Source organism: Gossypium hirsutum, chromosome A12, assembly GCF_007990345.1.
Source record: "Gossypium hirsutum isolate 1008001.06 chromosome A12, Gossypium_hirsutum_v2.1, whole genome shotgun sequence".
NCBI lineage: Eukaryota > Viridiplantae > Streptophyta > Magnoliopsida > Malvales > Malvaceae > Gossypium > Gossypium hirsutum.
In genome coordinates this window covers 104,233,495-104,373,918 of record NC_053435.1, presented here as the reverse complement: position 1 = coordinate 104,373,918, position 140,424 = coordinate 104,233,495, and the positions used below count along the sequence as shown (strand labels likewise).

The 140,424-nt window shown below is 33.2% G+C and overlaps 16 protein-coding genes, 1 long non-coding RNA gene and 2 other non-coding genes across 31 annotated transcripts in view; 9 read left to right on the top strand and 10 right to left on the bottom strand.

The window, feature by feature from the left end:
- The window catches only part of LOC107936430 (glyoxylate/hydroxypyruvate reductase HPR3), a 7,583-nt gene extending 358 nt beyond the window's left edge, over positions 1 to 7,225 (bottom strand). Inside the window, exons 1-2 of one of the 2 annotated variants that reach the window (XM_041083523.1) lie at positions 6,767 to 7,225; positions 1 to 699 (exon numbers count right to left, since the gene is read on the bottom strand). The exon at positions 1 to 699 is cut by the window's left edge and continues 358 nt beyond it. In XM_041083523.1, the coding sequence (XP_040939457.1) occupies positions 346 to 699; positions 6,767 to 7,225 (813 nt within the window). In that variant the 3' untranslated portion in view covers positions 1 to 345. The remainder of the gene's footprint in view (positions 700 to 6,766) is intronic. The other variant, XM_041083524.1, reaches the window with a different exon arrangement.
- An 885-nt stretch (positions 7,226 to 8,110) lies between these two features.
- LOC107936428 (uncharacterized) lies at positions 8,111 to 10,403 on the top strand. The gene is made up of 3 exons (XM_016869158.2): positions 8,111 to 8,346; positions 8,920 to 9,035; positions 9,452 to 10,403. The coding sequence occupies exons 1-3, from the start codon at positions 8,236 to 8,238 to the stop codon at positions 9,954 to 9,956; spliced, it is 732 nt and encodes a 243-aa protein (XP_016724647.1). The 5' UTR covers positions 8,111 to 8,235; the 3' UTR covers positions 9,957 to 10,403.
- A 1,210-nt stretch (positions 10,404 to 11,613) lies between these two features.
- TRNAV-AAC (transfer RNA valine (anticodon AAC)) lies at positions 11,614 to 11,687 on the top strand. The gene has a single exon. It is a non-coding gene; the product is annotated as a tRNA-Val (tRNA).
- A 431-nt stretch (positions 11,688 to 12,118) lies between these two features.
- On the top strand, positions 12,119 to 13,813 carry LOC107936377 (growth-regulating factor 10). Of its 2 annotated transcripts, XR_001694388.2 has the most exons (4): positions 12,119 to 12,636; positions 12,723 to 13,013; positions 13,097 to 13,541; positions 13,636 to 13,813. XR_001694388.2 is itself a non-coding variant. In XM_016869096.2 (3 exons), the coding sequence occupies exons 1-3, from the start codon at positions 12,588 to 12,590 to the stop codon at positions 13,483 to 13,485; spliced, it is 729 nt and encodes a 242-aa protein (XP_016724585.1). In that variant the 5' UTR covers positions 12,119 to 12,587; the 3' UTR covers positions 13,486 to 13,813. The 2 variants fall into 2 exon arrangements, 1 of the variants encoding a protein (XP_016724585.1); XM_016869096.2 differs by having other exon boundaries at positions 13,097 to 13,813.
- Positions 13,814 to 15,086: 1,273 nt separating this feature from the next.
- Positions 15,087 to 15,160, bottom strand: TRNAI-AAU (transfer RNA isoleucine (anticodon AAU)). The gene has a single exon. It is a non-coding gene; the product is annotated as a tRNA-Ile (tRNA).
- A 17,861-nt stretch (positions 15,161 to 33,021) lies between these two features.
- Positions 33,022 to 34,786, top strand: LOC107936420 (probable sugar phosphate/phosphate translocator At1g12500). Its single transcript, XM_016869147.2, has one exon. It carries the CDS (start codon positions 33,372 to 33,374, stop codon positions 34,446 to 34,448), a length of 1,077 nt encoding a protein of 358 aa, XP_016724636.1. The 5' UTR covers positions 33,022 to 33,371; the 3' UTR covers positions 34,449 to 34,786.
- Positions 34,787 to 37,294: 2,508 nt separating this feature from the next.
- LOC107936407 (blue copper protein 1a) lies at positions 37,295 to 38,198 on the bottom strand. The gene is made up of 2 exons (XM_016869130.2): positions 37,847 to 38,198; positions 37,295 to 37,747 (listed from the first exon to the last, which is right to left on the bottom strand). The coding sequence occupies exons 1-2, from the start codon at positions 38,010 to 38,012 to the stop codon at positions 37,413 to 37,415; spliced, it is 501 nt and encodes a 166-aa protein (XP_016724619.1). The 5' UTR covers positions 38,013 to 38,198; the 3' UTR covers positions 37,295 to 37,412.
- A 684-nt stretch (positions 38,199 to 38,882) lies between these two features.
- LOC107936403 (uncharacterized) lies at positions 38,883 to 39,928 on the bottom strand. Its single transcript, XR_001694399.2, has 2 exons — positions 39,512 to 39,928; positions 38,883 to 39,147 (listed from the first exon to the last, which is right to left on the bottom strand). It is a non-coding gene; the product is annotated as an uncharacterized lncRNA (long non-coding RNA).
- Positions 39,929 to 43,543: 3,615 nt separating this feature from the next.
- Positions 43,544 to 48,670, bottom strand: LOC107936383 (protein TPX2). 7 transcript variants are annotated; one of them, XR_005906503.1, is made up of 18 exons: positions 47,828 to 48,670; positions 47,485 to 47,637; positions 47,069 to 47,155; positions 46,787 to 46,934; positions 46,477 to 46,585; positions 46,002 to 46,052; positions 45,810 to 45,907; positions 45,644 to 45,719; positions 45,493 to 45,555; positions 45,267 to 45,353; positions 45,135 to 45,193; positions 44,853 to 44,931; positions 44,703 to 44,768; positions 44,551 to 44,613; positions 44,307 to 44,393; positions 44,179 to 44,213; positions 43,995 to 44,105; positions 43,544 to 43,880 (listed from the first exon to the last, which is right to left on the bottom strand). XR_005906503.1 is itself a non-coding variant. In XM_016869105.2 (18 exons), exons 1-17 carry the CDS (start codon positions 48,003 to 48,005, stop codon positions 44,019 to 44,021), a joined length of 1,536 nt encoding a protein of 511 aa, XP_016724594.1. In that variant the 5' UTR covers positions 48,006 to 48,670; the 3' UTR covers positions 43,544 to 43,880; positions 43,995 to 44,018. The 7 variants fall into 7 exon arrangements, 6 of the variants coding, with proteins under 6 accessions (XP_016724594.1, XP_016724595.1, XP_040939453.1 ...); XM_016869105.2 differs by having other exon boundaries at positions 44,179 to 44,223; XM_016869106.2 differs by having other exon boundaries at positions 43,544 to 43,869; positions 44,179 to 44,223.
- Positions 48,671 to 74,165: 25,495 nt separating this feature from the next.
- On the top strand, positions 74,166 to 77,107 carry LOC107936411 (probable aminotransferase ACS10). The gene is made up of 4 exons (XM_016869134.2): positions 74,166 to 74,897; positions 74,991 to 75,122; positions 75,982 to 76,142; positions 76,231 to 77,107. The coding sequence occupies exons 1-4, from the start codon at positions 74,412 to 74,414 to the stop codon at positions 77,081 to 77,083; spliced, it is 1,632 nt and encodes a 543-aa protein (XP_016724623.1). The 5' UTR covers positions 74,166 to 74,411; the 3' UTR covers positions 77,084 to 77,107.
- Positions 77,108 to 77,230: 123 nt separating this feature from the next.
- LOC107936410 (probable LRR receptor-like serine/threonine-protein kinase At1g12460) lies at positions 77,231 to 81,025 on the bottom strand. The gene is made up of 2 exons (XM_016869133.2): positions 78,982 to 81,025; positions 77,231 to 78,893 (listed from the first exon to the last, which is right to left on the bottom strand). Exons 1-2 carry the CDS (start codon positions 80,160 to 80,162, stop codon positions 77,414 to 77,416), a joined length of 2,661 nt encoding a protein of 886 aa, XP_016724622.1. The 5' UTR covers positions 80,163 to 81,025; the 3' UTR covers positions 77,231 to 77,413.
- Positions 81,026 to 91,061: 10,036 nt separating this feature from the next.
- Positions 91,062 to 94,215, top strand: LOC107936416 (probable sodium/metabolite cotransporter BASS6, chloroplastic). 2 transcript variants are annotated; one of them, XM_041083521.1, is made up of 8 exons: positions 91,062 to 91,387; positions 91,517 to 91,617; positions 91,920 to 92,050; positions 92,421 to 92,614; positions 92,717 to 92,969; positions 93,047 to 93,300; positions 93,372 to 93,454; positions 93,820 to 94,215. In XM_041083521.1, the coding sequence occupies exons 1-8, from the start codon at positions 91,234 to 91,236 to the stop codon at positions 93,880 to 93,882; spliced, it is 1,233 nt and encodes a 410-aa protein (XP_040939455.1). In that variant the 5' UTR covers positions 91,062 to 91,233; the 3' UTR covers positions 93,883 to 94,215. The 2 variants fall into 2 exon arrangements, with proteins under 2 accessions (XP_040939455.1, XP_040939456.1); XM_041083522.1 differs by lacking the exon at positions 91,920 to 92,050 and having other exon boundaries at positions 91,082 to 91,387.
- Positions 94,216 to 94,537: 322 nt separating this feature from the next.
- Positions 94,538 to 97,243, top strand: LOC107936417 (uncharacterized). The gene is made up of 4 exons (XM_016869144.2): positions 94,538 to 95,365; positions 95,544 to 95,622; positions 95,988 to 96,056; positions 96,739 to 97,243. Exons 1-4 carry the CDS (start codon positions 95,055 to 95,057, stop codon positions 96,844 to 96,846), a joined length of 567 nt encoding a protein of 188 aa, XP_016724633.1. The 5' UTR covers positions 94,538 to 95,054; the 3' UTR covers positions 96,847 to 97,243.
- A 414-nt stretch (positions 97,244 to 97,657) lies between these two features.
- Positions 97,658 to 99,115, bottom strand: LOC107936405 (protein LITTLE ZIPPER 2). Its single transcript, XM_016869128.2, has 2 exons — positions 98,293 to 99,115; positions 97,658 to 98,181 (listed from the first exon to the last, which is right to left on the bottom strand). Exons 1-2 carry the CDS (start codon positions 98,526 to 98,528, stop codon positions 97,962 to 97,964), a joined length of 456 nt encoding a protein of 151 aa, XP_016724617.1. The 5' UTR covers positions 98,529 to 99,115; the 3' UTR covers positions 97,658 to 97,961.
- Positions 99,116 to 105,632: 6,517 nt separating this feature from the next.
- Positions 105,633 to 107,483, top strand: LOC107936418 (zinc finger A20 and AN1 domain-containing stress-associated protein 1). Its single transcript, XM_016869145.2, has 2 exons — positions 105,633 to 106,041; positions 106,733 to 107,483. The coding sequence occupies exon 2, from the start codon at positions 106,761 to 106,763 to the stop codon at positions 107,274 to 107,276; it is 516 nt and encodes a 171-aa protein (XP_016724634.1). The 5' UTR covers positions 105,633 to 106,041; positions 106,733 to 106,760; the 3' UTR covers positions 107,277 to 107,483.
- A 6,040-nt stretch (positions 107,484 to 113,523) lies between these two features.
- On the top strand, positions 113,524 to 121,680 carry LOC107936412 (kinesin-like protein KIN-UA). Of its 3 annotated transcripts, none has more exons than XM_041083517.1 (19): positions 113,524 to 113,977; positions 115,017 to 115,117; positions 115,565 to 115,687; positions 115,956 to 116,141; positions 116,342 to 116,563; positions 116,669 to 116,825; positions 116,979 to 117,128; positions 117,347 to 117,435; positions 117,547 to 117,750; positions 118,314 to 118,412; positions 118,615 to 118,749; positions 118,848 to 118,979; positions 119,336 to 119,471; positions 119,572 to 119,664; positions 119,976 to 120,101; positions 120,229 to 120,354; positions 120,571 to 120,714; positions 120,900 to 121,028; positions 121,116 to 121,680. In XM_041083517.1, the coding sequence occupies exons 1-19, from the start codon at positions 113,752 to 113,754 to the stop codon at positions 121,274 to 121,276; spliced, it is 2,739 nt and encodes a 912-aa protein (XP_040939451.1). In that variant the 5' UTR covers positions 113,524 to 113,751; the 3' UTR covers positions 121,277 to 121,680. The 3 variants fall into 3 exon arrangements, 2 of the variants coding, with proteins under 2 accessions (XP_040939451.1, XP_040939452.1); XM_041083518.1 differs by having other exon boundaries at positions 113,556 to 113,977; positions 118,621 to 118,749; XR_005906502.1 differs by lacking the exons at positions 120,900 to 121,028; positions 121,116 to 121,680 and having other exon boundaries at positions 113,556 to 113,977; positions 120,230 to 120,354; positions 120,571 to 120,628.
- Positions 121,681 to 122,581: 901 nt separating this feature from the next.
- Positions 122,582 to 124,277, bottom strand: LOC107936413 (AT-hook motif nuclear-localized protein 26). The gene has a single exon (XM_016869137.2). The coding sequence runs from the start codon at positions 123,795 to 123,797 to the stop codon at positions 122,874 to 122,876; it is 924 nt and encodes a 307-aa protein (XP_016724626.2). The 5' UTR covers positions 123,798 to 124,277; the 3' UTR covers positions 122,582 to 122,873.
- A 6,026-nt stretch (positions 124,278 to 130,303) lies between these two features.
- LOC107936380 (ATP-dependent Clp protease proteolytic subunit-related protein 2, chloroplastic) lies at positions 130,304 to 133,184 on the bottom strand. The gene is made up of 9 exons (XM_016869100.2): positions 132,989 to 133,184; positions 132,847 to 132,890; positions 132,676 to 132,748; positions 132,085 to 132,205; positions 131,657 to 131,794; positions 131,434 to 131,550; positions 131,000 to 131,068; positions 130,817 to 130,912; positions 130,304 to 130,565 (listed from the first exon to the last, which is right to left on the bottom strand). Exons 1-9 carry the CDS (start codon positions 133,030 to 133,032, stop codon positions 130,428 to 130,430), a joined length of 840 nt encoding a protein of 279 aa, XP_016724589.1. The 5' UTR covers positions 133,033 to 133,184; the 3' UTR covers positions 130,304 to 130,427.
- A 2,406-nt stretch (positions 133,185 to 135,590) lies between these two features.
- LOC107936378 (general transcription and DNA repair factor IIH subunit TFB5) lies at positions 135,591 to 137,560 on the bottom strand. Of its 2 annotated transcripts, none has more exons than XM_016869097.2 (3): positions 137,407 to 137,560; positions 136,544 to 136,605; positions 135,591 to 135,985 (listed from the first exon to the last, which is right to left on the bottom strand). In XM_016869097.2, the coding sequence occupies exons 2-3, from the start codon at positions 136,576 to 136,578 to the stop codon at positions 135,808 to 135,810; spliced, it is 213 nt and encodes a 70-aa protein (XP_016724586.1). In that variant the 5' UTR covers positions 136,579 to 136,605; positions 137,407 to 137,560; the 3' UTR covers positions 135,591 to 135,807. The 2 variants fall into 2 exon arrangements, with proteins under 2 accessions (XP_016724586.1, XP_016724587.1); XM_016869098.2 differs by having other exon boundaries at positions 136,544 to 136,608; positions 137,407 to 137,548.
- Positions 137,561 to 140,424: the final 2,864 nt, after the last annotated feature.

Below are 140,424 nucleotides of genomic sequence, written 5' to 3'. Positions count from 1 at the left end.
AACAAGAAACCTCATCCTCCTCATATCTTCTCTTATTCAATGTACAATAGTGGTTAGGTTAGCTTTCCAGCTTTGACATTACAATCCCACATCATCAATAAGTTCAAGCGCTGCCAATCGGAGAAGCTGGCTAAGATTAAGCTACCTATAGACTTCTTATCTTTAGAAAACCATTCATTCAAGTTCAACTACTGACTGCAAAGGTTTACTCGAAAAGAATGCATGCAGGTTGGCTGTGACCAACTCCTTCAGTGCATCGAAACATTCAGGAGTTGCAACAGCACAATGAGGAGACAGTACAACGTTTTTCAAGGAAAACAGCTCTTGGGGAACATCAGGCTCGTTCTAAAACACATCGAGACCGGCACCACAAAGCTCACCTCTGACCAGAAGTTGCACCAATTCCTTCTCGTCAATAAGAGCCCCACGTCCAACATTTATTATTACCCCTTCCTTTCCCAGGGCAGTCATGACATCCTTGCTAATTATGTGTCGAGATTCTTCTGTCAACGTGCAACAAACAATTAGAACATCATTATTGACTGCAAGGTCATAGACATTTTTAAACCATGGAAATGGAACAGATGGCTTTTTCCTTCTTGAGTTGTAGGAAATAGAACAGCCAAATGGCTCGAGCCTTTTCGCAATTTCAGCACCAATGCTTCCCAAGCCCACTATTCCAACTCGTTTTCCTCCTAACTGTACCGATGTTTATGAGGCAACCTTATAATTTAGTTTCCAGAAAACATGAATATGTTGTTGTTCCAATAGGGTCGGAAGCGTGTAAATTATTGTACTAAAAAATCACACAAAGTTCAATTCCCAGGGAAGAGAGGTGGATCACATGAATCTCTTAAATACCAAGTCTTTCCTTAGTCAGAATATCCCTTCTATAGTAATTTAATAGCACAATTAAATACTACTATTATACCCTCAAATATTGAAAGAAAAATAGGATAAGAAAGAACACAAGAGTTTTAACGAGGTTCGGTAAATTATACCTACGTCCTCGGGCACTAACACCAGATGATAACTTTACTATCTTCACAATATTACAAACAAATAGAATTCCTTGAGAATTCTCAAATGAGAGAAGAGAGAAAACTAAGAGAGAAAGATTGGTTGGGATGATTGAAATGAGAAATGAGAAGGCCTATTTATAGTTGAGGTTCAAGGACCAAACAATAAATAGCCCATTATCTCAAGGACCAAAAAAAATTATCCCATGCCACTTTTTCAAAGTCAACTTTAGGGTGCTAAACTTGCACCACTTTGTATTGTTTGCCATTAATGTTGTCTCCCATTAATGTTAACAATCTCCACCTTGAAGATTTGATTAGGATAATCACATCTTCACACACTTCCTTCAACTCCCCAAATTCGATAAAGTTATCTTTTGTAGTGCCTACAAATGCACTCTCGAGCGCCATACACCTGAAGGTGCTCAAATTCTCAGGATGTTAATCAAGTTCAAACAATGATTAAACTTGATTGTTGTTGCCACCTTGGTCATCATATCTGCGGGATTATCTGCTGTCGGAATCTTCTGAAGTAGAATTTTTCCTTTTTTAAAGACTTCCCGCACAAAGTGATATCTTACGTCGATATGCTTGGTTCTTGAATGATAGACTTGATTTTTCGCTAAATGAATAGCGCTCTGACTGTCATAATATAAACTTATGTGACTTTGAACAACTCCTAAGTCTTTCAACAATCCATTAAGCCAAATAGCCTCCTTAACAGCTTCTGTAACTGCTATATATTCTGCCTATGTAGTAGACACAGCTACTGTAGACTGTAAGGTAGACTTCCAACTTACTGGGGCTTTCGCAAGAGTAAACAGATACCCCGTAGTTGAACGACGTTTATCTAAATCACCAGCAAAGTCGGAATCAACATATCCAACTACAAACTGACCAAGTGCTTCATCCTGTTCAAAAATTAAACCAACATCTACGGTTTTTCGAAGATACCGTAGAATCCATTTCACAGCTTGCCAATGTCCTTTTCCAGGATCATGCATATACCTGCTCACAACTCCAACAGCTTGTGAAATGTCAGGCCTCGTACACACCATCGCATACATCAAACTCCCAACTGCATTAGCATATGGGACTTTCGCCATATATTCTCTTTCATCTTCAGTCTTCGGAGATAATTGAGCACTAAGTTTCAAATGAGAAGCAAGTGGGGTACTTACATGTTTTGTGTTTTCATTTACACCAAAACATTGTAATACCTTTTTCAGATATTGCTTCTGATTTAAACAGAGCTTGCCTCTCGGTCTATCTCTACTTATCTCCATGCCGAGAATCTTCTTGGCCTCACCTAGATCTTTCATCTCGAACTCTTGATTCAACTGAGCCTTCAGCTTATCTATCTCATTTTGGCTCTTCGAAGCGATTAACATATCATCAACATACAAGAGTAGATAAATGAAAGATCCGTCATGTAGCTTCTGCAAATATACACAATTGTCATATTTGCTTCTTGTGTACTTCTGCCTTCTCATAAAGCTATCAAATCGCTTGTACCACTGCCTCGGGGATTGCTTCAATCCATATAGCAATTTGTTAAGCTTACAAACCCAATTTCTACCACCAGCATCTGTGTATCCTTCTGGCTGAGTCATATAGATCTCCTCTTCTAACTCACCATGCAAGAAAGCCGTCTTAACATCAAGTTGAACTAGCTCCAAATTCAACTGTGCTACCAAGGCCAACAAAATTCTAATGGAGGAATGCTTCACAACAGGGGAAAATACATCATTGTAGTCAATTCCCTCCTTCTGAGCGTAGCCTTTAGCTACCAATCTTGCCTTGTAGCGAATATCCTTCTTGCTAGGAGATCCATCTTTCTTTGCGAATACCCACTTGCATCCGATTGCCCTTTTACCTTTCGGTAATTGCGCCAACTCCCAAGTATTGTTCTTCCGGAGAGACTGCATTTCTTCATCCATGACGCTTTTCCATTTATCACTTTCTAAGCTTTGCATTGCTTCTTGATAAGTGATAGGAATATCATCAACAACGGGAAGGGCGTAGGCCACCATATCAGTAAATCGAGCAGGTTTACGAATTTCTCTCCGTGGCCTTGCAACTGCAACTGGTTCTGGTGTACTTAGTGGTTCTTGGGTCAGAACCTCTTCAACCTCTAATTCCTCCATTGTGGCTGGAGAATTAGACTTATTAACTGGGCAAATCCCCATCTGCTCAAACTCCACCTGTTTTGGAGTACACTCCACCTGCTGTGGAGTATTGCTCGTCTGAATATCTTTATCTGCTACATTTTTCAATGTGGCAGATTCATCAAAGGTAACATCTCTGCTACAGATCATTTTCTTTGTGCTTAAGCACCAAAGACGAAATCCCTTCACTCCAGAAGTGATTCCCATAAAGAGAGCTTTCTTTACCCTCGGATCTAACTTTGACTCCTTCACATGGTAATATGCAGTGGTTCCAAACACATGTAAGGAATCATAATCTGTAGCCGGTTTTCCAGACCATACCTCCATAGGAGTTTTTCTTTCTAATGCAGATGATGGCAAACGATTAACAAGATGGCCAGCGTATGTCACAGCCTCAGCCCAAAATTGTTTGCCCAACCTAGCATTGGACAACATACATCGAACTTTCTCCAGCAATGTTCGATTCATACGCTCTGCCACTCCATTCTGTTGTGGTGTATCCCTAACTGTGAAGTGTCGAACAATACCATACTTTTGGCACACATCGAAGAACGGATCACTTTTATATTCCCCTCCATTGTCCGTCCTAAGCCGCTTGATTTTCTTGCCAGTCTGGTTTTCGATCATAGTTTTCCATTTAAGAAAAACTCCAAGCACTTCATCTTTAGTTTTCATGGTATACACCCAAACTCTTCTGGAAAAGTCATCAACAAAAGTAACAAAGTAGTGTTTTCCTCCCAACGAAGGTGTTTTGGAAGGCCCCCACACATCTGAGTGAATATATTCCAAAATACCTTTTCTATTATGGATAGCAGTGCCGAATTTCACTCTCTTTTGCTTTCCCAGAACACAGTGCTCACAAAATTTTAATTTGCAAGCCTTTGCACCTTTCAACAATCCTTGCTTTGCCAGAATTTGCAAGGATTTTTCGCTGGCATGTCCCAACTTCATATGCCACAACTGCATTGAGTCCAAGTCTTTGTTACCGGAAGCTGCAGCGACTGCTCCAATAACTGTACTACCTTGGTAGTAATACAAGTTATTTTTCCTGATGCCCTTCAATATCACAAGTGCGCCAGATGTCACTTTCAAAACCCCATCTCTCATAGTAACAACTGAACCATTGGATTCCAAGGCTCCCAATGAGATGAGATTTTTCTTCAAACTGGGCACGTACCGAACATCAGTCAGAACTCTGGTTGATCCATCTTTATTCTTTAATTGGATTGAACCTATCCCAACAGTTTTACAGGCATTGTCATTGCCCATATAAACAACTCCTCCATTTAGTTCTACTAAATCAGAGAACCACTCCCAGTTAGGGGACATATGATAGGTACAACCCGAATCCAATATCCACTCATCTGAATGGAACGACGATGATGATGCAATCAGTGATAGTTCAGAGTCACTAGTATCATGCTTAGCAACACAAGCATCTACAGCAGCTTTTCCCTTATTCTTCAGCTTTGGACAATTTTTCTTCCAGTGGCCTTTCTCATGACAAAAAGCACATTCATCTTTCCCGAGTCTGGACTTTGACTTTGATCTCCCCTTTTGAGTTTTCTTCCGAGTATATGAACGACCTCGGACTACTAAAGCTTCTGTATCTCTGATTGAGTTTTTCTGTTTGTCCTTCTTTCTCTGTTCATAACTGTATAAGGCCGCACAGACTTCGCTCAGAGATATATCACTCCTGCCATGAAGTAGAGTAGTTTCTAGGAACTCAAACTCCTCAGGAAGTGACCCCAACAGCATCAAAGCCAAATCTTCATCTTTGAATGTCTCATCCATATTCAGCAAATCAGTGACTAACTGATTAAATTTGGTGATGTGATCATTCATTGTGGTACTTGGGACGTATGTGAAGCGAAACAGTCTTTTTTTCAAGTGGAGCTTATTTTGACTGTTTTTCTTCAAAAAATTTTCTTCAAGTGCCACCCACAACTTATTTGCAAAAGTCTCCTTTGAAAAAGCATACCTCTGCTCTCGAGAAAGGCATGATCGAATTGTGCCACATGCCAACCGATTGATCGCCTTCCAATCTTTCTCCTGTACATCATCTGGTTTCTCTTCATCAATGGCAATGTCTAGACCCTGCTGAAAAAGGGCATCTAGAACCTCACTTTGCCACATACCAAAATGGCCCGTGCCATCAAAGATCTCCACGGCCAATCTTGCATTTGCAATTGTCGGTCTTGTCCACATGGACGATGTTGAAGCTCCTACACCGACCGTTTTCTCCATAATCTTTCAATATACCTAAGGAAATCTTTTCTGATGTGGAAGATCAGTTCAAACTACAACCACAGAGCATACTACGATTAACCTTCGGCTCTTGATACCACTTGTTGTTCCAATAGGGTCGGAAGCGTGTAAATTATTGTACTAAAAAATCACACAAAGTTCAATTCCCAGGGAAGAGAGGTGGATCACATGGATCTCTTAAATACCAAGTCTTTCCTTAGTCGGAATATCCCTTCTATAGTAATTTAATAGCACAATTAAATACTACTATTATACCCTCAAATATTGAAAGAAAAATAGGACAAGAAAGAACACAAGAGTTTTAACGAGGTTCGATAAATTATACCTACGTCCTCGGGCACTAACACCAGATGATAACTTTACTATCTTCACAATATTACAAACAAATAGAATTCCTTGAGAATTCTCAAATGAGAGAAGAGAGAAAACTAAGAGAGAAAGATTGGTTGGGATGATTGAAATGAGAAATGAGAAGGCCTATTTATAGTTGAGGTTCAAGGACCAAACAATAAATAGCCCATTATCTCAAGGACCAAAAAAAAATTATCCCATGCCACTTTTTCAAAGTCAACTTTAGGGTGCTAAACTTGCACCACTTTGTATTGTTTGCCATTAATGTTGTCTCCCATTAATGTTAACATATGTAGCATAAAACCATGACCAAAATGGTGCACCAACAATGACTCTCCCATGATTCACTTAAAATTAAAACTTAACCTGGATTTCGGTTATACTTTTCGGGCCAAACCTGCTTATTGCTTAGACTACACCACACAACCACATAATTCGAGATGGAAAACGGAAAGCATCTGATATAAATCGGATGGCAGAGTAGCTGGACCATCATGATTTTCCCATTAAGTTAACTAGTGGGCAACACACTCTACTAGTCCAGTCCACCTAACTAGAATTTGTAGCACAGCTTTGAAATTCTCTAGACGCCAATTCTGGCATTTTTGGTGTCTTAAGAGAATTATCTAGAGCACTAATTTGTCAATTTTATGTCTGGTAAGTAAACGGCATCCATTTTCATGTTTTAAACGTAGTTGCATTCTTTCGTACTATGCCCTATAACAGCTTGCAAGTCCATCAGCCATGGATACTACAACGAACACAAAGTTCACTCCTGTTTAGAGAGATTATCCAGAGTTCTGCTTTGCTGTAGTAATCACATCGCACCGGAGTTTAACCAAGAAATGCACAAAGAACGACATAGTCTTGCCAAAGAAACTCTTTTTTCAGTATGGTAGGCAAGCACCTTTTGAAATAAAAGAAATACCATCTTTAACAAGCAAAGAACCAATACCAAACCTTGAAACCAAGCGGGAATTCCCCATTCTGAGCCCACAACCCAGCCCGAACGTACTGGCAACCGGCGGAAACTCTTCGGAGAACATCGATAAGGAGGCCTACGGCCAAGTCAGCTACGTCAGGGGAAAAGGCCTTCCCGGCGTTGGTGACAGCGATGCTCCGGCGGCGGCACTCTTGTAGGTCAATATGATCAACTCCAGTGCTTGAGCCTACGATAAGCTGGAGGAAAGGGAGGAGTGAGAGGAGGCCGCGGGTGACGGGTGTAGGGTTCACGCAGAGGAGGACATGTACAGAAGCAGCGTGGCGGGAAAAGAAGGAATGAGTCGACTCGGGAGGGTCCGAATCCAGCGGGTCGAGTAGACGGAAGTGGGTTTGGAGACGGTCTTTGAATGGAAAATGGAAGTTGGGTGGACGGCGCACAAGGACAAGCGGCAGCTCTTCTTGTTTAACGGTGGCCATTTCGAGCCCCAAAGCTCTGAAGCTGAACCCCTCAAGTTCTCTAAAAAAACAAATTTTTACGGTTCATGTTCTTCGCAAGTTTATTTGGATAGGTCTAATGGTACACAAGCAAAGATGGCTAAATTAAAGGAAGAAGATACTGCTGCGAGGACCACAAAAATTAGGAGAGTGATGGTATTGAGGAGGCATGTAAATTGATTGTAAATTGATTTTCATAATTATTACTAGGATATTAAATCACGTCGTTTTCATTGATATAAAAAAAGTGGAATAGTAAAGGTCTGGGACGGTTGCCTTCTCCCTTCTCGAGCAGTAAGCAATGCTGCAACCAAATGGTACCAGCCTTTATGCAACTTCGGAACCAATTCTCCCAAGCCCCACGATCCCAATCCTCTTTCCATTCAACTGCAACCATGAATCACTGGCTAAAAGTTATCACCTTGATACCAGGAGGGTATGCTCCTTTTCCGACCCACGATCCGGACCGGACATACCTATCACTGGCTAACATTCATTGGAGAACATCGAGGAGAAGCCCAACAGAAAGTCAGCAACATCCTCGGTGAAGACTTGACCAGCGATGGTGACGGCAATGCCTCGGCGGTTGCATTCTTGTAAATATTGAAGCTGAAAAATCTGGATTGCCATTTTGCTCTAAAGCCCAAACATTCAAAAGATATTTCCATGGCTCAGGCCTAATATGACCCATACATTTCATCTGGGTCTAAACTGAAATGGCCCAGTTTAATCCAGAAAAGAAATCCCATTTCGCAATTCCCAAAAAGTGTCTAAATTTTTTATTTTACTGCTAATAATTGCTGATTATGAAACCACATGTCTGCCTTAAACCAAAATCCCAATTGTAATTCGAAACAAATTGAACTTCCTTGATCCGTGTAAAACCCTAAAAACGCACAAAATTTTAGTACAACGTTCTTCCCCTTTCCCTGTTAACAGAAACATAAAAGAGAAAGGTATTTTTTTCCAACAGATTGAATGCAAAGCAACCGATGGGAGAAGAAAACAAGAAGATTAGGAAAGAAGAGGTAATTGCAAAGCTCAAGGACGATGGTGACTTCGACAAGCTCCGTCTCAAAATCATCCGCAAGCTCAAGCACAACGTACGTTCTTTCTTCTTCTTCTTTTTAATCACCAATATTATCTACTTTTTTTAGCTTCTATATTTTTTTTTCTAAGATTAAGGTAAAAGTTTTAGAATGCTGAACTTTTGGGTAACCTGGAAATCATGGATGCTTGTTGTCTGTGATTGTTTGCCTGAATGGGTTTTGTCTTGATTTTGAGTTTTGGGTATTTTCATGGAATTTAATTTGATTATTATATCTGGGTATAATTTATTAATTTCAAATTCAAGGCCACGTTTGATTAAGCTGCTTTGCTGCTATAGATTGTTGACAAATGTGATTATTGTATATCGATTTAATTAGCCTATGCTTTTCGAAAACAAGCCAAACAGCTTGATTAAACTTGTTTAGATAAAAGCAGTTGTTCAGCTCGAGCTATGTATTTTATACTTTGCTTTCTTTCCTAATGGATTCAAAGAATGACTCTGTCAACTCAAGAACACGCCGAATGCAACCTTCGTATATTTATTACTTTAAATGAATATGAAGTAAATAGCGGCATTCTTACAGTGTCCCTTTATAATATGTTCTGAATAAGGCAATAAATTGCAGGAAGAATTACGCAACAACATCATTTCAGCTGTGAAGCAGTCGGCAGCACTTAACCGTCCTGGCGCTGAAAACATGAAAGTAAGGCAACTATCAGATGCAATACATGATGAGGTTGGGTAAGTGGACCTTGTTGTCAAAGTTATTTATGACTTTAAACTTAAGAACTTCATTTATATGTGTATATATGCATATAAGAGTGAAAATTAAGAATCCATATTGGATTTCTTAGTTGAAATAATGCGTGTTCCCGAATAAAATGCTTGCATCTATCTTTATGGTGTGTTTTATTTATGTGAAATCTGGTTATTAAAAATTTCAGCATTGGGAATAATAAGATATCGATATAAGTATAAATTGGGAGCAGTTTGTGAGAAGAATATCAACTCAGAGTTCCGTTAGCTATTCAAGAGTATGTTAGATTTTTCACTTAATCTTCACATATGCTTCACCAGCTATAAGTTCTTGTTGGTTGTTTCCATGTAGTCAATAATGTTGATGTTAATTTGACACTTTAATTTTCTATAATGATTAGGAACAAAGTGATGGGCCAGATTTCAGATAGTCTCTGGGAAATAATAAGATCGGAAGGTGGCATGAGAACTGAAATTACAGAAACGGTACAATCTGTTTACGATAAATTAGCTAATCCTCAAGGGAAAGAAAAAGGTGAATCATCTGTCCGTGAAATGGTATGTGTTGAAAAGGAATCTGAGAGTAATGGTACCATTAAGGCCACAGCTAGAAGAGTCGATGAGACATTATCTGATGGTGATCCACAAGAACCACCAGGTTTCTCTATGTCAAATAATCGTCACAGCAACCACTGTCAGCAATCTCACAAGGCTAAACAGCAGCTTCCTAGGCCTTATGATGGAGCTTTGAAGAACTGTAAGGAAGAGCCCAGTCACTCACAGGAGGGGCAGGAACAAGATGATGTTGATGTTTGTGTGCCACCTGGCTTTTCTGTAGATATTGATCAGAAGCATCCGTGTGATGTCAGTGATGATGACCCTGATGTGCCTCCTGGATTTGGTTGATGAGAGTAAACTTGCAAGTTGTTTCCCACAGCCATCGTGATGTAAATGTTGCACTATAAATGGATCAGTCGTGAACTACTGAGACGGTATACCTCTTTCTCTGCTCTAATGGCCTTTCCTTTCTGTTTTCAGTCGGGGAGGGAGCCTTTTATCTGCTAATTGTGATAACCCGGTTCCATATTCCCTTTTATAATTTTTTCTATGCTGGCATTCTTGAGAATCAGCAAGGGGTTACTAATATTGTAAGAGGCTGTTTTACTAATATTTCTTTGTTACTAATAACTGGTTTATTGGAGCTTTTGAAAATGCACAAGGTAGGGATGTGAAAATTGAAACTGTATGTACCTCTTATTTGAACGACTTTCTAAACTTTGTATCGACTCTGTATCTCCCCTTTTTTTGGAGAAATTTACCTTAATTCCAGCAGCAAACAGGCAGATTTTCCAATGTTTCTATTTCATATAAATGCACTTTGTAGGACTTCTTTGGCACATGAAATGACCGTATTAATTCTTTTCATGGATTTTTCTCTCAAACCTTTCTACTTATTGTTGTTGTTGATCTTCTGATAGACATTATTACTATTTACATTTTTTAAGCAACTTCATTATCAAGTATTGATTTTGAGTTTAGAAAAGCAAAGATACTCCACATCTATAACTGGATATAATTGATGAGTGTTAGATATAGGTATGTATTTGACATACCCTTGAGTGAATTTACCAATTTTATATTCTGATTCTGCTCGAGTAAATGTCATTAAGTTACCTTTCTTAATAGATGAATTTGCCTCACCAACATTTGTCAAAGTCCTTGTGCATATTTGAGATGGTCTTAATTTGACAGAAAATGAAGTATAGTTTAACTCTTCTTGCCGTTTACTCGGCTTTTCTTAGCACTTGGCCGATCTATGTGCGGGCATCCCAATATATAATATAGAATTCACCGTGAGGCTTTATTCTAATAGCCATCCTGTCTGTGGGAAATCTCTCTCAAGTTATAATGAACAAAAAAATAGAAGAAGAAATTTGTTCATATGATCATTTCTGCAAAAGAAATTATAATCCAAATGTTGCACATCAAAGTTACCAAAAAACAACCTTCCAATTCTCCATTTGATAAGTTGCACAGTAATGGGTCTCTGCTCCTCCATGTTAAAAGCAATCCAATTCCTTCCGAATGCTTGAAAAACAAACAAAACGGTAAAAAGTACTATAAAAGCCTTTATATTAGGAGTTGCATTGTATTTTGTCCTCTCCATTCAAAAAATGGGTAAATTACTCCTTATACATTAGATCAAAAAGTAAATTAGTCCTTTTATTAAAAAAATTTATCCATTTTTGCAGTTAAAAACTTATCTCTGGACGTTATCATGAGGTATACGTGGTATGTCACGTGTCACTATCTGATTATTTTCCCAGTTACGTCAGTTTTTAACAATACAAATGAATGAAAATTTTAACATGAATGATCAATTTACTTTTTAATCTAATATATAAAGACTAATTTGACCATATTTTAAATAGAGATGGCAAAATATAATTTGACTCCTAGTACAGGATTTCCATTATACTTTTACTCATGGAAAGTAGGTATAATACAACCCAACACAGTATGAAAATGGTGATTTAAAGAAGAAATAGAGTCAGTTTCAAATGGTGTCGTGGTGTAGTTGGTTATCACGTCAGTCTAACACACTGAAGGTCTCCGGTTCGAGTCCGGGCGACGCTACTTACTGTTTTAGTACCCTTGTTTTTGACTTTGTTTTGACCGTTGGTATATTATCTAAACAAATAAGCAAAGCCATAGGCAGCTGACACAAGTATAACAATGCTAAAAAAGAACACCTAGAAGTTTGAGCATTGAAAGCTCCAATTCAATGGTATCTTTTAGTTGGGCTTCTTAATTTGCGTACGCCAGAAATGAAGTAATCAAATCCAAGTCGAAACCGTAACTGTTGACCAAATCCTACTCATTCATCACTCTCTTCCCTCCCAGCAGCTCATATCATCAAAATTTAACTCACTCACGTCTTCTACTTAAGCATATCTGCCTGTTTTAATGAAAATGAAACTGTTGCTTGTTCCTAAGTGGCAAATTAGCAAAACAGGCCAAAAAGAAAACTCTGTCCTCCTTTGTCATATAATGGGGGTCCCAGATTCTAGTTGTCACGATTCATGACCTGACAGACGCGTTTGTGTCTGCAAACACCCTGCAGAGTTTCCTGACAATGTCAGAACACTTCACTCTCACTTTAATCTCTCTCTCTCTCTCTCTTTGTTGTTGCATAGAGACAAAGGATTCATAGAAAGACAACTGGGGCGTGCCTTGCTTGCTTGCTGTCATTGCTGCATTTGTCAGGTTTTAAAACAACCCGGTAAGGAATTTTTTTTTCTTTTTTTTGTTAATATTTGAAACCCATTTAAGAAGATACCTCCCCCACCCATCCTCATTTAAACTGCCAGGGAACTAAAAAATTTTCTGACCTGAAAAAAAATCTATTCTTACTGCTGCAACTTTCAGAGTGTGTGTAAATCTTTTAGGCCTTTTACTACTGTTAATTCAGTGTATGTTGCCAGTCCATACTGCATCTTCTTCTCTGCTTTTGACCCTCATACTGATTATCAAGAAATGGAACCTCAATACACACCTCTCAAGATTGCCCGTTTTGCAGACTTCGGTACACTCTTCTTTTTATACTCTCTCTCAAAAAAAAAAATCTTGACTATCATGCATTTGTAAACCTTTTCTTTTCTCTTTTTCCAGGGATTGGACTTACAAACATGGAGAGTAATATGTTGAGTGGTGGAGAAGGGTCGCCTCCAATTGGGCTAGGTCTTGAGCTTGGACGTGGATCTGATCATAGACCAACTGGGTTCACAAAATCGTGTGGGTTCACTGTTTTTCAACTGCAAGAACTGCAGCTTCAATCTCTTATCTACAAGTACATGGAAGCTGGTCTCCCTGTCCCTAATCATCTCCTTCTCCCTCTATGGAAAAGTGTTGCTGGTTCTCTTGGTGGTCTCCATGCCAATCCTTATCAACTCTACTCTAGCTGTAAACACTAAACACCCTTCTTTTTATTGGTTCATAGATTAGATGAAATGATTTTTGTTTTTGCTTTGATGTTGTTGATTCAGATTTGGGTTGTGGACCATTGCACTTGGAGTATAAGAATGGGGTTGATCCAGAGCCAGGAAGATGTAGACGTACGGATGGGAAGAAATGGAGGTGCAGCAAAGAAGCAGTCCCAGACCATAAATACTGTGAGAGACACATGCATAGAGGCCGACAGCGTTCAGGAAAGCTTGTGGAAGCTTCTCAAGCTACCAGTAGTGGTAGTCGTATTATCAGGCATGGAAATGCTGACACCAACCTCTCCATTTCTCTGCAACTTGATAACAGTAATACTAGCAGTAGTGGCAGCAGCAGCAATCTTTCTTCCGGCTTTATTGGTTTCTCCCCAAAGAGTGTTCTTCGTGGAAGTAACCCAAAATCTGAATCTTCAATACAATTTCAAGAAATTTAGAAGAAAAGAAAAAAAGAAAGGTTAAACAATGACAGATCTCTATCTAACGTTTGTAGGTAAAGCTAAAAGCCTTTGGGAGAGAGTTTTTTTTTTTTTTTTTTTTTGAGTGTGTAATATTTGATATGTGAGAGACATTAATGGTGTTTGTAGGTTTCTTGGGTTGCTTGGTGGTGAGTAGTGATGATGATGGGCTCCATTTCTGATGGAATTTGTAAGCTTGGAAACGTGACTTTAGTTATGTTTCAAAATGCCCTTTTTTTTTTTTTGGTCATCTGTCGCTCTTTTTCAATGCTATGGTTAAATGACAATGAAATGCTAAACTTTTATATGATTTATGTACTATTAACAACAATTACCATATGAGATATGAGCCAAGTTGTTATCATGATAAGATAAATATAAAGGATTGTCACTTACAAAATAACGTGTGAGTAAACACAATAATTGGAGACAATAGGATAATTCGATTGACATAAATATTATTATCATTATAGGAAGTTAGTTTAAGTACGTTGAAACGTATTATTTTTATTATAAATAATTTTAAAATAGTTTGTCAAAAAATATAAAATATAAAAATTATTAAAAAAATTTGAAACATGTGTATACAAAATGAACGACGGTGGAGTCCGTCCAAAGCTACAAGTTGGGCTCCAAATGACTACTGGAACATAACAAAAGCCCAACAGAGGCAGCACATGTGATATGGAGAGTTTTCTCGTGGCCATACTTCTAACTCTAACTTGGCTTCAACCACCAAATTGACGGTTTGATACTTTAATATATCAACAAATAGAATTATATAGATTTAAGATATCCATGCATTCTTTCTCCCAAGAAAAAAAAATATTCATGCATTTTAGTTACATTAATATTATTTTTATAATTTACTTAAAATAACTAAATTAAAATATATTCAAATCAGAATCACATGTGATGTGATGATACTTAAATTCAAAATAATTTGCTGAAGAATTTATACATAGCATATGTGCATGGTAAAATTTAAAATTTGAGCACTCAAAATCTAACAACCACTTCCTTTAGTTTTTTACGTTCTATTCGTGTCGAGTAATTTTGAATTAAATATTTAATTAGGGTTTAATGTGATGACATCAACTACTTGAATTAAATATTAGATGCTCGAAATTGACCCAATTAATAAAAGTGCACAATTTTTATTAAAAAAGAAGAAGAGAAATTAGCATATTTAAAAAGAAAAACATTAGTTAATTTATTCTCTGTCTCTATTTTTAAATTTTACATTGTGACTTTTAAGTAAGAAGAAATAGAATAAATGTTAAATAGATATTTATTAAATTTGAAATTTTTGCTAAAATTTCGTTTTTGTTGTGACTATAAATATTTTTCATGTTTTATTTTCTATTTTTCCATAAAAAGATAAATAATAAAATAAGATGAAAAATGTTTAAAAAAAATTAAATATGAATAGTATTTGTGTGCGAACAACATTGTGTGAACCTTAGAAAGGAATGGACCACTAACTAAGGTAAACGACACTTTACCCCTTAAAAGATTGAAGGAGGTCAAATGGATGGAAAACGACGCCGTTTTCAGAAACGAAATAAAATAAGATCAAGTGGCCCATGCAGGTTTCGAACCTGCGACCTTCGCGTTATTAGCACGACGCTCTAACCAACTGAGCTAATAGGCCATTGACGTGAAGTGTTTCTTTTATTACATTTTGATATTATAAATGTCTGTTTTACTATATATGTTTAGGATTCGTGGCTGCCCTCCTAACAATGTTGTCTCCAGAATTCGAACCTACATTCCTCCCTTGCGAGTGTGTCATTGCACAACAACTTTTCTTTTATGAATTAACATAGGTTTAATTTAGGGTAAACTACACCTAAAGGTACTAAACTATTAGTAAATTTACGTTTTGATCACTCAACTTCAAAAAATTACAAAACGACTATTAACCAATTCAAAAAGTCATCAATAAGAAAAATTATCATTGTACTAATTTAATTAATTTTAATATTATTGTAGGACCAAATTTATGCCCGGGACCAATAAGCAGAGCCCAGAACACCAACCATCCAATTAGCACCCACAAAACTGACCACTAACTCCTAAACTACCCCACTAACTTCATCACCCCACTAAGCCACCCCACTAACTTCATCACCCTACTAAGCTACCCCACTAACTCCATTACCCTACTTGCCACCATGGAAGGAGGCAATCAGTTGTAAAATTTGGCTATAAAAGCCATTCAAAACTATTGTAAAGGGGGGTTGGTTTTTGGAGATTAATCAAAGATCAAAGCAAAAGAGGTTTTTTTTTGTCTATTCTCATTTTAAGTTCTTTGTTTGTCTATTTTTTCATTTCAATTTTATTTTTTTATACGAAAGTAAAAATAAAGGGAAGAAGCTTACCCATTTTAAAATTACCGAAAAAGGTTTTTTTTGAGGTTCGGCTGCCGTGTACGGTGGCGCCGACAGTGGCTCATAGGGGTCTGGTGACCGGAGCAAGGTCGGACTGATGGCCGGATTTAGATGGGAGGGGGAGAGTATTATTATTATTATTATTTTATTTTATTTTATTACTTTTACTATTATTTTATATATATTACCATTATTTATTTATTATTAGTAACATATTGTTATTTTTATTATTATAATGGCACTATATTAACTAGTTTTGTACTGTTATTACATTCATCACTTCTGTTATTACTATTGTTCTTAATTTTCTTTATGCTTGTTATATTTTAGGTATTAATATATGTTATTAGGGTTATTATATTGCTATTTTCATATTGCATGTTATCATTTTTTTAAGTTTCAGCCGCCCAAATTCATTTTATTCAAAGATTTATCCTCGATTGTTTTCAAAATAAAGGCAATGTTCGATATTTAGGATCCACGGGAGGATTATGCCCTAACTTACTGGGTTCCAATTTTCCTCGTTGAATCTAAATAACCGAGTACCCTTCTCAAATTTAATTGTATGAGGTTCGAATAAAAAACCTATTCTTAAAAATTCGGGATGTTACACCCTAACTCACTGGGTGTGGCGTTGCATTATATTGAGGATAATGATTTCCAAAATCAAGGCAATATTCGGTATTTTGGAGTTCTGAGAGATTGCGTTCTAACTTACTGAGCATCAATTTTTCACAAGGCTCGGATGACCGAATACCCTTCTCTTGAACCTCCTTACATGAATTGTAAAATCGAAGACCAACTTAATTCCGAAGGCCTAAAATGTTGGACCCTAACTTACTGGGTATGGCATTCTTTCCTTCGATATGAGTAGGTCTTTACATTTTATTTGAATAATCCCGATTTTCTTTCAAATAAAAGGATCGTACTCTAAAAATCTTTTCAAATTTCGATATCAAGATATCAACTAATCAAATAGGTACCAATTTCTGGGCGTTACGAGGGTGCTAATCCTTCCTCGTACGTAACCGACTCCCGAGCCCTTTTTATCAAACTTAGCAGACTAAAAAGAATTATTGTTTTAATAGGCCCAGATGTTTTATTAAAACGGTTGATTTTAAGGTGGCCCAATCTCACCTTGGAAAAGATTGGTGGCGACTCCATTTTTGTTTTTAAGTCGACTCCCGTTTTTCAAATTTAAAATGGTTTCGACAGTTTGGCGACTCCACTGGGGAACATAAGAGAGTCAAGCCGCAAAATTGATTATTTTTTGTCCTTTTATCGAAAATTTAAAATTTAGTTTTTAACATACGATCATTTTACTGCATTCGTTTTGGTTGAAGTCTCATAGAATACTTTTGCATTGCATTGCATTGCATGACCGTTGTGGTCACACCTTTTAAGTGGGAGTGAGAAACTATTTCCTTCGTGAGGTTTTCACCTCCGTGCAGGATAGTAGATCACTTTTGGGATACATCCGTACCTATGTCTTCGTGAGGTTTTCACCTCCGTGCAGCCATAGGGAAATGTATTCCCCTGAACTGAACTCGGTCCATGTGAGCCTATAATGGGTAAAGATTGAGGAATCTGCTAGTTCAGGTACCATTTTCTCTAGAACCGAACCACATATAGAGAGACTTAGGAGCCCACCTTAGGTAGAGCCATGTCCAAATTTAGTGGTCACCTGAATAGGTGCTTCATTTGTTATTTTTTTTGCTTCTGTACTAACATGTTTTGTTTTTGCTTTGTTTATGACTACATTGCATTACATCATTATAGAAATGAGGTGTTGATTCATATTCGATTGCTAAATAGAACAGTTTGTCATGAGAAAACTGATTTCTTGATAAAGTGGATTATAATACGGTTGTCTGAATATGGTCCAAGTAAGCACAAAGAAAGCTGATAGTTCATGGAAAAAAATAAGACTTTGCCGAGGATTTAAGCTGATGAAGATTGTTTGAGAGCCATCGCATCCCGACTTTCTTAAAGAAGCTAATGAACATTACAAGAATAAGTGAGTATTAGGTCGTGGCCCGAATCAAGTAAAAAGGAGCTAGTGAAGGCATCTATTGGAAGTTTGCGAGATTTGACTTCTACGAAGAAAGGAAATTGGTGTTTTCGCCTGGAACATGAGGGCAGGGCCGCATATGTAATCCGTTTTATGTAAAGGAATTTGTTTTCTAGAAAAGTTATTCCAATAGAATTGAATTCAGAATCAACGCCTTTCTTTCTTTTGCATTCATTCCATGCATTTGCATTATATTGCATCATTGCATCATTTGCATTTTATTTTCATAAAATGGCCTTAATTAATTGAAATCATTTCAGTTAATCTGGAAACCGATAAAACTTACTAACCAAGCGTCGTTACGGTACCCATGCTAAGACAAAAGATATGGAACAAAGATTGGAAAGACTTAAACAAATTCAAAGAGAGATGTACGACCAGTTACAAATGCAAATGCAAGAACAACTGATGAGGATACGGCAAGATATGAGAAACCAAGTGCTAGAGTCTCAAAGGAATATGATGAACCAGTTGTCTCAATTACTGACTAAAGGGCTAGAAAAGAGGGAAAGCTCCATGATTAGTGCTGGGGTGGACAATGAGGAGCCTCTCTGTCCTCCGGGTTTCACTCCGACAAATGCACAGGCATGTTCGCAAGGTCTACCAATTATCAAAGCTCAGCAAAATCAGGCCAATACCTCAGCACCAGTGAATTATTTGATAGGCTCAGACTCCAATCTGGGGGGCAATCCAACTACCTTTGTAGTCCTTGATTTGAACAAAATAGGAAAAGCAAAGATGGAATTGCCAAAATAACTCGAGGATCGGTATCGGTGGTTGGAGGAAAAATTCAAGGCGATGAAAAATATTGATGATTATCGTAGAATTGAGGCCAGGGACCTGAGCTTGGTTCCAGACTTAATACTTCCCTACAAGTTCAAAATGCCTGAATTTGAAAAGTATAACGGGACTAGCTGTCCAAAAGCTCACATCACCATGTTTTGTAGACAAATGACTGGGTATGTCAATAATAACCAATTACTGGTTCACTGTTTCCAAGAGAGTCTGGTTGGGGCAGCATCCAAATGGTACAACCAATTGAGCCGTACCCAGATCAATTCATGGAAAGATCTAGCACAAGCTTTCATGAAAGAATATAGTTATGTGACGGATATGACTCCTGATAGGATTACTTTACAAAGCCTGGAAAAGAAACCAAATGAGAGTTTCTGGCAATACGTCCAAAGGTGGAGGGAGTTGCCGTACAAGTTCAGCCACCTCTCCTAGAAAAAGAGATTACCATACTTTTCATCAATACTCTTAAAGCCCCGTTTATTAACCATAGTTGGGATGCACTACTCTGAGCTTTTCAAATACGGTAATGTCTGGTGAATTGATTGAAAATGCAATAAGGAGCGGGAAGATAGATGCGGGAGAAAGCGTCAAGAGGTCAACCCAAAAGATAAATGAAAATGAAGTGAACATCGTGAGCATGCCTTCCAAATTGGTCAATGTAGGCCAGCCAAGGGTTGTAACCACTAGCTATCTATCTCAATGACATATCGCTGAATCTGAATGATATTTCTCAAGAAGGAACCGGGAAATGAAAATTTCCAAACCCGTATGTACTTGGGAGTGTTTTGAATAATGGGTTTGTGAAAGAGATCTCTGTATTTTTAGAGCTAATCTAAAGTAATGTCCAAAATACGCTTATTGCTTTAAGCCTAGGGGCAATAAGAACCCTTTTGTGAAATAGGTTTGTGTTCAAAGCCTTTATTTCAATTTGCATCTTTTTGAGTAAATGTTCTTTCATTCGTGACATATTATTTTATTCTTTGGACTCTCATTTGAATATGTTTTATTTTTCATTCATGATCATGCCATATCCATAACATCCTTAGAATCATTTGTTCTTTGGAAATATGCCTTTGTACCTACAATAGGTCCCTAGATATCAACGACAGGAGCAACACTGTAACTGACTCCCTTTTGGGGTGAGATATGTGTTTAAGCGGATCTTAGGACTTTGAAGATGATAGAGATTGTAGCTTATCTCTTGATTTTGTTAAGAATATGAAAAATAGACCTTACTTTACGAAGAGTCAATGGACATTGAGAGCAGGAGGCAAAGATTGGAGTCTGGAGTCATCGTAAAGACAAAGCGAATCGTCATTGAGTTATTCCAAGAATTCAAAGATGTTTTCTCATAACCATATCAAGATATGCCTAGAGATGCAGAAAATATCTATATGGGTGTCAGAAGGACATATGTTAATGGCTTCACGGTAGCCACACTAATCATGAGGTTTAGGTACTATTGAGACAAGATCCATGTGCCTCATTTATTTCTTCACAGACTTTCTCTATATGGGGTATGAATGTTATCAGGTCATTCTTGACTAATATACATTGATTCATCTTGGCAATCGTCGATTACTTCAAGATGAGGGTAGAGGTTACTTCATATGCCAATGTTACAAAGTCATCAAACCCCCTAAAAAAACAAAGTGAAAGGCGACCGAGACTTATAAAGATTGGCGTAAATAAGTTATAATTTACCCTCTTTGTTTATCGAACGTCTACCAGGACTCATTGGGGCAACATATTGCTCATTGATTTATGGGATAAAAACGGTATTGAAATCAAGATTCCTTCTCTCCCAGCTTTGATTGAGTCGAGAACTGGATGAAGCAGAAGGATTCAATGAACTTAATTGAAGAGAAGAGGGTGAAAGTTACCCGTCATGGTCAAAATATACCAAAAATGAACGATGCGAGCTTACGACAGAAAGGTTCGTCCTAAAGAACTTCGCGAGGGGGACCTGACATTGAAGATTTCTATACAAAAAGACTTCATAGGAAAGTAGATCCCAAATTGGGAAGGACTTTATGTAGTAAAAAAAGCCTTTTCTAGAGGAGCATTGATATTGACCGAGACTGATGGCAATAACTTGCCCAATTCGGTGAACTCAAATTTAGTCACAGCTAACAGTTTCAAAAAAAGGGGAAAATACAAAAAAAGGGAAAAATAAAAAAAATAAAAAAATAGGAGAGGCCAAGGCGAAAACCCGCAAAGGGCGCCTTGAGACCTTAAAAAATCAAAAAGAATAAAAAAAAGAACACAAAAAAAGAAAAGAAATGAAACAGGAGAGGCCATGGTGAAAACTCGCAAAGGGCGCCTTGAGACCAAAAGAGATTTGAGTTGAAAACCCGAAAAGGGCGGCTCGAATTTGGATCAAAGTGGGACATACAGTAGTCTTGCTATGCTTAAATTAACAATTAAGAAGTATGATACGTCTGGGGGCATCGACAAAGTGCTCCGGATCCCTTTAATACAGATTGAGCTCAAAGTGGTCCTCAAGAAGTTGGTACAGAGAAGCTCAAGCTGCGATATCTGGGGCACCTATTTTTTAGTTTACCCATTTTTGGATTTGATATCTTTGAATATCTTATTCTTTTCAAGATACATCCCAATAAATTTCCTTCTTAATTGCATTTTGCCATCATTGGTTAACTTACTTGCTTCGAGCTATGTTTCTGGTCCGTTGTTATGATATTTTTCAAGCATTTTGCATTTAAATAATGATTAATGGACTAATAACACTTTCATAAAAGGAGTTTCGCATATTACTCTATAAGTTTCTAAATAACACAGGAGTCTGAAACGGGACTATTGTTTAAAACTCACCAAGCTTAAGGGTTGGAAATATTTAAGTCCAAATTGAAATTATCTCATTAGGTTTTCTGTCAAAGGTATTGGTTGAGCAAAAAGAAAATTACATTGGTGTTATAATCCCGACAAAGATTGTAAATAGGATTATTCTCGAGAAAAAGAAAATGGTATTCTGTATTAATGCAGATATCAGGCATATACATCTATTCATTACACCCAGGGAATGGTGTAACAAATTAAATTGTGAAGATGATGAAAATCCTATACCTCTGAGTTGCAGCAGGATGGATAGGAAAAATAAAATGATTACTCCCCTGAAGTTACAGTGGGAAGTATAAACTTTATGTTTCAGAAGGTACAGTGGAAGAGACTTTGAAACTGCAGTGGGGCAAGCCGGTTGAGCAAAATGAGTTGTTTATCTGGGTTTTCGTTGGAAATGCTAGTTGAGCAAAAAAGGCAACGTAATACGACAATGATAAAACTCTGATGAATAACGAATGATGATACTTTAAGCTTTTAAAAAAAGGAATCATTCTCATGACATTTTTACATTCATATAATTCATAGCGCATTTGATTAAGGGCATCTAATTCATTTTGATCATAGCATCTTAATCATTTGGCATAAACATAGGTATATGAGACCAAGTCCACAAGGCATGTTCTCCAGAAGACAGTGTAGCGACATCAGTGAAGATACAGGTCTTGTCTTTCTGAAGTTGTAGGAAGTAGGCCGAAGATTTCAAATCTTATCTCCATGTATCGGCTATGGAGCAGATCAAAAATGGCGAGTCTTAACTCTATGTATCGGCTATGGAGCAGATTTTAGCCATCAACCTTATCTCTCTGAAGTTACAGAGAGCAGGTTGAAGATACAGGTATTATCTTTCTGAAGTTGCAGGAAGTAGACCGAAATTTATAGATCTTATCTCCATATATCGGCTATGGAGCAGATCAGAAATGGCGAGTCTTATCTCTATGTATCGGCTATGGAGCAGATTTTAGCCATCAGCTTTATCTCTCTGAAGTTATAGAGAGCAGGTTGAAGATACAGGTCTTATCTGTCTGAAGTTGCTAGAAGCAGACCAAAATTTACAGATTTTATCTTTATATATCGGCTATTGAGCAGATAAAAAATGGCGAGTTTTACCTCCATGAATTGGCTATGGAGCAGATTTTAACCATCAGTCTTATCTCTCTGAAGTTGCAGAGAGCAGGTTGAAGATACAAGTCTTATCTTTCTGAAGTTGCAGGAAGCTGACCGAAGATTTCGAATCTTATCTCTATGTATTGGCTATGGAGCAGATCAAAGATAGCGAGTCTCATCTCCATGTATCGACAATGGAGCAGATTTCAACCACCAGCCTTATCTTCACTGAGCAGGAGTGGAGCAGGCTATATACTAGATCTTATCTTCACTGAGCAGGAGTGAAGCAGATCAAATTTTGGCAAGTCTTATCTCCATGTATCGGCAAAGAAGCAGATTTCAGCCACCAGCCTTATCTTCACTGAGCAGGAGTGGAGCAGGCTAAATACTAGATCTTATCTTCGCTGAGCAGGAGCGGAGCAGATCAAATTTTGGTGAATCTTATCTCCATGTATCGGCAATGGAGCAGATTTCAGCCATCAGCCTTATCTTCACTGAGCAGAAGTGGAGCAGGCTATATACTAGATCTTATTTTCGCTGAGTAGGAGCGGAGCAGATCAAATTTTGATGAATCTTATCTCCATGTATCGGCAATGGAGCAGGTTCCAATCATCAGCCTTATCTTCACTGAGCAGGAGTGGAGCAGGCTAAACATACCAGATCTTATCTTTACTGAGCAGGAGTAAAGCAGATCAAATTACAGCAGATCACATCTCCGTGAAGCAGCAACGGAGCATTTTGAAGCAATAAGGTGCGGTGGGTTGCGGCAAAGAAGACAAGACTCAACCAGCCCAGGCAAATTTGGCCCTTCTAAAATCTTTGCTCTATTCTCGTTACACGACAATGAGCAAAGAGGGGCAGCTGTAGACCAAATTTATGCCCGGGACCAATAAGCAGAGCCCAGAACACCAACCATCCAATTAGCACCCACTAAACTGACCACTAACTCTTAAACTACCCCACTAACTCCATCACCCCACTAAGCTACCCCACTAACTCCATTACCCTACTTGCCACCATGGAAGGAGGCAATCAGTTGTAAAATTTGGCTATAAAAGCCATTCAAAACTATTGTAAAGGGGGGTTGGTTTTTGGAGATTAATCAAAGATCGAAGCAAAAGAGGTTTTTTTTTTGTCTATTCTCGTTTTAAGTTCTTTGTTTGTCTTTTTTTTTATTTTAATTTTATTTTATTTTTTATACGAAAGTAAAAATAAAGGGAAGAAGCTTACCCATTTTAAAATTATCAAAAAAGGTTTTTTTTGAGGTTCGGCTGCCGTGTACGGTGGCGCCGATAGTGGCTCATAGGGGTCTGGTGACCGGAGTAAGGTCGGACTGATGGCCGGATTAGAATGGGAGGGGGAGAGTATTATTATTATTATTATTTTATTTATTTTATTACTTTTACTATTATTTTATATATATTTATTACCATTATTTATTTATTATTAGTAACATATTGTTATTTTTGTTATTATTATTTTTATTATAATGGCACTATATTAACTAGTTTTGTACTGTTATTACATTCATCACTTCTGTTATTACTACTGTTCTTAATTTTCTTTATGCTTGCTATATTTTAGGTATTAATATATGTTATTAGGGTTATTATATTGCTATTTCCATATTACATGTTATCATTTTTTTAAGTTTCAGCCGCCCAAATTTATTTTATTCAAAGACTTATCCTCGATTGTTTTCAAAATAAAGGCAATGTTCGATATTTAGGATCCACGGGAGGATTGTGCCCTAACTTACTGGGTTCCAATTTTCCTCGTTGAATCTAAATAACCGAGTACCCTTCTCAAATTTAATTGTATGAGTTTCGAATAAAAAACCTTTTCTTAAAAATTCAGGATGTTACACCCTAACCACTGGGTGTGGCGTTGCGTTATATTGAGGATAATGATATCCAAAATCAATGCAATATTCGGTATTTGGGAGTTCTGAGAGATTGCGTTCTAACTTACTGAGCATCAATTTTTCACAAGGCTCGGATGACCGAATACCCTTCTCTTGAACCTCATTACATGAATTGTAAAATCGAAGACCAACTTAATTCCGAAGGTCTGAAATGTTGGACCCTAACTTACTGGGTATGGCATTCTTTCCTTCGATGTAACACCCCCTACCCGTATCTATCGCCGGAATAGAGTACAAGGCATTACCGAGGAGTATAAAAACACTTACAGATTGTAATGACCCAAAATTCACAGGCACCGAAAAAAGTACATTATCGGGCCTCCGTCTTAGTAAATCGAGTTCGGAATAATTACTAGAAATATTCATGAGTCTAGCAATGTGTTTAATTAGGTTTAAATTAGGTGAATTTAGCTTAATTTAGAGTAATTAGTAAAAGTGACTAAATTGAATAAATGATGAAAGTTAAATTGTAGATTAAAAGAAAATGAAGAGGACCAAAATGGCAATTATGCCATTTGTCCTAAGTGAGGCGGCATAAGCATAAAAATCTGAGATTTTTATGTGTTAAAATATATATTAAATTATTATTATTAAAAGTAAAGTAAATAGAAAGAAAATAAAGTAAAGAACAAAGAAAAGAAACAGAATAGGCAAACGAAAAGCAGGGGATGGAAAGAAAGAAAGAAAGAAGAAAGAAAAGAAAAAGGGAGAATTAGGGTTTGAAGGTTTGAAAGTTTGAAAGTTTAATAGTTAACAAAGAACCCAAGACATCGGCGCACAAAGGAAAGGAGAAAGCTATCGAGGATTAAAACGAGAAATTCACGGTTTGTATTACTATAATTCAAATTACTTTTTATTAAATGCTATATATCAATTCTATATTTAATAAGTGAATTATAAGGTAAGTATTGATATTTGAGTTGAATGAGAATTGAATTGAATGGTGAATGTGTATGTATAATTGAATTGTAATTTGATTTGAATGTGAAAATTTTAATTGAAAAGTAATCTTGGAATGGAAATGAAAGTGAATTGAGAATTGAAATACCCTATTAACTAGTTGGGCTAAGTCGGATATAATTGGCATGCCATAGGATATGGAAGTGTACGGGATTTACCGGCTTTATCGATCAGGCACTTTATGTGTCGTATTTCAGGCACCTCGTGTGTCGTATCAGGCACCTCGTGTGTCGTTTTAGGCACTTTATGTGTCGTATACTGATCAGGTACTATGTACCGTTTTAGGCATAATGTGCCGTACTGGTGTGTTTGGGTTGGAATCCGTGTATCTGTTAAAGTCCGAAATGTTAATAGGGTGAATAATTGAAATGAGAAGTTCAAATGAATTTGATTGACTGTACTAGTGAATATGAAAGAAATTAAAATTGTGGACTGAAAATTTAGATTGGAAATGAAATGCATGGATTTAAAATGATTGTGGTGATTAAAACCTGGTAAATGTGATTTGTAACTAAAATTGAATAATAGCTAAAGATTGTTTATTTATTGTTATTTAATGATAACTTAAAATAAAAGAATTGTTATTTGATGCTGAGTTCTTATTTTATTTTTTTTAATTGCTATTGCAATTTGAATTATGGTAATACCACTGAGTATGAAATACTCAGCGTACGGTTGTTTCCGTGCGCAGGTTAATAGAAGTCTAGTGTCCTGGTCCAGCATCCGAGTGATCCCGACTTCAGCGAAAGGATTTTGGGTGATGTTTTCTTTCTTAATTGAAAGTGGCATGTACTAGGTGTTGTATAAGTTATATAGATATACTTATAAAGTTAGTTATAAGAATGGTATACCATATTTTATTATTAGTTTGATAAAATGGTAAATATTATATTATATAATTTGGTATAAGTTGGAATGAAAAAAATGAATGAAGTTATTAGTTAATTTGGATTAATATTATGAATGTTTAGTTATTAAATGACTATGTTAAAGAATTGGTTATGATTTAGATATATTTAGGTTTAAATTGTTTTTGATTGTGCCATTGGTTTTGGATTAGGTGGTTTTTGGTTTGAATTTGTAGGGGGTTTTATGTAAAAATTAAGAAGAAATGCTGCCGAAATTTTTGTAAAAATATATATATATTTCCCTGAATGCTCGAACAAGTCCCGTTTCATTCCACTTTAATACTTGTGTTGGGCTTCGAAAGTCCATTATAGGGACATAATTCTTCAATTATACTATGAATGTTATAATAATTGTAAAATATCCATAAGTTGTCTGATATATCCGGTAATTCCTCGTAGCCCTGTTCCGGCGACGGTTTGGGGTTAGGGGGTGTTACACAGATAATTTAAATATATTTTTATAACAACTTGTCTCGATTTCATACTATTTCATATTTAAGCTTTACTCACCAAAGTATTTGAAATATCATCTTTATGCAAATAGCACACATGAGGTACATAATTCCATAATTAAGAATGAACACATTTATCAAACATATTCCACATTCATATATCAATGTCTCACATATCCATATATCAATAACCGTCATGTTTCTTGTTTTTCAGATAATTATGTGTAACCATTGATAAGCATGCAATTCACTGTTTCTTCCTGCCAATCACAATTTCAAATGACAAATTCGTGTGAATGAGCTCAACCTCATTAGGTGTTTAAACTCTGTCACTTTGATTCACATACTCATAATTTACTAACATATCATGTCAAACACAATCTCTGAATGAAAAAATCACATAATTGAGCTCAATAATAATAATAATAATAATAATAATGATAACATTACTTACATTTCTTTTTCCACATGTTACATTTACGACTTACCAACTTGTCCATTCAAGGAACAGCTTACGGATTTGAGTACATCGTGATCTGAAGCCCGAAGTCTAATTGAAGCACATAAGTGCTAAACGGAAGCCCGAAGGCTAACTGAAGCACACAAGTGCTAAACGGAAGCCCGAAGGCTAACTGAAGCTCACCAGAGCTGAACTGAAACCCCAAAAGGGTTAACTGAAACTCATATGAGTTAACGGAAGCTCGTAAGAGCTAAACAGAAAGTAAACACGAGAATTCGCAACAAATGCTGAATCTCGGTTTACTTGGGTAATTTACCGTCAATTCATCTTTTTCACTGAAAGATTGTACTTATTTCCTGCGTTCCGTTCCTCCGAAATTCTCAGTTCAATTTCATAACTTTTGTACATAATTTACTTATTTTCAACAATTAACATACATAAATATTAATCACCATTCATAAAATAATATTGAAATTTAACAATATTAACAAATAGTCACTAAATTTAGTTATATAAACTCACAAGTTCGATTTTTGTATTATAGCGATAATCATAATTTCATAATAAATATTCCAAATAAAACATTATATCGTTTCTAATTCAACACTTATCGATTATAATCGGGCATGTGATCAATTTATACACGAGTCATTCATATATTTTTGTATATTTTCCTCCTCCTCCTCTCCATCCACATCCTTAGTATAAACAACACACTTGTAGGTAACATTATCCATAATTTTCACTATCTACTTATGTGAATATTCAAGCTGTCCATCTGTGTCATAGTCACTAAATTATTTTTAGCTTGAGCTAAAGAACTCAAAATTAAGATCCATAAATTTTCCCAGAAGCTAGACTCATATTTCTTCTTACCATAAAAATTTCATAATTTTTAGTTGGGCCAATTAATACAGTTTATTCATTGAAGTCTCCCCTGTTCTGTTGTCTGCCAGTTCCGACCCTTCTTCACTAAAAATTAATTATCTCATCGTACAGGATTCTAATGATGTTTCCATTTATTTCTCTTAAAAATAGACTCATTCAGGATTCTAAACATATAAATTTAAGCCCCTAATTATGTTTATCCAATTTTTATGATTTTACAAAGTCAGAACAGGGGAACCCAAAATCATTCTGACCGTGTCTCACAAAATTTATCATATCTCATAATTTACAATTCCATTGCTTACATTATTTCTTCTATAAGAAACTAGACTCAATAAGCTTTAATTTCATATTTTATTCATCCTCTAATTCCATTTATAAAATTTTTGGTGATTTTTCAAAGTTAGACTACTGCTGCTGTCCAAAACAGTTTTAGTGCAAAATGTTGATTTCCATTTTGCCCCAAATTTCACAATTCATACAATTCAGTCCTTGCTCAATTAACCCATCAACTAAGATGATTTTCTCAATTAATACTTTTCATAAACATTATAAGTTGTTTCATAACTATTGAAATTTATAATTTCCGCATAAAAATCTAACTTCAAACTCTTTTACAATTAGGTCCCAAACATTCACTTTCTATTCAATTCTTACAATAAAATCAACATATAAATAATTTAAAACTCTAATTCCATGCCAAATCATCATATACTTCCAGAAAATATGTATATAAACTTTCAATTTCTTTCATAGAATCAACAACTAATGAATTCAACAAGTGGACCTAGTTGTAAAAGTCACAAAAACACAAAATTTCAAGAAATAATCAATAATTGAACTTACTTGGAGTAAAAATATGAAAAAATAGCTTAATAGAACTCCTCCATGGCGTTTTTCTGATGAGAATGCAGAAAAATAAAGAGAAATCTAGATAAATCCACTTTAGTCCTAGCTTTATTAAGTAAAATTTGCAATTTTCCAATTTTGCCCTTAATTCTCCTTATTTTCTTGCTGATTTAATGCCCTTGCAGTCCAGCCCAAATAGAACTTGGGTCTATTTTCCTTTTAAACCCTCTTTCTTTTATCAATTAAGCTATTTAATCATTTCCCACAATTTTGCGTTTGATACAATTTAGTCCTTTTTGTTCAATTAACTATCAGAACTTTAAAATTTCTTGACGAAACTTTAATACTAACATATTAACACTCCATAAATATTTATAAAAATATTTATGGCTCGATTTAAAATTCTCGAGGTCTCGATACCTCGTTTTCGATTCTAATTATTTTAATATTTATTTTTAGTACACTATTCACTATATCAAAATTTTTCCTAACTTCACATTTAATTTATACTCACTAAATTAATAATATTTCCTACTCATTTGTCGGATTTAGTGATCTCGAATCACTGTTCCGACACCACTGAAAATTAGGCTGTTACATTCGAAATGAGTAGGTCTTTACATTTTATTCGAATAATCCCGATTTTCTTTCAAATAAAAGGATCGTACTCTAAAAATCTTTTTAAATTTCGACATCAAGACATCAACTAATCAAATAGGTACCAATTTCTGGGCGTTACGAGAGTGCTAATCTTTCCTTGTACGTAACCGACTTCCGAGCCCATTTTCTTAAACTTAGCAGACCAAAAAGAATTATTGTTTTAATAGGCCCAGATGTTTTATTAAAACGATTGATTTTAAGGTGACCCAATCTCACCTTGGAAAAGATTGGTGGCGACTCCATTTTTGTTTTTAAGTCGACTCCCGTTTTTCAAATTTAAAATGGTTTCGACAATTATAGTATCAATTTGGCTAACACTATTAGGGGATAAAATTTTTTCAACGACTTATTTAATTGATTTTGATGTTTTGAAATTAAAATTTTAAATATTGAAAAAAAAAGAAATTTAGAACTTTTGGCAATGGGTAAACAGGTACAATATAAAAAAAATTAATATATTATTTTAGTTTTTTTTTTCACTTTAATCGTTAATATATTTTTTAAAATTTTTAATCAATACTTGTTAAAAAATATTTTGAGGTGACTAAAATAAAAACAATTTAAAAGTTTAGGTTATCAAAAATAAAAATGTAAATAAGATATAGTGTGCACATCCAATTGCTATAAAAAATTTAACCATTGAATAACTAAATAAAAACACCCTAAAAATTAATTGATGAAATTGGAAGAATTTCCTTTTAACCTACGTAATCTACCCAAAAATAAATACGTTTGTTTGATGAATTTTATAAAATAAAATCGAAAGATTCTTTCGGCTAAAGCATGAGTCTAACCATCCATTAACCCCTTTATTTATTTTATTAAATTTAGTAATAAAATTATCAATTTCATCAATGTTGCTTTACACTTGGATTATTTTAATGAAGTTTTAAGGATTTGTATATAATTATCACATTTTTAAGATAAGATTTGATCGTGTACTTATCATAATTATCTGTGCCCTTCGTTTCCTAAGTAGACGGTTAAATAATATATATATATTATAATGTATAATGTAATTTAATTCTTAAATTTTACAATTGTTTATTTAAATATTTTATTTTATTTTATTTTTTCAATGAATTATCAATGATTAATTTAAATAAAAAATTCTAATTTTAATATGAACTATTAATTTGGAAAAAAACTTATAGTTTTAATGTGAAAAAAAATTCTAAATTCAAGGACTTTAATATAAATCAATTATCAATTTGAGAACTAAAAAATTATTTTAAACCCGTGATTAATATTACAAGTTAAAAAAGTATCGATTGTACAAATTCTTGAAATTTACATTATTTGAATGAATTTAAAAGTTATTTAAGTAGCTGATTGGGTATTAATTCAATTGACATAGATATTGTTGTTAATAGAAGAGGGCATATATTCGAATAAGTTAAAACGTTTGTATAAAAAAATAGATATCATTAAAATCTATAATGAAATTAAAGAGAAAAGAAAAGTTATTTAAGTATAAATTTAAAAAATATATAAAAGAATCCCTTAAGTAACTGGTGAAGTAAAAAATCACACGTGTAGCATCTGATTCATGTGATAGACATTTTGGTCATGTAAAAGTATAAGAAAGAAAGGTAAAAATAATATTAAATACGAAAACGATTATAAGACGCCGATGTTTAAAAAAATAAAATCGTTTGTTTCACAAATTTTATGTATAAAATCGAAAGATTCTTTCGCCTAAACATGAGTCTATCCATTCGTCAACCCTTTTTATTTATTTTAAAGGATAAATATTAAAATTATATATAAATTTTAATTTAATGCATAATATTTATATATAAATTTTAGTTTGTATATTTTTATATATAAATTTGTAATTTAATTTAATTTTCATAAATTATTAATAATATTATTAGATTAATGTTATTTTATGTAGATATATTATATATAAAAACAATTATATTAAATATAATATGAAAATAAATGTATATATTTTTAATATGGACAATTGAATCAAAATTAAAGTTTTATGTGTATAATTGCACAAAAGCAAAGTCCATGTATCAAATTACACATTAAACTAAAGTTCATATATAAATTTGATATTTATCCCTTTATTTTATTAAAAACAATAATAAAATTATAAAATTTGTTGCTACCTTAAGTTGCTAGATTGCTTAAAATAAAAATTGCAATGGAAGTGTTAGATTGTAATGGTCACTACGCTTGGCACTATCAACATTGTGTAAACAAAAATTTAAAGAACACCAAGGTTTGTTTATGTAATTCGGTTTTCTTACGTCTACGGAGCCTAACTTGGTGAGTAATTCACACATTACCACTATTCAAGTATAGAGATATCATATTTGTACTTAAAAGACTAAAATACTCACTTCCAAATCCTCTCATTAAGAACTTAGGCGATAAATATTCAACAATGTTTACAATTCAATTTACACTCTCTCACACACAAAAAAAAATCCTTAATGAACAGATTCGAATGCACTCAATAAACTCTCATACATAACCTAGATTGGTCTCTAATGACGAACCATAATATCTTCAATAAAACATCACATCCAAAGATTTTTTTCTTTAAATTACCAAATTAAATAAGACAAATATTTAAACGACTCTCAACTCATTTTACCTCAACAAAATTTACTTAATTATTCATCGTTAAATGTATAATAAAAACCTCTTGAATTACTGTTGAAGAAAAAAATACACGTGTAAGTATGATTATATTTTGCATTCTCTACTTAAAAAATAAATGAATTAATTCATGTGAGTTATTAAAAGGTAAATATATCATTTCTATTATTTTTTTATTAATTTGTATTATTAAAAATTGGTATAACTGAAAAAATGATCAGATAATTACACATTATATGTCTTATACTTCATATTAATATACATGGAATAAATTTTAATAATAAAAAATGGATGAAAAATTCGATAAAATCATTAGTTTGTTCTTTGATATAATATATATACCTATTTTTTTAATAAAATAAGTAAAATATAATCTGACTACTAATATAAAAACATCCATGATACTTTTATCTATTTTGGTCATTTTATCATAAAAGACACACGGTGATAAAGTAGCAAATTCGAAGTAAAAGAAAGGAAGGTAAAAAGAATAACAGTAGTAGTTAAAATGTTAAATAGTACTAGTAATAACTGGAGTAAAAAAAAGAAAGAAGAAAATTTGGTCAGAGTCGAGATTCAGACCAGCGTGTTGCTTGCTGGCGAATCCACTACCGACAGTCCCACCAACACTAAAACTCCCTTTCACTAGGAAATTGAATCGGACAATACCACTGTTTTATTTTATTCACCCTTTTTCTTCTAATCCAACGCTTCCCATTACTCCATTTTCTCAAATCTAAATCTCCACCTTCAGATTAGATCACTCTTACTGCACGTATCCTCTTCTCTTTCCTCTTTCAGATCTAGCCAACCACACAAAAACAAGCCCAAAAGTTCCTCTCTCTGCTTCTCGTTCTCTGCAATTTCAAAAGAATCAAAATTTTTGGGCTTGAAAGTTAATCTTTACTGTCATCCAAAACAGCCAAATGGTGGAAGCGCAGACATGGACCACAAGAAGAATGAGCAATCCAAGGTTGGACTCAACGGCTAGCGCCGACCACGAAGTTTTGGATATTCCAGTCACTCCAACGGCTGATGTCAGGAACAGCATCTACAACGTTGGATCCCATCTCTCTCCTAACCTTTTAACGGCGCTGATCATTGCTTCATGGTTCATGTCCAATATCGGAGTCCTCATACTTAACAAGTATCTCTTAAGCTTCTATGGCTACCGTTATCCGATCTTCCTCACCATGCTTCACATGATCTCCTGTGCTTGTTACAGTTACGCTGCCATAAACTTTCTGGAAATAGTTCCAAGGCAACACATTTTATCGAGGAAGCAGTTCCTCAAGATCTTTGCTTTGAGTGTCATTTTTTGTTTCTCCGTCGTGTGTGGGAACACTTCTTTGAGGTACATTCCGGTATCGTTTAACCAAGCTATTGGTGCTACGACACCTTTCTTTACTGCCATTTTCGCTTTCTTAATCACTTGCAAGAAGGAATCCGGTGAGGTCTATTTCGCGCTTTTGCCTGTGGTGTTTGGAATTGTTTTGGCTAGTAACAGTGAGCCCTTGTTTAACCTCTTTGGCTTCTTGGTTTGCATCGGTTCCACTGCTGGCCGTGCTTTGAAATCTGTCGTTCAAGGAATCTTATTAACCAGTGAAGCTGAAAAGTTACATTCCATGAACTTATTGTTGTACATGGCACCTATGGCAGCCATGATTTTGTTACCATTCACTCTATACATCGAAGGGAACGTTGCGAGAATCACATTAGAGAAAGCTAGGAGTGATTCTTTCATTGTTTTCTTGTTGCTCGGGAATGCTACGGTGGCCTATTTGGTGAACTTGGCAAATTTCTTGGTCACCAAACATACAAGTGCACTTACATTGCAGGTGCTGGGCAATGCCAAAGCTGCTTTAGCAGCATTCGTGTCGGTTATGATCTTCAGGAATCCGGTGACCGTGATGGGGATGACTGGATTCGCTGTTACAGTAATGGGAGTGGTGCTTTACAGTGAGGCAAAGAAGAGATCAAAGTTACAACTCACAACGCATTGATAAGATTAAAAGGAAAAAAGAAAGATAAGATGGGATGGGATTCATTTTGATTGTCACAATTTTTTTTCCTCTTTTTTATTATTCACTACAATTCCTTGCTTTTAATTTTTGTTAAACTTTTGATTAGATTTAATGGAGGGAAATAACCAAAGAAGAGAATTTGGATAAGAAAGAAAACTGTGATTGAATTGTATAGGAACGATTGAGGGGAAAAGGGTTAGATGCTCTTTGTTTTCATTTTATTTTCCCTTTTTTGTTTTTGGGGTGGTTTAAGAGAATAAAATTCTCTCCTTCACTTTTCCCCTGTTTGTAATTTTATATAATATGCTTCTGCTGCATTAATATGGAGTGCTGCCGATAAAGACTCAAATTCAGATATTCGTTTATTATGTTTTATGGCTGAGAAACAAAGTTTTCCCACTACAATATGTTGGGTATATCTTGCTGTTGCATTATTCACTTCATTTTTCTTTTCATTAAATTTGTTGATGCTGCCTATGAGAACTTGGTTCAGTTAGCAAATGTTGAGGACTTGGGTTTCGAGTACCTAGATTCGAAATTTGTCTCTAAGTCTTGTTTTGTATGAAAGTTTTATTTCAGTTAGTCCCAATTAGTTAGCTTTAGTTTGGGTTATATCAATTCTTAGCTCTGTATATTGTAATAGTTTGACAGGACTCGATGGTTACTCGGATGGTCTATTTGTATGCATGATTAACGTTCTTTTCTTTTTCAGGGTGCATTTTCATGTGTCAAATAGAATTGTGGTCTAAAATTTAAGGATTTTAGGTTTTAAAATTGATGGACAATGAATCAACCTTTAGGACTATTTCTTGATAACCTTTGAGGTCATTGACACCATTCATTTACTTTAAATGCTAGGTACTTGGAATAGTCCTAGATAGGCGTTTTCATTGTCTAACATGCTGTATGTTAACTTTGATTGTAAAGCCTTTTTCTTTTCCCTGAGTGATCGAGCTTTCACTTTAGCCAACGTTTTAAAATGTCAAATCAATGTGATTTCATTTAGTCTTATCGTGAAATTCCATGAAACAGGTGTCTGTTATCAACTTCAGCTTCAAAATGATCAAATATTTCAGCACCCTGACCTGTTTAACTTGGTATGCATGTGTCTAGCAGTTTAAGCTTGGTGTGGCTTGATTGTGACGGTTTCCAATCAGCAACTTGCACCGAGGGACATAGGGTTGTTCAAAGTTGTGGTGGTGGTTAGAATTTTACCCTCGGAGTGACTTTAGCTTTAATTTTTGTTTGTGTTGGTTAAAAGCAAGACTTGGAATTTGGAGTCGTATTAACACATGGCTTGTCTCAGTCGATTTTGGATGTCAGTTAAGGCAATTCAAGCAAATGTGGCCTGCTCCTGTTTGTTTTAATTACTTAGCCTTCCTTGCAATCAATATAAGAAGTTTAATATAGGAAATTTAACCAACATTTTCAGATTTGATCCCTAGATTAAGTAGCAAAATTATTAATTTATTCGATCTAATTATTTTAGAGAAAATATGTTCAATTACGAATTTAATCGATTTTTTAACTCAGTTTCATCTATTCATACTAGTTGCAATTCAATCAATCTAAATCTTTCAAACCAATCCATGTAGCCGATGCTTGTTTGGAAAAACATTGGATCTAACCTATGGTTCCACTTTCATCTTTCATTAAATGTTTTAGATCAATTTCCATTTGCAGAAGAAGTCTGACAGCACCGCAAATTGTACCATATTATTATTTGTTTGTCTGGTGTTGTAAGGGTGATCACGTTTACGTCTTTACTTACTGGTTGTAGGATCCCTGTTTACAACAACACGTTCTAAAAAAAGGAGGTTTGAACTACAAAAATAAACCCAATCTTGGATGAAACAGTGACAGTGTGGGGGCTCCCTTTACCATACAGCAACGAAGCATGTGAGTGTGATCTGAAGGATGACAGTCACGTCCCAATTACTGAATGATGTTATAATGACGTTAGAGAATGAACTTTAAACCAGAATAAAAAAATGTCCAACTTTTTTTATTGTTGGAGGAGAGTGTGGGAAATGGAGATGGTTCAGGAAATTGGATGAATAAAGCCCTCTCCTCATGCGGTTGGTTCTAAACTCTTTCTCAAATTTAGCTGTTATTCAATACCTTTCTCCTTCGTCTATCACCTTAGTATTTGAGCCCATTGTGTTTTGGGTAAGTTGTTAAGTTGTTATACTGTTGTTTTTTTAAGTGTAAACTAATTATCCTAACTATTATTAAAATTCTTTTTTATTATCAAAAAGATATAAAGTGATCATTTAACTATTTAATTTTATTTTTAGTTACCCGTTGACTAACCGTGGTAGCTTTTAAAATAGGGATAATAACAATTTTATCCTTTTAACATTTGTCTATTGAGTTAATTTAGTCTTGATACGTTGTGTAATTTAGTCATTTTTACAGTTTTGTTTTTTTTTTGTTAATGTTGAGAGTTAAAATATTTTAGAATCAAAACTAAATTGATTGGTGATCAATTAATAATTGAAACATAATTACCGAATCACGTTAAATCATATTAAATCATTACGTTAGACAAAAAAAGTGATTCCATTATAATCACGTTAGACAAAAAAAATAATTACCTAATCATATCACATTAAAGTTAATCTTGATCATGAAATTTAACGTGATTCGGTAAATTATCCTTTAGTGTTAGTGCTCAATTAATCACGTGTTTTAATTTCTTGATCATGAAATTTAACATGATTGGTGCAATTCCATCAACGGATAAATTGGAATTCCACCATTATTAATTTTTCCCTCGAAGATGGAAATTAGGAGTTGGGATTTGGTAAGTACTGTCATAAGCCTTAAAGAAACGATCACAAATCAATTCTCTTAAAGAAAAAACAAAGTAGGGAATTTAAAAACACGAATACTCAGCAACAGTTTAACCTAGGAATATGAAGGTAGAAGACCATTGAACCCTCAAACAAAGACCAACCCAATGAAGCTAACCATGACAGCAATCCATCCATAAAAGCTAAACGCCACATTTGGTGTTGCAGCAGATGGTGACGTTGGTGAACCGGGAGCGGTAGCCGGAGATCCCACTTGAGCAAGCACAGTTATGTTAAGCTTCATGTTCCGGGCTGCACAGTGGCCGGGTACACCACAGATGTACCATTTTCTTCCTGGAGTAGAAAGTGTGATCACATCGTTGCCAGTGGAGCGAACAGTGTTGTTACTTGATGCTTGACATTGTTGGAACTCAATTCCACTAACACCAATCACATTGTGAACTCCTGCTCTGTAATTGAACACTGCATGAAGAATTGTAATTGTTTAGATGTTTTCATCACTTTAAATGTATATATATGTATGATTTTTAGATTATAGATAGAGAGAGAAGGTTGGTTTACCAAGCTTATCTCCCACATGAAATTCCTTTCCAGCTGCCCAACTTTGGTAATCAAAGTCAAGACTCCATCCTTTCTCATCACCAACAATAAACTCGGTGGCCAAACATGAAGGAACTGCAAAGAAAGCAACAATAGCTATGATGAAGAAGATGTTGGAAGAGGCCATTGTGGAGTAAGCACCTGTTCTTTAGTTTTCTTGATGGTGTGTTCTTTATATGGTCGCATTGAAGGGTTTCATAGGCAGACTATTTATAAGGTTTCTGATGCACATATGGTTAATTTCGGTATATGTGAATTCGGCTAAGATCGGCACAGCCAAATGGCATGGAAGAGGGTACAAAAAGCTTCAAGAATCAAGCAGGTTTAGAATATTTAATTTTTTTAGAACTGTTCCTGCAGTGGACTATTTCAAAATGGTTAACTGTAATTTCATGGTTTTCATTTGACACATTGCGAAAATGGCCTGCCATGTGTGTGAATATTAAACAAAGAGAAATTTGACTGGGTTGCAAATAAGAAAACTGAAGTTTACAATATGGTTTCTCATTCCTTATGCATATTTCAATTCTGAAAATTGTGAAACCCCTTTTTACATGCTGTAATTTGATATTGATAGTCTTATTTCCATTGCTCTGCCTTCCACCCTAGAAAAAGTTCAGATGAAGGGAGGAATGCATGTAGTGCTTATGGAACACCCATCAAATGAAATTGTTGGTAAGATTCAAACTGTGATGGTTGAAATGTGCTAATGAATATATAAACTGCTGAACCCAAACCATGTTAATGCCTTCCAATTTTCAGTCCACAGTGTTAATATATTACATGTGTCATTAAGTTAAAAATATTATGTCTACGTTTAAAACTCAATATATTAATATTCATATCATATCAAAATTATCAGATCATAGGTTCGATACGGTGGGTAGTAGTCACTTTTTTAGAAATTTAGTAAGTTAGAAAATAGTTCTAATATTTGGCAAGTCAAATTTTATTTACTTTCCTTTGTAGAGGCCCAATTTGACCTGGGTCCAGAAAATAATCAAACAAAAACCAAAAATAAATTAAAAGTTCAGTTTTTTTTACAATCTAAAATTGCAACCCAAAAAGCCCAAATCAGACCCAGACCCAAATAGCTAAACCCAGCTAAATTTAAACCCCAAGCCCAAATTAACCCTAATAGCCCGAATCAAAGGTGAAACAAAAAAACCCTAAATCAGCTGCTGCCGCCTCTGACCTCTGTCCCATCCCCCATGCCAGTCGGCCACCTACTCCACAGTCCTAGTCAGTGCCTCCACTTGCGCCTGCAGAATAAATGCAGAAGAGACAGATAATATAAAAAAAGAGAGAAGAGGAAAGGCATGTAAGTGGCTTTAAAAAGCCAAGCAAAAATCGATTTAGGGATTCAGCAATTTTTTTCTTTGCAAACATAAAACATTCGGCAACTTTTCAATACAAAAATAGATTTAAACATAAACAAAAGCAGTAATCTCAGTAACATCTAAAGCACGAGAATATCACAAAATCAGGCAACCAAAATACCAAAATCACAATCGAAGGACTAAGGTGATTTTAGTTTTTATTTTTATCCTATTTTCGAATTTATTTCCTCGCATATATACATATATTATAAACCTAAAAAAATACAAAAAATAAGAGAAAAAGTACCTTTTCGATTTTCTGGACAGCGACCTCGCGGCGGATGACGTCAGTCCGATGACCGGACCCATGATCGGCGCAGGAGCCCCAGCAGAGAAAAAGAATAAGGCCCTCTTGAGTTTTTTTATTTTCAGCAGAAATGAACCTTCTTTTGTTAAATTTGATTTATATAGAAGGATAAAACGACGTAGTTTCGATGGGGTTTTGGAGACCACAAAATGGCGCTGTTTGGCCCTCAACCCTCGCAGGCGACCCGACCCACTAGGAGGGTCCGCGATTTTTAGGGTTAATTCGCTGTAGGTCCTTCCGCTTTTTTATAGTTTTGTAATTGAGTCTTTCGTTATTTCTAAATTTACCCTAGAATTTTATTTCAATTTCAATTTCGTCCTACGTGAAGTGATGCGTTTTGGTGGGCGGGGATATTTTCTCCTTTAGCCCCTCCTTGTTATTCACTCTTTCAATATGGTCCATTTTCGTCATTATTTGTTTCAAATTCGCCCCAAACTTTTTGTTTCAAATTCAATTTAATCCTTTTTTAAATTGTTTAGCTATTTTACTGTTAAATTAGTTAATTTTATTATTTTTGCTATTATTTATATTATTATTATTTTTTCATGTATATATTATTATTTATATTATTGTTATTATTACTATTATTAAATATTCTTATTATTACTATTATTTTTATTCCTTTTATTATTACTTATTATTAATATTATTATTATTATTATTGTTATCATTATTATTATTATTATTATTATGATTCTTTTTTTTGGTTAATATTACTATTATAATTATATTTTATTTTTGTGTTTATTTATTTATTCATTTTATTATTAATTCATTAATTTATTATTACTAACATATTGTTATTATTTTTATTACTGTATTATTATTATTATTATTTGTTGCTCTATTTTTTTATTACTATTATTATTACTATATTTATCATTATTATTATTATTATTATTACTATATTTACTATTCGTGTATTGTTATTTCTTATTTTTCATATTATTGCTGTTGTTAGTATATATTGTTATTATTATTTCCTATTATCATTATTATTACTAATATCACTATTATCATTTTTTTATTACTGTTATTATTATTTTTATTATTACTTACTATCTAACATATTGTTATTCCTTTTTTATTACCATCTTATTACATTACTATTTTTCAAATTGTTGTTACTATTATTATTTTTTATTATTTGACACTAAATTTTCTTTCTTACTATCATTGCATTATTAATATTTTTTTTTCATCTTATTTATTTTCTCATTACTTAATTATTTATATTTCTTATTCATTCATATTTTCGCTATTATTATGCTTTAGGCATTATGTCTATATTAATATTTAGGTATTAATATCGTATTTTACTATCGTTATATTTTTCTTATCATTATCATCACTATTACTCTCTTATTAAATAGATTCTCATAATCTTCATTATTTTACGACTAGTTTTTTTTTTCAAACATTTAGCTTATTTATTATTTCCTTTTCTTATTATTCGTTTGATGCATTTATTTTGTCTTTGTTTTTATCGTTATCATTCACATTCGTGTTTATGTTTATTTTATTATGGTTATCAATTTTTATTTGTTATGCATTCTTTATTATCTCGTTTCATCACGAATTTAGGTTTTATCCAACCCAATATTAATTCTTCCATAAAGGCAATATTTAGTATTTGGAAATTCGAGAAAATCGTGCCCTAATTTACTGGGTTTCGATTTTTCTCATTTAATCTAAATAACGGAATATTCTTTTAAAAATCGTAATACGAGTTTTAAAAAATGCTTATTCTCGGAGATACGAGATGTGGTGCCCTAACTTACCGGGTATGACATTTTGTTACCTCGAAATAAGATTTTGTGCAAGTAAAGGCAATATTCGCTGTTTGGAAATTCGAGGAAACGTGCCCTAACTTACTGGATTTCGATTTTCCTCGTTCATCCTAACTAACCGAATATCCTTTTAAAAATAAGTTAAAATACACGGATTTTTAAGTAAAAGGCAGGCTCATTCTCAAAAGTTTGAGATGTCGTGTCCTAACTCACTGGATATGACATTTTGTTGCTTCGAGATGAGAAGGTCTTTAACGTTCGAATGTTTTTTTTTAAAAAGAGGGATCGTATTCCAAAGTTTTTCAAGTTTTCAATTTTCGACACTAAGACACTATTTAATCAACTAGGTACCAATTTTTGGGCGTTACGAGGGTGCTAATCCTTCCTCGTACGTAATCGACTCCCGAACCCGTTTTTCTAAATTTTGCAGACCAAAATCGTTGTTTAAATAAATCAAATTATTTATTAAAAACAACTGTTTTTACGAGGTGACCCGATCACACCTCATCAAAAAAAGATTGGTGGTGACTCCCGTTCTTTCATTTTCGTTTCCAAAGTCGATTCCCGTTTTTCAAAAAGATGGTTTAGACATCCTTAAAATCTAATTTTCCCTTAAGAATTACTTTTCTCATGACCATTGCAATGTGATTCATATGATAAAAGATGAGAAAGTTAATATTTTTCTATTATTAAACGGGTTCTTCGCAAGTAAATTCTTTTTTCTAATTTTATTTACTTTCCTAGCTAGAAACTTGATTTAGCACTGATATTTATATAAATACTTAGTTTTTTTTTTGTAGAATATGGGTAGACTTGTTCCGTATCGCTTATGGTTTTATATTATTATGATTTAATTAATTTTAGTTTTTCTCAAAATAATATTTGAAATCAACTATTTTTTTTATATTTCTATAGGTTAGCCTTAACTAAGGGTCTGTTTGATTGAGAGTAAAATATTTTCCGTAAAATGATTTCTGGAAAATGTTTTACTTTTCTGTAAAATAATTTACTAGAAAATATTTTCTGGTGTTTGATTAAATCTGTGTAAAATATTTTCTGCTGCTTGGCAGATTTTTTGAAAATATTTTTCGGAAAAGTTGTTTTTACATATATTAATTTATATTAATAAATTTTTATATTTTAAATTATTTTTACATATATTGCAATGATTTATTTATAATAATAATCAATTATTAAGCTACAATATTAATCGTTATAAATTGAAAAAACTAATATCAAATAAATTATTTGTAATTGTGTTAAAAAAACAAGTATTGAATAATTAAAAAAACAAGTTACTGAAAAATCGATAAACAGAAGCAGTTTTCTACCGGAAATGAAGGAAGGAATGAAGGAGGCGATAAAGAGGAGAGCACGAAAAATGTCTTACGGAAATTGAAAGGGTAAGACATTTTCCCTAAAATGTAACCCATTTTCCCTTGTTTTGGAGTTCATTTTTCAAATGGAAAATATTTTCCGCCAATCAAACGCTGAAAAAGTTGGAAATGATTTTCCGAAAAATCAATTCCGTCAATCAAACAGACCCTAAAATAAAACATGATTTCGAGTTTTTTTTTTTAATTTTAAGTTTTATATATCCATGAATTTATATATGCCTTATTATATTTAAAAAAACATAAGCAAGACAAACTTAAAAACAATTTTACTTCTAATTAAAATTAAAAATTTAAAAATAATTTAAAAATTATCAATTAAATTTTATTATTAAATATTTAATCCAAATACTTGTTAAAAATAAAATTTATTTTAAAAATTAAATATATGACAATTATCTTTTATGTAATAAATGTATATCAAACATTATAAAATAACTTTTTCAACAATCACCTTTCATTTAAACCATGACATCAGAAAACACCAAACACTTTAAAGGTTTTATTTTTGGCCTTCTATCCAAATCTGTCCTTACGAGTACGCAAGCAAGCGTGTTCCAGCAAGAACAAAATAAGAAATAAAGTTTGCAAAACAGGTTCCTTGAGTTTTAAGCAAGGGGCTCTCATGTCTGTGTTATTCATGTCGAACCCTTTTTTCGTGCATTCCTTTTGCAGACAATGTCTCCTAATGGTCTCGCCACTGCTATAACAAATACAAGGCGAAGTGGCCCTTCAAAAATGCTTATGGTATAAAGCATGTGGACAAAGAATACAATGGAGAAAGTGACTTAAACAATGGCCATATCTGGGGCTGTACAGATATGTATAACATTTTCCTTGTATTATTATGCACTTGGTCAGTTGTGACCCAGAAGTATATGGAGCATGAAAGTACATCTAACAACCAGTTCCTTTAAATATAAACTTTCTAAAGTGGATATTCCACAGATTCCATATACCGCAACAAGAGAAAGAAAAACTATGTTGATGAGATCTATGCATTTGTCGAACTGTTGATCCGTCAAATTCTGAATCAACAGCAGCATATTAAGATGTCGTCATGATGAAAAACCATTATGGAGCCTGCCTTCACTTTCAGCAGATGCCCAAGCTCCTGCGTAATCTCTATGTAGAGTAATTTGTTCTCGAAAATCAACAATTAAGAAGGGAAGACGAAAGAGAGATTATTGTGTTAATGGTCCCAACGTAGAGATTATTGTGTTAATGGTCCCAACGTACCTTGTGCTCAATTGGTTACCAACTTCAGTGATTATTTCCCCCATAGGAGTGTTTTCTCTTTTGCCAAATATTCCCCCATAGAAGTGTTTTCTCTTTTGCCAAATATCTCATCTGTAAGAAAATGTCATTAGATGTACTACAAGATGGTGGGGAAGGAGGGAGAGACAGAAATTACAACACTTACCTCGTTTTCTGGTTGGAAAGAAGTCAATCTATTTTCTTTTGAGCCCTTATACCAAAGAACTATATGAATACCACACTAAGAAAGATTGAAAATTTATAAGTGCTAAACAGAAAATACAGTTAACATACCAGGATAACCTTTGTAGATGTGAAGGTAGGGCGAGAGGACGTCATCTGAGATCCATTGCTTGGCTGTAGCTGAGCTGTAAGAGATAGCTGCAGGCAAAATAGGCAGAAATAGAGTATTTAGAAAAGAAAAAAAATATCATGCAATCAATAAAACCCTGAAAAGATCAAACATTTTAAATGTTAACTAGAAATATAGAAGGATGTATACCAATTAAGCATAACTAAAAATCATATTCAGGTGTACCTTACTAAAAAGTTCGATGGGTGGATTTTGTGGAACCCTCTTCTCTGTATGGAAATTAAATTCCTGTTTGGTAGACAAAGCACAATACCATCTCAAACAATTCAGCAAACAATCAGTGTGTATATGAAGAGGAAAGATATTCTATGCCATACCATTGGCACCGTGGTTTCCCTCTTGATATTTCGAAAAACACCAATATCACCTTTACTGGAAAATATCTGCAGAGGGAATTATATATTCATTGATACCTAGCTCAAGCATTTAAACAAACAATACATTGATGTAATTTGTTCTTTCTTTACCTTCCTATTTAAAGGACGAGCTTTGAAGTTGTACTTTTTTTCACAGACATCCTGGCTAGTGGCATCCATGAAACTAGGTCTAAGGATGCAAAAAAAAAAAAAAAAAAGAAACCAGTGTCACTCCTTTAACAGATTCAATACGAACTTAAAACTAAGAAACACAAAGGGACCCACATACAAAAGAATTAGCACAAGAACAAATGTATGCTTGAATAGATACCTACATCGTATATTCTCCATAAAACTACAGTCTCTAGATAGTTAGATTTTAAAGCACTTTACCTTCTGGCTTCTCTAGTTTCATTGCCATTAGCAGAAACTGTACAAGGTTTCTCAAACCCCTGCAAGAGCAGAAATTTTCCAGATATGAAAAAGCCTAAGTTAAGATGACAAATAAAAATATCAACAACTAACCTTATCAACAGCATTTGTATGGGTTGAAGAGGAGGATACAGCTGATGAGAGATGCACTGCCCTTTTCTGTGTCTTCAGGTGAAATTCCTGAGGAGAAATAAGACAGCAACCTAAGCTACATATGGAGGACAAGCAACCTCGTTTTGGTAAAAAATTATTGCTTTTGATGCTTCTGCAAAATCCTATTAGTTCAGGAACAAGCAAGAAATTACTGTTCATCACTTACTTGAAACTCTGGCAACTTTGGAACACTCTTTTTTGGAAGAGGCAATGAAGGAGCCTCGAGAATCTGCAAGTTTTAAATATATATTTGAGATCATAAGCACAACAAAATCAGATTTGAAGGATGTCCCTTTTGTAAAATCATAAGTACCAACTTTTCTATTCAATGGGCGTGCTTTGAATCTATGCGTGACAGATGTAACATGCTCTTCTTCTGAATCATTCTTAGGCCTGAAATGAAGACAATATCGCACCAGTAGCTTGTTAATAATACCTATACTTTACACCTCAACATGTAAAGAAACAGTGACCTGAACTAACTGTATTCTTTGAGCCCTGTGTGCTGTTTCAAGCTCAGGTTCCCTTGGAATGGTAAGCCTCAGCTTGGTATTGATGGCATTTCTATCTTTAGTTCCATCCTGCATAACCACAATAAAAATCTCAGAATATTTTAGACGCAACACAGGTTAGGATCCAACTGCACTTCCAAAAACTAAACATAATTCAGTGTACCTTTTTAGGTGCCTTGTGGACCAAAGTGGTTTGCTGCTTCACCTCCGCAACCTGCCATGCAGAACAAAAGTTAGCCCAAACCAGAAGCTTATTCAATAAACATGTAAACTGAACCATACTAGTAATAGAAATTAATGATAAATTTCAAATACCAACATCAGAGATCTAGTGTGGGAAAAGTGAAGTTAGATGCCCACTAGAAGAACTGATCTATGCAACATCTAGTTTGCCACTATTCTCAGTTTTAATTGGTTTGTTACTTCATATTATGGAAAACAAAACCCGTAGGAGGACCTTATGATTACATGCACTCATTTGAGTTGCCAACTTGCAAACATTAAAAGGCAAGGTTCTCATATAAAAACCACTTCATTATGATTTAAAACCAACACATTATACAAATAGCTGCCATGAGAAATCCTGCAAAGTATGAGCAACCATAGTGGGAGGAGGGGAATTTCACGAACTCATATACCTTATGCAAGAGACCTCCCTCTAGCTTTTGCCTCTTGGCAGCTTGACTTTCAACCACAGAAGAATTACCTAGGCTTCTATTACTGTTTAGAACCTGTAGCTTCGGAAATCTACAAAACAAAACCAAAATAGAATGACCTTAATTTAAGGATCTAATATTGCTAAATAGGATATAAACTCAACAATATTCATACTGAAAGCAGCCATTTCCAAGAGGTAAGATACTCTCTCTTTGTGAAATACCGGATTGTGAGAATGAGACTATGATCAAATTAGAAAAGAAAAGTCTGTTTGGCATTTCCATGACTTGCCTGGACGTAGCAACTTGAGTGGGTCGATTTTGTTTGGCTAACTGGCTAGCAGTAGGTCTCATAAGAGTTGAGCTCCTAGGCACAGGTTTTACACTCTTGGATCTAGTTTTTAACTTATCACTGGGTAAGTGATTGTAAGTTGTCAACCCTGGGAAGTGAACGAAAAAACTGAAGTGAGCAAAAGTATAGGAAGTAATGTTAAAAACAATCTTAATACTTGAAAGAAGGCAAAAATGACAATAATAAAGCTTGAAAACTACTTCGAATAAGCGTCTTGGTCACCTGAAGTTAATTGGAATGGTTTATTCAGAGCATTTTGTAAAATTTTCTGTATATGGGCGGAGATCCCCCCCTTAGTTCCTTCATTTCCTGAAAAACAACAATATCAGTCCAGCACAGTTTTCAGATTTTCCAAAGAAAATCATCCTTTTTTTTCTTTTTAACATTTTTCTTGGTGATCTATCCTCCCTTTTAATCAAGGGTCTAACCAAGAACTCTAAAAACACTCAAACATAAATGTTTCATATAACTGCCTGCAGAAGCACAAGCTTGCCTCAGACTGCCTCTTCTTAACCGACTTCCACGGCTCTTTATTAATATAAGCTAAACTATATCATTCGGCCTTAAAATTTAAACAGAAAGCAAGTTCATAGAAATAAAAGCACCTCATATAAGATGCTAAATATGGTTAATTGTACCTTTGTTAATGGTACACACAGCTGAAAATCCCAACGCCATCATATTTTCCGGATCACTTCCATGTAATGTACTACTATCTTCATCACATTTAGGAGATGTAGTAACATTTTCCAGGAGACTTTCCTCTCTTTTAACTAACTTTGTCACAAAAGCTACAACCCAAAAGAAAGTAAAGAAATGATTATCATTGATATAATAACTCTATTTTTAAGAAAGAAATTTAAATATTTCTACGGCATATTTTCTTTAATCAAACAAGAAGGAAAGATAGTAATAATAACTGAAATAACAGTGAAAAATTCTTGCTTCAAGCAAACATTATTAAGCAAAAGAGAAACTGACGAGAAGGAGGATAACTTGGGGCCGACTCGAACCAAAGTTCAGCTTCTCTGGCCTCCACCGGGGACTCCTCGCGCGTGAAATCAAAGAATCTAGCCGCATCGAACTCGTAATTAAGATCGATCTCTCTCACGTCCAACACTGCCTCTATCTCCATCTCCATCTCCATCTCTTCTTCCATCTCTCTTTACTTGTTTTTCTCTCTCCAAAACTCAGTCCCTCTTCCTCACTCTACAATGCTGCTCTAACTTCACCTGAAACAACCAGAACTAAAGTCCGCCGCCATTTCCATGGAAAATTTGAAATTGATTTTCGCTTAGAAACCCTAGGAATCTTGGAAACGGCGAGTTTGAGTTGATAACAGCGATGACTACGGTTGAGCCAACTTAACTGTAGCATTCAAAGCGAAAAAGAAAATGTTTATTTCATCAAAAGGGGGAAAAATAAGAAAACGAAGAACAAAGGACAACATCCATAGCGTAAGGTACAAGCTAGCGGAGCCAGACTCTGGCCCTGCGTTTTTTTCTTTTTTTTTTTTTTCTATAGCGCCGAGGTATTGTAACGATCCAAATTTTGAAATTATGGGCTTCTGAAGATTAATATAACAACAACAACTGCTTATTAGATTTTGACTAAAGTATCCCTAATGTTTTATGAAAATTTTGAGGGGGGAACGTTATGTTGAGCGATTGTGCGGAGAGGGTAAAAGAGTGAATTTGATTTGAATTTCTTTTTGTCTTTGAAGTGAGAAGCAGTACTATCGGGGTTCGAGCACAGCGGTTTCGAGTGGCGAGATCATGTCGAAGGGACTGAAATTTCGGCGCGGGTAGAATTTGCCACTGAGGTTTCAACATAATTGCGAGATTACCCCTAACGGTTTTATTCGTTTGTCAGGTGGGGAAGGGATGGGAACTGGACAGAGTGAGGGCCCCCTTTAGATACGAATTCAAATCTGGAGGACTAAAGTTTAGAAGGGTAGAAAGGGTATTTAAAGATTCATGAGATAAGAGTCTAATACATTTATTAAATAATTATTTTCTAATTGTCAAGTCTAATATTATTGTCATAGAAGCTCGAGTTGTTAAGATGAAAATATTGGAAGATGTAGTCTATACTATTTTAATATTTTAGGTCTCGACTTTAAGATTTCGAATGTTAATTCATTAAATTGCTATTGGAATATTTTAAAATTTTTAATGTTCTAATAATAGTATTTCAAAAGATAAATAATATTTTTTTCTAAAAAGTAAGAATTTACCAATCGAATAATAATAGTAAAGTCAAATTTTAATATTGAAAATGAAAATGAAAGTCAAATTTATCAATGCCTCTAATTGATACATCAAATGTGAAAATAAAATAAAATAAAGAATATACAGATTTTACGTGGAAACCCTTTCGGGGAAAAAATCACGAGCAAAGGAGAAGAAAATTCACTATATCGAATTTCGAATGATTACAAGAGGAATAGACTATGTCTATTTATAGGCTTGTAAAGCCACATTCTAGTAAGATTGAAACACATTATTCTAATCAATATAAAATAGATGGAGTTTAATAAGGTTTAAAAAACCTTATTCTAAAATAAAATAAAAGAAGTGTAGTTCTATATGAATTTTACTTCTATTTTATTTTACCATTGTATTTTATTTAAATAATGATTTGGGTCATTTAATTCTAACAATCTCCACCTTAACACGAGTTCTCAATGAACAAGTTCTTCATCGCGAACTCTCAACGAACAAGTTCTCCACCTCTTCCATAAAACCCCTTAAGGCTTTACCTTCAACAATAAACACTAATCAAGTCTAAGTAATGCTCAAACTTGGTTATAGGAAGTGACTTAGTCATCATATCTGCAGGATTTTTATGAGTACTAATTTTGCTCACAACAATATCACCACGAGCAATAATATCACGAACAAAATGATACCGAACATCAATGTGTTTTATTCTCTCATGAAACATTTGATCTTTTGTAAGGAAGATTGCACTCTGACTGTTACAAAATACTGTACTGATTTGAAGGTCTTCATTGAGTTCACTAAAGAGTCCATTCAACCAAATAGCTTCTTTACAAGCCTTAGTAATCGCCATAAACTCAGCTTCAATGGTAGACAAAGCAACTGTAGTTTGCAAAGTGGTTTTTCAACTGATTGCACAACCTATGATTATGAAAACATAACCTATGAGAGATCTTTTTCTATCAAGGTCTCCAGTAAAATCAGCATCAACATACCCAATGAATCCATCTCTAGTTCTTCCAAACTGGAAGCAGACATCAGTAGTACCTCGTAAGTAGCTTAAAATCCATTGAACTACTTTCTAGTGTTCTTTACCGAGATTCGCTATGTATCTGCTAACTGCACTAACTACATATGATAAATCTGGACGTGAATAAATCATAGCATACATGAGAGATCCCACTACACTAGAGTATGGAACATGTGACATGTACTCAATCTCATCATCTAATTGTGGAGATAAAGCCGATAAAAGTCTGAAATGAGCTGCTAAAGGAGTACTAACAGGCTTAGCACTCTGCATATTGAACCTGCAAAGAACTTTCTCAATGTACCCCTTCTGACTTACGTACAATTTACTTGCTTTTCTATCTCTGAGAATCTCCATACCAAGTATCTTCTTTATTAGTCTCAAATCTTTCATCTCAAATTCTTCACTTAGTCGGGCTTTGGCCTTTCTTATATCTCCTTTATCTTTTGCTGCTATCAACATGTCATCAACATAAAAAAGTAGATACACGAATGAACCATCACTGATTTTCTTAAAGTAAACACAAGTGTCAAAACTATTTATTTTGAAATCATTAGAAGTCATAAAGGAATCAAACCTCTTTTACCACTGTCTTGGTGATTGTTTCAGATCGTAAAAGGGACTTTTTCAGCAAGCAAACATAGTCCTCTTTTTCTAAAACTGTAAAACCCTCTGGTTGTTACATGTAAATATCCTCCTCAAGTTCTCCATGTAAAAAATATAGTTTTTATATTTAACTGCTCAAGCTCCAAATCATGCATGGCCACAAATACCAAGCAAAGCTCGAATCGAACTATGCTTCACAACTGAGGAGAACATATCTGTGAAATCCACTCTTGGAATTTGACTGTAACCCTTTGCGCAACAAACCTTGCTTTATATCTAGGTTCTTCTACTCCGAGAGTCTCTTCTTTCTTTTTAAACACCCATTTACAATGAACATCCTCTTTATCTTTATGAAGTTTCATAATATCTCATGTTCTATTTTTGTGGAGTGATTACATCTCCTCTGACATAGCAAACATCCACTTTTCTGAATCTTCATATCTAACTGCCTCAGAATAATTAGATAGCTCTTGATTTGCATCTATATCTTCAACCACATTTAAAGCATAAGTAACTAGATCAGCCTCGGCATACTTCTTTGTAGGTTTAATTTCTCTTCTAGTTTTATTTTTGGCGATAGAGTATTGTGGTGAAGAAGCAACTCTATTCTTAATTTTTGTATTGGCTTGAGGATTCGACTCTGTATTAATCTGATGCTTCATCTGCTTTTGATTTTCTTTATTGCAAGAGTCTTTAAGAAATAAGTTAGGTAACATAGTAGTTTCATAAAAACAACATCTCTACTAATAACAACTTTTCTATTTCCAGGACACTATAACTTATACCCTTTTACACCAGCTTTATAACTAAGAAAAACACATTTAATGGATCTCGGTTCCAATTTTCCATTATCAATATGAGCATATGCAAGACACCCAAATATCTTTAAACCAAAATAATTAGCAGGATTACTAGACCATACCTCTTGTGGAGTTTTTTTCTCAATGGCAATGGATGGAGATCGGTTGATAAAAAAACATGCAGTAGAGGCTGCTTCTACCCAAAACGACTTTGATAAGTTAGCATTTAACAACATACATCAAACTTTCTCCATGATCGTTCTGTTCATTCGTTCTGCAACATCGTTTCGCTGTGGAGTATGACGAACTGTCAAATGTCTCACGAACCCTTCTGACTTGTATAGTCTATTAAACTTATTAGAACAGAACTTTAAGCCATTGTCTGTGCGGAGGTATTTTATTTGTTTTCCCGTCTGTTTTTAAATCATAATTTTCTAAGACTTAAACGCGAAAAACATATTGCTTTTCTGCTTCAGGAAGAACACCCAAACTTTTCTCGAAAAATCATAAATAAAAGTTAGCATATAATTAGCTCTACCTCTCGAAGGCACTCTGGATGGCCCCCACAGATCAGAATGGATATGTAACAGCCTAATTTTCAGTGGTGTCGGAACAGTGATTCAAGATCACTAAATCCGAAAAATGAGTAGGAAATATTATTAATTTAGTGAGTATAAGTTAAATGTGAAGTTAGGAAAAATTTTAAAATAGTGAAATGTACAAAATATATATATTAAAATAATTAGAATTGAAAATGAGGTATCGAAATCTCGAGAATTTTAAATCGAGCCATAAATATTTTTATAAATATTTATGGAGTGTTAATAAGTTAGTATTAAAGTTTCGTCAAGAAATTTTAAAGTACTGATAGTTAATTGAACAAAAAGGACTAAATTGTATCAAATGCAAAATTGTGGGAAATGATTAAATAGCTTAAATGATAAAAGAAAGAGGGTTTAAAAGGCAAATAGACCCAAGGTCTATTTGGGCTGGACGGCAAGAGCATGAAATCACCAAGAAAATAAGGGCAAAATTGGAAAATTACAAAATTTACTTAATAAAGCTAGGACTAAAGTGGAATTATCTAGATTTCTCTTTATTTTTCTGCATTCTCATCAGCAAAAACACCATGGAAGAGTTCTCTTAAGCTGATTTTTCATATTTTTACTGCAAGTAAGTTCAATTCTTGATTATTTCTTGAAATTTTTGTGTTTTTGTGACTTTTACAACTAGGTCCATTTGTTGAATTCATTAGTTCTTGATTCTATGAAAGAAATTGAAAGTTTCTATGAATATCTGCTGGAAGTATATGATGATTTGACATAGAATTAGAGCTTTAAATGGTTTATATGCTGATTTTATTGAAAGAATTGAATAGAAAGTGAATGTTTGGGACCTAAATTGTAAAAGAGTTTTCTGTGGAAATTATGAATTTCAATAGTTATGAAATAACTTATAATGTCTAGGAAAAGTATTAATTGAGAAAATTAGTTTAATTGAGGGGTTAATGAAGTAAGGACTGAATTGTATGAACTGTGAAATTTGGGGCAAAATGAAAATCAACATTTTGGACTAAAATAGTTTTAGACAGCAGCAATAGTCTAATTTTGAAAAATCTCCAAAAATTTTAGAAATCTAATTAGAGGATGAATAAAATATGAAATTGAAGCTTATTGAGTCTAGTTTCTTATAGAAGAAACGGTGTAAGCAATGAAATTGTAAATCATGAGATATAATAAGTTTTGTGAGACAATGTCAGAATGATTTCGGGTTCCCCTGTTCTGACTTTGGAAAATCATCAAAAATTGGATAAAAATAATTAAGGGATTAAATTTTTATGTTTAAAATCCTTAAAGAGTCTATTTTCAATAAAAATAAGCGGAAACATCATCCAAATCTCGTACGATGAGATAATTAATTCTTAGTGAAGAAGGGTCGGAACTGTCAGACAGCAGAACAGGGGCAACTTTAAAGAATAAACTGTACTTATTGGCTAAACTAAAAATTCTGAAAATTTTATGGTAGTAAGATAAGTAAGTCTAGTTTTAGGGAAAATTAGCGGATCTTAATTTCTAGTTTTGTAGCTTAAGGTATAAATAATTTAGTGACTATGACGCAAATGGACAGTTTTGAATATACATAAGTAAATAGTGAAATTATTGATAATGTTACTTGTTGCATGTTATATAAATTAAGGATGTAGAATGGAGAGAAGGAGGAGGAAAATATGTATGAATATTCAGCTAGCATGGCTAATTTGTATGTTTTAGGCTCATGGACTAAATTGAATAAAAGTAAAATTTTATGGGCAATTTTGTAAAAAATGTTAGAAATGACCAATTTGCATGAAATGAATTATTTTATTATTTAAATTACAAAATTGAATGAAATTATTAATTTAGCTCAAGATCAGGGAAAAACATGTTTTAAGGATTAAATTGAAAAGTGTTGAAATTATGGAAAATTCTGACATTTTATAGAATTCATAGGTTGTTATCAATTTGTGTGAGAATAACGGCTGGAAATAAGGATTAAATTGCAATAATTTTATTTTATTTTAACCTAAGGATAAAATCGTCATTAATTAAAAGTTTAGGGGTAAAATGATAATTTTGTTTAGAGCATTAGTTGAATGTATTATAACATGAAATAAATGAAAACGACGATCAAATTTCTTTATAAAGATCCGGATGACTTGAATACGAGACTTGAATGTGGAAAAGAAAAGATACCAGATTAATGAAATATCTGATAAATGAATCGGTAACTCCGGTAATACTCTGTAACTCTATTCCGGTGACGGATTCGGGTTAGGGGCGTTATAGGATATACTCCAATGCTCCCTTCGTCTTATGGATTCTTCTGGTAAATCGAACTCTCTTTTACTTTCTAAAAACACAATGCTCACAGAACTTCAGTTTGCAATTTCATTGTCCATCAAGAAGTCATCTTTTGCTCAATTCTACCATGTCATTCTCATCATATGCCCTAGGCACATATGCCAAAGTTTAGTAATATCATCATTTGACAAGGAAGAGGAAGCGACAACTGCATCACCAGTAACAGTAGAACCCTGCAAAACATATAACTTAGAAATCTTTCTCTGCCCTTTCATCACAACAAGGGAACTTTTGGAAATCTTTAAAACCCCACTTTCAACTGTGTATCTGTACCCTTTTGAATCAAAAGTACTCAATGAAATTAAATTTCTCTTCAACTTTGGAACATGCCGTACGTTATTAAGTGTTCTGACAATTTCATCAAACATCTTAACTTTAATTGTTCCAACACCTGCGATTTTACACGAAACATTATTTTCCATCAAAACAACACCTTCAGACACTGTTTCGTAAGTTGTAAACTGATCCTGGTTGGGACTCATGTGGAAGGTGCAGCCTGAATCAAGTATCCACTCTTTGCTCACTTTAAAATTGTTGTCAGAAGCAACTATAAGTTCACCATCGTTGTAGCCTTCTACAACATCAACTTCATTGGAATTTTTTGGTTGTTTTCCCTTTTGATTCGCAGCCTCCCTTGTAACAACCTATTTTTAATGAAATCGGAACAGTGGTTTCGTGACCACAAATCCGAGCTAAAAAGAAAAAATTATTTTAAAATTATAGCATGGTCTATATTATGATGGAAAGGTTGCATGAAAATTTTGATAAGAAAATTTTATTGATTTTGTAGTTAATTGAAAAAAAAACATTTTCGGGACTCCGTTCTGGTAAACCGAATTCATAAATATTTTTAATAAATATTTACGAAGTTTGTTGTGTGGTTAATTAGGTTTTGGATAGGTGAATTTGTTAAATTAGGAGCAATTGAGTGGAAAGACTAGATTGAACATTGGGTAAAAGTTGAATTATAGAATAGAGAAAATTCAGGGGACTAAATAAGAAATTACACCATAAATTGACATGTGTGTGGTAAAAATAATTTCCATGTGTATAAATAATATACATATATTAGTAATTATTATATATTTACTTATAATTTAAGTAAATATTATTATATTATTATATTATTATATTATTATATTATATTAATTAAATAAAGTAAATAAAATAAATTAAATTATGACAATTGTGTGGTAATAATAATGTAAATGTGTAATAAATACATATGTACATTTGTAATACATATATGTATTTATTTATTATAGATATTATAATATAGTAATATAACTAAAATCTAATAAATATAAACTAAATAAATAAACAAAAGAAAAAAAAAGGAAAAACAGAATAGAAACAAGGGAGAAAGAAAGAAAGGAAAAAGGGGAAAGAAAGAAAAGGGAGAAATTAGGGTTTAAGGTTTCAAGTTCAATTGACTCGGAAAGATCGAAAAAGGAAAGTGATCGTGGAAAAGAAAATATATCAGATTAAAAGAATTTTGATTACAAGTTGCTATCGAGGTAAATTCGTATAACTTGAATGAGTATGTAAATATGTTAATTTAAATGTTGTATTGTATTGTATATGATGTATGAAATTGAATATATGAATTATATAGATGTGAAATGAAAGAAATGATACATGTTTGGAAATTAATAAATGGGTGAAATTCCGTTTGAATATTGGTGATCGATGGATAATGGAAATTTTCCGAAATATATGAGGTTCTGCATGTGTTGCAGAAATGGATTGAGCTCGGATGGAAAAATCTGACAAAAGCCTTCTCGAGAATAAAAAGTGAATAGGATCTATTCCTGATTCACTAAAAGAAATTAAAGTGAATAGGATTTATTCCTGATTCACTAGAAATATATAAAGTGGATAGGATTTTTTCTTAATTCACTATGGTAACTCAAGGTGAATAGGATTTTCCCTAAAATGGAAATCCTGATTCGCTACGGTTAGTTGATATGTAACTCGAGATAGTGCTTGATGATTTAACATCTTAAGGGCTAAATCCTGGATATGAATTGACGAAATATGAAAATGTACACTTTGTGTGTACTACTAGAAAATCCATTGATAATTCAAATGATTCAACGGATGAGATAGTAAAACAAAACATGAGAAATATGAGATGGAATGAGACAATAGCATGATGAGCTCATCTATGCCTATTGGTACGTTTGTTACTAACGTGTTTGATTGAAATGTTTATGAATAGACAAATAACCAAAATGAATGGAAATTATGCTTTTATATGATTTAAATATTAAATATGATTGGTAAGTTTGATTTATGTTATATGAACTTACTAAGCATAAATATGCTTATTAGGTTTTATTTTCTTTGTCTTATAGTGCTTGAAAGCTCGGAAGAAGTGGAAGACGGGTCGGAGACTTTATCACACTATCATCTTGTCAATTTTGATATAATGGTTTACTTATTTTGAAAACGGCATGTATAGCTAAATTAGTGAAATAATAAATGTTACACAATGTTTGGAAGTTAGCCATTGGTATGGCTAGCAATGATATATATATATAAACATATGAGTTCATAAGGTTATAAATGGTTCTCATACACACATGGATGAAATAGTATAAGTATGGTAAGGAAAAATATGCATATTGATGTGCCATATGGTATATTAATTAAGGACATATGATATTATGTAATAGGTATTTGTGATGTTAAAGTAGAGCTTTCTTACATGATGAACTATGTTCATAATATGATAGTGAAGGAAAATAAATGGGAGTGATAGGAAATATTGTAGTGAAAGGAAATAAAGGTGTTATAAACTTAGTCATTAATATTTTGCACTAAAACAGTCTTACATAATAGTTGTAGTCTGACTTTGAAAATCCACAAAAAATTGTGGAAATTGAATTAGAGGTTTAATTAAATATTACATTAAAGCCTATTGGGTCTAGTTTCATATAAAGAAAACGTTGTGAGCAAAAGAATTTTATATTAGGAGATATTTGAATTTGCGTAAGTCAGAGTCAGGATGATTTTGAAATCCCCTATTCTGATTTGAGAAAATCATTAAAAATTTTAAAAAAATAATTATGAGTTATAGTTTATATGCTTAGAATCCTTGATGAGCCTATTTTCAAAATAAATAAATAATAACATCATTAAAATCTTGTACTAAGAGATAATTATTTTTTTGTGAAGAGGGGTCAGGACTGTTGGATAGTGAAACAAGGGTGAATTTAAAAAATAAACTGTACTTATTTGTTAGACCAAAAATTCTGAAAATTTTATGGTAAGAAGATATGTGAGTCTAGTTTCAGGAAAAATTACCGGTTCTCAATTTGGAGTTCTGTAGCTCAAGATATAAATAATTTAATGACTATGACTTAGGTGGACAGTTATGAACATAGGAAAAATTTTTGAAATTATGTGTAATTATTTTGTAAACTTTGGTAATGTAACGTCCTCCTACCCGAGACCGTTGCCGGAGTCAAGCAGGAGACATTACAAAACTTATCTTAGCACTTAAACAGTTTTCGTAGTAAACTATCTATCTGCGTCACGGTCGCTAAAAAAATCATATCTCGAGTTACGAAACTCGAAATCCAATTCCGTAAATTTTCCCTGAAACTAGACTCATATATCTACTTACTAATTTTTTTCTAGAATTTTTGGTCAGGCCAATTAGTACAGTTTATGAGAGAAAGTCTCCCCTGTTTCAGGGTTCGGCTACTCTGACCCTTGTGCACTACGAATCAAATTTCTTCCTGTACAGAAATCCAATGACTATGTAATTTGTTTCAATTAAAAATAGACTCAATAAGGAATCCATACAAATAAATTTTGAGTCCTAATTCTTAATACAAAATTTATGGCGAATTTCTAAAGTCAGAACAGGGAATCCAGAAATTGTTCTAACCCTGTTTCACCAAAACGTAAATATCTCATAAAATACAACTCTTTTACCTATTTTGTTTCTTCCATATAAAAATAGATTCATTAAGCTTCAATTAAATATTTTATTCATCATCTAATTCACTTTATACTATTTTTGGTATATTTTCAAAGTTGGACTACTGTTACTATCCAAATCTGTTTTAGTATAAAATGTTGATAACTAAGTTTATAACATCTTCATTTCTTCTCTCTACAACATTGACCAACAATTCCTCTTATTACTCTTCACTAACATATCAAAACATACCATACTTAAGGTTTTGGTAACATTTACAAAACATACCAAAATATCACTTAACAACTTAGATACTTTCAAAATGACCAAAAGACATCCTAGGTACAATGCTATTTTCCAAAAGATAGAAACTTCACCAATTTGAGTTCGGGGATCGGCTTGTATGCTGAGTCCTTATACTTTCGTACCTAGCCTGCGCACGGAAACAAACCGTACGCTGAAAATACTCTCAGTGGTATTTCTATAAACAATAGCTTAATCAACTTTAAAACATGGTAATTCAAACACATTATTGCTATTATTCAATATCAATCAGTACTTTAATAACCTTTACTTTATTTACCCTTATTAACATAACTCGGACACTGACGGATACACGGATCCAACCCACACTCCGGGATAAGCACATAGTGCTTCATCGGAATAAATCCGGAACTTTAACAGTAGTCGACACATAGTGTCTCATCGACTCAATGTCGGAATATCCCAATACTTCCAATTCCTATGACATGTCAACTATATCCGACTAGCCCGACACTGTTAATAGGGTATTCAAAATCACATTCATTTCAATATGGTAAAAATACTTACCTCATTCACATTTTCATACAATATAAATATCAAATATAGCAATAACGATTAAGCTCGGTTTATAGAAATACAAACCACTATTTATCGAATTTAATCGATATCTTCGTTCACTTTCTCTTTTCCCTTCTTTGATGACGTATCCGGTGCTACGTTTGCTACTAACAATCATACAATTAAAAATCATCAATATACTAATTCATAAAACACATTTTCACTTTCTATCAAACTTTTACAAAAATTCCAATTTCGTCCTTTTTCCATTACTAATCTTTTTTCTTTAACTTAAGCTTCATATTCTATTTTAATCAACTCATTAACAATTTCTAACTCATAAAATTCATTATAAAACATAAATTTTGAGCTCTATTCAACTTAATCCCTATTTAAACCTAAATTAGAATTCTTTTAATAAATCACTCAATTTTCACTTCTAACTTCAATTCCTATCAATTTAACCCATAAAACCTCAATTTATTCAACTAAATCAATATCTAAAAATTTTCTATTTTTCTTCATTTTAACCTCATACATGTAGAACTTTGAATTAGGCATCCATAAACATAAAAATCATAAAAAAATGAGCTAAAACAACTTACCAATCAAGCTTTAGGGCCTTAATCCTCAAATTTCCCTTTTCTATTTCTTTCTTTCTTTCTTTCTCACGTTTGCTCTCTGTAACTCTTTCTATGTTTCTTTACTCATTATTCTTTATTCATTATACTATATTATATTATTATTAACCTATAATAAATATAAAATTAACATGTGTAATAGCTATAACATAAAATATCTTATAGCTATTACACATATATACCAACTATTACACATGTTATATCATACATTCACACACATGGCACTTAGGGTCTAATTGCTAGATTAGTCCCTTTTACTTCTTTAATCTATAATTAAACTTTTATTCCTTATGCAATTTAATCCTTTAAACTAAATTCAAGCTACTTCACTTAATTAAACACTAAATAACCATTAAACTATAATTCATAAATATTTCTAATAAATATTCATGAATAAATTTCACGGAAACAGTACTCAAGACTCAATTTTCGATACCGTAACTTTCGGTTCATTACAATTCTCTCCCCCTTAATAAATTTCGTCCTCGAAATTTACCTGAAAAGAGATGGGGGTATTGAGATCTCATCGTTTCTTCTGGTTCCCATGTAGCTTCTTCAACACTGTGACTTCGCCATAGCACTTTTACTAAATGAATACGTTTATTACGTAATTCTTTTACCTCTCGTGCTAGAATCTCAACTGGTTCTTCTTCATACGATAAGTCAGGTCGAATCTCTACATTCTCGGTAGTAATAACATGTGAAGGATCCGATCGATATCTTCTTAGCATAGAAACATGGAAGACATCGTGCATTTTCTGTAGTTCAGGAGGTAAGGCCAATCGATACGCTACTGGTCCAATTCTCTCAATAACTTCGTAAGGCCCAATAAAACGAGGACTTAATTTTCCTTTTTGACCAAATCTTAGAATTTTCTTCCAAGGTGAAACCTTTAAAAATACTTTATCCCCGACTGAGTATTCAATATCCCGTTGTTTCAAATCTGCATACGATTTCTGTCTATCAAAAGCAGTTTTCAATCTTTCCCGAATTTTCTTAACTGTACTTTCTGTTTCTTGAACCAATTCAGGTCCAATCATCTTCTTCTCATTCAGTTCTGTCCAACATACGGGTGATCGGCATCTTCGCCCATACAAAGCCTCATACGGTGCCATCTGTATACTTGACTGGAAACTATTATTATACACAAATTCGGCTAATGACAAATAATATTCCCAGTTAGACTCAAAATCAATCATACAAGCTCGAAGCATATCTTCTAAAATTTGTATTACCCGTTCAGATTGACCATCAGTCTGTGGATGAAAAGCTGTACTAAAATGAAGTCGAGTACCGAAAGATTCATGTAATTGCTTCCAAAACCTTGACGTAAACCTTGGATCTCTGTCAGAAATTATTGATTTTGGAATACCATGTAATCTAATGATTTCCCGAACATAAACCTCAGCAAGTTTCTTTAACGACCAATCGGTTCTCACAGCTAAGAAATGAGCTGACTTCGTAAGTCGATCAACTATTACCCAAATAGCATTCTTTTTACTTGTAGACATCGGTAATCCCGTCACAAAGTCCATCGTTATTCGGTCTCATTTCCATTCAGGAATATTGATGGGTTGAAGTAATCCCGATGGAACTTGATGTTCTGCCTTCACTCGTTGACAAGTCAAACACTTTGCCACATATTCAGTTATATCCTTTTTCATTCCCGACCACCAATACAATTCACGCAAATCACGATACATTTTCATACCTCTAGGATGAAATGCAAATGGACTATTATGAGCTTCTCAAAGAATTAACTCTTTCAACTCAGAATTATTCGGAATGCAAAGTCGATTCTGAAATCTTAGACAGCCATTTCCATCAATGCTAAAATTTTCTGTTGTACCATTCCGAATCATCTCTCTTTTCTTTAACAACTTATCATCTTCTAACTGTGCTGATTTGATTCGATCAAACATTACTGGCTTTATTCTTAATTCAGTCAAAAGGCTTCCATCTTCAGTGATACTAAGTTGTGCAAACATTGCTCGTAATTCAATCGCAGCTTTTCTACTCAGTGCGTCGGCTACTACATTAGCCTTCCCTAGATGATAGTCTATGACACAATCATAGTCTTTTAGAAGCTCTATCCAACGCCTTTGTCTCAGATTCAATTCTTTTTGCGAAAGCAGATACTTCAAACTTTTATGATCCGTATAAACATAGCACTTTTCACCATAAAGATAGTGCCTCCAAATCTTTAAGGCAAAAATTACAGCTGCTAATTCTAAATCATGAGTTGGATAGTTGCATTCATGCGGTTTCAGTTGCCGTGAAGCATAAGCAATGACTTTCCCGTTCTGCATCAGTACACATCCCAGTCCACTCAATGAAGCATCACTGTACACTACAAAATCTCTTTCTGATTCTGGTAAAGTCAATACCGGTGCCTCTGTTAACATTCGTTTCAATGCTTCAAAACTTTTCTGACATTGCTCATTCCAAACAAATGGAATATTCTTCTGTAGTAGCTTGGTTATCGGTAAGGCTATCTTTGAAAATCCGTTGACGAATCTTCGATAGTAACCAGCCAATCCAAGAAAACTTCGTACCTCTGATACATTCTTAGGAACTTTCCACTGAATAACTGCTTCAATCTTCTTTGGATCCACTCTAATTCTATCCGCTGATACGACATGACCAAGAAACACAACTTCTGATAACCAGAATTCACACTTGCTTAATTTTCCGTACAATTGCTTTTCTCGTAGTATTTGCAAAACAATCTGGAGATGTTGCTCATAATCTTTTTCTGACTTGGAATACACCAAAATATCATCGATAAAAACTACTACGAACTGATCCAAGTATGGCTGAAAAATTCGATTCATAAGATCCATAAAAGCAGCAAGGGCATTTGTCAGTCCAAATGGCATCACTAAAAATTCATAATGCCCATACCTCGTACGGAATGCCGTCTTCAATATGTCGCACTCTTTTACTTTCAACTGATAGTATCCTGACCTTAGATCAATCTTTGAAAATACGGAAGCTCCTTTCAGTTGATCAAACAAATCATCTATTCGGGGAAGTGGATACTTGTTCTTGACAGTCAATTTGTTGAGTTGTCGATAATCAATGCACAACCGCATCGACCCATCTTTCTTCTTAACAAATAACATTGGAGCTCCCCATGGTGATGTACTAGGTCGTATAAAACCTCTGTCCAATAAGTCTTGCAACTGTACTTTTAATTCCTTTAGCTCAGTAGGTGCCATACGGTACGGAGGTATCGATACCGGACTTGTAGCTGGGTAGACTTCAATCACAAATTCTACCTCTCGATCAGGGGGTAATCCAGGTAATTACTCAGGAAATACATTAGAAAATTCACATACAGTCCGAATTTTACTACACTGACTTTCAACTGAATCCGAATTAATCACATATGCTAAGAAAGCATTACAACCTCGATGAAGAAGCTTGCTAGCTTTAATGGCCGAAACAATACGAATTGATCCACTAGTCTGAATACCATTTACTTCAATTCTATCTTCACTTTCATTCTGAACAATAAACTTCTTCTTATAATAGTCTAAAATCACTCCATGTTCTGATAACCAGTCCATTCCCAAAATAACATCAAAGTCGCCAAATGGCATAATCAACAGATCAACAGGGAATATTCTATCTTGAATCATTAACGAACATCTTCGACATATATGGTTCACTAAAGTAGTTTGTCCCAGTGGACTAGACACTTCTATCATAACTTTAGACAATTCAAACTCTAATTTTTTTGTCTCAACTACTTTCGTATTAACATATGAATGTGATGACCCAGGGTCTATTAAAGCATAAACGGGTGTTGAATTCAATAAGAATATACCTGCCACCACATCGTGAGCATCTTTCTCTTCTCGAGTCCTCACAACATACGCTCGAGCTGGAGCTCCAGCTTCAGATTGTTGTGTAGCACTCTCACTAGTTCTTCTAGTACCACCTCTAGCAAACGAACTACTTCGGCCTGATCCCCGGCCTCTGGAAGCAAATTCAGATCTTTGCACTACTATCGGTGTTGTTCCAGATATCTTTGGGCAATCTTTAATAAAATGATCGGTAGCTCCATAACGGAAACAACCTCCAGTCAACTTTCTACACTCCTCTTTGTGTTGGTTTCCACAATGCTCACATATTGGAATTTCAGTATTCTGAACTGGACTTCGGATACTGCCAGTAGACACAGTAGTCTGTCTTTTCCGACCTTGATCACTCCTTTCCGATCGAGAACTAAATCTCCAATTACCTCGTGATTCCTTTGACCGCTTAAGCTGTTGACTTGAACTAACCATTCCGGGACGTTTTTCAGTCGAACGAGCAACTTCAGACTTTTTATCCCTTCCGAGAATTTGTTCAATCATCTTAGCTCTTTCCATTAAATCCGCAAACTCAGTGATTCTAAGAGGCATCAACTGTAGTCTAAATTCATCACGTAATCTTCTTAAAAATCTTTTACATCGGTCAGCTTCAGTCGGTACAAACTCAGTGGCATATCTGATCAATCTCAGAAATTCTCGTTCATAATCCACTATGAGCATCTCACATTGTTTCAGTGTTAAGAACTCTTGTCTTTTGTCCTCTATGTACATTTCTCCCAAATACTTATTTTGAAACTCTTTTTGAAAGAAGTCCCAACTTATCTGTTCCCCAAGTACATTCTGAATCACTGATTCCCACCATACTAAAGCTTCCTCTTGCAGTAATGAGACAACACACACTAAGCTTTCTTGTGGTGTACATTCAAGTTGCTTCAGAACTCTCTTTGTAGTCTTTAACCAATTTTCAGCAGTAGTCGAATCAATTCCCTTTGCACCCAAAAATTCTGTAGCTCCATATTTTCTCAATTCTTTAATTAGAGCTCTTCGGGTAGTAGGGATAGAGGACGTAGCAAGCATAGTTCCTACCGCTTTTTGAAGGGCATCGGCGATTATTCTAAAGACTTCAGTATTATCACTTCCAACATTCGGTTGATTTCCCACTGGATTCACACTTGGAGTTGCAGACTCCGATTCATTCACATTATACAGTTCATCATCTTCACTATACATCTCTTGATCAGTATCATCAATGCTTTTATCAGACATTCTTAATGCTATAAAACAAAAAGATTCAACAAACATATCAGCATCCAATCCCAACTCAAATTTGACTCAGTAATGGCATGTACCTCTAGATTCACATTGACATTCGATTTAGTACTAGAACCGACTAAACCTAATTAGCTCTGATACCAATCAATATTGTAACGTCCCCCTACCCGAGACCGTTGCCGGAGTCAAGCAGGAGACATTACAAAACTTATCTTAGCACTTAAACAGTTTTCGTAGTAAACTATCCATCTGCGTCACAGTCGCTAAAAAAATCATATCTCGAGTTACGAAACTCAAAATCCAATTCCGTAAATTTTCCCTGAAACTAGACTCATATATCTACTTACTAATTTTTTTCTAGAATTTTTGGTCAGGCCAATTAGTACAGTTTATTAGAAAAAGTCTCCCCTGTTTCAGGGTTCGGCTACTCTGACCCTTGTGCACTACGAATCAAATTTCTTCCTGTACAGAAATCCAATGACTATGAAATTTGTTTCAATTAAAAATAGACTCAATAAGGAATCTATAAAAATAAATTTTTAGTCCTAATTCTTAATACACAAGTTATGGTGAATTTCTAAAGTCAGAACAGGGAATCCAGAAATTGTTCTAACCCTGTTTCACCAAAACGTAAATATCTCATAAAATACAACTCTTTTACCTATTTTGTTTCTTCCATATAAAAATAGATTCATTAAGATTCAATTAAATATTTTATTCATCATCTAATTCACTTTATACTATTTTTGGTATATTTTCAAAGTTGGACTACTGTTACTATCCAAATCTGTTTTAGTATAAAATGTTGATAACTAAGTTTATAACATCTTCATTTCTTCTCTCTACAACATTGACCAACAATTCCTCTTATTACTCTTCACTAACATATCAAAACATACCATACTTAAGGTTTTGGTAACATTTACAAAACATACCAAAATATCACTTAACAACTTAGATACTTTCAAAATGACCAAAAGACATCCTAGGTACAATGCTATTTTCCAAAAAGATAGAAACTTCACCAATTTGAGTTCGGGGATCGGCTTGTATGCTGAGTCCTTATACTTTCGTACCTAGCCTGCGCACGGAAACAAACCGTACGCTGAAAATACTCTCAGTGGTATTTCTATAAACAATAGCTTAATCAACTTTAAAACATGGTAATTCAAACACATTATTGCTATTATTCAATATCAATCAGTACTTTAATAACCTTTACTTTATTTACCCTTATTAACATAACTCGGACACTGACGGATACACGGATCCAACCCACACTCTGGGATAAGCACATAGTGCTTCATCGGAATAAATCCGGAACTTTAACATTATAGTACACAAAGTACTTCATCGGAACAAATCCGGAACTTTAACAGTAGTCGACACATAGTGTCTCATCGACTCAATGTCGGAATATCCCAATACTTCCAATTCCTATGACATGTCAACTATATCCGACTAGCCCGACACTGTTAATAGGGTATTCAAAATCACATTCATTTCAATATGGTAAAAATACTTACCTCATTCACATTTTCATACAATATAAATATCAAATATAGCAATAACGATTAAGCTCGGTTTATAGAAATACAAACCACTATTTATCGAATTTAATCGATATCTTCGTTCACTTTCTCTTTTCCCTTCTTTGATGACGTATCCGGTGCTACGTTTGCTACTAACAATCATACAATTAAAAATCATCAATATACTAATTCATAAAACACATTTTCACTTTCTATCAAACTTTTACAAAAATTCCAATTTCGTCCTTTTTCCATTACTAATCTTTTTTTCTTTAACTTAAGCTTCATATTCTCTTTTAATCAACTCATTAACAATTTCTAACTCATAAAATTCATTATAAAACATAAATTTTGAGCTCTATTCAACTTAATCCCTATTTAAACCTAAATTAGAATTCTTTTAATAAATCACTCAATTTTCACTTCTAACTTCAATTCCTATCAATTTAACCCATAAAACCTCAATTTATTCAACTAAATCAATATCTAAAAATTTTCTATCTTTCTTCATTTTAACCTCATACATGTAGAACTTTGAATTAGGCATCCATAAACATAAAAATCATAGAAAAATGAGCTAAAACAACTTACCAATCAAGCTTTAGGGCCTTAATCCTCAAATTTCCCTTTTCTATTTCTTTCTTTCTTTCTTTCTCACGTTTGCTCTCTGTAACTCTTTCTATGTTTCTTTACTCATTATTCTTTATTCATTATACTATATTATATTATTATTAACCTATAATAAATATAAAATTAACATGTGTAATAGCTATAACATAAAATATCTTATAGCTATTACACATATATACCAACTATTACACATGTTATATCATACATTCACACACATGGCACTTAGGGTCTAATTGCTAGATTAGTCCCTTTTACTTCTTTAATCTATAATTAAACTTTTATTCCTTATGCAATTTAATCCTTTAAACTAAATTCAAGCTACTTCACTTAATTAAACATTAAATAACCATTAAACTATAATTCATAAATATTTCTAATGAATATTCATGAGTAAATTTCACGGAAACAGTACTCAAGACTCAATTTCCGATACCGTAACTTTCGGTTCATTACAGGTAACATCTTGTAACCCTGTTCTAGTGACGAATACAGGTTAGGAGTGTTACATCCCTTTTAATCTTGTTCTGTAGCTTATAGCACTCAGATTTAATATGCCCTTTTTTCTTGCAGAAGTTACAAGTTTTACCTCTGTTTGAAGACTTCGATCTAGCTTTAGATTTACCGCGAAGATTCTGTTCCTGTGTCCTTCCACGATCATCATCAGCATTCTGATCTTATCTCCCATGAACAATGAAACCCTCTCCCTAAGAGTTAGGTTTAACCATAAGATGTTTCATCTTATCATATGAGGTTAAAGAATCATAAACCTCATTAACTGCGAGAGACTCGCGGCTATATAAAATCGTGTCTCTAAAGGTTGAATAAGACGGGGGCAATAAAAAAAGTAGAATCAACCCTAGATCTTCCTTATCATACTGAACCTCTATGGCCTCCAAGTTTAAGAGAATTTCTTTAAACACTATTAAGTGTTCGTGTACAGACGCGCCTTCCTCCAAACAACGAGCATAAAGATGCTGATTCATATGCAACTTGCTTATTAGAGTTTTTGACATACATATTTGTTTCAGCCTCTTCCATAATGCAACAGCGGTCTTCTCATTCATCGCATCCTGCAAAATTTCGTTGGACAAATACAGATGTAATTGTGTTAACGCCTTTCGATCCTTATGCTTCTTCTCTTTATCTATTAATGTCGAAGGCATCTTATCTATCCCTAGCAGGGCATCCTTCAGATTCATCTGCGCAAGAACTGCTTGCATCTTAATCTGCCACAACGTAAATCTGGTGTTGCGATCCAACAGCGAAATTTCATACTTCAAAGACGCCATTACCGTTATCGAGATGAACTACCTGGAAGCTCGGATACCAATTTGTGAAAATAAGATAAAACTAAAATAAAAGAAAGAACACACAGATTTTACGTAGAAACCCTTTCGGGAAAAAAATTATGGGTAGAGGAGAAAAAAATTCACCATGTCGAATTCGAATGATTATAAGAGGAATAGACTATGTCTATTTATAGGCTTGTAAAGCCATATTCTTGTAAGACTAAAACACCTTGTTCTAATCAATATAAAATAGATGGAGTTTAATAAGGGTTAAAAAACGTTATTTTAAAATAAAATAAAAGAAGTGTAGTTCTATATGGATTTTACTTTTATTTTATTTTACCACTGTGTTTTATTTAAATAAGGATTCGGGTCATTTAATTCTAACATCAAATCTTCATTCTTGATTTGGACAATCCCATCATCAACCTCTACATTTAGGAAATCCTATACTTCATTAGCTTCGAGATATACGATAACTAAGGCATCTTTTGCAGGAACACTCTGCCTTGACTTCTACCTCGAGCTCAACATTTGCTTCGACCACAACCATTTTGCCTAGCTCAAATAGCTTAATTGACATGTACACTTATGCCATAGGGATGCCATAGATTTCTATTTCCTTTGCCTTGGCCTCTTAGGGTAGATTGGATCCACACTAAATTCCTCCTCAAAGCTTGCAATTTTGGACATTGGATTTGATTTATAGGAGCATGTCCTACAAGATAAAATATAGTTTACCGATAGTTGTAAACCATTTCATATAAATTTTGGAAGTTGCAAAATTATCATCCTCGACTATTGAAACGTGAGGTATTTGTTAAAGACTGTTGATTTAATGTGTGAAGTGGCTAATAAATACAAGGGTTCAATAACAATCACACTTTAAATGTAAAATATGAGATATAGTTATTAGTGTTCATTTGGTTTTGTCTAATTTCTTTCTATTCATCCTGAACTATTTATCGTAATCAGACTGATGTCACTCAATGAAAGAAAAGCATATAACATGCAAACATTAAAAACATGATTGTGCACGTGTGACTGACAATAACATTGATACAATCTATTTTACTTGTTATGACATTCACACAAACTACAAAAATAAAATAAAATAATATTATATTTAAAATTTATCACGATACCATATTAATTAAAGTAAATTAACTCAACAATATAAAACACAAATTACCCAATCATTACATTTACGTATGAATTGATGCTCATTTCTTTAACAAATCTTCCTTTCATTAATTGTATGGCTGGTGAGCGGTGACCACCATTAATTTTTATGAACATATTTTTTGGATTATTTCTTTTTAGAGGTAGATGAAAGTGGGGTCGGTTTATTTTATTTTATTTGGAGCCTCGATTTCATCTGTTTGAATTTCTCCCATTATTTTTAGTGAATAAAAAAAATTAAGCTTGGACTTTGGAGCCTTGATTTTATTCGATTGAAGTTAGACATTAAAAAGAAAAAAAATGCTTACCGTCCGCCGGCTAGAGATGATTACTGTATATGAATTTGTAGGATTAATATTGATAGATGTAATATAAAAAAAAAGAGTAAAAGTATGAATAATTTATGATGGTTTACAGTTGGTTTAGCCTATAAAATAAATTAATATTATTGTCGAAATTGATTATACTTTAATTATTGAAGTTATTAATAATAGACTTTAAGGACAATTAAATAAGGATTTGATTCTAAAAATTCAAGAACTCTATAAGAGAGATTGAAAAATAAAAATTCAGCAGTCAATGACGAGATTTTCTTGTGACGCCTACATTTTCCAAAATATATCAATAGTGGTTGCTATTGAAATAAGGAATGATGACCAGATTTTATTTTATGATTCTCATGCTATTTTGTAATTGATGTTTCTCCTTTTCTAAAAAAAAAACTATTTACACCTTAAAATGACCAAAAGAAAAAAAGAGAGAGTTATTTATGAGTTTGAAAGGTGGTTAAGCTAAAAAAAGTGAAGCCAACCAACATATCACAGCTCAACTCAAGCCAATCCAATTATACGGGTATTATTAATACTATAAGCTTTAGAGCACAATAGGGTTTTAATGAAAATTGAGATCTAAGTGCTGTAAATAATTGAACATGTAAGGTTGCAGTGTCTTGTCCTGTTAAGTCACAATGTGTTTACATAGGGTTCTTTTCTATATTTCCCCAAATATAGGTGAGATCAAGATGATGTTTAAGATTCCTTATCATTTTCACTTTTATCTAACTTTTACTATTTCACACCTCACTTCACTTCAATTCAAAGATTCGTCCTACCTTTTCTTTTCGTGTTCGACTTTTTTAATGACAAAACACTATTCATCATTCTTTTGAATTAATGTTATTTACGGTTGAGAATTAAGTCATCCACATAAACAGATCACCATAATTATCTGAATTGGATTAAATTAATTGATTAAATTAAAAATAGATTTTAGATCAATTGAACTGTGAATTAATATAAATCTATTGAATTAGATTAAAAAATTAATTGAATCAATTCTTTTATAAGTTTTATAATAATTTTTTAATTGAATTATCTGAATCAACTAATTAATGACATGATCGATTTGACCACTAATATGATTTTAAAAATATTTTGTAACACGTGTTGAGTTAGATTCGGTAAAAATATGATGGTCATTGTAGAGTTTCAATTTTTGATAGCCTTAACGCAATTCCTAACCATAGGAGGAAAACACATGGGTATTCAATTTGTCTAATTTATTATGAAATGATCATTGGCATTATAAATTTATAACATTTTAGTCGTTATACTGTTATCTGATATTAAAAGTGTTACGGAGATCTAACACTTATTCAAATAACCAAATAGTACAATTTTAGACTTGACAATTTTTCTCACATTGAGATCTGAACTTTTTTTATTAAACTTTTATTTTATGAAAAATACAATGATTAACTTGCACTAACAAAATTTAGGCTTCAAAGTGGGAACAATTTCCTAGTTCGAAGATTAATTTAGACCAAAAGAATTCAAACCTCGATCTCGATGTAGGAATAATTGTCAAGTTCAGGTCAAAAATATAAGTTTGGCTTAAATATAGGTTAAATTTTGCTCTTAAACCCTATACTTTGCAAAAGTTATGAATTAAGTCCTTATACTTTAATTTGATCAATTTTAGTCCTTCTTCTTTTAGAATCGATCAACATTTGTACTTTTTGAATTTTGAAATTTTAATCTTGACTAAACAATAGTTGTTAGATTCGTTAGTCTAAATTCAATTACTAGTTATGTATTATATGTACAATTATAGATTTAGTATATATTTTTCAATTGGGTCATTCTACATCATGAATTTTGAAATTTCAATCTTGACGCAAATGATAATCATTAATCCATTAACTGAATTTTTAGTGAATAATATGTGAAAATAACATGTTGACATGATATTACAAATATGATAATATGTTTGACTCGGATTTTAAAAATAACAAAACTTAACGAATTTAATAGTTACCATTTGATGATGACTGGAATTTTAAAATTTGAAAAGTATAGGAACAAAAAATGAGCGAATTAAAATACATGGGCTAAATTCACAATTTTCACAAAGTACAAGGACTAATAGTATAATTTAACCTTAAATTATATGTGTTACTGCTATGAAGGAGACGATAGTCCTAGCAAAAAAAGGCTTGGAAAAGTGACTGCACATATTTTTAATAGGAAAATATGCATGTCTTAGATAATGATTCAATTTCTTGTGTGGTGGTTTCTTGGGGGAAATGTGGTGACTTGCCTTTCTGAAATTGTTTTCTGTAGCTTGTGGTCGCGGTGGACAAAAACGGGGTATCAATTGTCTTCAAGTGCAAAGCGGCGACTTCCTCGGCCCCAATTTTCCATAGAAATTTTATATATTCAGTGTCTCTAATTTAAGCGTTATTTAATATTACTTTTCAAATGTATTTTTTGGTCAAAAGCATTTTTAAAATAAGAAACAATGCTAAACAAATAATTTGCGATGTTAAAAGTACTATTGAAAAATGCTTTTGAACTTAAAAGTAGACAATTTTTTTTAATTTTTGTTATTGGCAAAAGTATTTTTGGACTAAATAGCAGTTTTAACCCTTATAATATATTGTATATAATATTTATATTGTGTATGTAATTATTTTACTATTAAAATTTATTATATAAAATATAATATTTTTAAATTTTTATTATTTATATTTTATATTTAAAATATAGTTTATATATTCTAGTTAAAATTTATGATAATTAATATTAATTTTTTTAAAATATTTACCATTTATATTTCATATATTAAAATATTAACAATAAATTATAATAAATTATTTTTTATATTCTTACTAAAATATGATAATATTATTTAAATGCATATTTATTACTTTATAACATCATGTTTAAAATAGACATTTTATTTCTCAAAAAACACTTTTTGATAGCAAAACACTTAAATCTTAAATTAAACTTTTCAAAAGTATTTCTTAAAATCAATTTTACACCATACTTTTTAAAAGCACTTTTCAAAAGCAGTGCTAAACTAACCCTTAATATATATTTTTGTATATTTTAAATCCTTAACTCAATTAGATCCATTAAATAAAATAATATGACTTATGTTAAGAAAATCAATATGGAGATAAAAACAAGTATTATTGTATATGTAAATATCAAACCAAATTTTTTATTTTATTTTTAGATAATATCATTTTATTTATGAATTTAACAATTATTATACAATATCAAAATAAAAAATTTAAAATTCAAAAGGTACAGCTATTGAATCTATACGAATCACATAGTATCACATAGTATGTGAATTACATATAAAATTTGACCTATTATTGTTTTAGCTGAAATTACTATAAAACCAAAACTATTTTCTTCTTTTTTGGTCTTAAGAAAGAGCATCGTTTATACAATTTGAACCATGATGAACAAATGATTCCATGTCCATAATTGGAAAAAAAGTAAAGGAGATTGATCATACTAATATCTTTTTGGGTTCAACTAGAAGAAAGATTAGTACATGCCTTTTGAATTTGATATTAGATCGACACACAATGATGTATTTGCAAGCAATGCTTGATCCAAGACTAGTTCAAAAGGGATTTCGTAAATCTCAAAAAAACATGTGCAAATGAACTACAGGTAGTACTCGCTGGGATTTCTCATCTTAACACCCAACAAAAAAGTCAATATCAGATGAATAAATTTCTTACTTGTAAATTGTTTATTTTATTTTGGCAGTAAACTGAAAGGATTCAAAACAACTTGCTGAAATTCCCACCTAAAACCACACCTAAATTTTGTCACCCAACACCACAAGTAAGGATGGAAAATAAGCTGTAAGAAAATTTATATCATTTAAATATTTTTTTTAAAAAAATTTTGTGAATATCAGCGGATTGATTCTTAGTATGGGTTCAGATAAGTGATACGTTGTGTTTAACTTATTTTCTATTTTATGCTATAGTATCACTATAATATCTAGTCTCATTATCACACCGTTGTTTTTACACTAACAGCAGATAAACATTCAGTCCATCCAAATCTATCATTAGTTTAATTGGTATAAAATATTATTCTTAATGTAAGAAGACATGAATTCAAATACACTAAAACACGTTATCCTCGTAAATTTTTGAATAATAATTTTTATTTAAAAATTCAATTTCACTCGGACCAGTAATTTAATCTTGAGTTTCATTTGACTACAAAGAAACAGGAAGGACATTTCAGTAAACTCACAGCTTTTCCCTCCTGAAAATCACAACAGCTAAATCGCAAAAATCTAAAAAATCCCTCTCTTTACGCAAGGACTGGCTCAGAAAGAATCTGTATCCCATAATTCTCCCCCTCAAAATATAAAAAAAAAACAACTATTCCAAAAAAAAAAAACAAAAAAAAAAACAGAAAAGGTTTGAAGGAAGAGAAAGCACAAAAGAGAGACCACACAACTATTAATTTTTATTAATCCATTAAACATTAATTGGAAAACCCATATTTTTTATTCCCATTTTTCATTCGGTTTTGTTAGTTATATGGCCATGACTTCACTACAATGACACAAACCCAATATTCCCGGTCTCGGAGCTCCGATACCGAAAAGAAAAACACCGGAGGGGGAGGAGGAGCTGCCATGAGAGTGATAGTTCCTCTACAAGGTGTTGTTCAAGGACGAGGAGGCTTAGTCTTAGGTTCCATAATACCTTGCGCCCTCTTTTACTTTCTCCAATTCTATTTGAAGCGACACCGTAATGACCTGGATGACCAGAACAATTCGAATTCCCCGGGTCAAAACTCAACAACCGGTTCGGGGTCGTCCGGGAAGTTGGCGGAGCTTCCTGCTTTGACACGTAATTTGTCTCGCGGTTTGCCATCGCCTCGAAGTCCGCGTGGACCCGTATACGTTTCGGGTCGGGTTAGTGGGATTGTGAAAGGCGCGGATTCTCCGTACTATGTGGGACTAAGGCGAGTTAAGGAGGATCCGTACGATGAATTGAGTAATCCAAATGGGGTCATCCAGTTGGGTTTAGCAGAAAACAAGGTAGGTTCTTTCTACTTTATTTGTTTTCATAATTGTTAATATCATAATATGCTTTATGGTTCAGCTTTTCATTTTTTTTATTTGTTTTTTCAGTTGTCTTTGGATTTGGTTAATCATTGGCTAGCAGAAAATGCAGAGCAAGTGATATTGAGAAATGGGAAAGAGCTGAGCCTTAGCAGGATTGCAACTTACCAGCCTTTTGATGGATTGATGGAGTTCAAAGTGGTAAATATGACTTAGTTTAATGCTATCAGCATCACTATTCACTATCTATTTAATGCAAAAATACTGTTACTTAGAGCTAATGGGATTAGGGACTGCTTGTGTGTGGCTATGGTTAAGGTTTATGGTCTCTGTTAATAATGGTTGCACCAAAATTTTAGTAAAAAAGCTTATGTTATGAGGAATCAAGTGAGAGTAAGGTTGCAAACACCAAATATATTGAATTTTACTATTGGAGGTCTGAGTAGAAGTTTGTTTCTTCGAGAAGACTTAATGAGGATTTCTGGTTTAGTGTTTCTATGTTCAATAAAAGAGGGATAAGAAAACAATAAATCTAACTTCATTAGCTCTTGATTCTTATTCAGTGATATATATTGTTGGTATATACAATGACATTCATTAAAGCATGTAGGTGCATGGAAGTCGTGTAATTTCCATTTCATTTCACCACTTAAAATAAAGTGGTATTTCTTGTCTCATGAATTATGTATCACATACTTCAATTACTTGCAGTGTAGGGTTTGATGAAAATTGAAAATCTAATTGAATTGATGTATGCCCATGATCATGAACTGACAAATCTTCTTAACTTGTGCACATGGTAGATGCATTTTAAAATTTTAAGGTGATATGATATGTTGGAAGAATACCTTTACCAGTATAAATTGTTTGTAAAATTTTAAATTTAGCATGCATACCTTAAAAGTGTGATATAGACATCTTGGGCCATTAGTTTCAAGGATCAATTATCAACCTTGGAAGGTCCTGCTCATCTAATGATTCCTTCTGGAAATGTTTTAATTTTGTTGGTAAACAATCCCTACTTGAAATGATTGTGTTCTGAACTGTTTTTACTTTGCAGGCTGTAGCAGGATTCATGTCTCAAGTCACAGCGAAAGCTGTTTCCTTCAACCCTTCACAGGTAGTACTGACTGCTGGTGCAACCCCTGCGATCGAGATTCTTAGTTTCTGCTTAGCAGATGTTGGAAATGCATTTCTTGTTCCAACACCTTGTTATCCTGGGTAACATCTGTCGCTGCCATTCCCATAGTTTTCATTCTGGTAACCAAGTATCCAACAAGGAAACTGATGTTTTGAACAAAATATGCAGTTATGACAGGGATGTAAAATGGCGAACCGGGGTGGAAATAATACATGTTCCTTGTCGAAGTGCTGACGACTTCAACTTAAGTATAGCTGCTCTTGATCGAGGATTCAACCAGGCAAAGAAACGTGGACTGAAAGTGCGTGGGATAATAATATCAAACCCATCAAACCCTGTTGGCAATCTTCTAAGTCGAGACACACTTTACAGCCTGCTAGACTTTGCCAGAGAGAAGAACATCCATATTGTCTCTAATGAAATATTGGCTGGTTCTACTCATGGAAATGAGGAATTTGTGAGCATAGCAGAAATTATGGACCTGGATGATATCGATAGGAAAAGATTACATCTAGTGTACGGTTTGTCAAAAGACCTTTCTCTTCCAGGTTTTCGGGTCGGTGTTATCTACTCGCATAATGAGGAGGTTCTGGCTGCTTCTAAAAAGTTGACGAGGTTCTCATCTATTTCTTCCCCAACCCAGTGCCTGCTCATTTCTATGCTATCTGATGCAAAATTTGTTCAAACATTCATTACCATCAATAGAGAAAGGCTTCAAAGAACATACTCTCTGTTTGTTGCTGGGTTGAAAAAACTGGGAATTGAGTGCATAAAGAGTAGTGGGGGTTTCTACTGTTGGGCTGATATGAGCGGGTTAATCCGCTCTTACAGCGAGAAGGGCGAACTTGAGCTGTGGGATAAGTTGTTGAATATAGCTAAGGTTAATGTAACTCCTGGGTCTTGTTGTCATTGTATCGAACCAGGATGGTTCCGCTTCTGTTTTGCTACATTGACAGAGAAAGATATCCCTATAGTTATTGATCGGATTCAGAAAGTTTCTGAAACCTGTAAATTGAATTGATGAAAATGCTATTGTTTTATTCTATGATTGTGAATAACTTGCAGATTTTTTGGATTGAAAACTCATTTGACATTATGCTGGTGGTTTTTTCAAGCTATCCACAGGTTTCATTTAACTTACACAGTTCAAACTGAACAAATAGAAGAATACGCATAAATGAGTACCCTTTTTTATTGCACAAGATTACAAATAGAGGAACAAATCAATGATGGTAATAGCAAAATGAATACAAAAGAATGATCTTGTTTTTAAGCTATTCTTTTTTACCCTAACCAGTAGCAAGTGTGTCCCCTTTGCAGTATTAATCATTTCTAACATTTTGCACTTTCACTACGATTCAATTCCAGATCTGATGGACTCGAGAACTTGTACAACCTCGGCCATACTTGGTCTTCTTGAAGGAACCTCTGATGTACAAATCAACCCCAACTTCATAACCTGTATAAGTTCGTTTTCTGCGAAACCGCGCAACCTACTATCAAAGCAAGCTGACGCAGAGCCCCTCTCCAATAATCCTCTAACATATTCACACAAAATCACAACCTCGTTTACTGTTGGACTCTCTACTGGTTTCCTCCCAGTTACTAGTTCTAAAAGAATTACTCCAAAGCTATACACATCACATTTCTCACTAAGTCTCATACTTTGGGCCAACTCTGGTGCCACATATCCTACTGCATTATGAGATTTAGTTAAACCGTAATTATCCAAAATTGGAAGCAATTTTCCCAAACCATAATCAGATAGTTTGGCCTCATAGTTCTCGTCTAAGAGTATGTTGGTTGATTTGATGTTGAGATGGAGAATTGGAGGTCTACAATCATGGTGAAGGTAAGAAAGCGCTCTTGCAGTTCCAAGGGCAATATTAAACCTTCTAGACCAACCTAGTTCGGTATTACCAACACCTGAACTAGTACCAGGGTAATTCATTCCGTGTAGATTATCATAGAGATTCCCATTCGGGATGAATTCAGATAAAATCAACTGCATTGAAGAGGACCAGTAATAACCTTGAAATGCAACCAAGTTTCGATGTTGGAGGTTACCTAGGCGCCCGATTTCTTGCTCAAATTCATCTTGGTTTCTAAGTCTCCCTAGAGTCTCAAGCTTCTTTACTGCAATTGCGATCCCTCCTTCAAAGCTAGTTCTATAGACCGTTCCAATTGACCCTCCACCTATTAGACACTCCTTGTCAAGCAAAGCTTTGGTGCCAGCTTCCCAATCTTCGTATTTAGAAGGCAAACTTTTGCTAAAGAGGACTAACTTTCCGATTATAACATTCGAATCTGATGAACCTGGTGGTGTACTCTCAACAACCACCGTCACTTCCTGCTTTTTACTCTTGCGTGCCCTGATGTTCATGATGGTTACCACACAAACCCCTGTAAGGATCACAGCAGCAGCAACAATGGCAACAATTGCAGAAACACTAAGGACCTCGGTTTTACCAGATAGGGAAGATGTGGCACTTCCGGAACAGGATGCCAAAGGGGAACCACAGAGTCCAGTATTGTTAAAAAATGCTGATGGACCAAAGGACTGGATGGTCTGATCAGTAGGTATGACACCAGAGAGATTATTGTAGGAAAGGTTAAAATGAGTTAACATATTCAAATTCCCAAGTGACGGGGGGATTGACCCCGAAAGCGAATTCTGTGAGAGATCAAGCAATTGGATTTTTGACAAGTTCCCCAGACTAGATGGGATACTTCCATTCAGCCGGTTGCGATGCAAGTCGAGAACTTCCAGATTTGACATGTTGTAAAAGGTATCAGGAATATGTCCCTCTAGCATATTTCCAGACACATCCCTGCAGCAACATATAGAAGTTTCTTAGAATTACTTCAAAGCAATGCCAAAGAAAATCTACAATACATCAGGATAATGCTTATACTCACAGTTCGAGAAGAAATCTGCAATTGCTTATATCCTCAGGAATTCCACCAGCAAGGTTGAGATTGTGCAAATCTAAGACCAGTAGCAACTCAATGCTTCCAAATCCTGCTGGGATTGTCCCACCTAATGAATTATTAGCCAAGCTAATTGCTCGAAGACTTCCCAAATCCCCTATATTAACTGGTATGGTCCCATTAAGCTTGTTGAACCCCAAGTCCAAAACTTTGAGGCTCTTACAGTTTGAAATGCTTGTTGGGATTTCCCCATCCAAACTATTCCATGAAGCATCAATGAATTCCAATGTCCTACTACAGGTTCCAATCACAGAAATCTCACCAAAGAACCTGTTATGTGAAACATTGAAATAAGTAATGTTCTTAAATTCAAGTACTCCTAGTGGTGCAAAACCTGTGAATGAATTTCTGCTAAGATCCAGGCCTAGCAAGCTTTGGCATTTTGAAATCTCTTCCACCACACTGCCACTCAAATCATTGCTACCAACAGATACATACTTCAATAACGAGATATCACAAATTCGAGAAGGCAATTCACCAGTAAGATTATTGAACGAGAAATCGAATCCTTCAAGGTTACTACAATTCGCAATGGACTCCGGAATGGAACCCGAAAGACCGTTATGTGAGAAAGAAACATACTTTGTTTTGTAACAATGCTTGAACAAAGCAAACGGAATCTCCCCAGTATAACCATTCTTTGAAAAATCAAGAAACCTAATGTTAGGTAAGTCGCCAATGAAATCTGGTATGGAACCAGACAATACATTTGAACTCACATTGATCTTCCATAATGTCTGTAACTGTGAAAATTCTTGTGGAATATTACCTGAAAACCTGTTGCCAAACAATGTCAAGACTCTGAGTGAGCTTAAACCAGACAAGGCAGCTGACAGCCGACCACTGAGGCTAGTGTTCCACAAAACAATCTTGTCCACAAATCCTTCAGGATTGCAGAACACACCACTGAAATCCACACAAGGGTTACCACTTGGGACCCAAGATGTCAAGCTATTGTAAGGATCATCAGTGATGTTTCCTTTAAATTGGAGCAAAATTTCCTCCTCAGTTGCAGCTAAAGAAATGGTGAAGAGGGTTCTGATTCCAAAACAAGACAGAATCAGGAAGAACAAAGCATGGGAAACTATGAATTGATGGATCCTTCTCATGCTCGAAACAACAGCAAGAGCACAAATTCGAGTCTAACCGTTTGGCATTATCGAACCAGATTCAATGAAGATCCCCCTATCCTGCTTTTCCAATTGCAGAGCTTGTTGTTTGCATTTGTAAAAATCTTGAGTACCAAAGGCAAAACATCAAGATCATGTCCAAACACCGACATTTTTACTTACATTTGCTCAACAAAGCAACCCGTTTTAACCCACACTTTCTTCAATGAATCAAAGATCTGACCTTTTTTCTTTCTGGGTTTGAGCTAAAAATCTCAACTTTTTGCTCTAGACAGAAGAAAGAGAGTTCAAACAAAAAAAAAAGGCAAAAAGCATAGAAGAAAAAGAATTCAATAAAAATGGTGAGTTCAAACAAGTGCAAACAAATAACATGAACAAGGCATCTTGGCTGGAAAGGAAAACAGGTGAGCAAATTAAATACCAACCATATAATGTAAAAAATATTTATTATCTAAACGGTTGGCACCAACAGAAGCTTAACCACGTGCATGTGCATTTCTTTCCATCTCAAAGCTCAGCTCTTTTCAATCCCATTACCAAAAAAATTACAACCCTCTCCCAGTATCTCCCTTCCCATTTTTCTATTAAAGAAAAAAGAAAATGAAATGAAAACCCCAAAGTGGTTTTGGTGCACTCACCACCGTGTAAAGGTAGGGCCTTGGTTTTGTCTGTAAAATTAAAAGCATTTATTCTCCCACCAACCCATACCTTTCATCACCACCAAATAATTGGCAGAGAAATAAAAGAAAAATTAAATATGTCTTAGAACCAAACCAAAGCCGTGTAAAAGGAGGAGAAATTATGGGGGTTTTAGGCTTTGGCTTTTTGGGTTTATTTTTGGTCTTTTGTTGACTGAGTTGTGCCTTTCCTTTCTTTTTATTGCATTAAAGACTGAAGTTTCCATGTACCCATTCGGAATGGGACTCTTTTTTTCCTTTTTTTTTCATTAAATTCAATTAGATAAGATGTCAATTTTATTACCATTTCCTTTTATGTTTCCATTATAAGCAGAAATCTTTGAAGGAAACAAATTAAAAGTGTTTATACGGTATTTTCCACTACTGTCGCCATTTTTTTTTCAAAGCTTCCCATGTGACGTCCCGGTTTCAGCCACACACACACAAAAAAGAAAAAAAAAGCTTTAATTTTTAATTCTACACTAATGGGGTTTTTATTTTATACTTTATTTAACTTGAGACTGTTGTCTTGTTGCATTTGACAGAATACAAGGTTTTTGGTTAGAAAACATAGAAGAATGAATCAAATGGTCAAGAGAGAGTACAGAAAAGAAAAGCTAAAAGGTGAAAGTTAATTTAAATATTTAGTGCAGATTAGTTTAACGTATATGAAGAACTTAGTAAGCATGGCCATGGCTGGACCTTGTCTTGATGTCATTGGCTTTTGACAGGGTCCCCAACAACGGTGTCTCCCAACCCTTTTGATATATCTTTTTCTTGCCCATGTGGCCATATCAACGTCATTTTAACACTTTAAAGCATTAGTGCCATACACATTGCTTGGAATGAAATACTTCGTATATATGCTTTAATGGAATGCCAGGCCAACTACTGCAGTCCCAAGCATTATTTCTCCTTCAATCTACTTGTTTTTATTTTATTATATCTTTTAATATATTTTAATTAATTTTCTTGTGGTATGTGATTGTATTATACCTAAGATGATTAAATATGATCGTTGCTATGGTAGTTGTGTAGGTGGAGGGTCAATTTCTCCTTCTCTCTCTTCTTTTGTAGAATTCGTACCAACAAAAAAAAAACCTACAAGAATATCAGCCCATGAATCTTAGCCTTTGAACTCGATTCAATACGGAATAAGATCGATTTGGAATAAAATATATAGAGGAGAGCATTTGATTTTTTTCGGGTAGTTTGATTGGATTGTTTAAATTAGATTAATGTAACAGATTATTATAATTTATAAAAATTGATCCAATTAAATTAGAGTTTAAAAATAACATAAATGAGTAAACTTTAGGTCAATCGGTTCAATCGATTAACCAACTTGACCGTCGTTAGTTATTGGGTTAGATTATCGGACTTAAATAATTTATATTTATTTTATAAATACATTTTAAATAATTAAAAACATTAAATTAAGTCGCTTTTTCGGTCAGATTGGTTTAAAAATTCAAAAACCAATAACCGACCAAAATAACCAATAAAATTAAACCCATAACCGAAAAAATTAACTAAACCGATTGGATCAATTTAATCGATTTTAACCAAAATTTTTGTTCTCCCCTAAATATATGCAACCATTTTGAGGGTATTTACATGTCATGAAGTAATTAAATAAACGTGTAATTACTAATTACACCATCTTATAATTATAAGGAATTATAATTTTTTAAATGTTAAATATGACTCCTATTTTCGGTCAAATTTAAAAAATAATCTTTCAGTTAAACTCTGTTTACTTGCTTCAATCAAATACTAATTAGTTTAGACTATTTTATTATAATTTCACCTATGAATTTAGCCTATAAATAGGCTTTTTCACAACCTTAGAAAAATACATCCATTAGAGAAAAATACACCTATTTTTGGGTTTTCAGGGTTTAGTCTTTATCTCCATCTTTTGTACTCTTCATTCTTTTGCCATTATAGTAAAATTATCTTTGCCCGTGGTTTTTTATCCTCTTTGGAGGGGTTTTTTCACTTTAAATTTGTGTGTTCAATTTCTTAATTTATTCTGCTATTTTTCTTATTCGTTGCTTAATCGGGTCGATCCTAACAAGTGATATCAGAGCTAGTTCAATTTTCATAGATCAACTCATTCAGAGATAGCAACAATAAGATTTGAAATTGAGAAGTTTGATGGTGAGACAAATTTCAATCTGTGGCAAGTTTGGATGATAACAATTCTAGTTCAATCCGGTTTGAAAAAGGTTGTTACCGGGAAAAAGCCTGAGAATCTAAATAAAACAGAATGGGAAGAACTTGATGAAAAAGCTTTGTCTGCAATCCACCTGTGCCTCGTGAATACGGTATTGCAGGAGGTATTGATGGAGAAGACCTTATCTGCATTGTGGAAAAGGTTAGAAACTCTTTATGCCACTAAGTCTCTGGCTAACCGTTTAGTGTTGAAACAACGTCTATTTAGGTTTCGCATGAACAAATGTGAGCTTCTTAGAGATCGCATCAGTCAATTCATTACCCTTTTAAATGATTTAAAGAACGTTGAGGTTCATATTGATGATGAATATCAAGCTATGCTATTATTGTACTCTTTACCTCCTTCATACAAGTCTTTCAGGGAGACCCTATGTGATAGCCCAAAATAGGGCCTAATCGGAATAGTGGTTTCGTAACCACAAATCCGAAGTGAAATAGTTTAATTTTATAAATTTTTATTAGTTACTGATTGATTGAAATATTGTGTGAAAATATGGATAGGAAATTTTAATGCTTTAGTGCTTAATTGAATTTTTAGGACTAAATTGAGAAAAATGCAAAGTGTGTCTAATTAGTGATTAAATGACTTAATTGAATTATTGCATGAAATTGGTAGTGTTTATGTGGCAATTAGACCATAAATTAGTGTTATGGACACAAAAGGGTATTTCTAGAAAAATATCTAAGTAATGGGTCAAGGGCATTTTTGTCCAAATTGGGTAAAAGAGAAAATACAGAGAAAATAAGTGTCCATCTTCTTCAAAAAAATCAAAAGCTTGCTGCCGAAAGTTTCAGGTTACCATAGTTAAGGGTTTTGATTTTCCTAAGCTCAATTGTAAGTGATTTCTTGCCCCGTTTTTAATTATTTTCGTATTTTTATGCTTATTGAAGCTTGAATTTCATGTTTCTACCATTTAATTTAAATGAAATTAAAGTTTAAAAATTGACCCATTCATGATATAATTGTAAATTGATTAGTGATGTTAGATAATGAATGTTTGAAGTGTTAATTACAAGTTTTACTAGATGAATTTCAATGAAAAATGTTGAAAAAGGGCTAAATTGTGAAAGATGGTAAAGTGTGCATAAAGTTGTGATTTTGTGAAATTGAGGCCCGTTATGAGCATGAAATATGATTTAGTGAAGTTTGAAATTTAAGAATTTAGAGAATTTTATTTTTACGAGCTTAGGGACAAAAGTGGAATTTTTGAAAAGTTATGGGGAAAAATGTAAATGTGTCAAAATGTTGTGTATGAATTGTATTTGAATGGAATATTGATAAAATGTATTAAATTGTGTTAATATAGATCAAGAAAGAAGAAATAGTGCAAGTGATCGGGGAAAAGAGAAAGTTATCGACTAAATTACAAAATAGTCGTTTTGCATCCGAGGTAAGTTATATGTAAATAATAGTTATATTTGTATAAATTGTGAATTATATTTGATATGTGAATTAATATTGAATGTGGAAGGAAAGTTGTTCATGAATTATTCAAGTGATAAAGTGTTGAAAATAAAGTGTTAAGTGTAAATTCCCGGTTGAACTTAGGAATAGAATTGGATACAAGTGACATGTCACTAGAGACCAGTGTTACAGTGTTACAGTGAGTCCCGGGTGCTGGGTGATCTAGCATGTGTTGCAGACACCTGACAGCTTGTGTGAGCAGACCCGTGGACATTTCCAGTGTTATTGATCAGTGGTAGCTTCGGCTACATTTCAGTGGTAGCTTTGGCTACATCCAGTGGTAGCTTCGGCTACATATCAGTGGTAGCTTCGGCTACATATCAGTGTGGCACTTATGTGCTAAATCTCTACGTATCCGTGTATATTCCAAGTGTTCAACGGGATTAATAATGAATTAAAGTGAATATGAAATGTTAAGTGTGAAAATGTATATGCAAGTGAATTTGTAAGATTGTGTATGTGTAAGTGATTGAAATTGCTAAGAAATGTTTTGATTAGTTATATGTTAAAAGTGTTAATTATTAATTGAGTAATTATTGTTTACATGTAACTTACTAAGCTATTTATAGCTTACACATCTCTTTCTTTCCTTTGTTTTATAGTGATTTGAACTTGATCGAATAGTGGACCGTCGGAGCTCGTATCACACTATCATAACCATCTCGGTATTATGTGCTTTTCAAAATGTTTAAACTATGGCATGTATAGAGTCTTAATCATTTTGAGCATGTCCAAATGATATGGCTAATGTTAGCTATTGAAGTAGTTATTAAAGAATATGTTTTGGAGTTATGTATGTTTAAATGGTAACTAATTCAAAGAAGCAGTTTCTTTGACAGCAGCAGTGACATGAATGTGAAAAATCACCATAAATAGTAGAAATGGAATTAGAGGGTGAATGATATATAGAATTAAAGCTTATCAAGTCTATTTTTACATGAAAGAAACAGTGTAGGTAAATGAATTTTATATTTTGAGATATTTAAATTTTAGTGAGACAGGGTCAGAATGGTTTTTGAAGTCCCCTGTTCTAATTTTAGAAAATCATTATAAATTGTACAGAAATAATTATAGGTCATAATTTATATGTTTATATTCCTTAGTGAGTATATTTTCAAAATAAATTAATGGTAACCTTATATGAATTCTGTACAATTAGATATTTGATTTTTAGCGCCAAGAGGTCAGATCTATCGAGCTGTGAAACAGGGGATACTTTAATGAATAAACTGTACTAATGTGCTAAGTAAAAAATTCTGAAAATTTTATGGTAAGTAGGAATATGAGTCTAGTTTCACGGAAAATTTACGGATTTAAATTTTTAGTTTCGTAACTCAAGTTATAATTAAATTAGTGACAGTTGCGCAGGTGGACAGTGTTGTTATGAACAGTGAATTTAATTTTAAAAGCAAATTTTTATGCTCCGAATCGGTAAGTTAAATTGGATGACATCTCGTACTCGATTCCGGAGACGGTCTCGGGTAAGGGGTGTTACACCCTAATTTATGGCAGAGACAAACTCTCGTTTGAAGATATGAAAGGTCATTTGTTGAGTAGAGACAAATTCGACAATGAGCTTCATTTGGATAGCAAGATAGATAGGCAAGCTTATGTTTTGGTAGCATCAAAGAAACGAGACAAAAGGTGTCGCTATTGTAAAAAGTTAGGTCACGTCAAAGCAGATTGCTATAAACTGCGAAATAAAAGAGCTGCTGAAAGTAACGAAGAAGATGTAGCTGGTGCTAATTTGACCGATGAAAGCGGTGATGATTTCTTGTTAGTGTCAACGAGCGAGAACTCCAAGCTCACGTCCAAATGGATCCTAGATTCGGGATGTTCTTTCCACATGTGTCTCAATAGAAAATGATTCTCCACATACAATTCGATTGAAGGTGGAGTTGTGCGTATGGGAAACAATTCATCTAGTAAGGTAATTGGTATTGGTACTGTTAAAATTAGGATACACGATGGGACGATTAGGACACTCTCAGATGTCAAGTATGTACCTGATTTACGAAAGAATCTCATCTCCTTAAGTATTTTAGACTTGAAAGGATGCAGAATCAACATCGAGTCAAGCGGCATTAAATTATCTCGTGGAGCTCTCGTTAAAAGGTAAAAGAACGGGCAGTCTTTATATTTTAGAAGGTTCTACAATGGTTGGTGAAATCGGACGTCCCTCGTCCATTACGGAGTTGAAGTCAACTCGTTTGGAGCGGAGGCAACTTGGTCATCGGAGGGAAAAATGTATGACCATTTCGTTGAAGAGAGTTTCTTTTTTGGATGCAGATTTTGAAAAGTTAGGGTACTGTGTTCGTGAAAATCAGACCCGGGTTAGTTTTGATTTGACAGTGTACAAGTCGAAGGCTAGAAGTCTTCCAGTTTCTAAGCACAAATTCGACTCAGTTAATTCCCTGCATAGTTCAAGATAGGCTCGTGGCGGGCTTTGGCAAAGATGGCGTTGTGGAAATACGAGTCAATGTGGAGATTTGTTAAATATGACTCCTATTTTCGGTCAAATTTAAAAAATAATTTTTCAGTTAAACTCTGCTTACTTGCTTCAATCAAACACTGATTAGTTTAGATTATTTTATTATTATTTGACCTATGAATTTAGCCTATAAATAGGCTCTTTTACAACCTTAGAAAAATACACCCATTAGAGATTAGAACTCATAACACATTTAGAGAATTTTGTATTTACGTTTTGAGGGTTCTTTATTTTCAAGTTTTCGAGGTTTAGTTTTTATCTCCATCTTTTGTATTCTTCGTTCTTTTGCCAGTATAGTAAAATTATCTTTGCCCGTGGTTTTTTATCCTCTTTGGAGGGATTTTTCTACGTTAAATTTGTGTGTTCAATTTCTTAATTTATTCCGCTATTTTTCTTCTTCGTTGCTTAATCGGGTTGATCCTAACACTAAACATTTTTGACTGATAGAATATAACTACGTCATAAATTGTTGTATCATGTTTGATAATATGAATTGTAATTATACAATTACACAATTTTAAAATCTAAAAAATATTAATCGTTATACAAAATTATAAATAGTAGAAAAAAAATCTCTAATCAACTAACAAAATTTAAAATCAAATCTAATATGTTAGTTCAAGAAACTATTCAACAATAAAATTAACAAACAAAATAAATATCTTATACAATTTTATCTAATTATTCTAGCATTTCATTTTGGTTAGGTTATTTCCTCACTAATATTAAACACGTACTCATTGTTATCATTAGGGGTGTAAATGAACTGAGCTTAAACGAATAAACCTTTGTTCGTGTTTGTTTGTTTGTTTATTGGTGCATTACAAGAGGGCAAAGCCCTAACGGCAACACAACTTCAAATTTAGGTCACACTCGGGACAGTGAATACCCTGACTATCAGGCCAACACACGGGGTTCTATTTGTTTTTTTTTAAATTGTTCATGTTTTAAAATTTCAACATCATGTCCAAACTTGATTTGTTTATTATTTGGTATGCTTATACTCAGTTCATTTGCCAACATGTTCTTTTATAAGTTTGCAAACGTTAGATGAACATGTTCACAAAAACCAAACAAATAAACAAAAATATTAAATAAACAAACCAACTAAATTTAACTATAAAAACAAAGGGAAAATATTATTTTTAAATAAACAAGCCTATAAATAAATTTGTCCATAAACATAAACGAACCAAACACACTTTTATTCAAGTGCATTCATTTAATAAATCAACATAAATTGTTTATTTATACTTATTTATTTGATTTAATAAACAAACTTATTTATTTACCTTCTTAATTATTATTGATAATTGGTTAAGTATGTAATACCCTGAAAATTTTTATAGTAAGATATTATCCTTGATATAGTAAAATAAGGAAATAAAGTGACAAAAAGGGAAATTTTGAGTTATGTCAATATTGAGAAGTATATTATGATATATTAATTCAAGAAAGGACTAAATTGTAAAAGTGAGAAAAGTTTTGTTGCACAAGAGTAAATACTCAAAATTTGAGGTGTTAAAGTGTAAATATGAAAAATTTGAAAGACCAATAGTGTAAATATTTTAAGAGTGGAATGATCTAGAAACTAAGGAAAATGGATTAATTAGGACCAAATTGAATAGGTGAAGAACTATGAGGGACTAAATTGCAATTTTACCAAATTAAATGATGACTCAAGGATGAAATTTTAAAAGATAATAAAGGGCAAAATAGTCAACTAGAAGAGAGAGAAATCTAGAAAGTAATGATGATGTTGATGATATTTTATGATTATTTAATTAGATATATATTATTTTAATGAGATATTTTATTATTTTATTATTAATTATTTAGTATAAAAGGAAGGAAAGATGAAGAATTTTCATCATCTTTCCATGCATGCATGCAACCAACGTTAGAAGAGAAGGAAAATAAAGAAATTTTTTTTCTTTACAATTTAGTCCTTCCACCAAAAATTCACCATTTTCACCTAGAAATTAAAAGAATTTCCATAGCTACTAAGAGAGAAAAATGTTAAGGAGACCATGAGGAGTTAGAATATCAAGTTGGATTCAAGAAATAGAAGATGGAGGAGAGAGAAAATCAAGTTAAAGATTGGTATCAATAGAACAAGGCAAGTACCCAGCCATTGATTGAATGGTAATATATTTATTGATGCATTGGATCGGTAAGTATTTAAGTGAATTTTTTTTAAGTGATCTACAGATGGTAGTAATGCTTCGAAACCCTGTTCTAGCAACAGATACGGGTTAGGGGTGTTACAAAGTATAATTGTCTTTAAAAAAAAACTTATATGATATAATAGAGGTGTTTAAATGATTAAGCGAATGGTTAATCGAATCGAATTAGTATCAATTAAACATTTTAACTCTTTAACAGTTACCCCAATCAAAAAAATTTCAAAAAAATTTAACCGAACTAAAATTACATGTTTTTATTTTTATTTTGTTAAAACAAGTATAAAACATATCAAAAAATAAATTGATGATATTTATTTAACCAAATTATCCGAATTAAAACTCCATATAATTTGTATTATTTATTATTAAGTTCGGTTAATTACCCGATTTCGAACTTCTTTAACAGGTAATCGAACTTCCATAAAATTATTAACTGACTTCCAACCGAATTAGATTAATTAACTGACTGATTAATCGAAATAAATCGATTCGATCAATTAATTTAATTTTATCTGAAATTTAAATACTCCTAATTTTTTAGTATCAAACCATTCTCAACCATGAGGAAATCCTCTGGCTAATAAAATTTAGATTTAATTGGCTCATTAACGAGTACAAATTCAAGGTCAGAAGACACTAGCAGCAACTAGATGGCAGGCAGAATGGCAGAATATTCAACAGCCAAGCCAAAATATTTTTTTTTTCTAATTAGAAGTTTAATTCATTGTATTCTTATAATTATATTAAAAGGTGATATTTAGTAAATCTAAAATTAATATATGTTAAATTAAGTGATAAAATTTTAAATTCAGATATTATAAATAATAATAATAATTATTTAAAGCGACTCAAATTTTAATTACAATCTAACCTAATCATTGGAATCGAAATGTTTCAAGAGGGAAAAATAATAATTTGGGCTAATTACAATTTGATAATTGTTATTTGTATGTGTTTAGTTGTTAAGATTATTCTTTTTGTTGCAATAATGTTTGAATTTCAAAGTTACATGTGACAAAGCCATCATAATGATTGTATTAGAAAGATAATCCCATCTTTCAAAGTTACATGTGACAAAGCCATCATAATGATTTTTTTTTTGTGTGTGTTTGGTATTGAAAATTTAGGGAGAAAGGTTCATTTTTTTTTTTGTGTTTGAAATAAATATTGTGATAATTTTAAGGTATATTTGAGTTTATAGTGATGCGATAATACTCGAAAATTCATACATTTTATTTGTCGTGTCGGGATGAAATCATCACCTTAAAAAATTATCACATTGAAACTCAGGCTTCGAGTTAAAAACTTTAAAGAATTAAAAAGCAATTTTATAAAAATAAAAAGAATTAAATAATAAGTTTATTATTTTCTGAGTGTCAAGGTACATGTCCCTATTTTGCACCATGTTAAGTTATATTAAACAATCTTACTTTTTGTAATCTTATATGAGAGTTAATCATATATATAGGGAAAAATAATTATATAAAATAAGGACGACACGTAAATTTTTTAATGTCATTGATATATAATTTGATAGTTTTTTTTAATCTCAACCTTAAGATTTAAACTTCGGACCCTGAATTTAACATTTTAGTTTAAATTCAAGATTTGAAACTTTAGAGTTCAAATTAAAAAAAATTACTAAAATTATATACTAATAATTTGAAAAAGAATATATATACCCGAATCGAGTTAGCTTGGATTTTTGTTGGAAGTAGAAGGTAATTGGTATTTAAGATACCTTGAGAAAATAAGATAAAACCAAAAATTGGAACTTTTTCTTTAATAACGAATCTCAGTGAATAAATATTAAAATAAGTTGTGAATTCTTTAATTGTTCTTTCGCTTTTGCCTTCACGCCAGCAGAGACGTTAAATATTTTCGTACGCCACTTACCAAACAGAGTTTAAAGAGAAGACGAAAAGCGCTGAAAACCAAACTATTTCATTGTTAAAAACGAAAAGTAAACCACCAAAAAAAATCCAACAAAAAGATGAGTTCAACCACTGGTCAGTTCTTGATCCAGCGTCCACGATTCAATCATGTTTTCTTGCAAAACAATAGCTTTCATATACCTAAGCGAGTCCAGTTCTCAGTTTTGCCACAAAGTTCCTATATTCCTGTTCCACTCAGTTCATTTTCTCAGTGTAAGTCTTGTTCTTGTTGGCCTTTAATTTTTGGGTTTTTTAGCCATTTGATGCTGGGTTTTCTGGGTTATGTTTTAAAAGTATTTCTTTTTCATCCTTTGTGTGTGTGTTTGTGTTCCTTTTTTACAGTTAGGGGCTCTAAATTTTTGGAGTGTAAATGTGCATCAGAGAAAGTTTCAGAATCTTTTGAAAGGGACCCAGGTCAGGAATTTGAACCGGAACCAAATCAGGTGCTCATGTTTTTCTTAAACATAATCTGTGTTCAAATTTCAGCTTAACTGGACTTTCTTATAGTTTGATAATCATGCTTGTCCTGTTTGCTGTATGGACTTATGGAGTGCTATAATGTGTTACCTAACAGTCAAAGGTCAAAACTTTATGCTTGATAATTGATACCCAAATCCTATATTTGATAACATGATCCTGTTGTATTTTAGTATTTGGTGTTTGGAATATGTACTTGCAGACAGTGGCATTATCAACTATTTTGGGCAAAAATTCATAGTAGTTCTTGTTGTATGTGCTGTTTCAGATTGTTAAACAAAAGAAGGCTTCTATAGTGGATATTTTGAAGCAATCAAATTCCATTCTGCCTCATGTAGTCCTTGCTAGTACAATTATGGCTCTTGTGTATCCGCCTTCTTTCACATGGTTTACCAGCAGGTCATTAGCTGATTTTTTCTATGAATAGGTTGTCTACACTATGTATTATAATCCTTTTCCTTTCTTTTAGGACAAATGGATGTGGAAACTGTAATTTTCATTCTCAAGTGTATCCCTTTAAAATCAGGATTTGTTCATTCATTCCTGTTACCTTATTTATATCTAAGATCCATTACAACTTTTTGGTTTTAATTGATATTTGAAGAAGTAGGGGTAGCTTTTGAGGCCAGAACCTAATGCAAGTGATAAATCAATTAAGGTTATGTACAATGAAACAAAAAAAAAAAAAGTTCCACTATATATAAGAGAGAGTAATGAGCTTTTGGATTGATATCTTAGCTTATGTTTTAATTATTTGGTATCTTTGTAGGTACTATGCCCCTGCATTGGGTTTTTTGATGTTTGCAGTGGGGGTTAATTCCAGTGAGAAGGATTTTATTGAAGCATTTAAAAGGCCAGATGCTATTTTTGCTGGCTATGTTGGTCAATTTGTTGTGAAACCCCTGCTTGGATATATTTTTGGAATAATTGCTGTGACAGTGTTTGGTCTTCCTACTCCTTTAGGTAGGTCTATCTGTCTTTGTGGTCAATGATACCAAAGAAGTTGTCTATCTTGAGTTAAAAACTGGAGAGTCTATACTGATAGAATGTGGATCAATGAATCAGCTGCAGGGATTATGTTGGTATCCTGCGTAAGTGGTGCCCAGCTCTCGAATTATGCTACATTTTTGACAGATCCACCACTAGCTCCATTAAGCATCGTTATGACATCTTTATCTACTGCTACTGCTGTTTTTGTTACACCAATGTTGTCTCTCCTGCTTATTGGAAAAAGACTGCCGGTTGATGTAGTGGGAATGGTTTCTAGCATTCTGCAGATTGTTATTGCTCCTATTACTGCAGGATTGCTTTTGAATCGGTGATACTCTAACCCCAAACAAATGTTGAACTCGATGATATTTATGAGAATCTCTTATCTGTCTAACGTGTGTGCAGGTTGTTCCCTCGTCTTTGTGAAGCCATGAGACCATTTCTGCCGCCGCTTTCTGTACTTGATACAGCTTGTTGTGTTGGAGCGCCCCTTGCTATTAACATTAATTCGGTTCTGTCCCCATTTGGCTTAACTGTTTCGTTGCTCATTGTTGCATTCCATTTATCAGCATTCATTGCTGGTTATTTCCTCAGTGGTTCACTCTTCCATAAAGCACCTGATGTGAAAGCATTGCAAAGAACACTATCTTTTGAGACAGGTGAGAGTGAGACCCCTTTTTTGCTGCTTGTTAGTTTGCAATATTGCTGATATATTACTTTACTTTGGCAGGAATGCAAAGCAGTCTTTTGGCGCTTGCACTTGCTAATAGGTTCTTCCAGGATCCACTTGTCAGTGTGCCTCCAGCTATCTCGGTAAGCCTTTTGTTTACCTTTTCCCACCTTATTGTTTCTAGTTGCCTTTTCGCAAAGGAATAGTAAGCAAATTATGATACCATTTCGCATAAATTGTTAAAAAGATGCTTATGTATAAGAGACTCCCAAGAAAGGGACTCCTTTTGGCATTGGTTTCTTATTTGCTTCTTGTAGCTTGAAGAATCTATAAAGATGGAATATTTGCTTTTGTTCATAACAGTTAACAAGCTCGTTACAATTCTGCGCAACCCTTATTCCATCTTCTCAAAGTTTCTTCTATTATGTTTATTTCAAAGTTCCAAATAGTTAGTTCCGGTGAAGATGAATTGCTCGTAATTTAACTGTATTGTTTTTGGGATATGCAGACTGTGATCATGTCACTGATGGGCTTCGCTCTGGTCATGATTTGGGCAAAGAAAAAAGAATAAGGGAGAACGAGGGGTTTCATATGTGAATCCATCCTCCCATGCTGTGATACAAATTTGAAAAATCGGATCATTGTAGGGCGGATGGAGTGTGTACCCTCCTGGAAATAGAATGAAATCCTTGTAATTGTGTTACACAGGGTTCATAATCATTCCTGAGCAGTGGATATTTAGAATCTCTTTTTCCCCTTTTTGGTTACAGTTATGATGGCCTCAATAGGTGATTTCTGAGAACTGTGGTCCCTGCTTAGGTCACTGATAAGTAATTTACCAAGTACAGGAGCATCGTTCTCTATACTGGGTGTTTTCCTTGCCCAAGATTTGACATTTTTTAAACCGCACTTTCATAAGCTCTGGTACACGGATTCCAAGGTACTAAACTACTAATCTTATTATTTGGCAAAAAAAAATAAAATAAATACTAATCTTATTATATTTAAGTTTACCTCACACTTTGAAAATTGTTTTTTATATAAACATTATAATAAATCAATAAGATTTTGCCGTCAAATTATATCACCTTTTTTTCACTTAAAAATGGTATTTAAATTATCAGTTTTATTTTATTTTACTCCCAAATTATTATATTCAGTAAGAACCCGATGATGTATACTTTTAGAGATAAAATGATATTGTTTTTGCTGGTCAGCAGCAGCGGCTCTTTGGCCTTTAGTTCTTCCCCCATTGATTTCTCCCCGCCCCCTTGCCGGTGGGTGGTGTGCTTGTGGGTCTCTCCCTTTTTTGCCGGCCAGAGCTCTCGAGTGTTGCCACCTACCTACCCTTTCTCTAAAAGTGTCGTTTATGTATATATTATGTCAATAAAGTTAATTTTTATATTTATTTTGAAGTGATTTGATAAAAAATGTAAGTTCAACTGTTAAAAAGAGGCCAAAAAATAAATGAAGGTTAAAAAGATTTTTTTTGTAAAATTGGAGGGCCAAAAAGGTTATTATGCCATTTTAAGTTGGTTTTGTAGTAATGTACAATTTTTGAATCACACCCTTGTCTAAACCTTATCTTCAGAACTGGACCAACTATTTAACTAACATTTCTGAATCCAATTTATGACGGAAAGGAAAAAGGGCTTTTCAAACGGGTCCTTACGAAGTAACTACTAAAACTAACAAGATTAAAAGCAAATCTGACCAACTAAAAGAATCACCGCCAAAATCTCCATGGCGAACGCCACCTTACTCTGCTCTCCACTGCCCATTTTCAAACAAACTCATTCCCTTCCAACTCTTCGTTGCCCCGAATTTCTTAAAAAGCCCCCGCCATTGACTGGAAACCTGTCCATTCCCACCTTAAATTGGAAGCCGAAACCCGTGATTGGTATAGTCGGGTCAGCTCTGACCTTGGCTCTTGCGGGTTCCGCTTCGGCCTCCGAATTGCCGTTGTTGCTAGGCACTTCTTTGCCGCTCAGTGAACCCGCTAATGCCTTGTCTCTTCCCACTTGGGCCATACACGTGTCCAGTGTTGTTGAATGGTGAGGATATTTTCTTCTCTTGTCTTCGGATATTTCCTTCTATTGATGTGCATTGGGCTGCTTCTTGATAAAAGTAAAACAGTATTGACTGTTATGATTCCCTTTGTATCCTCTGAATTGAAATTATTATACTCTTCTTGAGTTGACTACTGTGTTAATGATATTACCTTGTCAAAAGGATTACAGCAATGGCTTTGGTGTGGCAATATGGAGAGAAATCTGGGTTTGAATCATGGAAGGGTCTCTCTTGGGGAATGGTGAGTTTTTCTTCATAGTCTTGCAAGTTCTGGTTTTCTCTTAGTCTCGGGTTGTTTAGAAAAAGCTTTTTAATTGATGCTTGAATTGTTTATGGAACCTTTTCCTTTTCTTTTTTTTTTTTGTAATCTGCTGTGAAGTGTTTTATTTTGAAAGAAAAAAAAACACACCTTTACACTGGAATTGATCACTCAACCTCAATGTAGCAAGCACCAAGTTCTTGCAGATAGATCTATCCTCTGGAATAGACCGGAATTGAGTCCTATCCGTTTTTTACAACTCAATGTGATTAGGCTTGAATGATATGTCATGTCAAGCATCTATAAGTTAAGTTTCTATTTTTTCCTGATTTAATTGTTTGTTTTAGGTACCTTTACTCGGTGGAGCATTTTGTGCGTGTACCTGGCATTTCTTTTACAATTCTGAATCCCTTGAGGTGAGAACTGAGAAGTTACTCTGCTTTCTTCTCCTTCTTTTACAGAAAAATGCAAAGATTAGTTTGAATTAATTGAGGTACAGTGATGTATTGGTAAAGAAACATTAGGACGAGACATTTGGCTTTACATTGAATCATGGATACAAGTGTTGTCTTTTTTTAGTTTTTACTCCTATACAACCTCAATGCTTATCATGACAAAATTGTGAATGTAACAATTAAGAAACCAAAGATTTAATGTAATACTATTGCAACCGAAACGTTGAATATTGTTTTTGATAATGACGTGGAAATAGCCAAGTTTACCTATTTTACACTACTCAAAAGGTGGGGAATCTTTTCCACCTAACCATGTTTGATCCACATTAACACAGGATAAACATAGTGCCTGAACTTGGGGGTTGATGAACTTGGATTTATCTAACAGGAAATAAGACCTAGAGATATGTATAATAGTTTCAGATGAATCACTGTTATGCATATTATTATCAGGACCATAAATTTGTATCAGTATTCATAAAAGCCATATTCTGTTATAAAACAGTACCTTTTGATCATCTAGCCATTTTATTCAGGTTTTTAATTTAGTTTTGCTATGCATTCCTACATGTTCTGCCTAATTACGTACTTGCATAAGATGATCATACTTCAGCTCACTAACAATTAGACTGCTATGCTGTAGGTATTGGTGGCTCTTCAAGCTGCACTGACGGTAATAGGTAATGCCACTATGTGTTATGCTGCATTTCGTATCTGCAAAGTAACGGACAAAAATTCCCAGAAGCTATGAAATTTCCACTCATATAATCCATTGAATGTGCCCCAAGGATCAGTATTGTCCACTGCTATGTGCTATCCTTCTATTGGAGAGCTCAACTAGGCGAGGTGTCTCTTACAAGCTATAAACAATAGGCAATCGTTTACCTTTTGCAGTAAAAAAACTTGGCAAGGTGGAAGCTGCCCAATTAGTGGCAAAAAATTAAACATTATATTATCTAAATGTAAGACATTTTTCTCTCGTGCTTGTCTGGGAATGGCTATAAGCTGCCTGAGAGTCAAATATCATGTTTTGAGCTGTATCTATAATGAAAAGCCTCTCCCTTGTCAATTTGTCAACCAACTGGTTTTGACTTGAGCCTCTCTTGTTGGGAGTTAAATTATAGATTCTTAAAAATAATTTTACTCAATTAACACGTGACAGCTATTTGTCAATATCTCCATTCCTTGTTTTCTGAGCTACTTGGTTCTTTTTTTAACTTGAGATGTCTTTGAAGAATGTTAAATCACAATCATGAGCTTTTGACACACAAAAAAGCATTAAGGACAAGAAAGTCAGACAAAGATGCCTGATTACAGATTAATTAAGAAAACAGTGGGTTTTAGGCAAATAAGGATGCTGTAGGCTTAGGTCTTATGTTTGAAGCAGTCTTCCCAAAGATTTAAGCTAATGAATCTATGGTTAATTTGGTTGGAGAGATGTTTTTTTATCATTTTCAGAATGTTATAATGGGGGTTTATTGACTGATACGAAGTCAGTAACCCCAATGTGTGTGTGTGTGTGTGTATATAAGCAAACTTTACACCAAAGAAAGACCTCTATATCAGAGTAAAGCTTAAATCTTTAAACCAATCATGTATGTTTACAAGCTGGTCAATAATATCATCAAATGAAATGGATAAATGACTCTCCGACCCTAACATTATAAATCATACTTTCTGCCATTAGTTCCTCTTTTCCTTGCTGTATATAGCATATATGTGAAACTAATGGAGAATTCTGGTGATACATGGAAATCATTTTATCTTAATCAGAGTTGAAAACAAAAATATCAAGCTACAGAATCCCATGTTGCTAACATACATCGATTTATGCAGATAATTAATTATTTCTTAAGCTTTATATCATCAGTGTTTTTGTTGCAGAAGAAGCAAAAGGGTGGTTGAAAAACGATCTAAATGAGGAAACTTCTTCTGGTACTCAGACATTAAAGCTAAGTTCTCTTGATGGAGAAGACTGGCTTTCTTCCTTAACTTCTCATTCTCTTCAATGATACTTTGGTTCTCCAAGTACAGCTTCAAGTTCATTAGGTCCATGTCTTTCTTCATATTTTCTTCCCATCTTTTCCTGCATGTATTTTTGCGTTAATTAGTACCATCAAACCTATACGCATGCATATATACGCAAAACACATGAAAAGTAGTATATGAAAGTGAAAACATATATGTATGTATATACCTGGAAAGCCTGTAAACTTGAACCTTAGAATGTTTTAATCTATGCCTTCTCTTTGAAGAAGCAATGGTGGGATGAGATGGGTATGGACTCCAATCCATGTTTTTACACATCTTGTTTAGGTATGTATATAACTGAAAATGAAGAGAGGGGGGGGGGAATTGGGAGGAAGAAGGATATAAGGTGCTATAAATATAGTCTGGTGAATAAATTTCAATGGTGGGCTGGCTGGTGGCCATGTAATAAATTATGAGAGAGGGAAAAAGAAGAGCAAAGAGTGGGATTTCTCTTCAGTTGTAATGATAGCTGGTGGACTCATGATTGCTAAGGTAAGCAAACCCCAAATGTTTGATGACTATATTTATATTCACATATATAAAACCCAAAAGGACATGGAAGGTTCTATATGTGCATCCCCGAGGTCTCTTTCTTGTTCCACCCCTCAAACTCCATTAATCATCTCATTTTAATTATGATGGAAAAACAAAGTTAGACTAACCAATCAAATAGCTCATAGACAAACTAGAAGATATATCTTTCAAATGGGGAAATCCCCCACAGCAAACTGAAGTGTCTCCATGCACCTCGTGCGTATTGGCAATCCCTTCTTTCACACAATCTTTTTTGGCAATGAGATAAGCATATATTTATGGCCTTAACCAAATTCTCTGTAGATCTTTAGGAGAATATATTTAACCCAAATTCTAGTCTTTGGAGTGCTAATTCTTATCTAAACATGCAGATTCTTTGTATAAAAAAAATTATAGGAGTAAAACGTAAACTAATTATCAGTATACCTACCATTTTTGCAAAAACTTAAATCAAAAGCCTTGACCTTCCTTGTAAAATGAGGTATGCGACAAGTAAGAAAGGTTAATATTTTGTGAAAAAAAAAATTCTTTCATCTGATATCCATGTCCACCCTTTGATTAAAAAGGTAGGCCAAGTGATTCATGTAGTTGAGTATTATACGTAATTAATATATTTATAATCAAAGCAGAGTGCTGTCATTATTTTATACAATTTATGCCTTTGGTAGACTTTTCTGCAATTTGGCAATCATCTCATCTACCGACTCTTGGAAATTTATGAAAATAACACCTCCCTGCATTTTCTTTTTTATATATATAAAATAAATTTTATGGTAAAATGATCCATCTCTCAATTTTGAAATTGAGAAAATTAATCCCTCTCAAATAAATTCCTGTCAATTTTGATAGTAAGTAATTAAGTATAGTTAATCACGTGTTAATGTCTTTTGATTGTGCATAATTTTGATTGGTATGATAACAAATTTAGCAATTAAGGGCTAAATTTGTTATTATACCAGTCAATTTTATGTAAAATTGACAATTAATGTAGTAATTAGTTGTCCTTAGTGGCTTACTTTCAAAATTGATAGGGATTAAATTGTTTCAATTTTTTTAAAAGGGACCAATTTACTCAATATTAAAATTGAGAGGTATTGGAGAGATCATTTTTGCCTAAATTTTATTTGTTGCTACAATATAAGCAATATAATTTTTCATTTCTGGTCTTAACTCCTCGTTCTAATAAGGTGTCTTAAACATTCAAATCCTAATTCTCTTTTTAAAAATGCAATTTACCTTGTAAAACTTATTTCTTCTTTTTCTACAACTAAAGTTGGGGATCAATAACAGAAAGCTAGAATTGCAAAATATATCCTCAACGTTTTGGGGTATTTTCACTTAAGCTCTTAACGTATTTTTTGTTGCAATTTCACCCACAACATTTAAAAAAAAGACCAAAATGAATGGAAATTGTTAGTCAATTAACAGTCAATATTTTTATCTGACATGACATGCCACCTCAGTTGATGACATTGCTGAGATGTCGTGACACGTCAATGATGATATGAAAATTTGAATTAAATTTATTAAAAATTCAAAAAATATTAAAAATATATAAATATTAAAAAATATTAAAAATTTAACTTAACAATGAATGCGAAGGAAGAGCAACAAGGAAGCCTCGATCTTGCTTGGAGGCTGATGCAATGATTGACAATGGTAATATTTGAACATCGGTAGCTAGGGTTTTTGTATGGACAGAAAGTGAAAGCTTATGCTTTTGGTCTGAAGTGAAAAAGAGAAGAAACAGAAATAAGCTTGTGATTAAGAAAATTGAAAGTTTTCTAGATTTGAAAATCCGAGAAAAAGATAAATGAGAGGGATTTGAAAAGTGTGAGAAATGAAGGAAGGAGATGAAGTTGGAGAAGACAAAGTTTTTGAGATTTTTTTCTTTTCAATTTAACATTTTTTGACATTTTATAACATTTTCTATTTTTTTATTTTTTAAAAATTAAAATTTTTAAATATTTTTTTGAACATTTTATATTTTTAAAAGTTTTAATTTTTTTTTATATTTTTATATTTTTATAAAATGACACAGTATCAATAATGGGCCATGCCACATCAATTATGCCATGAACTAATATGGCATGCCACATAATACTGACCACCATTTAATTAATAGATTTTGTCGATTCTGACCTTATTTGAAATTTTTTGTGACGATACAAGTAAGATTAAAATAAAAAATAAATAAATCAGAGCTGAAGTAAAAAAAAAAAAAAAAACTAAAGCATTAAGAGTCAACTTTGAAATGCCTACAAGAAATACAGTAGTCAACAATATAATGAAAATACAGATTCTTCCTTGTAATTTTGCTTTTCTTATTCCAAGTGTTTATTTGGCTGAAAGATTGTACACTCCATTGTTGTCTGACACATTATCTGATCTCCCACCACCTACGTCCATGTCTCCACATTTGTTCATCCAATCTCATCACTTGCGTCTCCAAAACCAACCTCAGGCCCCCAAGCAAACATGAAACACCCAATTTTTATCTATATCTCTGCAATCGATTGCTCTGTTTCTTATGGATGTAGTATGTAAATTCAACGCCATCATCATCTCGCCCTCTAGCTATAGCCAAATCATGTAATCATCATCTAACATCATAGTCAAGGCACATCATGCCGATTTTGATACTTAAAAAAATTATGCAATGTTTTCGTCTTCACATGTAAACCCGTCCTGCTTAAGTAGTAACTTTGGAGGTTGCCATTTACAGATCACAAGCACTGCTAAATTTGATCATGCCAAATTACGTGGTTCTAAAAACTTCCTAAAAAAAACCAAAATATCAAGGGAGTTTGTATTAGAGGTGCTTATAGCCTGGGTTGAGTCGGGCTCATACAAGTATCCAGATCAAAATTTCAAGTTCGGACCTGGCTCAAAAAATAGATTTATTTTTTTGTCCAAACTTGACTTAACTTAAGAAAGATAAATCTATGCTTGAACAGCTAATATTTGATTTTTTTAATTTTTTTATTTTAAAAATAATTTTTTTTAAAATATAATACACTAAATGAACTAAAAATACTAAAATAAAAGTTTTTAACACATTAAAAAGTATTTATATTAAAAAACACTATCATAAATATAATAAATGTTTTGTTATATTAAAAAACACAAATAAATATAACAAATGTTTTATTTTATTAAATATAATTTTTAAAATTTTATATTTTGGGTTGAATTATTTAGTTGGATAAGTATTTTTTTAGGTTTTGAGTAATGGTTTAATTGTTATTGGGTTAGTAATATAATATCAATATAAACATATATGGTAATTTATTTAACATATATAATTAATATAATTTTTTTATAACATAATATATTCAGGTCGTTTAACACCCCATAACCCCAAACCATCCTGGACTTATATACTAGAATTTATACAAAATCAAGTCATAAATTTTCATTCCAAATCAAAACCTTTCAAAGTTCATCTTAAAGTCCCTAATATGGGCCTACGGGGCACAATATATATATTTTAGAAGTGATTCAGAACTAAATTGACAACTTTAGAAAATTTTTCCACTTTTAACTTGAATTTCTATCAATTAAACCAATAATTTATCAATTCATACAACTTAATCAACATCTAAAAATTCATTAACTTTCTAAATTTCAACATAACTCAAATAATATTTCTTCCAAGGATTCCATAGACATCAAATTACAAGAAAAGAGACTAAATTGACTTACCACTTGAACTTCAAACATCAAAATCCTATTTTTTCTTTCTTTTTCTTTCTCTTTTTCTTTCTTTATTATTTAATAAGTAAATACATATTTATACATACATTTGTACCAATTAAAATAATACAAATGTATTCATACATACCACACACTTGTCTCCTAAGACTTATTTGCTAATTTAGTCCCTTGACTTTTTATAGTTTATAATTAAACTTTTACTCTTTATTCAATCTAGTCCTTTCACTAACTTAGCCTTAATTCAAGCTAATTCACTTGACCAAAAGTCTAATTAACTACACTATAAGCTTCGCAAATATTTCTAATAAATATTTACAAATTCATTTTACGGAAATTATGACCCTAAAATTCAAAATTTTTTTTGATGACTTTAAAATTTGGGTCGTTACAGGTCGGGTTAGATTCAGGCAAAAAAAATCTTACTCAAAGCCTGACTCATATAGAAAGCGGGTTTTAAATTTTACCTAAGCCTATTTTTTAGGCCTTGTATTTTTGTCCAAAACCTCCTATTTTTTGAGTAGGCCTTTAGGCCTAGATAAGTGACTTGGCCCATGAGTAGGTTGAATTTGTATCGAATTAGATGTACCATTTTTTATTGATATTGGGATGTATAGAACTAGAACTACCAATACCAGTTTATTTTGGTGTATCAATTTTGAATTTGTCATTGTTTTTTTATAAAAAACATTTGATATATGTAAATATTTTTTTTTTCAAATATCGAATGACAAATTTAAATAAATCTCAAAAATAAAATACTAATCAATTATATGAAATATTTTTAATAAGTTTTACAAATACAATCTATCTTTAAACAAACAAAAAAAAAATTGTTCCATTAATTAAATAATAAATCATCTCATACAATGCATATTTATATTTATATTTTAAAATTTATTTTTTAATGAAACGATACACAATATTTTAATTGGTACAAATAAAATCAACTGGTACATATCAATATGGCTCATATAAACCATAATTTACATCGAAACGAAACTTAAAGTTTTTCAATATTAATTTGTTAACGATATTGGCATGATAGTCAATGTGTAATTCATGCTGAATGATATTATTTGCCTTATTTATTACATTAACAAATAATTTACAAATTATAAAAAATATTTAAAAATAAAAAAATTCATAAAAGTTCAAAAAATATTTAAGTACACGTGAATTGGTATGCTAATTACCATGTTTAAGAATTTAACATTTTTGTGAGTGTTTCTGTTAAAAACAACTCAACTCTTTTTGAAAGGTTGATCAAATTTGACCCTTTTTAAAAATTAAAAATTAATTAAAAAATAAAATTAACAAAATAAAAACAAATATTAATAATTAAATCAACTTACTACTTTATTAGTTGGTAGAAAGAAAATATTCACAAAATTCCAAATTCCAAAATCTAAATTCCAAATTCAAAGAAAATTCGACACCTAATAAATAATTAAAATTGAAGAAATACATTTTTTTAAAATTAATAACTTATATTCGGGCTCATTACAATAATAGATGATTAATCTTTTATTTAGTTTTATTTGATAAAAATAAAATTGATTTGTTTATTTTTTTTATGATTATAAAACATTATTATTATATTAAACATAAATTTATTTCTTTTTAACCCTATATGATGACCTGATGGTCAGGGTATTTACCATCTCAAATATGACTTAAGTTTGAGTCACGTTAATTGTGTTTGTTACTTTTTTTTATTTCACCAAAAAAAATCTTAATTTTTTAATCTCCTACAGTTTCTGGGCCGCCCATATAAAAGGATCAATTTCTAGGCCGCCAGTATTTTGAATTTCTTACAGTTTTTGGGCAGCCCGACATTTCTTCTTACCCTTTCGGCTTTTCCCAAATTCAATCTCAAATTACTAATTAATTTTTTTTCTAAGTTATACAAAACAATTACGAGTACAAAGAATACATATACGAATAATTATCCTTAAAATTAGATATTATAAATAATTAATTAGTTTCATATTATAATATATCTAAATTAAAAATAACTTTTGAATTAAAAATCATGATTTACATGGAATAAAACTCAAAATATAATATATGTAGACTTATTTTAATATTATATATGCATACTTAAATTTAAATTTAAATTTTTTATTCTCTTTAAAATAGTGAAATAAATTATTTTTTTGGGACAGGTCTAGTTGAGTTCGAACATGAAAATATTTTTAAATCGAGCTTGAGTTTGACCCATTAAGAAACACATTTGATGATGAGTAAAGTTTTAGTTATTAAAGTATAATTTAGGGCAACGTGTGAGAAAAAATAAAAAGTTGTAGTAAATTTTAATTTTTATATTTTTCTAAAAAAATTAACATTTATATTTTTCTATAATTTTCAAATAAATTTAATAATTCTTATAATAATTTATATATTTCTAAAAATCTGTTATGATTTTTTTTATAATTTATACCTTTAAAATTAGAATATATTTTTTTAAATTTTAATAAATTATTCAACTTAAACAATCAATTAAACTTTAAAAATAATAAAAAAATAATTAAACGCTTATAAAATAATAGAAAAATAAATTAACTTGTAACGATTTGTTAAGGAGTTGGACGGAAAAATGAATCCAAAATTAAATACAGCATGATTCAAAGGATTTAACTAAGAGTACGTTCAATGAACTTATTTTTTGATAGATTAATTGAGATTTTAGCTTTATATAAAATTCAAAATATAAATATAAAAAAAATCTTTTGATATTTTATAGATTTTTTAGTGGGTAAATTTATAATAAAAGACCAAACCATTTAGTGCCGCATGGTTATGACATGAACATGTTGTTATGATTAGGTAATCCAAAATTAAAAAAGAAAAATGAAAAATTTTATTAAAGTTGTAAACAGAACAAAATATATGTCATTATCATAATGTCATTTAATATCAAATGGATCCACTTGGTCCGGTTATACCCCACAATTGGACCGGGTTCAACGTGAACGTTGCATCGAGAGAGAAGCGTGGCAAAGAAGCGAGCGGTGAAGAACAAATGGCTTTTCCGAAAGCAACTTTTTATTATTTTATTAAAATAAAACAATTTTAATTTTTAATTAAACAACCTCGAAAATTCCTTAAACACCCTTCCTCAAAAGAGGTGGTCCCACTCCACTAACCGTCAGATAATGGCACCTTTGACGTCAGCACGAATCAGGATTCAATCGAACAGCTCAGATTTCTCGAGCCCTATCAAAATACCGTGTAACCCTGCCACGCCGACACAAAAACCGTGGGTGCCGTAGAAACAAAAACAAACCCCACCCAAGAAAAAAAAAAAAAAATTAAAGCTTAAAACCAAACCAAAACCCAGAATGAAGACCTTTGGTTTGGTTTTTAGTTTTATTAATTAGTTTTCGAGTTTCGAGTTTCGGTTTCGTTTTTGTTTTCTCATTTGTTGTCTTCTGTTTTCTGTTCCTGTTGTTTTCCACCAAGAAAGGAGTCAGGGTTCCTCTGCTGTTTCTATAAATCATTTCTCAATTCCCTTTCTTTTTTTTAGTCAGATCCTGGATTTTGAAAAAAAATAAAAATCTTCTGTCTTCGGATTTCCTCACGTTTTCTTAAATCATCGATCGACGCCGACCTAGAACAAGAATAAAACGAGGAACAAACAACCTCTGATTGTCGAATTAACTAGGTATGTATGTCTTAACAGGTTTTTGTTTTTCGATTTTGATTTTGATTTTCTGGGTTTCATGTTCACCGATTGAAGAAATGTTAGGAAAATTTTCATTTTCATATTATTATCATTATTTGACTCATAATTATTATGGTGACCGTTCGATTTAATTCCGATGGACCGCTGATATTAAATAGGGATATTTAACGTGTTAATTTAGGTGATGATTTGAATTTTAAGTTTTAACCGGATTCTTCGGGAACGATTCTGATTATCGATGGAGTCTGGGTTTAAGTGGGCGTTTGAAAGACAAAGTTACCCTCTTTTATATTTTAACTAAACGAGCTATCTCGGGGATTTGTTTGTACTTCCACTTTTCTTTTTCTTTCAACTTCCAAGCCCCTGACTTGTCGGCCCGGTGTTTGAGAAGGCTACGCAATTTTTCATATGTACTATAATACCCTTAACAATTCGGTATAGCCAGCCATAAAGCTAATGTAGGTAAGGGGTATATTTGCCAATATAAAAAATAGGGAAATAATCAAAATCTATATATTTTGATTGCTAAGCTCTTTGGGGGTAATTCAACTTTTGACTGCTTATGATATTCCGTGAAAATCAAGAACCGAAAGGACCTTTAATCTTTTGAACCAAACACCCCCCCTAATCAGAACCCTAACTTTTTTTTTCTTCTAATCTTTGATTGTAGAAACCAAAAGCAAACGCGTAAAGAAATCATGGGTTCTGAACAGAATGAAGGAACTAGCTTCCCTCCATCGGCGCCAAAACTTTGTGCCAACGGCTGTGGGTTTTTCGGCACGGCGGCGAATATGAACCTCTGTTCCAAGTGTTACCGTGACCTCCGTGCCGGGGAGGAGCAAGCTGCCAAGGCGAAAGCTGCCATGGAGAAATCCCTCAGCGTTAATACGAAGCAGGAAGATGTCGTTGACGAGACTGTGAAGCCTGTTCTTGAGCTTCCTCATGTGGGTTCCTCATCGACGGTGGTCGAGATACAACCGGCTGCTATTGTCTCCGATGATAAACCGGCGGAATCCAAGGCGGCGAACAGGTGCTTTATCTGCAGAAAGAAGGTTGGATTGACCGGGTTCAAGTGCAAGTGCGGAAGTACATTCTGCGGCGAGCATCGTTACCCGGAAAAACATGAGTGCTCCTTTGATTTCAAGGGTACTGGACGTGATGCGATTGCCAAAGCAAATCCCGTCGTTAAAGCTGACAAGGTTGAGAGGATTTAAAGAAGTATTAGTGGGTTTTCCACTTGGTTCTTTGAATGGATTTCCCTTTTCTTTTCTTTTTTTGTTTCTCTATCGGGGATCAGTTAGGTTTAGGATAACAGGAAAAATTGCGGGGTGTTTTGATGTCGTTGCGCTAGTGTCGGGGCAGCTTTGTTTGATTCCATAATAAAAAATGGTATCAATGAATGTTTAGCTTTCAGTTTTTAATTGGAATGTTTCTGGCTTTGATCTTTCATTATATCCATATTTCAGTTTATGTTATCTTCTATGCTGCTACTGTAAACCGATTGTAGACGTCATTCTCAATCGACCCATGCATTAACATTCTTAACTGTTTAGTTTTATCGAAGATGAGCATTCCATTCTAAACATTAAATTCGAGTTTGTTTCTTGAGCGGCCTTCTGCAATAAGTAATTTCCCTTGCAATTAATAAAGGTTTTCGCATGACATTATCTTATTGGAACTATACGATTTCAATTTCTACGGCCAAATAGATCTTCAAATACTACTGCAAATTCTCTCTTGGTTTTGTATCTCTAGAGACTTGCTTTTTTCTTTTGCCGTCGTTCAAGCCTTCTCCACTGCCGGCTACAGACCCTACACCAGTCTCTCTTCTACAAAGCCTAACTGCGTGAACCCCCCTCGCCTGTGTCACTGCCGCACCTCTCCACCTTGCGCCTTTTAGCAACTCCACTCGGGCCCAATTGCTTGCAATTATTCCCCATCCTCACCCAAGATTTGGAGGAGCCTTGCCTGAAGCCAGCTGACCGTCTCTCTCGGTCGATCAAGAGGGCTGACCTTTCGGATCTCGGTTAGAGATCTTGAATGGCGAGATCTAAAAAGGATCCTTAGAACTCTCCAAGGATATCATGGTGGCTAGCCGTTTGGCTGATGAGTAGCTGGTCACTACCCTCCGTTTGACCCCTTTGCCATGCCATAAAACCAGCAGCTTATGTTTTGTACATTCTTTTCTGAAGTTCTTCACGTCTATTGATCGGCTTTTCCCATAATGTGTCTTTCACTTGGATAGTTGTCTACCATGCAATGGTTTGCTCATATGGCTTTTGGCCATTGGTATAGCTTTGAATACTCCTTAGCTCTCGCTCGTGAACAATGATGGAGGTCTAATTCAAGAGTAAGATCCTCTTGGGTTACTTGATTCGGACTTTATCAATATTTAGAGCCTTGTTTTATTTTAGTTGGAGCTTAGGCTCTTGTTCAGTTGTACCAAGCTCTTGTAACTTTTCATACATGTAAGGTTTTCATCGAGAAAAAGAAAATTCTACGGTTAAATCCAAAATAACAGCAGAGCAGGGTATCCAAAGATTATCAACCAATTGAAGTTTTTTATGGTTGACATATGTAAAAATTTATTGAATGTATTAATAGTTTGGATTTTCGGCTAATTGAATAGACGGATAGATATACAGTCTTGATTGAGTGAGTATAGACTTGGGAGTTGGCGATAAAGTATTGATGGAATGAATGTCTTAGTACTTGCAAAAAATGGAAATGGTTCTCCCATGAACTGGTGGAGCAAACCCTCCATTAATGGGGTTGTATTGTAACTTTTGATGCGACAAAACAATTAAGACCCACCTCCAAGATTGTACAATAATTATAGCCAATATCCTGGATATTTGTCAGAATACTGAAAACCACTACTAACTTAATTATGTTAGCTACTGAGATACGGGATATGATATGCATGCAGCCATTGATGGAGTGTTCTTTGTGACAATACATTTGAAATCATGATCCAGGGATAAAATAAATAAATAAATAAATAAATGCATCGGATCCATAGATCATACGGTTCAAGTGAAAACTAAAGATTTGTTCAAACCAATCATAACTTATGTTTATATTGACGATCAAAATTTTTTAGTGCATTATTTATTTAGCATTTAATAGTATTTTAATTCAAAATGGAACCCAACTCTGCATTTAAGGTTTAGTTTAAGGAGCGAACAAGAAACAGTTGGAACCTCCTAGTGGAGTAGTGAGATTGTGGGAACTTATGTCACGCACCATGTGCTTGCTGGCTAGCCGCTATAAAGAGTTCATGCAAGTGGGTCAATAGGACGGAGCAAGGGCTGAGCTGACGGGGTTCAAAATATTATCATTTGTTGCTTATTTGAGTAAACTTTTTCCTTTTTTTGGTTTTGGACTTTCTTTTCTTTTATTTCTTTTTTGCGTTTATTCTTTTAAACTTTAGACTTTAACTACTTTAAGAATAAGTTGATTTTATTTTCTGTATTGTACCTTATATATGTGTCATATTTTTAATATTTATTGTATGAAGTTTAATTTAACTCTAACAAAATTAATTTTTTAATTAAATTTAAATTTAAATTAAACTTCAGTTCTCATCAATAATTCAATTTAATCTCTACAAATATTCCTACAACATATTTTCATGCTTAAATCATCTTTAGCACATGTTGCAGTTAAATGTTGATAGCTTTTTCTGTAACTCTTAGTCTACATTCAATCTAATCTCTCTTGCATGGCACACATATTGTATCTTGCCTAGTTTCCCTTCGCCCCATTACAACTTATCTCGAAGATTATTATGCTACCCACTTTGCTAACAATGATGGAATTTCTGTTGTACATGTGTCTCAACCTCAACTTAAGAGAGAACCACTATCACTTATAAGTACTTCATTTTTAACTTTGAGGAGAGATTCATGCTTCTGTTGAGTATTTAATTTAATTGTGTTCAATTGAGTAAAAAAATTTAAGTTATAAACTTTGATGTGTCTTATTTTATTGTCTTAACTCGATTTGAAATTAAATTTGAGTTGAGTCGAATTGAATCGAGTGAAATTATTCAAGTTAAATTAAAATACTAAATATGTTAAATTAAAATCTTGTTACAATATAACTAGTTCCATAACACATAAATTTGAAACCACTCTTTCAAAGCAAAATAATAGAAAAAAAATTACTCATTTAGGTCCCAAAATCATTATTTTAAATTTTTTTTTAAAAACATAAGTTCATTTATATACTCTTTATATTTGTTTGAGTTTTTAATTTTTTAATTTTTTAATTTTTATTAAAAATATAAATTTTGGAATTTTTATAAATATATTAAATTTAATTTTTTTTTGTTTTATTTTAGTTGTGAGAGAGACCAATTTGTTCATTTCAAAATTAACATGGACCAAAGAGGTATTTACACCAATCTGTTATTCGAATTGTAAAATTCAACTTATCTCTAACTCGAAACTTGAATAACTTTTTCGAGTTTACTCGAAAAATTGAATAACCCAATTTAATTAACTCAAAATTTAAATTTTTTTTTATTTTTTCAAGTCGAATCAAGTTTTACTCACCCTTACTTCTCCTTCTACCTCAACCAAACACGACCCCTACTATGGCTCTCCGCATGTTTCTAAGCTCCTTTTTTTCTCTCAACAATTACAATACAAATCACAATAATACATATTTGATAACTAAAATTATAATTAACTCAATACAAAAACATAAAATATTAAAATTAAAAATATTTTATAAATTTTTACATGTAATAGTTGGTGCTATATTATTCATTGGTATATTCGATTTGTGTCATTTTTTTAAAATGATATATTTGTACTGTAGCTAAAATTGATGAACTCAAAGTCTTCTTTTTGTGCATAATACAGACGTAGCCAAAGTAGGGGCAGCAAAGGGCAAGTTGAAATGTTAAAATGTTGAAATCATAGGCATTCTTAAAATTCACATTAAATAAGTTAGGTGAGCAATTGATGGAACCTCCGACCATGGCATTGGGCATGGCCTAGGCCGACTGCGCACTTTCACCATCTCTTTGAACAGTAACCTGATTTTGGCTTCACATCTTCCATTCATGAATTAACTTGGAAGATTTATAGAACAATGAATATTACTCTATTTAACTTTATATATATAGATCACGGAAATAAAGTAACTTAAAGCTATTGAAGTGATTAAAATCCGCCTAATTATAATATTTGGTATTTAAATTTGATATATTTTTTAAATTTGGTATTTAAATTTTTTTGGCCCAATTTGGTATGTAAACTTGACATTTTTTTCTAATTTGGTACCTAAATTTTTTGGGCCTAAACTTGATAATTTTTAACTAATTTCGTACCTAAGCTTTCTTTTTAGTTCAATTTAGTAGCTAAATTTATTAAAGTTTATACAAATTACGTAAAATACTAACAGTGTTAAATTTTTTTTGTTATACTACAAAAATATTGTTCGTATTAGAGGAAATCCATGTTAAAAAAACAGGTATTAAGCTATGCTTAACAAATTAATATTAAATAAAAAATTCAAATTAAAAGAAATTCTTTATTTTCAATTAATAAAATAAATAAATAAAATTAAAAATAATTGAACATATAAAATAAAAAAAAAATTATATCATTTGTTATATGTCAGTCACACATTGATTATTTTTGTTATCTCATAAAAAAACATTATTAGCATATTGAAGTAATTTGTAAAACGTTAAACAAAGTTTAAGTACCAAATCAAACAAAAAAAAAGTTTACGTACCAAATTAGACCCTAAAAAGATTAAGTACCAACTTAAAAAAAAGTGTCAAGTTTAGGTATCAAATTAGAAAAAAAAGTCAAGTTTGGATACCAAATTAGACCAAGAAAATTTAAGTACCAAATTAAGAAAAAAATATCAATTTCAGGTGCCAAATGTTATTTAAGCCTAAAAAATAGGTTACCATGATGTATATTTTAAATTGATTTTCAAACTTTAAAATATCTTAATTGAGTTTTCAAAATAATGGTATTATATCAATTAAGTCATTCTATCAATCTAGCCATTAGTTTAAGAGTTAAACGGCAATTCAAATATGACAAATTAAAAATATGTGTAGCATTTGATGTGTTAAAAAAAAAACTTCTAAGTTTTATCAACATTGTTTATTTTTAACACAGTCATATTCAAATATTAATGCGATAAGTATGCATAAATTTACAAATTGACCCACGTATTTTAAATATATTTTACTTCAAATTTGAGCATATAATTACGACCTCTAGATTAATATAATATCGATACATTGAGGATTCACTTAAAATATTTAAAAATTGCAGGATTAAATTTAAAATTTGAAAAGTTGAGTAAATTTAAACAAAATAATTCAATGGATCCTACTTTTCTTTTTATTTGTACCTTCTAGTGGGTCAGGGATCACCCAAGAGCTAAGCAAACTATAACTTTTTTTTTCCTTTTCTTTTTCCAGCCTTTTTAAAGTCAAATACATTACAAGATAGAGCTAGCCAATGCAATTATTATTGGATGAAGAATGAATGAATGAATTTATTATAAATTGAACCACTTTTTTTTATTATAAAAAAAAGTAAAACTTAAAAGATTAAATTACATTGATAAAATTGAAAGCGCCACTAACTTTATCATTTTTAAGAGTTTCTAATAGTTTTGTAAGAGTTTTGTCAAAATATTAATTCACTCCAAATTAACTCGATTCGCAATTTAATTGGCCTCTCTTAGGATATAACTGATCATCTCATGCTCAAAGCTTCGTAATTGTTGTTGGTTCTGCCTAACTAATGTTGATATTGAGCTAGTAAAATCACCTCTCTGCAAAGCGTGAATTATTTCAAGACTATGTGGTAAGAACTTGCAATTAAAATTTCAGATTATTTTTTTTTGGAAAAAGGTGTTTTGTATTCAAACTCAAAACACTTCAAATTTGAAGCGAGGTTCTTTTTTCTTTTAAATTATTTTTACAATACACTTTTTAGTCCCTTCAAAATTTAAATATTCCAAGTTAGCACTGCTGGTAGCTAGCATTACCATTTGCTTTTATTTTATACAAAAAGTTATTTTCTTTATGTCTCCATCTCTGTTTTTCTTTTCATAATCAAATTTTCTTTTAAAATAAAGGTTTATATATCTAAATATTTAACAAGTAAATATGAATTGAGTAGCACTCTTCCTTGGCGTTTCTTAACAAACAAAGTTATATTTTTACAATTAATACTAATTAGAGATTAATAATTAATAATATGAAAAAGAAACCATTGGAAGAACCAACCATGGAATTTTTCGCAATTAATATACTTGATAAAAAGAAAACAGGGGCAGGACAGTAATTTAATGATTCCCTTAGTATTCCACGACACCCACAGCCTATTGGCCCGTTTGAACACCGTCACGAGGCGCACGTAGAAGTCAAGTAACACATGTAAGTTGTAACGTACTTCTGTTTCAAAAGGGTATTTTAGTAAGAGCAAAACAAAAAAACACTCTAATTCATTGCTTAGACACTCTTTCTGGTAACTTAACAGTTTCAACGCTCCAAAATCCCCCCCGCCCCCTTTTACTGCATTTTCTTTGCAACCAACCAAAGGATAAGCTAAGAAACAAGAGTTCAGGAGGGAAGAATAGGGCACCTTAAAGATTGACTCTTTTAGAGATTTTTGATTTTGGGTCTTTTTCTTTTTTAAGCAAATGGCTAGTGGTGGTGGAAATAATAGGAATGGGACTCATAGGAACTCTCTCAAAGGAACGACAACAACATCAACAGTATCAACAGATAAGCCACTCTCTGTGAATTCCAACCCTTCAAAGCCTGCATTCAAAAACAAGTCTTCGCCTTTGACCGGTGCTTCTTCCGGGTTAAGGAAGAGTAGCCCCGGATCACTTGGAGGTGGAGCTGCCAAAGATGATGCTGGAGGTTTGTTTCAGGGTTTTGTTTGAGATCTTCGTTGGTGCATTTTTCTTGGTTATCTTATAAAAGTTGTTTTTCGTGGAGTTTTTTTTTCTTTCCCTGTTTTAGAGTGTCGGATATCTGAAAATTTTCTTATAATTGAGAAGTGATTGAAGAGAATTTCGTAAGTTGTTTCCCGTTAAAGTAATTTGATAAATTATGCAATCTAAAATCTTTTTAATTAGCAATCACACTTATTCATGGTTAGATAAGTTCCAGACTATTCCAGGATTTGAGCTGTTGGTGCTCATGGATCTCTAATTAGATATGAATTAGTCATAAACTATCACGACCTGATACAGTCCGCTAGGCATAGCCAAGGGCTGCAACATTAGAACATAATTCGGAATTATCCTTTTTGGGCCCCACAAGTTTATTAAGGGTTTGTCACATTGGTCTCAGTTCTGCAGAGTGCACTCATACGTGTGTTCTCATGATACTGCTTATGCTCTGCTGGCTGGGTCCGGTCATGACATAAAAAGGTGCCACCCTTGATGCTTCTCCAGAGATACGAACCCACATCACAAACCACAAATGAGGGTTTGTCTCGAGAGATTCAAACCCTCAAATGAATGCATTGTACAGAATGTGTATATCTGAAGGCGGTCACCTTAAGATGGCAAAACCTTAAGGGGCCTATGGGCAAAAGACAATTCCGGCTTACATTCTCTGGCACGGCCTATGCCCCATGGATTAGGTCGAGTCGTGACATACAGCATTCTTAATATTCACTTTGAATATTTGATATCTTTTTTCTTATTTTTAGTATGTTTATAATGCTGACAATTTTTAAAGCTTAATATTTGCTTATCTTTCAGTGCCCTTATTCAGGGCTGCCAAACGTAAGATTCTTAGTCAATTCAATCTTTACAAAGAAAAAGGATCAGGGTGATGATAATAGCTTGCCTAGTATTGATTTTTCTTGACGAGTATGATCAGCGTTCTATTTTTTTGCTTGTTCTGTATATTTTATTTGTTAATTTGAAGCCTTTATGTTTCTCTTCAGTTCCTGGAAGAGTTCGAGTGGCTGTAAGGTTACGTCCACGTAATGCAGAAGAGTCAGTAGCAGATGCTGATTTTGCTGATTGTGTAGAACTTCAACCAGAGGTATTATATTGCTATCTGACAGTTGGATATGCAGGGAATACAATTCTCAGTGACCTTAAATTTGTTAGATGTCTTTATCTGCTTTCTTTTATCTGTATGATCTTGAAGTACAAATGATTGAGAAAAAGCTAAGAGAAGGGCATATCGATTATATTTTGTCAGGGTTGGCATCTTGAGGGATGCATCAGCCTAAAAGTGAGTTTATTCAAATGAAAATGGAGAAAAGTAGCAAATTCTTGAATAATTATCACTTCATTTCAATTAGTCAAGAAGGATTTAGTTTCTAACCACCTAAGAAAAAGCGAAGTCGACATGCCTGTACTTGTGCACGTAGCTCACCTAACTAGCTTTTAGATTTATTGAAATTAACTCCCATCCAGTTTCTGTAAGTGTTTATTACTTGAGTTTGGTGAAGTTCTCACCAATGCTTCAACTTTTCTCTTTCAGCTTAAAAGGTTAAAGCTTCGCAAAAACAATTGGGACACAGATACCTATGAGTTTGATGAAGTGCTGACAGAGTTTGCATCGCAAAAGCGTGTGTATGAAGTTGTTGCAAAGCCAGTTGTTGAGGTTTGAGTACATGGCTTTTCTAATTGTACCAGAATTTGTTAGAATTTTACTTGTTATTAGTTATTCTTCCTTGGCAACAGCAGAGGCGGTGGCTGAAAATAGTTTCAACCTATCATTGTGTTTTGTGTTGGTCTTCTCCCAAGTTATCAATTGTTTTGTTCTGCTGTACATAACTGCTGTGTTTGGTCATAGCTTATAAAGGATTTGGTGCCTTTTTTGATGCATTATTCATTTTATTAACAAGGTCATTGTGAATTTGTGTTCATAGGGTGTTTTGGATGGTTACAATGGGACAATCATGGCTTATGGTCAGACTGGTACGGGCAAAACATATACTCTTGGTCGACTTGGGGAGGAAGATACAGCTAATCGTGGAATAATGGTCCGTGCTATGGAGGATATTTTGGCAGAAGTTTCACCAGAAATTGATTCTGTTTTGGTCTCCTATTTGCAGGTTGCATATTAGATATTCTTTTCTGGGAGATACATATTACTGCAGATCTTGGTATTTGATTTCTGATATTTTCATGAATTGTGCTAATTGGTCTAAGCTTACTTTTCTTTTAGAAATTTTTTTTTATCATTTTCTCCAAAGTTACAAGAGCTTTAAATTTTAATGTGCCTAATAGCACTGTTCATTGAAAATTTCTGCAGCTCTACATGGAGAGCTTACAGGATCTTCTTGATCCTACTAATGATAACATTTCCATTGTTGAAGAGCCTAAATCTGGAGATGTTTCACTACCTGGGGCTACCCTTGTAGAAATAAGAGATCAGCAGAGTTTCTTGGAATTACTACGGTTAGGAGAAGCTCACCGTCATGCTGCGAACACAAAATTGAACACTGAATCTTCTCGCAGTCATGCCCTTTTGATGGTGAATTAATTTAATTAAGATATTATTGTACTAACTTATTTGTTGGAGGACATGATTGATCTTCATTTATCTTATCACCCCATTAATTATCTCTTACTGCTTTAGGTGCACGTGAAGAGGACTGTCAAAGGAAGAGAACCTGCTCATTCAAGTGACAATGGTAACAGTACTAGCATGGCTAGATCTCTTAGGCCTCCACTCGTACGAAAGGGCAAGTTAGTTGTTGTAGATCTTGCTGGTTCAGAGCGAATTGATAAGTCAGGTAATGAAATTGGGAGCAAAAAGCTCTCTCCATCAGTTTGACTGTTTATGTGATAATTGATCCTACTTTCCACCTTTTTTTACTTGTGAAAAAGCATCTTCTCTTGTTTCTCCTGCAAGCTGAACTTTTTTTTTTTTTGCTATTACTTTGCAGGGAGTGATGGCCATACACGTGAGGAAGCCAAATCTATCAATCTTTCCCTTAGTGCATTAGGGAAATGCATTAATGCACTAGCAGAGAATAGTGCTCATGTTCCTGTTCGTGATTCAAAGCTTACTAGATTGCTTCGAGATTCATTTGGAGGTAAATGGATCACTTTTTTTTCTCTCTGTTATTACTTACTGAGCTATTATTCTATGCATCTCACTAATGTACATGTAGTTATAGACACAGATGTTCTGAATTAGACTTATATCTGCTAAATTATACAATCTTGTTCTGTAGCATCTTAAGTCCCATTTGAACAAGACCAGCATCTTCCATAGTGCAAATTTTTTTGCTGACATTTGTTTCTTTAACAGGCACAGCAAGAACATCATTGGTTATAACCGTAGGTCCATCTCCACGTCATCGTGGAGAAACAGCTAGTACTATAATGTTTGGACAGAGGGTGGGTTAAAGAACAACTTCCTTTATTTTACTTAATTCATCTTATTTTACAAAACAGCTGGTACTTAAGCCATTCGATTGCTCAATATATGCACTTCCTTGCCTTCTATAGGCTATGAAAGTGGAGAATATGTTGAAACTCAAGGAAGAATTTGATTATAAAAGTTTGGCTCGAAGACTAGACATACAATTAGACAAATTGATTATGGAGCATGAGAGGAAGCAGAAAGCATTTGAAGTTGAGATTGAAAGAATAACAGCAGAGGCACAAAACCGAATTTCTGAGGCTGAAAGAAACTATGCTGATGCAGTGGAGGTAAGAATTTTTTTCCTGTTTTGCATTTGTTGGTTTGCATATGCATGCATTTGTGTGAAGTTTGTGTCATGTGGAGGGAAAGAGAGAAGTTTTTTACCCTTGAAATTCTCTTTTAATTTGTCGATATTCTAAATTCAGCTGGCAAGCGGTGTCTACTTTGCTAATCTGTATAATGCTATAAAATTTATCACAGTCATAACTTTACCAGTTTTTTCTACCAGAAAGAAAGGGATAATTGTCGTAGAAATTTCTGCATGGTTTTGAATAACATGATGTGTAAAATGTGTAACATAGATCTTGTTAGTGATTAGAAAAGGGGTGCTTTCATTGTCATATACCTCTAAATTTAAGGACCTCTAAATTTAAGGATGGGATGGTATGAAATATGATTAGAAATCAAAAGGGGGTTTTAGTGGGTGGAACTAAGTGTGCAGTTACCTGCTGAGCTGCTGATCATTGAACTTTGTGATAATAGGTCATGTTTTTTTTTTTTTCCCAGTGCCTTGAGTTGCTCTAATTTATACTTGATGCATACTGAAATTGGTAACTTCTTCTTGTTGCAGAAGGAAAGACTGAAGTATCAAAAGGATTATATGGAATCAATAAAGAAGCTTGAGGAGAAATGGATGATGAATCTGCAAAATCAGGGCAATGAAAGAAAGGTGGAAATATAATAATTGTGTAGGACTATCTCTCTTATTACATGATTTTGATTTTGATAGCTCGTACAACTGAATTTAGGGAGCTGCCATATTTTGTCTTTTTCTTCATTTCTTTTGTTACTTTTTCTCTAGGTTTTTTTTGTCACTTATAGCTATTTTTATCCTCATTTTATTATGTCTGCCCTTTTTTTATCCCACGTAGGAGCAGATGGTACACATTGCTGGGGAAGTTGCCGAGGTAAAAAAGTTACTTAGCAAAGAAACTTCACTAAGGAAAGCAGCCGAAGAGGAAGTTGATAACCTTAAAAGTCAACTAGCTCAACTGAAAATGTCGGAGGTAAATTCTGTGTATCTCTATTTTATTTCTGTAGCACTGCTTTCTGCTACTTATTTGGCATAGACTGGTGTCCATACTATCATACTTCTAATTTATAGGCATCGGCAAACTCTGAGATCTTGAAACTGCGAAAGATGGTGGAAGATGAGGTATGTCAAAAGGAGAAACTTGAAGGGGAAATATCAATGCTGCAAAGTCAGTTATTGCACCTAAGTTTCGAAGCAGACGAGGTATGTTATCTATGCAATCTACAAGTTTGGCATGGTCCATCCAATTATTGCTATTGATCCTGATATGAAATACTTCCATACTTCTTTCCTTTTGCCTTATAGTCCTTCATTTGCTAATTGATCATTCCTCTCCTGATGAAAATACACAAAGTATATTGTAAATGTTATAACTTTCATACTGTTTGTGTCCTTGTAATTAAACTGCAAATACAATGTTTCAAACTGTTTCCTTAAAACAGCCTGATTTAAGGAATTGAAAATTGTCTGATAGGAAGTACACTTTTATATTCGTCACCTGAGTGACAATTGCTTAATTATGCTTTATAAATTCTAACTGGACATGCATTTTGTGTTAGACTAGAAAAAGACTTGATAGAGGTGGTCCTGGGAAAGTCCCAGGCAGACTAGATTCTCCGGTTTCTCAAGTTAGATCACAGTTAAAGGATTCAGGAAATGGAGAGAAGGCCTCTGTAGCAAAACTCTTTGAACAAGGTAGTAGAAATTCCTGAATTTATATTTATATTAAGAGAACCATAATAAATAGTAGTAAACAATAACGTATTTATGGTTAATCTCTTGCTTTCTCTTACAGTGGGATTGCAAAAGATCTTGTCACTGCTTGAAGCTGAAGATGCTGATGTGCGGATTCATGCTGTGAAAGTAGTAGCAAATTTAGCTGCTGAGGGTATCTTTTCTTCCTGTCTGTTCCTGATTTACCCCATTTTTTTTGTAGCACTGACATACTTTGCTCTAAAATCAACATTGTTACGATAGAACACTTTCATGTTTAGTTTGTTGCATGTTTTCTGGCTTTTCTCATCTTGTGGAAAGCAATTTTAGTATGAGTGGAATTTTCAATCCTACATAACTGAGGATTTCGACATGGACGTATTTTCTGTTTCCTCAATCTCTTCTGTCCGGATAATAATTACTTTGATAGTGCTGGTTCTCATTAGATCTATCAATGACACTGTAAACGTCGTCTTCATTGTTCAGAAACTAATCAGCAGAAGATTGTAGAAGCTGGAGGTCTAAAGTCCTTGCTGATGCTGCTTGGAAGCTCTGAGGATGAAACCATACACAGAGTTGCAGCTGGTGCAATTGCCAATCTTGCAATGAATGGTAAAATTTAGTTCCTCTGATTCATTATTTGATACTGCTATAACTGCATTATGGTGCCACTTGCTATCAGTCTTTTCGCTTTCAATTTCTCTTCCTTTTTACACATATTACTTGTTTATTTTGTCAGAAAAAAACCGGGAACTTATAATGTCTCAAGGGGGCATTAGCTTATTATCAACGACTGCAAGTCATGCTAAGGATCCTCAAACACTTAGAATGGTTGCTGGGGCCATCGCCAATCTGTGTGGCAATGGTAAATTGCTTCATATTTTCGGTTTTTATCTGCTTCAATCCTCTTATTTGCTATGCATGTGAATTTTTTCAAGGAATGTAAATGATACGTTCTTCTGAAAGAACATAGACTGGTGTAAAGCTTAATTGAATCTGTTGGTCAATCGATAACTTCCATAAATGTTAAGTTGATCAGTAGTTTTACCTCTTTAATCAAGTACTTCATTATGTTCTCCAGATAAGCTGCAAACTAAGCTAAGAGGTGAAGGTGGTATTAAGGCTTTGCTAGAAATTGTCAAATGTGGACATCCAGATGTTCTTGCCCAAGTTGCTCGTGGAATTGCGAACTTTGCTAAATGTGAGTCAAGAGCAGCAACTCAAGGTACGTTTTCTCAGGGTACAAGTTCTTGAATTCTTTTAATCTCTCACTAGAGATCTCACGTCTAGTGTCAAGACATTGTTTAACTCATTGATGCCTTGTTAACAAAGTTTAGGGCGTATGTTCATAAACATATTTATGATATCTTCGTCTTTCGGGTGGGGTAATTGGGTTCTCAAATGGTACAGGAAGCAAAACTGGAAGATCTCTTCTGATCGAGGATGGAGCACTTCCATGGATTGTACAGAATGCTAATAGTGATGCCTCGCCAATCCGGCGCCACAATGAGCTTGCACTCTGCCACTTAGCACAACATGGTTCGTTTATTTTTCCTAAGAAAATCTTGAGACATTTCTCTTTAAAAACGTTTCTAATGAGGATCTAATTCACTACCTACATTACAGAAGTGAATGCTAAAGACATGATAAGTGAAGGTGCCTTGTGGGAACTAGTCCGCATCTCACAAGACTGTCCACGTGAAGACATAAGAACTCTTGCACATCGAACACTTGCTTCTAGCCCCGACTTCATAGCTGGACTGAAGCGGCTACGAATAAACTATTAATACAATTACGGAAAATTCGATTGAAGTATTGGACTTGAAGTGCAAAACCCCACCATCTTAAACTAATTCACACTAGAAGATTGATACTCTTCACATTCAAAAAATGCAGGAACACATATAGCCTTGCTCCTGTTGAAGTTTTGGCATGAAATAGAATGCGCTTGGCTTTGTTTATTACACACTGAACCTCTGATTTATTAATCAAATTATTATCTATGTAATCTCATATATGTAATGTATTCATCCGAGCCTGTCTGCCTTCCTGTATTGTGCAGTTTGCTAATTATAGTAAAGAAACTATTTGTATATATGAAATGGAAAGGAGGGTAACTAAGATAGGTTGTTCTTGTATATAAATAAGTTCAAAATTATTTTATTCTGTAAGGGTTGATTTGTTTTGGAAATTCATTTTGTTCGTTCTAATAAACACAAAACCCTGAATGCCCCCACTGTGCGGCTTGTTTATCTTTTTCTTTTCTTGTGATTTATTTGACTGTCAAATCACGGCTAGTCAATAAAAAGGAAAGAGCAGAAGACAGAAAGGAAGACCTGAATTCAATGAAGAAAAACAGTGCAAGAACGAATGGATAAGTCTAATAGGATTGGCTTTTAAGGAAAAAAAAAGAAGAAGCAGACAGCTGTGAGTTTTAAAGATGGAGATCAGTTGCAGTTCAGAGAATCTCTCCTTCTTTGAATCCCAAAAATAGACAGATAAGTATGAGAGTGAGAGATGCTAAATTTAGAGCCCACATTAGTGTTGGTCGTGGCCTTTTTTATGCAAGTGTTTTGTGGTATTGCCTCGAAAAGGAGCTTGTTCAGAGCAATGCACGTGTAAACCAGTACTCCACCTAATAATTTCATGTCTCCCTTATCCACTATCTTTCTTTCTCTCTCAAGAAACAAAACATTTGGAAACTATAATACTGCCCATGCCTCTTTACATAAACACACCAGCAATATAATGAGAGAAACTTAATTTGTACTTATTGCTAGGCGCTAGCTGCCTTCCTAGTCCTATGCATGGGTGATCATCATCATCATAAAGAGGTAATGTTAACAAGAGAAAAGATATTATAGCTACTTTTGCGTATAAGAAAGAACCTTCCTTTTCTGGAGGAGACTTGCGTATGTGTATGTAACTGTGTCTATATATGAACAAGTAATCAAATGTAAAATCACACAACAAAAATGACATGCATGGATATAATAGCAGCTTCCTTCAATGGGGGAAATATTATGAGAATTTCGTGGAGCTGCAGCAAGAAAAATATATTGAAAAAGCAGTACTGTAAGTAACCTATAGTATTTTGGAAGCTGTCCCTTTCTTCTTCTTATTCTCATGAAATCAAACTACGAACTTACTGTCATTCAATCAGCATGCAGGTATATATATGACCTACTCATCAAATTAAATTCAGTAAAGGAAGGAAAAAAAGAGAAAAAGTAACAGTAAAAGAAACTAAAACCTGAAAATGTTGCTCAACAAACCCAAATTTCCTAGCTATACAAATTAAACTTGTGTAGTCTTTGATTGTTATAGCTGAAGGTGAAACGGGATTAACCAACACTCGCATCATTAAGTGGTGAAAACTGTTAGCTAGAATGGAGGGCGACCAGTAGCCCAAAATGCCTCACTTGGTAACTGAATAGAATTGAGAAGATTAGGTGGTAATCCATGAAAAAGAGGCGCATTTGACTCAGCCAAGGCTTGCTGCTGCTGCGGCTGTTGTTGTTGCCCTCCAACTGCAGCGGGTGATCCAATTCCATCTCCTTGCACTGGAAGCTGTCCTTCATCTTCTTCTTCCAATGGAAGCCGCTCATATGCGGCGTTACTAAAAGAAGCTGCCATAATCACAACCGGGCCTGAACAAGTGAGTGTCCCAACAACACTACCGCCCACAACTTGGCCTTGTCCGCCAGCCAAATATATGGTTATCCCCGTAGCAGCCGGCGGTGCAGGTGGAGGCAAAAATGATCCCGCCAATGACAGTATCTCAAATCGGCCATGTAAGTTGACAACTGCACCAGCCGAGGCTGGTTGCCTAAGGGTCACATTCGTGACGGTCCCAGTCCCACTCATTATGCAAACTCCCCTCTGACGTCTTCTAGCAAAGGTTGCGACGCTTTCAACAATGTCACATCCATCCCCTATCTCCATGACATGCGTGCGTAAAGCGTTGGCACTGTCTCGGTTGATGATGATAGGTGGCTTAGGTTTGTTCTTGGATCCAGCGGGCCTGCCTCGTGGTCTTCGATTGAACTCTCCTTCACTATAGCCTTGAAGGCTAAGCTCTTTGCCTTCGTTATTGGCGCTGCTGTTGTTGTTGTTGTTATTGTTGATATCGTCCCGATCCCTTTTCTTAACCCCACTGCTGCTTCCACTTTGCTCATCTTCAGAGTTTTGGTGATGATGGTACTGATTTTCTTGCTGTTGAAGCTGAGGATGGTGGTGAAGATTGAAATCTCGCATATGAAATGGAGGTGGAAGAGAGAGGCCATGTGATGATGAAACTGGATCCATGCTATATAATACTTTTGTTTTTTACAATCTCGAAGCGATCTCAACTTACATACAAAAACAGGAATCCCAGACCAAAAACATCAAAGAAAATAATAAAAAGCTAGCTTGTAAAAGAATTAAAGGAAGATAGTGGAAGCAAAAGAGACTAAAAGAGAATATATATAATAGCAACAGTGAACAGAGTGCTTGGATTGGACAGCTCTTTTCTTTTTCTTCTGGCTTTGCTTTCAGGGTTTTGAGCTTTGAAGTTGTTTAATGGAGTAGTAGGAAGCACACCAGCATCCCATGGTTTCAGCTGAATTCCATCATGGTTTTACACAAGAGTTTGGGATGTTAGAGAGAAATTAAAAGAGAGGATGGGGAGTTTAGGGTTATATAAATTGAGTTGGCAAAGATTGGCTTTGGTGGGCGGTGGAGAGTGGTGAGAGGTCCCCACTTCTCCTCTTTCTTTCCCAATGTTTAAATATGTAGTAGACATGGTTTGGTTAAAATGTACTAAATATTTTCCAATCCATCTCCATCATATATACTATATTACTGTTACAAGTTACATTACAATGATGGAGAGCAGGGGTTTACAATTTTAATTTTTAATTTTAATGTTAATTGACCCTATATTATTTACATAATTTTTTTTATTGAATTAATAACACAGCTCACATATGACATATTTCTTTAAAATAAAAAATGCAAATATAAATATATATATATATATATCCATCTTAAAGTTCATGGTACTAAGAATTAAAATTTCTTTGTTTATCTTCTGTTTTTATTTTATATCTTTTCAGAATCTGTAATTTCTTCTTCCAATAATATTATCTTTAATATTTAAATTTAAATTCTCTTCCTAAAAATATAATGTGCATTGCTATCCTCTCTCTTAATTTACGAATTGAATTTTCTTTTCCAATCAGGTATATTACATGAGCTTCTTGTATACAAATTTTGTTAAAAAGAAAAACCCTAATATGTTAATGTTAATCATATATATATAACAAAAAGTTTTAGTTTATTTTTCTTCATATTTGTTCTTTCTGACATAATGCTTAAAATTATTCATAGTTTCTCTCAATTCATAAATAGGAAGATAATATGCTTCAGTACACTCAAACTCACGTACCCTGCATTGTCTGCGAAACTAAGACTTAATCTACAAAAATTTCAATTTCTTAAAAAGAAAAAGAAGCTATATATGTAAATAGATTTGTAATTCCTAAATTATGTTTAGCTGCTTATTTAAAGGAAATGATTGGAATGAAAAAATAAGTTAAGAGTGAGGGTAAAAGTATGAGCGTTTCACTTTTCATACATTTCACATGACCACCACCACCTGACTTTGACCCTACAAAAGGCAAACTAAGCTCAATATTTAACGTTGGGTCCACATCCTTTATAGATTCTAAAATGGACACGTGTCTCTACCCCCTATCTTTTTAAGTACGGGGTCCTCCATTCTATTCTTCTCAGTCATATTTACGTTACCTGTAAGTACACCCTATACATTGGTAAAGTTCCTCCTCCCCCATTAAAGCATTCATTATTTATTGGAGGTGTTTATAAAATTAGGTTTAATTCTCACTCCCTTTTATTCTATTTTCTTTTAACATTAACGAATATAAAACAGCTTGTCCACGAAAAAGAGTGTATATAACGAGCTGTTGGCACAAATAAATTATATATATTCAATCACATGCTATTTATATCTAATAAAAAAGAAAGTTAAAAAGGAAAAAATATTAGAGATCCAATCTTTGGGGGGGCTTAAACACATGGTAAATCTTGTCGCATTCATTCATATATATATATATTACGTTCAGAGACTGATAAATTCCATAAAAACAGGTAGTTGTAATAGAATGTGAGTGGTTAAGGTTTATTAATGAGTTCTCTCATTTTACATATATATAGGGGAGGAAAGAAGGAATGGAGGTGTAAAGTAAAGGGCGGCATAATCCAGAGGTGTTGGGGGTGGGGCTGAGTGAGTGACCAAAGAGCGTGGGAGGCGCTGACAGGGAAGCACAACGTAAGGCAATGGCAATGGCAATGGCTCACTTTGCAATATGCAGGCGGAGAGAGAGAAAAGAAAAGTTGTTGGTATTTGCATGTTACTATAAATTAATGTTGGTAGGCTGCCAGCCTACGGCCAACGGCTGAGCTTAAAGAAAAAAACAAAGAATCCAGAGAAACCAAACCAAACCAACCCCTCCCCCCTAAAATTCTGGTAGTAATTAACTAGTACAGCTACATCATTGTTGTCTTTATCTTGCAAAACCATGCATTAGTGGATGCTATAAAATAGTTAAATATAAAATAAATAATAATTACTAAATTTTTAGAAAGGTAAAACTTCTTCCAAAATTTTTCTTCTCTTTATCACAATCAAGCGATCAGGGTGGCTAGCACTTATCAATTATAACTAACAATTAAAATATATGAAAAAAAATAATACTCCAACTAAAGGTAGCACCAAGATTAACTCAATAACTAACTAAAATTAGAACAAATCTGGAAAAAAATCATAGGGTGAGACTTCGACATTAACATTGAGAACATATATTAAATTTTTTTATTAATACAACATCGATAGAAGATATACATATAACCCATATTATCTAGATACCCGAATATTAAAAATATCATCTAAATACAAAGAAAACCAAGACCCTGACAAATCTCAGCAGCATGTATTAAAATGAAATATCATAATTTGTCTGAAATGTCTTTTGCTCTTTCCTCATAAGCTTGGATTAGTTTTGATGTTATCCAAGGGTGGCAGCCAAACCCCAAATTAATTGGATATGTATGAAAAAAGAGGGGAATCAAACCTTTTGGTTCTTTAGAATTTAATTATCAGACCAATGATGTTTGAAAACTGAAATATAATTAGTAAAAGAAATCATTGATACTATCATCATTAAATAAAGAATTTCTCAGCCTATGGAAAATTAAATCTTTAATGGAACATAAGATAACGGTATGTAAGAGCAATTTTTTTTTTTAAATTGTAAACATAGGATTCACAAAAAGCTGTTATTTCATTATTATCAGTATCATGTTATATGCTAATATTTGTTTAATGTTCATTTTCAGATGACTCCAAAACAAAGTGTTTGGATTTTTTTCCCCCCAATTTTTTGCTCTTGGATTGTGGTAGTCGCTTACCATCCGAATATAAATATATCTATTGACAGATATAATTTGATGGAATGCTTGGAGATCAAGTTAATGTTGGCCTTTCTCATAAATAATTTATCATTCCTCGTATTATTATTATTTTTTTTAATTTGTAAATTGTTTACAATTTCATTTCATTTATTTATCGAGATTATTTTATGAATCATTCTTATTACACTCATTCGTGATCTCTTTCTAATTATTTTATAATATTTTAGTAAATTTTTTTATGTCATTGACACATAATTTTGATAATTTTTTACTCTAACCTTGAACTTTAAATCCAAACTCGACTCCTAAATCTTAAACCTTAATCTTAGAGTTCGGGGTTAAAAAATTATCAAAATTATATATTAAAGACATGAAAAAAATTATTAAAATATCATTAAATAATTATAAAAAGACCATGAATAATGTGATAGAAAATATTCATAAAATAATTTCTGATATATTCCTGCTTATTTGGATGAAATAAATTAAGATTTAATATTAATTAACTCCAATTATGCTAGCTGAGAAAGGAGAAATAGGTCCCACTGCTGAAATCAGAAATTTATGTACACAAGTGATTGAAAATTGTTAGATTCGAGATGTTGAAAGACAAAAGAAAAAAGACTAACACTACACTTTTCCATTATTTACACCATTTTCAGGATGTTTTATGCTCTTTGAGAGAATCAAGCAAGCTTCTATAGGACATATATAAACAAATTTGTTGAAGATTGGATTCTGAATTAAACCCTCAATACAGTTTTGTATATCAAATTTATAAAGACGATTAGTTTATAGAATAGAGGCAATTCGTGGAATGCCTAATAAAGTGAACCGGTTGGTATTTTATATGTTATAGCACCTATAATTAGCTCCATTCTATAAATATATCATTTTTTTCAAGCATTTAACTTACGATAGGTTTGGATAGACAGTGTATTTAACTGAGGTTAAAAACAGCGGTGACAGTAAGATTAGATATTGTAGCGTAAGATAAAAAATAAACAAAACACACCGCACTTCATCACCCATCCATACTCACCCTTAATATCCTCAATTAAATTCAAATTTAAAAGTTTTTTATAGTTTATCTATAAGATAAAAGACTTTGTACATTGTTGTATTTTCTTTTTCTTTAATTTAGATAGTACGAAACTATATAAATTATAATACTATCAATACGAAAAAAATTTCATATTTGGTAATTTCTTATAAATATTAATAACCATAAATTGTATAAAAAAAGATTTAGTAATTTCCTTTTCCTTTTTCATTTAGATAGAAAATAATATGAATCATATAGTCACTTTTACTAATAAAATGTTAAAAAAAATACCCCCCAAAAAAGGGGTCAAGTTTGAAAGTAACTTCTTTCATAAAATATAATATTTTTATATTAATGTCATATTAATGTGAAAAAACATGGGAAGTTGGGTTCTTCAACATAAGCATGCCATTGCCCACAAACCATTGAGACAGCAAAGTTTTGGAAGCTGATGATGAAACAACCTTGAAATTATCACTACTTTGAATGCTATATTGGCTACTCACACTAAACAATCTTATCTTAACAATGTTGTTATCTCATTATACAAATCAACTAGCAATTTAATATTATAAATATAATTTTTAAGAAACCAAAATCTTGGAGGAGGGCTTAAGAAAGGAAGAAAACAAAGCCATGTGAAAGGCACCCCACCCCCATTGCCTCGAATCTGTTGTTGTCATGTTTCTTCTGCTTTTTTCTCATGTCTTACCAGTTCAAGGCTGTTGCATTGCATCCATCCCTAAACACAAATTAGCTTTCACATGTCGGGGGGGTTTTTAATTATGGATTTTAGTCAAAGTCAATAGAGAGTATTGGACTTTTTAAGATTAGAACGCCTAAGGAAACGACAAATCAAGGTGCCTCCATGTGATTGATCCATGGCAACCGATGTGGAACCATGTTGATTGTTGGCCATAAAATTAATTAATTAATCATCATCATTAATCAAGCTGCTAATGAAATAAATTTAACATTTTATTTCAACCAACAATTTCCCCTTGATGTTGAATTATTCATGTATGAACTTGGACTTATTATTGATGGCCATCCATATTGGAATCCTTCAAAAGTTGCATGAATTTGTTAATTATTATTATACTAATTAATGTATGTGCGAATGATATAAGACCTTTTTTCCTGCAATTATCATGTCGTAGTTAATCATGTTGCAAAAGCGTGATGCTATTTGCTGGGTTTTTCTTTTTCTTTCTTTTTTTTTATTCTAAAGACAAATACTAGAATTACATTAACCGGAAAGAAGTATCAAAACTAAAATTTGAAACTTAATTCCCTAAATTAACATAATTTAATTCTATTTTTATGATATTGTTAGTCACTCCTAATTAATATTATGATACAAAAATTATATTTTTCCTATTAATATGATGAGCTAAAGTTTTTTTTTTTGTTTTCCTTGTTATCATTCAAACACATCCCCCCCTTAAATTTCAATTAACCATATTCAAGAAGTAATAAATTTACAGGTTAATTTTATTTTTTTTTAACAATGTTATCAATTAAAACCTAACATTATATAAATATGGTTAAATTTTATTATTAATTTTTATACTTTACGAAAGTAGTGAGTTTAATCCCTATTCTTTATTTTAATTAATTTTAATCTTGTACTTTTCGAAATAGTCAATTTTAGTCCTTTGTTTCATGAATTTTGAAATTTTAATCTTAACTTAAATAATGACAATTAAATTTATTTGGTTGGTTATTACTAAACCTACACTCTACATATGGTTTTATATTTAATTCATATAATAAAATTGAATCATTTTAAATCCTTATACTTTTTAAATTTTAAAATTTTAATATGCAAATGACAATCATTAATCCGTTAACTAAATTTTTTAGTAATATGTAAATAGTAAGTTGACATGATATCACAAATATTGATATATTTGTCGCCTCAAAATTTTAAAATAACAAAACTTAATAAATTTAATAATTATCATTTGATAAGGACTGAAATTTTAAAACTTTCATCTAATAGCAGAATTTAACCTAGAAATCAAAGTATGCAAAATTAAAATAGAGGAATTAAGTTGGAGACTAAAATCATGATTAAACCCCAAAACTGAAGTATCTTTTCTGTTGGTTCTTTGTAACTTCTGGGGAATTGGGCACTAACAATAAACCCAACCCATTTTGAACTTGTGTTGTAAATTGGTATTAAATTGGACCCAAGTATGAAATTAAAAGCAGCACTGATGAGAGAAAAAATGACCCATTATCAATACCTAATGGAGCTTGACTGGCTCTTTCTTTGGGGAAAACTTCATTAGGATCAATTAACTTCAAAGCATTCAAATATAACACTTTATGCAAAAACGTGCACATAAATTTGAGAAACATAATATTATTACAGCTATATCAAGCCATTTTGTTATGGGAAATAATAAACACTAACCAAGGCCCGTTCCTGCATCCTTACGAGGTGCATCGGCCTTGATACGAGGTGGTCTGACTATACGATCAATAAGCCCATATTCAAGAGCTTCTTGAGCATTGAAGCGTTTCATCCTACTTAAATCCTTGTTGACCTGCATGTCCACATTCATTGTTAGTTCTGTTTCAACAGGTAAAATAATGAACATATGAACAAGAAAAGTAACAGAAGAACAAATGAACTTTAGCCGAGAGAGCGAATGAAAGCTCGAAAAGGGAGATTTTAGGTGATTGTGTTTAGAACCCGGAGTTAAAAAAGGATGCTAGCAATGCTGAAATGAATCAAACCAAAAAAAAGGGAAGAACATTATTGTAATCACTTCAGAGATTGAGCTGTTAACATCACCTTCTCAACAGGCTGGCCTGTATTCTTAGCTAGCTCGGTGAAAAGGTAATCTCTGATTCTGAGAAGCTCATTGGCTTCATTACGGATATCATCAGCCTGTTGACATTAAATAATTTTATGATCATCAAAATGATAACAACGAAAAATTTTATTATAATTCACCACAGTAGCATGCAGCCATACCTGACCACGAGCAGCACCAGCTGGAGACTGTAGAGCAACTCTTGAAAGAGGCATTGCAAAGCGATTACCCTTCATGTATAGGAAACAAGAAACAATTATATCATATTTCCCATTTCAGCTTCAAATAACAGATGCCTCACATAAGACGTTAAAAGAAAATTTCACAGTAGGCTCTAGAAACAGCTTTGATGCACAGATCATGGATTACAAAATCCCAATAAGGTCAGGGGCGATAGCTTTTTTCTGTTGCTATTATTATATCCATACCAAAATAAAAGAAAATTCAAGAATCACTATTTGGTCAGCACAGCTAAAAAAGTCTAAAACTTTTAAAACTTTTGAGGGATAACTTCATGCATCATGCCACAAGAATTCACAGCCTACACTCGCAAAAGTAACACCACAAAGTTTACAGGTTTAGATGGAAGTGATACCTTTTCCCCAGCTGCAAGCAGGAAGCCTGCTAGATTGTAGGCATAGCCTACACAGTGGGTGCCGACAGGACTCTTCAAGCTTTTCATGGTATCATAGATAGCCAAGCTTGGGGTAAGCTGTAAACAACGCCCAGTCCATATCAGATAGTGACCAAAGATAAGAAAATAGAAATTTAAATATATACATCAGCAAAAGCATTTAAAAAAATCAAAAGAAACTTACATCCCCGCCAGGGCCATTAATGTAAAAATAAAGCCTTTTATTATCATCAATACTATCAAGGTATAACATCGTTGCCAATATTTGGTTGCTAAATTCCTCATCTATATGTTGTCCAATGAAGATAACGCGCTCTCGATACTGCATCCAAATTCCAAAGTTTTTCATTAGCCTCTAGAAGGCACATAATAGAATTCAAAGCTTGTTTGAGAGCACATGAAAACAACAGATTCAGGCAACAATGAAAATCTAGGACAGATGCTGAAACAGATTATCAAACCACTTTTCCAACTGAAAGATATCCATATAACAGTAAAACAGCAAAGGATTATAAGGGTACGTTCGAATCATCTACAGCATAACAAGACTCTGAACAGCATCCATAAACTAAGTTCTCCGGTTTATAATTAGAATTAGGTAAATTTACTCACTAGTGCATTCCATAAATCAACCCATTGCCAAGTTCCTTCACCTGGAACTCTATAGGGAACTCTTGGAGTTCCTATTGGCATCATCCCTACTCGTGACCTTGTTGCTTTGCAGCTTCGCGTTCTGCAGACAAAGAAATGCAGATATTTGAAGAACTAATTCGAAACTTGAATATAAAGTTGCCGCGTACTATCCAGTTGAGACTACATTAGATAAAGCGCTCCATTTCCATGAAATAAAATAAGGAACTAGAATACAACACTAACCATGGTAAAAAATCAGAACAAGGCAGGCATACAGCTACAAAGTAGCCATCACACATGCCAGATATGCTTAAAGGAGCAAGCTTTAAATCAAACATATTAATTATAAACACAAAAAGATGCAATTTTTTTCGTTTCCTTGGAACCAGAAACAAAATTCAAATATCACTTTTACTTACAAGAAGCAAACTGTAAAAATCCAAAATTCAAATTTATGAACTGCAAAGTTGCCCTAGAGAGTCCCATAATAAATAAGAACAAATCTCCAATTACAAGCCATTATACACGATTAATAAAAATAAGAATAAGTTAAAAGTAGAGACTGGTTACCCGCATTGGAGACTCTTATTAACTCTGGTATAGAAGTCCGCAGTCAAGTTTGGTCTACCAGTTGCAAACAAACCTTCAAAATAGTAACAATTAGCCCAAAAAAAAGGTTCAAAATTTAGGGTATATGAAAAAAGGAATTGTGTTACTCCAGAGTGAAGAAAGCAAACATACAGGGAGATTGAAGCTTCAAACCAGAGTAAACCTTAGTCCCACAACTGCAAAACAATAAACGAAGAAAATAGAAAATACCCACGTCATATATATACGTATAGAAATACACCAAGTATGTATTATACAGTAAAAGAAATATAACCTCAGAGACGGGTGATGAAGATTTGTATTAAGTGAGATTGCCATTGTTTTGGGGGTTTGAAGAATCCAAAGAGCGTTTTATTAGGAAGAAGAAATAGAAGATTGAGGGAGGGAGGGTTGATGATATAGCAAGGATCTGGTGGTGCCGTTACTATTATAGAGTTTTTGCTCCATTCTTCACACAATATTCTTCTACTAACAAAATATACCACGGATTAATTGCATGTATTAATAAAATATATTGTAATTTTTAAAATATATATATCATTAATTTTAAAAGTATATTTTTATGTGTAAAATTTTCTCTCTTTTAAGTGAAATTAAAAATTATCACTATATTTAATTTTAAATGATATTTATGATTGTACTTATAAATTAAAGATAAATTTACCATTATACTTTAACTCTATATAAAAAGTTTACATTTTATATGTTGGTAAACTATCAAAATAGTCACTTTTGTTTATCTTAGATTATATTTTAGTCACTTATGTTTGAAATGTTACGTTTTAGTTACTTCCGTTAATGTGTTGTAACATTTTAGTCACTGAGTCGTTAATTGTTATTAACAATGTAATGATAAGCTAGTGTGACACGTTAAATTATCATTTCAAACAAAAAATTTTAGGCTAAATTATATAATTGGTCCCTATATTTTTTCGTTTTGAGCAATTTAATTTTTTCTTTTATATTCTTTTAGCCTTCCTTTTTCTTTCTTTTTTTCATTCTCTTCTGCCTTTTCTTTTGTTTTCCTCCTTTCTTCATCTCTTTTGACTTAATTTTTCTATGTTTTCCATTTGTTAAAACTTATCCCTATATTTTTATTTTTTTGAACAATCTATTTTTTTTTTCTTTTCTTCTTCCCATTTAGTTTTAAGTAATAGAAAACATAAAAAAAAATTACATTAAATGAGATGGAGAATGGAGAAAAACAGAGAAAGAAGTAGAAGAGAATGAAAAAAAAAAGAAAAAAAAAGGAAAGTCAAAAGAACATAAAAGAAAAAAAATTAAATTACTCAAAACAAAAAAAATATGGAGATTAATTGTATAATTTAACCTAAAATTTTTGTTTGAAATGATGATTTAACATGTCACGTCAACTTACTGTTACACTATTAACGACTATTAACAGCTCAGTGACTAAAATGTTACAACACGTTAACGTAAGTGACTAAAGTGTAACATTTCAAACATAAGTAACTAATCAGTGACTAAAATGTTACAACACGTTAACATAAGTGACTAAAGTGTAACATTTCAAACATAAGTAACTAAAATATAACATGACGTAAACAAAAGTGACTATTTTGAGACTTTCCTCTTTTACGTTTATTTGATTGAATTTTGTCTCCACGTTTAATACTTGATTGAAATTCTCTAATCAATTTTACTTTAAAATAAATTGCAAATAATTTAATAAATTTCTTTTTTTGTATTTTATCTTAATATTTAACCTTCAATATTAATAAAAACAATTATTTTATAAAAAATAAATTTACTTTATATATGCTAATTTTCAAATATTTATTTCATTAATTTAAAAAATCTAAGCTAATTTTTTATTTTTTATATTTTATAAATTAACTTATTATTAAATATTGAAGTAAATTATTTGAAAGAAGTTTTATTATTATTATTTTTTAATATTGAGCGATAGAATTTAATTAAAAAATGATAATTGGTGGTAAAAATTAATAAAATTTTAATTTTAATGGTAAAGTTTAATAACATAAAAATTGAGTGTTAAATTTATTCATTTAAAATAAAATAAAATAATGGCAAATATTAATAAAAACAAAGTATATTCGCAAATTTTAATATTTATCTATAGTATGATGGTAAATTTACACTCTAACTTTTATTTAAAAAATTATTTGGATTTTTTAAAATAGTATAGTAAAAAAATTTTGTTAAAAAAATTAATGGTATTTTAAAGCATATTTATGGTACCAATTGTTTTAAAACTTTACAAATAAATTGTGTTGTCATCTTCGATAGGATAAATATGCTACATATAAAAAATTTAAGTTGCCATGTCAGCTGAAACCCTAAGACCTTATAATAATATATATGCGTGTGTGATTTATATAACAAATTGTTATAAATATAAAATGATAATATAATTTATATACTTTTCAAAAGTGTCAAATCATTAAATTTTTATATTTTTTAAATTCAAATACCAGAATGTACATATTTATCAAATTCAGAGCCAAAAATTATATTAATTTAATATAAAATATTATAAATTTCTTTTTTAAAACAATAAAATATTTAATTTTTTTAATTTCATATTAATATTTATATATATTTAAAATTAATTTTAAAAATAATTTTTATTATTTAAATTAAATTCAGATCTAACCGAACCGACCCGAAGTTCAAAAATGGTTACCCAACCAAGCCTAATCTTGCGACAGAGCATGCCATCAGATCTGCGATCAAGTTTACTTTAAACACAATCATAACACGATACACTAATTAACTTTATAGAGTTTCAAAGAAAAAATTGCTTGGAACCAATTTAGTATCCTCTTACATGTTAGTAGTTGCAATAACTCCTGTTAACAATCATCTAATATTTCAGCATAAGGATAATGATATACTCGAACAAGTCTTTGGAATGATAGCCAAACATATAAATAAATACAAAATCCAAATCCAAATCCAAATATAGCCCTCAATTATATCAGGGTCTGAAGTCAAAATGAAAATAGGAAGCCAGCAATTGCACATATTCATGCACTAGAATTTCTTTGTTGTTCTTTATTGGTTTTTCATATATGAGCTCCATTAAAGAAAGGATATTGAGTTCAAGAGTCAAGTTGGCTTCTCGTATGAATTCTGGTCTCTGAACTCGGATATGGCACTTCGTATCATTCCGGCGACATCAGGTTGCACGAAAAAGTGCGTGCTATCCAGCACATGTATTATAAACTTATGTGCAGCTGGCAGCGATGCATTCAAATTCACGATAAACTGTGCCATGGGAATGTCACTGCAAAATATAATGGAACAGGAATCTTTCAGCTATAATGCAGAAGGGGAACTAATAACCTGATAAACTTCGAATACACAAGCTTGTCAAAATTTATATGAGCAAATATTAATACCTTAAACACGACTATGATGGGAAAAAATAACATAAACACGATGCAAATAAATGACATTTGTATGCAACTATTTTAAACATTTAAACAGACAAGCGATCGGGTTGCTTCGACTGTGACATCAATGAATTCTAATCAAATGCCAAATGCCATGCAAACAATAGAATCACCACACTAATATCTTTAGACAGGATGGTTTTAATCTCCCATTTAGAAGCTCCAATTAATCATACGATTCCAAGAACTAAATCAAGGCTTTAGAAAGCATGGTTCTTATAGTTCTCCGATGGATGTTAGAGCTTCAAAATGAAGCTGATGTTTCCATTTAAAACTGGATTACGCTTGACCCAACCAACAAATAGAAATAGAGGAGAAAGAGATAAAGAAGCAACAATTGAACACTGAACATCAAAATATACTCGTATAGCATTAAATATCCATCTTACCAAGAAACGAACAGCCCTTTAGTCGCGTTGACCATGATGAAGCAGAAACCTTAAAATCTGAACTGCTAAACAGCCACACAGACCAGTACTTAGTAAGTGGAAAGACAAATGGATGCAAGTTAGTTAAAATAGAAAAGGAAAGGCATCTACTTAGATGCATCATACATGATGAATTTCATTTCAGAATTATTGGGGATTAAAATGAAGTATCTGATCCATATTCCCTATATTTGGGATATCATGATAAAATTGCATTCCAAGATAATATAATCTCATCAAGAACACTCTCAGCCTCTCCTAAGCTAAATTCCCAGTTTTCAAATACCCATATAAAATCAAATTCCATGAGACCACATTTCTCAGGCATCTAATAAAAAGCCCTAAACCCATTTTGTGTTACCATATCACCTAGCTTAGTTCACGAATCCAGAAGAGCTGTTTGCACAAAACTAAAGTTGCAAATTCCAAATCTATGATATGGCATGTGTGGTTGGGCACAATCCTAGCTGCCATTTCACATAAAAGATTAAAAGCTTCTTCAAACTTCCTACTTAAAAACATCTAGTTTTTACTAGAAGGAAAGGATTCCAAATAGCGGAAGCGGCGCCGTCCGCTAACGCTAAAGACCCCAATAGCGGTGTGAACAAATTTCACATCAATAGAGGTCGATCACGGCTGAAAATCGGCAGTGTAACCGAAAATAGCGGCGAGAACGGTCCGCTATTTCGGCTAAAGCAATACCTTGTAAAAAAAGGAATGGAGGAGACGGAGGTAAAAAAGAAGAAGTAGTATTTAAGACAGAGAATCAAATATGGCAGTGATGCAGAAGCAAAGAGCAGATAAATTAGGTTTTCAAACATTACCTTATTTAATTTCCTGGTCGGCAAGGGGGGGCTTTGGTCAGAGACGGGAGGAGGAGAGGAAGAGAAAGACGATGTTGAGACAGAGTGGTGGTTTTTATATTAATTTTGCTATAATTATTATTTGAATTATTATTAGGGGAACGTAAAGTTATTGTTTTAATATTTCAATTTTTGAATATATCAATATATTTATATTTATTATGCAAGTAATTATGACAAATGGGCTACTTTCTTATGTCATTAGCTAGGTTTTTTTTTTTATCTCATTGTTAAAGCAGAGGTATGGATGAAGTCGTGAAAAATCAAGGATCATATTGATAAATGGGCTTGCACGTCCATGATGAAGGAACATTGGCAAGCACCATGTACTGAATGGGTCAAAATTAATATGGATGGATCGATGTGGATGATTACATTGAGGGTGGTTATTAGTGGAGTAGTAAGAGGTCCAATTGGAAGCTGGATGGTGGGTTTCGAAATAGTGACAGAGATGTCAGACATTTTTCAGAACGAGGCACTGGTAATGTTGGAAGGATTGAAATTAGTCTGATCATGTGGTTTTCGAAAAGTAGAGATTGAAAGTGATAATGCTCTGCTAATTGATACCTTGCGCAATGGATTTGCAGCGGTTAGTAATATAGTTGAAGTTAGAATAATTCATGAATGATTGTATAAGAGTTGAGAGATGAAATGTCGATATATTTTGAGAGATAGCAATTGCTTAGCTAAGGAGGCAGGAGGTAGACAGGAATGAAGCTAGAAAAATTTTTTAGGGGAATGAAATTTAAATTTTTTATAGTTTATATCTTTATAATTTGTAAAATATTAAATTGAATTTTTATAATTTTAGGGGGTCAAAGTGTAATTTTATCTTCACTAATTTAAAACTTTTAAAAAAATTTAAGGGCCTAAAAAATAATTTTACAATTTAGGAGGGGCCAGGGTCCGTGCCCGCCCCCTGGCTTCGCCCTTGGAGGTAAGATGAATAAGTTGATTGTTCTTGATAACCCACTACAGAATATGAAACAAATATTGAAAGAGGATATCCAACATGTGTTACGTTCAGCTATTAACCCTTTAAATTAAGGTGCAACTTTGATAAAAAAAAATGTAACAAATTGATAACTTTAAGGACTATTATGTAACTTTTAAGAATTAAGTGATAAAAATATAATTTTAAACAAAATATAAGAAAATTTACCCATAAATATTTAGCTAATGTCTAATTCTAATGCATCATAGATTGGGGCGCACTCTAATTATCAACCGTTTTCTACGAAAAAGTCCTGGGGTGAGTTCTTTTAATGGTTTTCATGCTTTCCCTAGGTTAGAGTTTGGAGGCATAACAATAAAATAGACCACTGGACTAGGCATAAAATAAAAAGTAGTATTAGAATATACTCGTTTCTTGTGTGATGTAACAAAATTTTCATACCATTGCTGGTTGCTGCTAAATTAAACCAGCTGAAACATATCCCGATCTTAGCCTATGTTGCTGAGTTTAAGACTTTTAAGTTGGTAGTTTACTGCTTGTTCTTAAGTTGCAAAAAGGTGTTTTAACACATGGTGTCATAATAATCATATATTTAAGTCATCATGGTGTTTTTTTTATCCTATGTAATAGACAATACCAGATATGTTTTAGACATGATTTTTGTCATGGAATTGTTGGTTTTAACACTAGAACCATGCCACATTCCTGACTGCTTGCTTCTAAACCCATATCATAAAAAGTTTTAATATGAAAAAAGAACTATTATATTTTTATGTTGAAACTGTTGAATGACTCCACGTCTTGCTGTCCACCACTTTCACATCTTGATTTGTGTGATAGTAGAATGTGTAGTTGGTGATTTCACCCATTGTTTATTTAGCAAAACAAAAACAACCAAAAAGAAGTTAAAATGACCCACATCCATGGTTGCATCTTTCTTCTATCCCGATTTCGAAGAGCAGGGGAATAGATGTTACTTTGGTTTGCTTCAGGAACTTTGATACCTTCCAAGGCCTTTTCATAGTTACCACGGCTAAATTAAGGGAGCAAAAGACGCCTGTGTCACTAGTTTGCTGTGGCAGCCTTTCAGTTTTCCTTCTTCTTCGCCCTCTTTTCTCGGCAAGGAGAAGGTTGCTTGATCAGCAAGTACAACTGAAAAATGTTGTTACTTTAGGACTAAGTGACTAAACAGAATATTAACTATGCATCATTTTAGGAGAGCGCCTTTTCTTTCTTTTCATCTTCTTTCGCGGCTCGTTCGGCCTCCCGAGTTTGGGCCTTCTCTGCCTTTCGCCTCTTCCTCTTTAGTGCTTCCTTAGCTTTAGCTATCTCCTTTAACCGACGTTGATCCCTTAATTTAACCGCTTCCTGTCCGCTTGTTCTTCCTCCTTTGTTCTCTTCGGCTTCTCTTCTCCCGCCTCCTCGATTTTATTCCCGTTAAAAACAATTGTTGAAACACTTTCTGGAGGAGCAGATTTCATAGGCTTCTTTTGCTCCACAACCTTTGTTACGGCTTACGGGTACTTTTTCAACTTTTGCCACTTCCACTTTCCCTTGCGTTCGATGATCTTTCGAAGTTAAGCCGGAAACCGTATGATTCGTGACCGCTCTTCCATTTACTGCTCGAGGAATTAGATATGGCACTTCACGGGAACCAAGTACGCGGCCATCTAATGTCAGTGTCTAAAGTGTGCTCCTTTCATTGCGTCTAACATATTCTTTACGGAATTCATCATTGTTGTTCCATAAGTCCATAAAATTTTCGACCTGCACCATCAACTATTTAGATCCAATATTGTACAATTTTTTTTTTTATTTCGATGAAATAAAACAAATGCACTGCCTCGCCTGGTTAATACAAAAAATTTGGACTGCCACTTTATCCCCTTTCGAAGCTAACTCATTTCCTTTATTTAAACCATCCCTGTCCGCGGCCACCAGCTCCTCCGCGGCCACATGCAACACCACCTCTGCTTCCGTCATATTAGCTGTCGTTAACTACAAAACTTGTAAAAACCAAAACA

What these genes read in the sequence shown, in the direction of transcription:
- LOC107936428 (XM_016869158.2), top strand. Translation starts at nt 8,236, where the DNA reads ATGGGAGAAGAAAACAAGAAGATTAGGAAAGAAGAGGTAATTGCAAAG. An exon ending in TCCGCAAGCTCAAGCACAAC is followed by an intron (nt 8,347 to 8,919) that starts GTACGTTCTTTC and finishes AATAAATTGCAG; the next exon opens with GAAGAATTACGCAACAACAT. An exon ending in GCAATACATGATGAGGTTGG is followed by an intron (nt 9,036 to 9,451) that starts GTAAGTGGACCT and finishes TATAATGATTAG; the next exon opens with GAACAAAGTGATGGGCCAGA.
- LOC107936377 (XM_016869096.2), top strand. Translation starts at nt 12,588, where the DNA reads ATGGAACCTCAATACACACCTCTCAAGATTGCCCGTTTTGCAGACTTC. An exon ending in TGCCCGTTTTGCAGACTTCG is followed by an intron (nt 12,637 to 12,722) that starts GTACACTCTTCT and finishes CTCTTTTTCCAG; the next exon opens with GGATTGGACTTACAAACATG. An exon ending in TTATCAACTCTACTCTAGCT is followed by an intron (nt 13,014 to 13,096) that starts GTAAACACTAAA and finishes TTGTTGATTCAG; the next exon opens with ATTTGGGTTGTGGACCATTG.
- LOC107936420 (XM_016869147.2), top strand. Translation starts at nt 33,372, where the DNA reads ATGGTGGAAGCGCAGACATGGACCACAAGAAGAATGAGCAATCCAAGG.
- LOC107936407 (XM_016869130.2), bottom strand. Translation starts at nt 38,012, where the DNA reads ATGGCCTCTTCCAACATCTTCTTCATCATAGCTATTGTTGCTTTCTTT. An exon ending in TCATGTGGGAGATAAGCTTG is followed by an intron (nt 37,748 to 37,846) that starts GTAAACCAACCT and finishes TTCTTCATGCAG; the next exon opens with TGTTCAATTACAGAGCAGGA.
- LOC107936383 (XM_041083519.1), bottom strand. Translation starts at nt 48,005, where the DNA reads ATGGAAGAAGAGATGGAGATGGAGATGGAGATAGAGGCAGTGTTGGAC. An exon ending in CACAGGGCTCAAAGAATACA is followed by an intron (nt 45,720 to 45,809) that starts GTTAGTTCAGGT and finishes TCTTCATTTCAG; the next exon opens with GCCTAAGAATGATTCAGAAG. An exon ending in GAAACTAGAGAAGCCAGAAG is followed by an intron (nt 44,932 to 45,134) that starts GTAAAGTGCTTT and finishes TTGCATCCTTAG; the next exon opens with ACCTAGTTTCATGGATGCCA.
- LOC107936411 (XM_016869134.2), top strand. Translation starts at nt 74,412, where the DNA reads ATGACACAAACCCAATATTCCCGGTCTCGGAGCTCCGATACCGAAAAG. An exon ending in GATTGATGGAGTTCAAAGTG is followed by an intron (nt 75,123 to 75,981) that starts GTAAATATGACT and finishes TTTACTTTGCAG; the next exon opens with GCTGTAGCAGGATTCATGTC. An exon ending in CCAACACCTTGTTATCCTGG is followed by an intron (nt 76,143 to 76,230) that starts GTAACATCTGTC and finishes CAAAATATGCAG; the next exon opens with TTATGACAGGGATGTAAAAT.
- LOC107936410 (XM_016869133.2), bottom strand. Translation starts at nt 80,162, where the DNA reads ATGAGAAGGATCCATCAATTCATAGTTTCCCATGCTTTGTTCTTCCTG. An exon ending in TGCAGATTTCTTCTCGAACT is followed by an intron (nt 78,894 to 78,981) that starts GTGAGTATAAGC and finishes ATGTTGCTGCAG; the next exon opens with GGATGTGTCTGGAAATATGC.
- LOC107936416 (XM_041083521.1), top strand. Translation starts at nt 91,234, where the DNA reads ATGAGTTCAACCACTGGTCAGTTCTTGATCCAGCGTCCACGATTCAAT. An exon ending in TTGAACCGGAACCAAATCAG is followed by an intron (nt 91,618 to 91,919) that starts GTGCTCATGTTT and finishes GTGCTGTTTCAG; the next exon opens with ATTGTTAAACAAAAGAAGGC. An exon ending in AACACTATCTTTTGAGACAG is followed by an intron (nt 93,301 to 93,371) that starts GTGAGAGTGAGA and finishes TTACTTTGGCAG; the next exon opens with GAATGCAAAGCAGTCTTTTG.
- LOC107936417 (XM_016869144.2), top strand. Translation starts at nt 95,055, where the DNA reads ATGGCGAACGCCACCTTACTCTGCTCTCCACTGCCCATTTTCAAACAA. An exon ending in GTGTCCAGTGTTGTTGAATG is followed by an intron (nt 95,366 to 95,543) that starts GTGAGGATATTT and finishes CCTTGTCAAAAG; the next exon opens with GATTACAGCAATGGCTTTGG. An exon ending in ACAATTCTGAATCCCTTGAG is followed by an intron (nt 96,057 to 96,738) that starts GTGAGAACTGAG and finishes GCTATGCTGTAG; the next exon opens with GTATTGGTGGCTCTTCAAGC.
- LOC107936405 (XM_016869128.2), bottom strand. Translation starts at nt 98,528, where the DNA reads ATGGCCACCAGCCAGCCCACCATTGAAATTTATTCACCAGACTATATT. An exon ending in CAAGTTTACAGGCTTTCCAG is followed by an intron (nt 98,182 to 98,292) that starts GTATATACATAC and finishes AAATACATGCAG; the next exon opens with GAAAAGATGGGAAGAAAATA.
- LOC107936418 (XM_016869145.2), top strand. Translation starts at nt 106,761, where the DNA reads ATGGGTTCTGAACAGAATGAAGGAACTAGCTTCCCTCCATCGGCGCCA.
- LOC107936412 (XM_041083517.1), top strand. Translation starts at nt 113,752, where the DNA reads ATGGCTAGTGGTGGTGGAAATAATAGGAATGGGACTCATAGGAACTCT. An exon ending in ATCAGGGCAATGAAAGAAAG is followed by an intron (nt 118,413 to 118,614) that starts GTGGAAATATAA and finishes TATCCCACGTAG; the next exon opens with GAGCAGATGGTACACATTGC. An exon ending in CTCAACTGAAAATGTCGGAG is followed by an intron (nt 118,750 to 118,847) that starts GTAAATTCTGTG and finishes TCTAATTTATAG; the next exon opens with GCATCGGCAAACTCTGAGAT.
- LOC107936413 (XM_016869137.2), bottom strand. Translation starts at nt 123,797, where the DNA reads ATGGATCCAGTTTCATCATCACATGGCCTCTCTCTTCCACCTCCATTT.
- LOC107936380 (XM_016869100.2), bottom strand. Translation starts at nt 133,032, where the DNA reads ATGGCAATCTCACTTAATACAAATCTTCATCACCCGTCTCTGAG. An exon ending in TTTGAAGCTTCAATCTCCCT is followed by an intron (nt 132,749 to 132,846) that starts GTATGTTTGCTT and finishes ACTATTTTGAAG; the next exon opens with GTTTGTTTGCAACTGGTAGA. An exon ending in CAGGCCAGCCTGTTGAGAAG is followed by an intron (nt 130,566 to 130,816) that starts GTGATGTTAACA and finishes GTGGACATGCAG; the next exon opens with GTCAACAAGGATTTAAGTAG.
- LOC107936378 (XM_016869097.2), bottom strand. Translation starts at nt 136,578, where the DNA reads ATGGTCAACGCGACTAAAGGGCTGTTCGTTTCTTG. An exon ending in AAAGGGCTGTTCGTTTCTTG is followed by an intron (nt 135,986 to 136,543) that starts GTAAGATGGATA and finishes TATATTTTGCAG; the next exon opens with TGACATTCCCATGGCACAGT.